Consider the following 144,179-nt stretch of genomic DNA (forward strand, 5'->3'; position numbering starts at 1 on the left):
TTCAAAATGTCTATCCTCATTTAAACGCAAGCATGCTCTGTACCGTGATTGGGGTGTCATCGAATGTAACAAATTACCTTGCCTGCGAAGTTTGAGCAGGATGCATTCTGCACTTCGGGGAATGCAAGGTGCTTGCCTACTTAGAATTTCTTGCACATGTGCTCTGCAAATATCATATGTTGAATTGTAACTGAACTTGCCAGCAAAGCACTGTTTCAAATATTTCTTTTTTATTTCTTTGAGCTCATGCTTCATGAGTAGTTATTGCATTTAAAGGAGTACTAACAAAAGTTTTATCTCGTTTTGATGTTTTTATTGGAGAGCTACTGACCCAGTATTTACGCTCTGGTGCCTCAGTTTCTTGAGGGTGCAACAAAGGCTTAATTACGTTATCTTATATAAAAGTAGTTCGGAGTGTGCGCTAAGTAAAGCGCAGTTCCAGATGTGAAGGAAGAAATTATTCAGGTCACTGGAACCTGATATGGCAGTGTTGTGGTACCAGACACCACTTACACCCACACATACTATTATGTGCCGATAGCCTACTCCATTGAACATTCACCTGGGCAAGAGGGAAGAGTCGGTTCCCCAGCATTTCCAAGAGAAGCGAACAATAGTAAGGGCCAATCTGACAGCCCTTGGCAACAAGTCATTGTAGGGCCTTCAAGCATGACACTGGGCTGACTGGTACTCTTGCAACTTGTTTGTGAGACCGCTTGACCACTTTTGATGGTGTGAACAACTCATTTGTTTTCATGCCGGCAGTTGTGCTGCCTTTGGTGCTTGTTTTGAGAGAGTTTCACTAAAGGCGCTGTAATTAATTATTTGTGACTGTCTCTCAAAGAATTGAGGCTTTGTTCGGTAATTGTAGAGTCAACAGTTGCTTAAAAAAACTAGAAAAAAAAGCTAAGTGCAATATTTTAGTAGTACACCCTTAATAACCGTTCAAACATGACTGTCAGTTATTAGAGGAAGCTATACATCTTTTCAGGAGCTCAAGGATAATTGAAGAGTTTACCTTAATCTGGCATCCTCAAGTCCTTGGTGCCACTCCGTGCATCAAGTGCGTTATGACACTGGGTTGACTGGTATGCTTTTGAGCTTGTGAAAAATATGTTTAGTTGTTGCTAGTGCTTCCTTTGGACTGAGTGTCCAATTTGACGAATATTTTGAACAGAAGCACTCTAGAATGAAGTCCTTAAATGTGATAGTGGAAGTTTTTAATATAAACATTAACCATAAATTGTGAAATCTAAATGTTCATTGCAAAGCATATAAACCACCTATGCAATCATTTATTTGTGTAGCTAGCATAGGATTATCAAAATTATTGACAATGTAATAGAGCAGGCGCGCCTTGTGTTTCGGATAGCAGCTCAGAGACGACGATGACGACCTGTGCTGTGTTTTGCGAGAGAGCTCGGGCTGGTTCGCTGCTGCTAGGCTGCTGTCTATCTGCTGTTTCTCGCCTTCAATTAAACATCATTACATTAAACGACTTGTACAATCTGAAGATAATAATAGAGTTGTGGCAGTCACACAAATTTTCTATTTAGAAATTGTTACATGAGCCTCCGCTATATTGCCAACATGCATTTTTGTTTTATGGAGTGCTGAGGATATGTTTATAGTTGCGAGAACCTGCTGAAAGTTCTCAGATACCTGCCATAGTGGCATAGTGACTTTGGAGTGTGCTACTAAGCCTGAGGGAGCGAGATTGAATCCCATCCACGGCGGCCACATTTAAATGAGGAAAAAATGCAAAAACACCTGTGCGCTGCGCATTGGGTGCACATTAAAGAACCCTAGGTAGTCAAAATTAACCTGGACCCTCCCTCCCCCACTACGTTCCTCATAATCATATTGTTGTTTCAGCACGTAAAACCCCAGAACTAAATCTTTTTTGAAGTTCTCAAATGCCTCTGAAATCTCCACATAGCCTATCCAAGTGTTGCCATGATTTTCTAAGCCCCTCAAGTGCTCTTTAAGTACATCTTTGACACACCACTGCTTCGTCGCAGTTCACCGTGAGGACTGCAATGAAGCAGTGCTTCATCGACCATTTGTTGCTATCACACAGCATGTCCACTGCTAAAGCTCCATATATGTTCTGTAATTGCTTTAGTAAAGCTGCTCAGAAAGCCTATTGGATGCTCTGAAACACACCTTTGGCAGCTCTAAAAGGTGCTCTTAATTGATATGGGCCAGTAATATCGCTGCATCTTGTTACTTTAGGCTTCTTTTACACAAAATTCAGGTGGCATCCCATTTCATTTACAAGGCAATCTTGGTTAGCATGCTGCACGGCATCACCAAAAGATGTGTACAATAAAATGAAAAGCAGCTATTGTTATTTGTTTGTTTATTTTTTGGATCCTTTCAGATAAAGATACAACTGTGCACTTGATTATCGCGCTGCATCAACATTATATGCTCATTTTTATGGTAGATTTGTGGACATGTGATGCATGGAAAATAAGGTGTTTTTTGTTTGAGGCCATGTCATGTTTCTTCTAGATTTGTTGCTAGTCGTCCCTGTGCATGTGCTATAGACTTATATGTTCTTAAATCTTTGGGATAATATTTTATGTTTTTTTAAGTCAGCAACATTATATCACTAAATTGCAATCTGTCATATACGAAAAAGAAATACCTTATGATAAATCGGTTGTAACCGTAACATTTTTAAGTATACAAATACTGAAATCTCTGCACTTATACATCTTGGAAGGTTATTTCCTGAGGTATTGCACATACTCAGTGTGGCCGACAATAAAAGCAAATATGGGAAAGAGGAGTGTAAGGATGGATACATCAAGGTTGTCCATCACATGCTAGAGATTCGGTGACTCCGCTGCCTAAGATGGCTGTCTTTATGTGCATACCTGCCGTAGCTGTGTATAAGTATAGTGCCTATAATACACTTGCCTACAGCCATGTATATTCTAGTCACCATTTAAACTTCATTAATTGATCTTTGCGCATGCACCGTGCAATCATGTCGATAGCACTATGGGGGAGGATAATGTGGACTGATGATGATGATCGCTGCGGCCTTTCCTTTTGTATTAGATGTTCTATGAGAGGATGAAGCTCGGACCTGACCCTCTTTTCTGTTTCTTTTTTCATTGCTTCTATGAATGACACAATGATTTTCTTTTGCGTGCCATCCTATGTAATGCCCTCCTTTAGGGTACTTAAATAAATAAATAAATTTTAAAAACAACTTGTAGAAAAAAGAAAGAATAACAACAACAATTTTTTTTTTCTATTGCAATTATTTCACATTTTCTGGGCCATTCAGCTGTTATCATGCACACCACCAGTGTTCGAGTCGCTGTTTCATAGCCTCAGTGGTATTCCATTCGGGCTGCTGGCCGTGTTTGTGAAAGCCCAATGCTAGTGCCAGCACATTATTTTTGTCTGCAAGTAGTGTAGCCTTGGGATCGAGATTTGTGCATTCCAGGACAACGTGGGAAATGGACTCTCCAGCAGTGTTCCAGTGGTGGCAGGATGTACTCGTATCCACTGTTTATTTTGCTTGCAAAAGTCAAGTTTGTAACCTATCGCTACGGGCCTTGTACAGGAGAAGGCTTCCTTTGGAATTGCCGTAAAGGCGCTCCTTCCTAATATACTGTTTGAAAGAGCAGTATTCTGACATCGCTGGTTTCGCCTTACACTGAACCAGTTCTGTGTCACAAACTTGTTCGCAAACCGTTGTAATTATTTACTTTACCATAGTGAAACAAAATCTCAGCACGTTGAGCCCTGACTGAACCCATGTTTTCTTTTCCCCGACATCCTGATTGTTTGTGCCAGGGTGTATGACAATAATGTTTTATTCAATCCCCCAATGTAATTCCCCAACGGGCCTTTAGATCATTCAAAATACAGAATAAAAATGAAATTTGCATGCAGGAACCCCACTGCGGATAGTGCCGCGATCGCTGTGTGAGCCAGGTGAGATCCGACGCGAGTACGAGCAACAGCGGCAGCAGGCCGAGGCACAATGGCGCCAGGAGCGGGAGCTCGAGGCTCAAGCAGGCGAAGCCCTCGCTCAGCAATTGGCATCCGAGGAGGAACGGGCACTGGAGGAGCAGCGGCGCCAGTTGCGACGGGATCAGCGCCTTGCCTGCCTCTGGGGTGTGTTTGGGGACACACCATCTGTGCTCGCTGCTGTCCCACTCGTCCGGACCCTGCTTACGCCGGAGGGGGACGATGACAACGACAGTGCATCCTCATTTATGCCTCCAGAGGACAGGCCACAGGGTGCGCTCACGACTGTTTGTTCTGTTTATTTCTCGCGTGCCTGTTGTCAATGCATACATGATTTTCAGGCTGCTTCTTCAACCCATCTTGACAGCATGCTGTTGTTGGAACAACTTATTCTGGATCCTTAGCTGGTCTGTAACTGCACTTATCAGGCAAGGAAGGGTGTGCTTCTCTTCATTAAGCAAGTTGTCTGTTTCGCCCAAAAGGTGAAGTTTTGATAGTGGTAGCAAAGTGATAGGCAATCACGCTCAATCTTTGCACTGGCACCTGATGCAGATGGCCTCTAACATGGTAACAGGCTACGTGTGTGGCACACGCGTCTGGCCATACAGGCAGCCACGGGCTGCCATAGCTGGGCTAAAAAGGGACCAGTGCTCTTCTCCTCTAGCGAGAGAAGTGCATTCTTGTCCTTTAGCCCGGCTGTGAGATGGCGCGGGCTTGATCACGTGACCTCCAACATTGGGTGCACATTAGGCCACCATCCCTCTTGGCTCGCCCTTCCATGTTTGCTCTTGCATATGCTCCGCAAGTGGTCACTACATGTCCTCACACTTGGGACAGCACTGATGGCAAAAATGTGCGAGTTTGGTTTTGAGTAGGGTGACTTGTTGTGTGCTCCACGATGCAGCGGTAAAAAATTCGGGCAACTCTGGCAGTTTCTGGACATCATGCTGAAGTTGCATTAATAGAAGTTTGGCTGTGCTACCACTGTACTTTTGCTGTGTTTGGCGGGATGCCTACCTTTACACCCAAAAATGAAAATCGCAATTTCTTTGACATATATGCATGGAGAAAGAGTTTAGATGTATCCAGAATTAAAATTAAACAAAAAAGTGTCTTTCACCCGATCTAGCTCCTACGTGGGTGCTATGGGCACTGTCTAGCTTCCAAGTGCACAAATGCACCTCGATGCGACTGACCTTTGGAGGCACACTCCAAGTGCAGACACGACAGATACACTAATAACCAAACAGAGCCAACAGCTTATTGGGTCTTCCCAACAGTACGTGCTGGCTTCTGGGACTCTTGATGAATGGGCAGAAGGCAGTCTAGCAAGAAGTAGGATATTCACCTTAGTTTGGTGCTGCGGCTTACAGCGTTTGTTGTTGTATGCTTTCCTCAATTGTCGTACTTGGAAGGTGTCGATTCGAGCTGCTTCCGCTCCAGTCAATGTCATCCTCTCCGCTTGGCACCTTCTTTTGGGGCTCGGGCGTAGGCAGTTCCATTCAAGACCTCCTCTCTGAGAGCAAGGGCAGAGAGAGCATCCGGCAAGAGTATCGGTGTGCCTCCTGGCGGGTGAAGTAATGGATTTCCGCCTTTTCCCACAATGTTTAGCTCTAAAGGTGTTTTGATGTGTTTAAAAAGCATTATTTCTCAATCCTTTCTCATCACTTCTCAAATCGTTAAGTTAAAATTTAGTGTTTTTGACCAAATTTTAGTACTTTCTGGCTTTGTAGCATATATTTTAAAGTTGGAATTGGCATGCCTGCACAGATGTCTTTGTGCATGTTTTGGGTGTGAGGAATATTATAACTATTTGTTTCATACAGAGCAGTTAGTGCTACAAAGACTCGAGAAATTCCTCTCACTGCTCGCAATGTGACCAAGAATAGTGCGTCACATGCCAGAAAAGTGTAGGTATGTGTCATGCAGTTCAATGCAGCATTAAGACCGATAATTTTATGGTGCAAAATATGATCTAGTTATTACATGCAAGGCATCCCAGATATGGATATATTTCTCATATAACGAATGAAATGGTAAATTTTTGCAACCAGCAGCCCCAGCACACCATCTATGCTTGTAGCCGAAACACACATACTGTATGTCACATACTGGAAGCATAAGGGTGCACAAATAATACATGATTTGATGTAACATTATGGCCACAAGTTGTAGTTGTATGAAATAGCCATTCCATAGGAAGCGTGTGAAAAATAAATCTTTTAAACACTGTTTTCAAGTCATGCGGGTTACATTGCTGCACTGAACATGGCTATTGCAGATTGTTGTTTATAGCTGTGGTATTGCATCCAGTGACTGACCACGAATAGCAGCAGTGTTTTGCTGCCCTTAGTGCCTCTCACCATGGGTCCTCATTTGAGCAATGCTTAAGTTGCTTCCTACATCCCATCGAAGCTTTTGGAAATGAAAGTGAAAGTCTCCTGCACCCGCATTTCTTGTTGCAGATGCCACAAGGGACAGTGGGCCAACGACACCCTTACATGGAAACCACAACAGGCTGTGCTCACGCAGTGTGCAGACGACACTGCTGGAGATGCGGCAGCAGGAGACGCAGACCAGTGAGCACGGTGGCAACAACACAGCCTCCTATTTGGAAGACTTGCAACTGGCTCGTCGCATCCAGCGGCAACTGAACCGGGAGAGCAGACAGACACCCGGCCGCGTTTACAATCTGCGCTCTCGTGTTGCAAATTGAAAGAGCAGCAGAGTGACTGTACATTTATCGCATGCGTGGCACTTGTTTGGTTGCGTTTGCTTGTAATGTGGGCTGTGGTGCTTTGCTGCTAGTGTGCATAAATGCATGCTAATTTTGTTTAGAGGTCATTCAGTGAGCCTAAAAAGTAGCCAGTCTTTGTCAGTATTAACGATGTTCCCCTAAGCGGCTGGTATTTTGGGCCACAGATGCTCGCCATTGATGCAGTTACTCACTCCATTTGCTTGTGAGTGATCTGTTGTCAGTCAGCGAGCTTTCCTGCCTTGGATCTAGCCTGCTTGCCTGAAACTGGCTCCCTTGAAAGGTGGACATGGATTAAGAATGTGTGTTTGTTCTTTTTGCAGTCTAAGCTCATGCCTTTGCAGGTAACACCTGTGGTTATTAGCTCACAGCACATACAGTGCTGTTGACTTTGTGTGCTTGCAAACTGCTATGAACTGTATGCTCAAGTTGCATGCATGCATTATAGGATTGGCGTTTACTTTTGTTCTGTTTGATATTAATTCTCCTTAATGCACTTTATTGCCCTTCATCTTAAAGTTCTAGCTTTCTATTGCGTCAGGAGATATTGATTTTGATATCAACAAGATTGGTTGAAGGCTGTGTGGCCTCTGGCAGTAGGATGTATTGTTATTTAAAAGTGTAAAGGAGGATTGCTTAATGATTCTTTAGTGTCCTTGCCCACTAAATGTAAATTTAATATTGGGTTGATAAATCTAATGCGGAATACTGGGATGCATGGACAACTGACGCTCATTCTGAACAACTTAATGGCATATATCTAGCAGCTAAAGTAATCAACTGATTTTGCATAAATGTTAGCACTTTGGTAATATATACATGTTCTGCCTTGAGTTTTAGTAAAGAGCCATGTGAACATTTTAAAGTTCTTTAACATAGGTGGATGACATTTTAAAAGCTTGTTCTATATGCAGTACCTGTTTTTTAGTTGACTAATTTCCATACCACATGTGTAATTTAAGCTGAAACAGGAACTGGTTTTGCTGTGAGCACAATGCTTAATATTAATATGACCATTGGTATGTTTATTCATGTAGACAGCACATGTTTGTTTTGCTGCTAGTTTGTCAACATTTATTTTTTGGCAAATCAGTACTGCAGAAGCCCTCAGGGCAGGGGAACATTCACAAAAGGGGTAATTGTCATCCAGCCGATCGTAACACAAAGCTACGGGGGAAACCTTTATGAATTTCTCAGAATGAAGAAGAGAAATTCATCCTGGTTTGGGGATCGAATCTGAGACTAACACTTGTCCGGGGCAGTCCCTCCACCATCTGAGCTAACCAGGCTTGTTTCTGGTAAATTAATGTGGGTTTCCTTTGTAGCTGTGTGTTACAGTCAGGTTGATGAGTTATCCCTTTCATGAACCTTTATATTTTGTCTGTTTGCTTGTACAGTCAAGTCCACAAATAATGATCCCACTTAGATTTTTTGGCTATCGCAAAAGAACCCCAGGCAGTCAAAATTAATCCAGAGTTCCCCACTACAGTGTGCCTAATAATGAGATTGTGGTTTTGGCATAAGAAAAACCCCAGAATCTAAGTTCTTTAATGCAATTAGCATTCCGGGGATACTTCACGCACTTTGGTTGGTTCATGTTCTAAGCAAAGATAGGAACCAGTGAAAACCCAAGACGCAGGACCAGAAGTCTTATTTCTCTTAAGGAGACATGTCTTACATCTTAAGGAGAGACTTATCTATGTCTCTTAACAGTTTGCCCACCAACTTGAGTCACTGGGTTAATGGTCAGACCATCCGGCTGCTGTGCCGAGGGAAATGGGTTCGAAGCCCACCGTCGAACCTACCAGAGTCGCTCGGTATGTGACACTGGGTACATACCACTCCTCAGTGAACCTCTTTGACGCCAACTTTGAGGTCGCTGGGTATGTGCCACTAGGTGTGTGCCATGCTTTAATGACAAAAAAAAAAAGTTCCTCTAAAGTTTATTCGGTGCTTGGCCGAATCGAACCTGCATCACAGTTATCCAGATAATCTTGTTTGAATATATATTCGCGCATGGGCCAAGTGCGCTCTTCACGGCAGCACTGCCAGATGGCACAGTGTGTCCCAGTGGGAAGTACGAGAGAGGAGCGTGGCTGCAGTACGCACATCACACGTGACTCGTTTCGGTGGTGGCAATACAGTGTCTTGCTACATTGCTTCAATATGCTAATTGCATTAATGTCAACATTCATCAGCAGGTGGGTTCTGCAGGAAATTTTTTTTCGGATACCTTTTACACGGGTGCTTAAGTGCCTTTTGCAAGGGTTGCCATCTTGGGCATTAAATGGTTAACCTCTCTTCTAAAACGTGTTCTAGCCAATTTTTTTGTTTATTATTATTATTTTTTGCTTGCTGTAGTTAGTGGTCTTCTAGGACTGCAAAACACAAAAGAGGGCTACTAGGATTGCATTGTTTCACTGAGGCTAACTAGACGCATTTCCAAAGAGGCAACCTTACCTGCTGCTTCGCCTATGTGGTGAGTAGTCCGAGGCATTGTATATTCTCTTTTGCTTTGTACATATCTCTGTACGTGCAAGTTGCGCCTGTAAAAATGACTCTACTTCAGAATGAAAGACCACAATTCTTATACAGTTAAACCTCAACATATGAAGTCGGTAAGATCAGCTATTGCTTTGTTTGATGAAATTTCATTATATTGAAATTTGCCTTTTATGCAAATAACTGTAGTCGCCGATGAATTTTTCTTACACGGAAGGGGCCGCAAGATTTTCCGAATTATCAGGCAGTTGGAAAAGGCAAAATTCAATGAGGAAAAAAAATCATGTTGAATTTGAGAGTAGGCGACGAAAGGTATGGTTTCATGCCATGTCAACGATATCTTCACATCGGCGATACACTGTTCGGTCGTCAGAGGTCTCTACTCAACAACCTAGTGCCTAAAATCATGTTTTTCTCCATGTTTTGTTTTTAATTATTTCTTGTCTGAACAGCTCGGGTAACATTAGCCGGGAAACCCTATATATGGTGTTCTATGGACAAGAAGTTATAAAAAAGTTAAATGCTTTGTTATATCGAAATTTTTTTCATATTGAAGCTCATTATATTGAGGTTTAACTGTACTGAGGCATGGCATTTCTGTGCTAAGGCATAGGGTAACCTTGCCTGAACACAACTTCATTTCAGTTGTGTTTTTAAATGGTGGTTTGGGTAGGGGGGAGGGGAGGTCTGGCACTCGCTACTAAAGCCAAGTGCTGCTTGCATTAACCACGCGCAGCAGTATCGCGCATGGTTTTATTTACGGGTCATTACATGCTTTTTTAACTTATTAGGGAACGTTGTAGAATTTTTCTATTGGAAATGCACGGAACTGAAGCGACATGTGGTCTTTGCGCTGGACTTGTGTGGCGCTGTTTTTTATGGATAGGTACTCTGGTCACATTTTATACCTGTAGCATCTGGAAATATTATTTTGTGAGTACCGCTGAACTTGCTTGCACCAAGTCTGCTGTGACATGGTACATGAACTTTTTGCGGTATCTTTGCGTTCTCAACTTGTATTTAGAACGATTGTTCCAAGCCACAGGAATGTATGTTGCGTCATGCTGCAACACATACAATAATAGCTAGGCAACTAGGTGGCAACAGGTGTTGCTTAATTCAGACTTTCCTCCAACAACACATTTCTGCACATTATTTTGAATTTCTGTTTGCGCATTGTGCTGCTAAGCACGAAGTCGCAGGATCAAATCCTGTGTGCATTTCTATGGGGGTGAAATGCAGAAATGCTTGTCCTGTGCATTGTGTGCACATTAAAGAAACCCGGGGGGCCAATAACATACTCACACTATGGCTTGCCAAATAACCATATTGTAATTTTGGCATGTAAAACCCCAGAATTAATTTTTTTTATTTAATTTTAACTTGTCCTTGCTTTTAGCATGCTTCTGACAACATTGTCATGGTTTAGCACTGTTTATGATCATTTGATGATGATTATGATGTATTTTTGAATGTATGAGCATGATCTGTATTGATATGTAGCGGTTAATGTATACAACTTTTTTTTTTTAACTTGTCATTTTTGCATTTAGTTCAGAATCGCTAGTGTTTTGGACATTTTGTAGACTTGTGTTGTAGCCAGAGGTTACGTATAAGCTGTGCATTTATATTGACGGTGTTACAGTGTTACATTTGTTGGTTTTTCTGTGTTTCATGATTTAACGAACAAACACCATTTGCATTTATGTTGATACTGTGCTGCAACACCCTGTGAATCTGTGATCTTTTTTTGCATTCTAGCTGAACATTGCTCGACATGTGTGCCCAAAACAGTCTTTAACTGCACATCGCAGAAATGTGTGTTTGAACCAGCAGCTAAGGAATGTGCATGAGTTATTTCAGTGGCACATTGTTTTCTACCAAGGTGTTTGTTCCATGGTAAGGCAGGGACAAACATGAGATGAGGAATTAGCTTCCACACTGCCTTACGGAAAAGATGGTATTTTTGTGGACAGTGAATCAAAGGTAAAAATGTAGAGGTTAATAGTCTAGACAAGTTAACAAAATGTGCTCTGTGGTCAGACAAAGGATTGCTGTTCTTGAAGCAGTACTGCTAACATGTTCATATTTGTAAGGCTGCCACAAACTTTGCTGTGCTCTGACACCTGCCAAAGTGGTGACGGGAGTGGCCACCCGTGTGTGATGACACTCTTCGTTGCGAGCTGAAGTTATATAAGCCTTTTACGCAATTGGATTGCGTGTCACCACTTCTGAATTGACTTGGGAAAAGTTGTCTTCTATAGAATGGCAAGCAGGTACATCGCATAACTGAGAAATTGCATTGTATGCTGGCAACTCGCGCTTCATTATGATACGAAGCTATGCCTTTCATTCAAATAAATACGAGCAGGCACACTGTGTTGCTGAGAAGCTTGTATTTCATGCTAGAATTCCAAGTATGATGCTGGAAAAGTGTTGACTGAGAAAGGTGGTCAATAAGCTCCCTTATGTCACTCAAGTGCTGGTTTGTGTGCTTTTATTGGGACCATTTTTCTTGGTGTTGTGCCGTGGACCATAGAAATTCTAATATTTACAGTGCCACAATAAAGGTGGTGTACCCACGTTTGTGGAGGCATTGTCTGTTTTTAATGAAAGCTTGAAACATTTCTAACGTCCATAGAAAGAGTGTTTTGCTTAATGCTCCGATGCTCGCTATGTCCTTGCCACTAATGTTTGTAACCAGTGCTCAAGTACAGAACAGAAAGGAGTATCTACGACATCGCAGCACTATGCTGATTGCTTTGTTTCCAGCAGTTGATGATCAAGAATCTTGTTTTCAAAACCATGAGGAACAACACTTGTTTGAAGAAAAGTGAAGTGTAGCTTGGCAACACAGGACAAAAAAGCCTGCAAGGAATTTTCCAACTTGACAAAAGAATTACAGTTGTTCTCCAATTCACAGGTACCAGTCATGCCTGTAAAAGTACAGCTGTGGAGACAAGTTTAAGCTGGAGTAGCAAAGCCCTGACCCCTCATCTTAAAAAAAAAAAACCATGATGGTAAAAAATCATGACAGTCTTGGTATCAATTGATACCTTAATGTGAAATAAGCTTCAAATTTGGATGTATGCTATAGACCACGTCGTATAGATTGCTCATACATATATCATTCTTCCAGGACTAAGATGTTTATCTGTAAAGCACAATGATGACTGGCTCCAATGGACAACTCTGTGCTGGCTTGAACTGCTACAGGCCACAAATCATTATGTAAAGTACAGTCATATTTTGTTGACCCTGGTGACATTCGGTACAATTGCCGTACTCAACGTAGAATAGTGTGGAAGCTACATACTTAGTATAATCATCGATGCCTTGCTCTATGCATTTCTCAGTGCTGTTGGTTTTGATGTGTGGTGCTTTCTACGAAATAGATACCTCATACGTTACAGCTACAAATTATGGTTGCAAGGCTACGTCAAATATTCTTATTTGTGCACTTTTCTGTTTCCAACATGTGACACTATGATTGTGAGCAGAGGAAGTGTGCCATGGCCGCTGGTCACAAGAACATGTCACTCCGCTCGTTTAGTGTTCAAGAGGTTCATATCTGCAGTGCCTTCCATTATGTCATACTCGCATTTTGCAACGTAAAAGAATGAGACTTGCGTTACATCGAATAACCTGTCTTTTCATATGTGAGGCACTATATTTTGGTCACGAATGCGAGCATTGAGGGAAAGCTCCGTAGGCTTTGTAACAAAGCATTGAGTATGAGGTGGGGTAGCATTGCCTGTCAGGTATGTGGTGCTACAAAAGATGTCTACACAGCGCCTTGCTCGTTTTATTAAGGCGAAAGCCTTAAGTGCCTGATGGGTCAAAAAATCCGTTGTCCGGTGCTATCGAAAAATTGACCGTCCGGCGATTCGGCACCAAAATTTAATGGCACCAAAATTCAGTGACACCAAAATTGATGGTGCCGCCCATGACTACTGGTGGGAGTCGAACCCAAAGCCTTTGGTGTTAACGTGAAGTTAAGGTACAGTTAATTAAGATAGTGTTAAGTAAGGCAAAGTTAATTAAGATATGCAAACCCACAACCTTTGGTGGTCAAACCCTCGACCTTTGGTGGCACCAAAATTCGATGGCACCAAAAGTGATGGTGCCACCATTGGTGGTTGAAACCACGACCATTGGTGGGAGTTGAACGCACAACCTTTGGTTTTAATTAAGGCACAGTTTTTTAAGATATAGTTACTTAAGGCATTTGAACCCACAACCTCTGGTAGGAGAAAACGATAGGAAGTAACAATGCATTCGAATGAGAATGTCAAGTAATTTAATAAATGTCTCGCCGTCATCCTGTTTAGCGTAAGCTAAAGTTGCTGTCAGCTTTTTTATGTTGTCGCCACACCGGCACCCTTTGGAACTTGTAGTGCTAATACTAATGGGTTGAAATAAGTGTACAGCCTTTGTAAAAAGAAACGAAACCCCTAGCAGCGTGAATGGTGCCCAGTCCTAGCTGTCTTGTCGTGCCCATTGAATGCCTGGCACTAGGAAGCTCTGGAAAGCGAAGAAAAGAGCTCTCCTTCTTAGCTATGCTTTACAGTGAAGCTGTTACCCTCTAGTCGGTAGGGATTTTTTGTGGCGTGCTTACCCAAAAGAAAATGGAAGCTGGAAGGCTTTGTGTTTGAGTTTCCATATAACAGAATCATGTTTTCTCGCATATTTGAATTACAATCCGATGCTATCATGTCTGCAGGCTGTGTGTAAGTCATACTTTACGAATTTTCTGATGCATTTTAGTTTGAGAAATTCAATTAGTTCAATAACGCACTTGCGCTAGGCAGAGGCCCTATAAGAATGAAGATGTATGCTGTGCTAATGGTATGGTCACCTAGCAGCCGCAACCACTCGGACAAACTGCAAAGGGCAGCTGAAAAGGGCTTTATCTTTCAGTTTCTGCATAACAGACTTGTTTTCTCACATATTCGAATAACAACCGGAAGTTATCATGTCTGCAGCTTGTGTATAAGTCATACTTTATGAATTTTCTGAATGCAACTCATGCTTGGCAGCAGAAAGCCATAGCCACTGTGCCATTGAGGTGGGTTACTAGTATTCAAACTGAGAGACAAATGGCAGTGTGTTTTATATGAAATTTTATTTACAATGACTACAATGACTTTTGAACAACAGCAATGTTTGGACTAACACTCGTGACAGATCTTGAATGGTGCCACTTGTATATACAAAAGGAAGAAAGAAAAGAATTGTGGTGTGATGCGATGGAAAAAACGTGTAGAATTGCTGTTCCACCAAAATTAAGACAAAATAGCTTGCTTTGCGAGTCAGCAATCTACACGACAAACCACTGTTGCCTACATCTGTGTAGCCCACATCCCATTGTTCGTGCGACAGAACACATTAGCTGGGAAACTATGAAACTTGAGCACAGTGCTAACTCTGGAAGCAGCACACAAGTGTACGTTGTGGTACCGAAAAAAAAAAAAAAACATGTAGAGAGAGAAAACAAATCCAGGTGCATAACAGAACCTTGGCTGCATGACATCGAAACATGAAGGTGCTCTAAACAGTGCCTTCTGAGTAAAACATATCTGAAACAACACCCGCATGACAATCTGGCTATACATCAGCTGCCTGTAAACAAGCATCAGCCTTTGTTAAAACATCCAAGTACATCAAAGGTTTAAAGTGTGCAACAACAGCAATGGTGCTTTGAATTCTTTCTTGCAGCGATCAAAAAGGTCTATCATGTACAGTGAAACCTCGATATCTCGAACACGCATATATCGAACACTTTCTATATCACCTGGAAAATCGCATGCACGTTTCATTTTTTATTTCGAATGGGGTCGGATGTAAAATGGATATGCCTAACTCCGCCACCCCAAACCACACGGGCTCCTTTGACAGATGATGAGCTTTCCCGCAACACCCTCGAAGATAGCAGTGGCACAATGGGCGTTCCCGCTGCTGCGATCGCGCCGGCCTGGCTAGTTTGACAACGTCAACGACGCACTGCGTTTGCCGCACTGACTGACTCCACCCCGGTGCTCGCGAGGACTGGTGTTTGGCATCCACAAAGGCGCGCGACAGCGCGGGCTCACTCTAGATGCCTTGGAAGATGCCACTTTAAACATTGTTATTGACAGTGTTCCAAAATGCTTTGATTGACGGACTGGGAGATTGCAGCAGAAGTAGTGGCCAAACGAATACGCTGCCGAGGTTGATCCCGCAAGCGCTGGTGTTGCCCCGCTCCCGACTTCAACTGAGGCTGTAGTTGCTTTGGCCCTTCTATGCTGCTACTGCGGCGCAATAGCCGGCCATTCGTTTGTGGATCGTTTAGACAATGTTGAAGAGAACACTGTGTTTAAGCATGCGGCTGCCAATAAGAAGCAGGCTACACTGCTGCAGTACCTTCAATCAAATAAATGAATACTTTGTGTGAAGCTTCAAGTGCGTATTACCTGCGCCACCATTGGGGTCCAATCGGGTATCGTTGTTCAGAGCGCGCGTTTGGCCGAGGCCGCCCTGACTTCATGCGGCTGACGAAGTCGGCGCTGCCTAGGCTAATCATGTGCGGCACAATCGACTGCGTGCTCATGGCGGACGAAGTCGGCGTGGCCTAGGCCAATGGCGCGCGGCGCAACCGAACGTGCGCTCTGAACAACGATCTCCGATCACGCCCTTGGTTCATTGATTGATTTGCAGAAGATTTTACGTGTTTTTAGGTGATTTTATATATCAAATTCTGGCTATATCGAAGTATTTCGCGATCACCATGCTGTTCGATATATCGAGGGTTCACTGTACTTCATCAAGCCCGCTTCATAACGTATGTACATTTCAAGCTCTAGGTGCCATTCATCAGGTTAAAATGTAGGCCCTGACAAATCTTACAAACATTGGGCTAGCTGTTTGAGGACATCTAGGTCTCTTGCAAACTGAAGTAACCAACATAAATCACAGTCAATGGTGCCAGTAAATAGCAGGTGAAAACGATGAATTTCCTTTCATGAAAATAACTCAAGTATGTGCCAGATGTTTAAACTAAGGGTTCAGAAATCCTTGACCCTTTAATGATAAGGCATAAAAAATACCAGAAGAAAATTTTTGTTTTTCATTGAAATGTGCGAAACACACAGAGTAAAGACATTCAACGAAAAGATACATTTTGCGGAAACTTTTTCAGTAATAGGTTTGATGCCTGTAGACTTTGCCCCAAACCACCTATGGATCCATGTGGAAGTTGCACATATAGTTCTCTAGTTCTCTTGGGATGTGAAACAGAGGTGTACATGGCATTTCTTCTGCTATACTTGCATGATATCACTGTAGCCGGGGATTTTGTATCGGACTATCTCCTCTGACTGTGCTTTCAAAAGAAGGCTTCACGCACCAAAATTCTTCTTCCTCATCCTATGTTCCCACTCTAAGCTTACCAATGATGCTTGCTGCTTATCATTCAGTTTTACAGCCAGATACACCATAATCAAAACCAAAACTGGGCAAGAAAAAAAATATTTTTTTTGCTTGTTTCTTGCACGCAACACTCTTCCATGAAAGGTTAGAGATAGCCAAGTTGAGATATTTGAGTTATCTTAATGAGATGGCCATAATCAGAGCGGAAAACAATGTAAGATGCCTCAACTTTCCCAACTGAGCCACTGATTAACAAAATCGCAATAGTGGACTTTTTTTAAAATTTATTCTTTATTTACACATACTGCTAGCCTCAGTTTGAGGCTGTGGCAGGAGCCATGGAAATAAGAATGGCTATGGTGTCTTTCACAATGTAAAACTTCCAGGCTGCCTGTTCTCTTCCCATCCTTGTACACTTCAGGGCAGGATGCCTACAGAGTAGCCCATAATAGTTTTCAGACTCTGAAGACAATAATTCTACTAATTGCTGCAGTGTAATCATGGATGTCTGACATGCCAAACCAAGACCGAACACATCAAGAGCACAGCTACCATGCAGTGATGTGTGTTGTGCCACTGCTAGTAGACTAGTATCTTGCGCTGTTGCAAAGCATGCTTTTCCTTGTCAGGCAAATTATGCTCACTTGGTATACAAGCCTGGAAACATTCAGAAGAGCATTACCTTGTTCTCATCATGCAAGCACCTCAGATGCTCCTACAGACTGCATACCTACGCTAAATAAAAGGTTAACCAAAGATCTTGTTAATGAGCACCTCAAATGGGTAAATTGATGCATAATTAACAGTTGTCACTGTAATTAGGCACATAACACAAACGCCTTCACAGATTTATGCAAATCAGAGTAGTTCGTACATCAAAGACAGCAAGCCTGTATAAGGGAGTTCTCACGCCTTTCGGAAGTCCTAGAGGTCTGATTTGGCATTGACTCAAACCTATCTGAGACTTTCAAGTGCATCACTATATCTGGTGCAATTCTTTCACTATACTAAAGTCTTTTCAAACGCTACACTATATCCAAGCATCTATACTTTCTGCAATACGTGACGCCAGCGTCTGGAAGCACGTCCCGATGCCCTGGTTATACAGTCGCTTCGGATCAGCATTGCTGGCTGTTCTTAGTGACAGTTCATCATCAATGTCGGCATCTGGCTGTATGTTGTCACCGATGCCCTGGTCATATGGCCACTATGGTTTCATGCTACACTGCATTTTCCAATACAGGCTGCAATACTGGCTGTTTTCAGGCTCACATTCAATGCCGGCCATGCTTGCACACAAAAACTGTCGCGGAACTTCCTTAACAGCTCCGCTTTAAAAGCTCACTCGAATATATAGACTCGTTTATCTTTAAGGACTTTCAGATGCCTTAGTTGAAACACCAGCTAAAGACGAACATGTATATACATAAACCTGATGAAAAGATGGGGAAACGGGGAACTCGACTAAAAAAAACGGTGTCTCCATTCCTTTACAGGGGAACAGTCCCTTCCCTACTGTGCAACACTGCCTGTGTCGCAGTCATCACAGAAAAAGGCAGCAGGACAGAGACAGCTTACTGCCACTGAATATATGCACACTCTTTTAAAAGTGCAATGTTGGCTCTCTGGCAAAGTATCACTGCCCTAAACATGGCACCAAGACATTCTATCAATGTCAGCACTAGGCGTGAGGATGTTGGTGAGTGCATGGAAAATAATTTCCGATAGTACAGACTGGCTACATGCGCAAAAACCTCATGAACTGTGCTCACAACTGAGATTCCAACAACGTCCTGGGTGCCACGTTCTCTGCAGCGACACATTGCAGGAAAGCCACCATGCCATCTCTGAAGGGGAAGTGAAATACATGCACAAAAGAACAGCACTGCTCAGCTCATGACAATGTAGTTTGCCTTGCAATGCACCACAAACTCGGAGACTGCGTCTCCCTCACCGCTGCCGCCTCCTCCACCAGAGGCGCCGCTGCTTTCTGTGGTCGCGGCCGCACCGCGCAGGCCGCCCGTGATCTCCTCGCTCTCCGCCAGGGGCAGGAACAGCTGGACGAACTCGGGCGTGTACGGGGGTGCGATGACATCCAGCACCTCGGTGACAAAGTAACGGATGAGAGACACGTCCGTGTCCTGCCGCTCCCAGCAGGCCCGGACGTAACTGACGACTGGCACGACGCACCCACGACTCAGCAGGTGCACCATGCGGTCTAAGAGCATCTTGCGTCGCTCCAGCTGAACCAGCACGTCGAGCTCCTCGTGCGGTGGGGATTCAAAGAGTCGCACCAGAAGGTCGAGCACCTGCAAGTGTAAGGCGATGGCCACCAGCAGGTTGACACAATGGCTTGCGGATGAATTTGCTTGATTACAAATAAAAATATGCAAACAGGCTTTTTCTCCACACTACTTAGGCACAAGCCAACCTTGTTGTGAAATGTTGTTGGCAGAAAATGGAGAAAGGTGAAATCTGTGTGCTGGATGTACAACACGTGCAGCTGTGTTAATTTCCTGCCTTCTAGTTGCAACTCTGCCAGTCGGGGCATTTACATGAATGCAATGAAAGTACGCCGAGTTGGCTTGTTGGGATGAAACCTGCTGGTCATGCTTTCATTCAATAATAGCCAGTTGTGCTTAAGGTCAGACTGAGTCAACCTGCCTGCACATGGTAGGGTGAGTTGGTTTGGCCTGCCTGGGAAAGTGCGCAGGAATGCTGTTGGTTCCTGTTGGCAATATGTGTACAGAAAATTGAAAATTATGGCTAAACTGGGGGCAATATTCTCGATCACTTTTGGCGAGAGCGTTACACTTCACAAAAGTCACTTGAGAATTCATGATCAGCAGTCAGCCTCTAGAATTGGTGCAGGAGTACGTTTATCTAGACCAATTACTCGCAGAGGACCCTGATCATGAGAAGGAAACTTACGGAGGAGAAAAATGGGTTGGAGGGCATAGGGCAAGCATTACCAAATTATGAGCAGGAGCTTACCACTACTGTTGAAAAAAAAGTGCACAATCATTGCATTCTACCAGTACTTACGCATGGGGCAGAAACTTGGAAGTTAACAAAGAAGTTTGAGCACAAACTAACCCTTTCCCTACAGTGGGGAAAATGGCCATTTTTTGTAGGTTACACTAGATTTTTTTTTGATAAAGGAACTGTGGCACTCAAAATTTTATGCAGTATATGAAAGCAAAGTAGAATGAATCTACTTTTCAGGCATAGAACTTTATTAATCAGACTTATAAAAAAATTGGCAGTGGCTTAGCTCGGCTATGCCAGGATATATGTAGCGAAAGCTAAGGGATAGCATGGTTAGCCTTGGTTATTAATCTTGATTGTAAGTCCAGGTTAGTCTGGTTGTCTAGCTATGTTACGCCGTTTAGCCAGTCGTTCGGTGTGCTGTTCGTCTGTTTCCTGGTCAATTCGTTTCCTCTTCATCTTGTTCTGATGTTGATTCCAGGCCTTCTCCTGCTTATCAGAATTATTGCCATCCATACTGTCGCCTCAACTGTGGTCATGGCGCACGCAAGCTTTCCTTTTCAATCCTCCAAAATGTTATCAGGCATGCGACGCAGCTGGCAAAGCGAGCGGAGGTGAGCGCAACGACGAGGAACGCGGTGTGACGAGGAACGTGGTGTGGCATCATGTACCTCCTCGGAGCATGGCCACGGCGAAATCGCAAGTTCGTGGCCAGTAATGCTTTCGCTTTAAAATATAAATTGCCAAACACAAGACTATGCAATGAAATTGAACAAAGCCATAAAGTTACGTTTGATGTCAAAAAAAAAAAAAAAGAAATGCCATTTTTTTTTTATATATATGAAATGTTTTGATAATTAATAGCCACAAAGATCTGCAAATCTGTTTCTGCAAAGAAATCAAACATTTTCTCTGAAAAAAACTTGCGCTACAAAACTTTATTTGGAAGACCTGCAGCTGGGCATGCCATGCAGCAAGGAAGTTCCTCGATGTGAAACATAGGGAAATGTTGCAAGTCTTGCAGTAATCTCTTGTTTTCTGCTGCGTTTGCTGTCATAACATTTCTTGCAGTTTCGGTATGTCTCCATTTTAGCTGGCTGGTGTTGAATGGCTTCAGTTGGTGGAGGGGTACAAACTAGCAGTGTATCCTCAAGCTCTGAGTTGATTTCTGTCGTGATCACTCACAGAATCAGTCAGATGAAAATGCAGCATCTTCTCACCAGCTGTTGCTTGAGCCATTCATAAAATCAGCCACAGATGCAGAATTATCACAAGATTTGCGATGTTTCGGAGCGTGCATGCCACTTCTGGAGGCAGCTGTTTTCGCTTTCAACTCCGATAAGCGAGTGTGTGCGCCTCTTCAGAGCCGATTAAAAATTTGCTGCTAAGTGGAAAAAAAAAAAAAGAAAATTCTATAAGAAACGAAAGTTTACTTCTCTTACCATACGTCAGATGCCGCAGTGTGTCCTTGAATGGCGTGGAAGGCTTCGAAAGCAGCATTTGAAACCATTGTTAGAGGGCTAACTATGCCCAATGGGCGCAGTAGGCAAAGAGTTAAGGATTGCAAAACGAGAGATGGAACGAGAGAGGAGTACGTTTATCTAGGCCAATTACTCGCAGAGGACCCTGATCATGAGAAGGAAACTTACGGAGCAGAAAAATGGGTTGGAGGGCATAGGGCAAGCATTACTAAATTATGAGCAGGAGCTTACCACTACTGTTGAAAAAAAAAGTGCACAATCATTGCATTCTACCAGTACTTACGCATGGGGCAGAAACTTGGAAGTTAACAAAGAAGTTTGAGCACAAACTAACCCTTTCCCTACAGTGGGGAAAATGACCATTTTTTGTAGGTTACACTAGATTTAGGTGTAATGTTAGGTGTAACATGAAGAGAAAAAAATAGAGCTGGACCATGTAATAGGCCATGTAATGCATAGGGCAGATAACCGGTGGTCCATTAAGCCACAGAATGGGTGCCAAGGGAAGAGAAGCGTAGTCGAAGATGCAGAAAGTTATGTAGGGGGATGAAATTAGAAAATTTGCAGGTACAACACATGATGGCCAAGTGATGCTGTGACAGCTTTGTTATAAGTAGAGAAGCGCATAGGCAGAATAGTTGATGGCAGAAATGCAAGCAAGGCTAAGCCTCTCTCCATGAATTGCCTGCACTACTGCTCCCCCCTCTCTTTTTACTAGACAAGGGTAACTACCACACAGACCTAACAGTACAGAACAATTGAACTAAATTTTTGTCTAATTCTCAGTTGACAATGTATACTTCTTTTATATATATATATATTTTGCTGATTTCTAATGGTTTCCATACATTGGAAACAGGCCACTAAACTAGCAAGGCTTTCTCTGGCTGGGAAACTAGACAAAACTGGTGTGAAAAACCAACACTCTATACCTCAACATAGAGTGCAGTCGACGACCAATAATGTGGGCTCGACGGAAACAGGTAAAACAGCCAAATTATCGAAAGCCCGAAACAGTGGATTTGCCCCAAAATAGGAGACTTTATTTCACAAATGGCCAAAAGAGGTGTGCCATATTCTCGAATCGTCATTTTCAAAGATTTCGTGTGACTATTCGTGACCTTCAATTTCGTGTGACTATATTGCAAGGCACGTTGGCGTCTACAAGCCACACCATTCTTGGCCAAGCATGCTATCTTATCACAGTGTGGAAATGCTGCCACCTACTCATGTGTCCAGTGCTAGTCATGTGAACTATTACAAAAATGAAAGTTTGTTTCGAAAGTGTTCGCCCAAGAATATGTCAGAAGTTTGTTAACACATGTTGCTGCGACCTCATACGCTTGCTTTTGGCCTAGAAATTTCATGGCCACAATTTTCTAGCAGTGCCTCTTATGTTATTCCTTTTTCAAGCTTTTTGCGCTTCGTCGGTGATCGGAGCGATGCTCCGCACACGTTATCAGCAGCATCAGCCGGCCATGAGCAATGGATGATAAGAGTGGCATAGAATTGAGCGAAAAAAAGGAACTACAAAATCGTGGCCTCTACTTTAACCATTGTCATGCTGTTGCTGCATAGAGACATAAGTACAATCAATGCATGCACCAAACCCCCATTGGCGACAGCTAGATCGACTAGGCCTCGCTAGTTTCGGTTTCATGGAGTGCCCGTGGCATCTATTCTCCGTTTCATACATCAGGTGCAATGCTGTGAAAGCTACGCAAGAAGTCCGGTCACCAAAATGTATCACTCCGCGCGTTTCCGTCTACGCTTCGCTGCGCGCTAGCAGCGTTTGCTCGCACGAGCATGCACATGAGCATTCTAACATGCTGCACGGTGTCAAAAATTTCAGTCGTCCTTATACATTAAGTTTACGGGGCTAGCGGAAGTGCTGTGGGGCTGTCCGAATAATCAAGCATGTCCGAATAATCGGTCGTTGACTGTATTACGCAAGCAGTACGTTACGTCGAGGAGGAGAGGCCTCACCTTCTGGTGCAAGGTGGTATGGCAGACGACCACCTCGTCGAGCAATGCCAGGTGCAGCGGCGTGTGCTCGGTGCTCAGCTTGAAGTAGGACGAATCGGACACGGTGTGCTCCACCCAGTGCACCACTCCCAGCGCCACCACGGGGTAGCGCATTGCCTGGAACAGTGGCCCCAGCTCGGGCACCAGCTCTGATGAGCCACGGCGCTCCTGGCACAGCATGTGCACTTTCTCCACTGCCTGCTGCGTGGCACGCAGCTCGTCCCGGTTCAGGGACTTGCGCACTCCCTTGCGACGCGTCTCGTACACGCTTCCCGCATAGGCGAGCAGGTACACGTACTTCGGCCGATGCTCTGGGTTGAGCCGTGAGCCTGGCCGGAACAGCGCATCCAGTAGCAGGTCCAAGAAGTGCGGCTCGCGCAGCAGCTCGACGGGTGGCGGGTCGGGTGCCTGGTACATCTTGTGCAGCACTGTCACATCAGCCGGGTTCAGTGCGTCACGTGACAGCATGGCCGACAAGGCCTGGCAGGCCCGCGGGTAGGCTGCGGCACCATTCAGTGCCATTGTGATAGGTGTTGGGTCGTGACCCGTGCGCTGTGCATACCGGCTGATCTCTTGCGCAAGCCTCTTCACGTTGGAACCACCACGGGGCTCCTGCGACCAGGTATAGTAAGGGGACAGAAACAGGGAGGGAAAATGTCAAGGGCTCAGGTGACAATTACAAAACTGTGCTCTCGGGTCGACCTTCCATAAGAGAATGTGCAATAGAAAAAGCTCGGAAAAAGAAAAAAAAAGGAAAAATGCGAGTTTAATTTCAGCTATGCTTTCCTTGGCTTCATTGTCTGTTGGTTTTATAGTATACAGTTGTTATTAGTAAGAAATCTAGCAAGAAATCATGCTCACTCGCTTCTCCAAATTCTTCTTATTGGCTTATTGGCTAGTTGCTTGCTACTAAGATCACTGCGATGAATGAAGTGCACGAGACTGAGGTTAGTAATGAAGCAGTGAATAAGAAAAAGAAGTGAATAACCAAGACTGCATGTGCGGACGCACGTGCACCTCTTTCAGAAAAGGTTATGATGATGAAGAGCTCCAAGCAAACGATCACGTGGTGCAAGAAACAAATACAGAAGGAAAGGAGCCAACAATGGAAGTCCTCGAAGCTCCGGCCAACGAATTGGAAAAACACACGAAGTTCCAAAGAACCAGTTGTCGAAAAACATGAAGCTATGAGGAGGACAAAAATGCGAAGTGCACTGTAGAACGCAGGTGGGATCCCAGAAAGTGGCGCAGGAAGACGGTTGGCCACTGGACCGGGAGCTGAAAAAGCTATCGAATTCCACACTCGAGCCATCAGGGCTTTACCCAACCGGGGCAATCTGTCAACCTGTTCCTTCGCTTTGCGACTTCACCAGGCCACGGAATGCTGCCCCGGGAAATGTGGATGCCTGCACCTGTAGGCATAACATGAGCGGTTGAGCTATGGGCCTGAGCTTGCATGCAGCCGCCTGGCCAGGACGTCCCAGCCTCCAGTTGCTTCATCCTCGAGGTTTCCACTGTGACACATGCATCTCCTCAGCTGGCTGGACTCTACATCAAGCCATCCATCACCAACTTGTCGCTGAGCCTCATCACTGGTTTAGTGAGATCCTTGCTGCTTACCTCATCACCTTGCCCACCTATCATTCAACGATGAAATATTCTTGGTTAGACCGAGCCACAGGCTTTGCAGTGCTTTGTTTCGTGCTGTTTGGTATTCTAACACTCTGTTAATGTCTTTTTGACACACATCGTGCTGTTAACTGCTTTAGGTGTCTGTTAGCTACTTATAGTTTCTTGTGCGCACTAAATGTCTTGTGTGCCAGTGCTAACAAAATGATTTTGTCCTTCGTTAGGTACTGTGAGATCATGCATCAGTGACCCACAGCAATAACTAAATAAGAACCTGCATCAAAATCACTTACTACATGATGTCTGCGGTTGAAAGAATGTTTTATATCCAAAGTGGCAGTTTTGAGTAGTAATGGCTAACACTCCCAAAGCTAGGCTTAATATATGTACACAAATACCCAAGAAAAATGGAGAGAGGTACAACTGCTGCCATAGTTCAGTTGGTAAAGTGTTACGCATGTCAGGTGGATGCTGTTGGTTCAGCTCCTACCAGTGGCAAATTGTCTTTGCTACGACATTCATCTCCGTTGTCATCATTGTTTCTATATTTCAGTTAATTTTAACATACCTGCCAACATAAGAACATCAAAATTTGTAAAATCCAGCAGACACAATGCTGAGAAGGTAGTGTGGCGGACGGCATGCACTTTCTTGAATAGCTTGTCCTAAGCACACAGCAATTGAGGGACACATGTGCACTTTAATACAGATGACTTATGTTTAGACACAGCACACATGCAGCAACAAACTTGGTACAGCAAATACTGACTTTTCCAGCAAATTTGGTGTCGCTGATTTAGCCTGCTTCAGGAACTTTTCTGCAAACTTACTCAAGGTTTGTACCCTTCTTGCATCCCTTCAACTCTAGAAGACTTGTAAACGAAGGTTCAGAGACCGACGAGTGAAATTTTTTTGCGAACAGAATTTATCTTTCATAAAACATGATGCAACAATCGTATATTCGTATAGCGAACCTAAATTCCTGAACTTTAGGGAAAATTAGGGATAGTCGGCAAGTATGCAATCAATTAACACAGAAACGTCAATTATGAACAAGAAATAGGGCCCCCTCAAAGCACTCTTTTTGCTCACTGCACGAGGCACCCTCTTCTGCGCCCTGCAACATTTGCACCAGGGAAGCTGCACCCACCTGTGCGAGCGTGTGCAGCACGGACTGGCTGTACAGATAGGTGTGCTCGCCATGGCAAACCATGCGTGTCAGCTCGGTCAGATTTTGGCTCATGCGCTCCTCGCCACCCTCGAGGAAGTTGTCTGTGGCCGCTCGAAGCACACGCGAGAACACCTCCAGCTGTTGTGATGCTGTTGAGATGGATGTGATTTCAGCCTGCACAGAGACCGCGGAGATGCTTGTCAAAAAGAAGAATACAAGTGAACAAACGTGTAGGGTTGTCGATACTTAGGGGAGAAACTTGATAGGTGTACAAGCAGATACAATTTTACCACTTCTTTTGCTTTTAAGAGAGCGAAAGAGAAAAAAAGGTGGCTTACAAAATCTGGCTGGCTGGTAATAAATGATGAAAGATTAATCTTCAGGTCTTCAAATCATGGGTAAGTTGCTGTGGGTGCTTACATATTTATCATGTGCTTTCCTTAGCAGTGGATAACCCTGGATGTGCACAAAGAATGTGACCCCAGTGCTCATTTTCACAATACCATAAAAACATTATCTCTGGTTTATTTACGCCATTTAATGCTCAAATGGTACACAGAAAAAACATTTCACAGCCTAGTGTAGTGGTGAATATTCACAATCAATCCAGAATAGAATAATCACCGCTATTTCCAAACCTGGCATTTAAATATTTTGAACTTACCCAGATCAGTGGATGAGCGCTGACAGATGATGTCAAGAAAGTGAGAAAAAAAAAAAATTCCAGGTGTCACCAATCCAGTTAAATAACTGGTGACACCAGTTTAAATGCCTGGTATACAACACCAGCAGGTTTCATTTTCTACCAGGCAAACGAATTATGTAGTTATATTACATGCATTAACATACAAAATACACTACTGCAAAGTGTGCTTGATATACAAGATCTAAGTGTGATAATGCGCCAGTGGTAAAAACAAAATAACTATTTGCCAGGATGTCAACACAGGTCGAAATTTACTGGGGATCAGCACTGCAAAAGGCTTGGAGAGTTCTTAAAAACAGTGCAGCTGATATAAACAGTTTCTTTTTTCTTTAAACACATTGTTTGTGTTGGCGGACATTAGAAACTGTATGACAATTACCAATTACATCTGATTAGTTACCTAGTAAGCACACACTAGCCTATTAATTTTGGTAAGGGCAGATGTTTCAACAAGTTCCAGAATATCCACCCTGACACTTGAAGTGAAATGCACTGGCGTTCTGTTAATAATTTTCCCACCATGCCTTTCTTGCCTACGACAAGTTAAAACCTTCTGGAACACGAATGCATATTTCATGGCAGGCACTGAGGATAAATCTTTCAAAATTGTTTCTAGTCACAGGATTTCCACTAGTAACTGAGCATGCTTCAAGCAGTTAGTGGTTTTAATTGCCCAATAGCAACATGAGCACTCAAGTTACCTCGTCACAAACCTCTCTAAGAGAGAGGCGGAAAAAAAAAAATGAAAACAACAGGAAGCTGGCTGTGTAATCGAAAAGACTAACTTTGATCAAAAGCAAATGCGCTCATTGTTTTACATACCACACACACCACACACACACACAAACACACAAAGACGACTCTTTCATGCTCATATTTTGAACAGAGGTGGAATTTGGCGGTGTGTATTGTTTTGTGTTGCAGTCAAAACAGATATAAGAAATTATCAGATAATCCTATACATGAGCTGAAGTACCTAAGTCTGAAATTCTTCTCACCGATATCAGGTTGTAATAAATACGTCCTTATAGCAAATATCAAATATAACAAACATATCTTGGTGTTGGACTTTGTTAAAAGAGGTTCCATCCAGAATGAATCAGAGGTGCCTTTAATTTGTGACAATGTTGGACTAGCAAAACCACTTCCGTTCTAAAGAACAGTGAAGCCATCTGTCACTAAAAGCATAGAATTGCCCCTGCATTTTGTCTTCTCTGCGGAAGGAGTTTTACATTTTCTTTACACTGTGAAAATTACTTTACAGTTCAGGCATCACTAAAGATGACTGCATACTTGCTATTTATTGAGACTGAAATAGGCAAGTACTGCATGCAAAGAGTGCATTAAAATCAAATGCACTGCCAAATGCCCTGTCAGTGTGAGGTTCAAGAGAAACAAAGCCAGTGGTTTAACTGGAAAAGTCATTTACACTGGCCTTCCTTATCAGTGAAGCATTCGGTATGCGCATTCGCCTGTGGTGTTGCTGCTCAGCTGTGTGACAGGCAAGACTAGTAATACGGTCACTATAGTGTGCTTTATGCCTTCTGTTATCTCACCGATTTGTTTCACCATTTATACACTGGCGGACTGATTCTCTTATATGCACAACACTGCAATTGCCCTTCTTGGCTGGGTAAAATGAACAAGACAAAAAAAATATATATCTGGCCAGCCAACATTTTCACTACCACGATGGCTTTTTCGCTGTCTCCAGTAAAGAGGAAGAGGGTTTCACATTGGAATTTTGACAAGCGCTTCAGAACACATTGGCCGAAGGTATTGAAATCAAGCAGCGCAAGAAGAGAGCACAAATGTGTAAACACACCCACACATTAACGAATACATGTATGCACGACATCAACTCAGACAGAAGATGGGCTGTTGATCCTGTCCTTCCTTGTTCGTGGCAACATGGTACAACAAAACTATCACTTTCCCTCCAATTGCTTCTACTACGCGCTGTCTTGCTTTGTCTAAACAATGGTCTTCTTACAGAGAGCAAGTAAATTAGCATATTTGTTCCGTTGTTTCCTAATGTTACATTCAACTGGTCGCTTTTGAGTGCTCTCACTATGTGGTTTACATTTGGCTGGTTGACATCGAGTTTCTAAACTTATTTGGCAGGTTCGTTCCGAGCGCCGTGCTTTAGCTCACAGCACTCGGAGGCATTCTCACCTTCGAGGTGGGAGCACGACCAAGATCAAACAGAATATTCTCGTCACGTGGCTCCTTCAATTGCTTTGGGAGTAGCGGAACGTTTGGCTGTGGCAGACTTTCTGTGGCTCTGACCTTAAAAGGGTTGCAAACCGAGTTGGAGCACAGTAGCAACCACTCAAGTGTACCATTCCTGTAAATGTGAAACTTAACCCTGTACTTTTTTTTTTAAATCTGTGGGATCATGCCCCTACCTGAAATCCAGCGTCGGAGATGAGCTTGATTGTGAAGTTGAGCATGAGGCAGTCGGGGTACTCCTCGGCCAGCTTGTAAATGAGCGAGCGCCACGTGGGGTGTTCAATCATCTCCGTCAGCCAGGCAGGCGTTTCACCCTCATCGTTGAAGATGGAGTCCGCCTTCTTGGGGTCAAAGTGCTTCAGGATCATCTGCTTCAGGTGGTCCTCCACCAGGCCCTGAACCTGTATCAGGAAGGGTAAAAAGTGAGATGGTGTGAGCAGAAATGGACCTCACTACATCTCTGTATAAATTAAACTACACGCATAAATTAAAATTAGAAGAAAAAATTGGCAGTGGCTTAGCTTGGCTATGCCAGGATATATGTACCGAAAGCTATGGTTAGCCTTGGTTAATCTTGATTGCAAGTCCAGGTTAGTCTGGTTGTCTAGCTATGTTGCGGCGTTTAGCCAGTCGTTCAGCTCTCTGTTCGTCTGTTTCCTGGGCGATTCGTTTCCTCTTCATCTCGTTCGTTTCGATGTCCATTTCAGGCCTCCTCCTGCTTATCAGAATTGTCGCCGTCCATACTGCCGCCTCAACTGTGGTTGCGGCGCACGTGAGCTCTCCTTTCCAATCCTCTGACAGGTTATCAGGCATGCGAAGCAGCTGGTGAAGCAAGCGCAACGACAAGGGATGCGGTGTGATGTCATGTGCCTCCTCGGAGCACCGCCATGGCGAAATCGCAAGTTCGCGGCCACTAAAGCTTTCACTTTAAAAGCCAGTTTCAGCCAAAGGTGAAGCATTTAAAGTGATAGCAAGGTTTGGTGTTGCACTGAAGGGGTCCCGGAATGCTGGCGCGGTGAAGAGTGCTGCCAACAGCGTTGCAGGCATCGCATCTCATTGGTGTTTTAGATAAGAAAGCATTAGACTTAGTTTTAAGTTTACTATTGCAGACCAGTGTGCCACGATGTGGTATGCACACAGGTGCTCAGCAGGAATGCTAATGTGTGTGCGCACAACGCTAATGCCTGCAGAGGAAAGTAACAGTGGGTCCACTTGACTGTCGCTTTTGCAGCTAAACGCCCTGCACGTTGCTACCGTGACAGCACAACGGCAGCGCGAATGCGCCTCAGTCGTCTGTATAACTGCTATCGCAATAAAATGTCAGAACAGCTCTTACAAGTGATTACTTCAGTCTATGACGCACAGTCAGCGCACAACTGGTTTTCTAAGAATGCCGTAGTCGCAAAACCCCGTGTGAAAGTAAGGAGCGAGTATATAGCCATAAGGGCTGCGGGTGTGGAAACGCAAAGCGCGTTGTACTAGACCGTCGCATTTCAATTCGTGCCGCTGTTTCGATATACAACAAAACACCAATTCGTCAACAGCGAAATTAAGTTAACCGCTCCAGTATGCGGTACAGCAAGCAAGCGAGCCCGGATTCCTTGTTGGCGGCTCTGTGGTGAGAAACGAACAAGTAAACAGCTGAGCCAGTTGCGACCCGACTGGCCGCCAGTCATTTTTGACGGATTATACACGTTCGTGTTTAATTCCCTGAGTGCGATTGCGGAATGAATGATATGGGCACTGACAGGACAGTCGATGTCCGTCACAGGCCAGATGACGGTAATTAGTTCTAAACATTGTCGTAGAAGTCAAGTGACAAGAGCTCAAACGTCATCGCTGTCGCTTCTTCACGCTGGTAACATTGCGTCACTAGGAACGGGGTTGTTCGGTCAAAGTTCATGTCTATGCACAGAAACACAGCGTCCCACAAACGCAACAGGCTGAGCTTGGTCAACAACAACGCAGCTGGTGCGCTGAGTTTTACCTCGGTGATCTTCATCCCTGCCATGATGAGCCATTCGGCCAGGAGGTTAGCCGTCTGGGCGACCGCCTGGTAGTTTTCTAGCAGCAGGTCGACGACTTGCTCCGGGTTGCCCCCCGCCTGGAAGTAGCGCTTCAGCTGGACGAAGATGCCGGGCTCCATTATGAAGTCCAGGCTGCTGAACTTCTCGATGCATTCCTGTTGAATACCCTCGACAAGAGCCTCCTGATCTTCACCCAGAGGCGAATCGGCGTCGCCTTCCTCCCATGTCCTTTCTTCGTCGAATTCCTCCATCTTCTATGGGGACAGAGTACTCAGAGCTTCACTTTACAAACTCGACTTCAACCTGAGGCAACCTATCAAGCAAAACAAAAAGCTAACTCTAAACTGACTTGTATGGGATTGACAGTGGGCTTCCTTCAACAGTTATATCAACAGTACGGGCTTTCACGGTAGGTGTGATTTACATATTTATTCTTGCTTCAACAAGCAAAGCATTCAGAAGAAAGGCGCTTTAAAACATTCAACAAAATCCTGGTACTATGTAAATGTGTAGAAGCGTGTTTACAGCAGCTTTGACCATGGTGCTAATAGCATCAGGCAACAGTGTGAGGAAGATTACGCGCTCTCCACCTTACAGCTGACAGTTTTGGCTGGTTTTGGTTTGTAGCTTTATTTTCTTCTCAGATCGTGCCCTTGTAGTTTTGCTCAAGAGGGAGCGAAATATACACGTACTCCGTCACTCACTACAGGCCATTCTACTCATCTACTGGAAGTAACAAGCTCACGTGCTCCCGTTTCCATTTGCTTTTCGTTATTCACTGTCGCGCTTGCATCTTTACCATTGGTAAGTGAACTTGCGCTCTTCATAACGCTCCACACGTCGTTTGACAATTTGTGGGAGCTTCGTACAGCCATCTAAACAGTTTCTCACTAGCTTTGCCATTTTTTTTCTTTCACCGTAATTCACGTGGCATGCTGCGCAAGAAAAGATTGAATGCAATCACGAGGATCTCTGGCCCTTTATTGCAGCACGACCCAGCCGGTGTAAGAAATGTTCGCTAACACTTCCCACCAATATGACTTTGCGACTGCACCTGTACAGTCGTTGAACTTTTGCATAGGCGAAAATTTTTGCTAATATTTACGAGAAAAGTAACCTTGACGAAGCTTTACTCTTGTCTTAAAATTTGTCCACTCACGCAAACTACGTTCACGAACTTTGGTTATTTTGCGTCGTAAATGGTCTCATGTGCGATTTTGGGCAAACGTGCGCGGCGTCTCTGGCGTACCAGCATGGGCGTTTCTTTCGGTTTTCTACATTTTCAATCGCGTACTGCTCTTTGTCACGCTGATTATTCCATGTCAAACGCGCGCTGAATAGTAGAAGAGCCCTGTCAAGTCGAGCAAACGATATTCTACATTTTGGCTTGCCCCAGTAGTCTGGCGCTGGTTGTCTTTTGACGAAGTTTGTGTATTAGAATGTAGCCCAGTCGGTGCTTGCCGCAACAATTTGAAAACTAACTGGTGTAGACGGCAGCGTATCTAGCGCATGCATTTTTTGTGTGGCTCGACTTGGTGCTCATATTCATAACAGGTGGCCGAAGCTAAAGATGACGCATTGTGGAGAAAAAATTGCGTTCGATGTCGTTTGCTACTTTCAATTTTGTTTAAGCAAAGTAAGAATACGTGTTATATATGTGTGGCTCTTCTGTCATTCTCTGGTTCGTGCTGTCACTTCCGGGCAGCATGCATGCTAGCGCGTGAACTTATTTGACTATGTTTAGATAGTTAGCACTTACATTGCGAATGTTGGTTGGTATGCTATGCTGGGAGGATGTTAGGTATGGTCAAAGCCCTGACATGTCTGACTGACACAACGCTAAAAATGCAAAGGATAACGTACGTTAACAGGGGCTTGTGATTACAAGCAACCCACCTTTTCCAAAGCATGACTGTGTGGTTTTCTTTCATTAAAAAAGGGCAGAGAACGAATTGAGCAAGAGTGCCAAGCATACCTCTCACTTGTTTTTGTTCGAGGTTTGTTTAAAAAGGGCAAATGATGCATTCCTACAAACATTCACATAAGTTTGCCACATAAACTGTGAGCAACTCTCCTTGTCAGTGTATGGGGTGTTTTTCTTTAGATCATACAGAATTTAAAAAATCACCTGTGGCAGATAACGCAATTGTAGTCCTCAAGTTTGATTACTCATAGGTGGACATTACTTGCACGAGAAATTGAAATGCACAATAAAATATTTAACAAGAATTTACTGATTGTTCTTTAAAATATTTTATGGCACATATTGCAATTAGTGAGTGTAGCCTGTGAGTTTGCAAGGCATATCCACTTCGAATGAATACCAAGGATAGCACATGTTTTCAGATATGCACTGTGAAACTTGCGGTAAAAATTGATTACTGTATTCTACATACTTTTTTAACAAACCGCTGTTTTAAGCGTCGAAACATGAAAGTAACTGGAATGCCCATTTATTTCGTTGCACACTCGGGGAATAAATATCTGGAAACTGCTGTCATCCTGAAAATTGGTTCCAAGTGACTTTACTTTGCGAACTCGATAGATGCAATCTGCAAATTGCAATATGTTTCACAAGGTAATCAAATAAAAAGTTGAAGAAGGAATTTTTGTTAATTAGTCCAATATGCATTTCAATTTCTCATGCAAGTAAATTCCACCTCTTCAAGTAATCCAACTGAAATACTAAAATTGTGCTGCCTGCCACAGGCAATTTTCAAAAATTATATATTTTCTAAAAAAACATTCGGTATGTTCCTGTGAATGATATTGATTGTTAAAATGAAACATTTGCCTATAGGATACCTTTAACTGTGATAAGTTCGTGAAATTTACCAGGAATGTTGTTATCTTTAGGCTACAAGTCAACAAATACCCAGATTCTACCCTGGTCTTCCTTCGTAAAATTAGCAGGCAATTTTAACTTTCCAAATTTAAAAAGAACAACCCAAAAATGAAGGACTTTAGGTATAAAGTCAGACTACAGTAACTTGCTGCAGGCTTGGAATTTAAGGGTCAGCTTTATGTAAAGTGATGCTGCTAGGTGTTCTACCAGTTAATGTACACTCCCTTTTCATTTACGAGGCATTTTTGCATTTCCTATTTTGTAATTTAAGGCACCCAAACTTTGAGAGGACAAAAAAAGAGCTGCCATGTCAACGCAACGTCGTGCTGCTTCTCCGTCAACGGAGACCCGCCTGGAAGCCCTGGAGTCATCGCTGCTTGTGCTGTCACAAAAGATGGAGACACTGCGGCCACTGCTGCACCGTGTCCTTGAAAACAGTCAGGCGCTGCAGCACCAGCAGCCACCAGCCGGAGTGGGGGCAGCGTCGTCCTCATCGGCCTCCTTTGGGTCGGAGTTCCTGCACGACTTCTTTGCCGATGACTATGATGAGGGAGGTGGTGGCAACTTCCCTGAAGATTCCCAGGTGGGTTGTAAGGCCATTGTGAATGATCGCATTGGTTAAACTCGTGTATGCATTCTTTTTGTTTTGTTGAAGTATGTGCTTGCTCGTCTTCTCTTGGGTTCACTCTGTGTTTGTGTATCTGTTGCATTGCAATGTTGTGCTGTTGGCTTCCACCCGGGCCGCTTCCAGAGAATGCCTGCTTTGGGAAGGCGGTGGCCAGACGTTGTTCGGGGAAAAATGGGAGTGGCAGGGGTTCTTGCATACTGGTTCTGGTGAGCGCCATAAATTACGCAGCATGCTGCTGTAGCGGCATGTGGAGAAGGGAGTCTTTGGGGAGTGCTTGGGTTAGGCCGAGGCTGCGCGGGCAGCTGGGGTGGTTTGAGTGGCAGCCACTGCTGGTGTGAGTTATGTAACCCAGACACATGGTCCCGCGGCTGGGGGTGAGAATGTGCGCAGCTGAGCGGGCAGTGTGGTCTGAGACTTGAGAGACAACAGAACGATCTTATCAAGTGCCTGATTGGAGCGACGGACTGCCCCGAGGCCTTTGCTCAGCCGAATTCGTTAATGTGAACTCGTTTTCCTTGTTTACTGTATACTCAGTGTAACCGCTAATGTCTGTCTGCAGTTAAATTCAGTCCAAATTATTGACATCCAGCATCTTTAGCCCCAGAATACCGAAGCAGAGAACATGGCTTAGGAAAAGCTGAGAACAAACGAAAACACCAAAGAAGAGCCCAGCGGAGGAAGAGAGAAGAAAAACTTCCTTGGGTGGTGCTGCTTATGAGGTTATTTACATCTGTCTACTGCTTCCTTAACTAAACTTAGTCAAGAAACTCTAAAGGATTCAGCGAGAAAATGTCAGGCCTGTCTGTTCCGAATTTAAGTACACTGATTCTTGTACTGAACTCATCAATACTAACAACACTGAACTACTTGAATTGAGAAGAGCAAGGCATCGTTTTGAACTTTTTGAGCTTGCTTTTATTGCAAATAAGCTATTGGTCACACATTGTACCTTTCCCCATTGTCTATAAGACCTATACTACACTTCAAAATACACTTGCTAACCCCATATATTGCCAGAACTAATATTTGTAAATTTCCCTTCTTGCGACCTTCTCTATACGATTGGAATGACCTAACTGAACATTCTGACACACTGTGTGAATAGACGCTGATCAGTTTTGTCTGATAGTTTTTTCTTTCTTTCTCATGCCACCATTTTTTCTCTAAAATGCAGATTTCTTTAATCTTTGTTGGCCGTCTTGCTTGGACCAGTTTAGACTGCAGTGTGTAATACTAAATAAATTTGCCTATGCATTGGCACCAATAGACAGCTTGCACAGACGACATTGTAGGTATCATATTGGCAAACCCTTGGCATGGCCAAAAAGGAGGTTCACCAATCCATTCAGTCTACTACATTTACCTCGTCTTCATCAGCGCATTACAGCCTGTCAAGGGTCGGCAATCATGATCCTCGGGATTTATTCAATCCTTAACCCAGGGCTGCTCAGCATAGGGCCTGCGAACCGCATGTGGACTGCAGTCGAGTTTAGACATTGATAGTGTACTGGTGCGGCAATTACGAGGAAAATGCCGATGTTGACGCCAAACAGAGGGCACGAAATGAACCTGAAAAAAGAAGGGTGTGGTGTCGTAGTAGCCCTTGTCGGGAGTAGATCAGGAGCGCAATCAATGAAAAAGTTGCCCACACCAAGACCATGCTGTTGGTGCAGCGTCTACAATTGAATCGAGCATGCGCTTGCCCTATATGCTTCCACCGAATAACACTAAACAGTCTGCCTTTCTGCTAGCAAAAGATGCAACCTGTCCCTATAAAATTGCGGCCCATGTGGCTACCAGAGAAGTTCGTTTTGGCCCTCGCTGGATTTGAGCTGCGCAACCCTGCCTTAACCCATAACCGTATGGTGTTTCATACCTGGTACTCACAGAACAAATTTTCACTTACTCTAATCACCATGAAAGGAATTTATGCATATTTACTTGGAATCTGTGTTATCTCTAGCAATTAAATACTAGCAGCTGTAACTGTCAAAGCAGTTCTTCAGTATTTGGAAACATTCAGAAAATTGCCGCAGTGTATGTATCACAAGAAGTAGTATGGGAAGCAACAAAAAGGATAATGTTAGGCTACAAAATGTGAACACAAAATTTACATATTGCAGTGCACTTACATAAGGTTATACATAGGTAATGCAAGATGTAACAGGTGTAATTAATGGTAACTAACTGTTTAAATGCTGATGGGATGTGTTCATTGACAATGAAATTGGGTAGTTCATTCCAACCTTTAATGGTGACAGGTGGAAAGGACTGCTTGAAAGAGTTAACTTGAAAGTGGCATCGGTGACCTGTGTAGCTGTAGTATAGCGCCTTGTTGTGTCTGTAGGGTCTGCTAAGACATTCCTAGAGTGCTGAGTGGCCTTTCTTCAACAGCCAACGCAGCAATAGGTCAGACAAGACCAGATGGAGCCACATGCATTAATTGTGCCTTTCTGTAGCATACACATCTCCAGGTAAGTAGATATTGTTGAGCGTTCTAACAAGCAAGCCTTTCTGCGGGGTGCAAGGCTATAGGCGAAATGGAACCTTGAACTTGGCAAGGCACCATCTTATTTGCAGTGTTCAAGGGACACTAAAGAGAAAAGTAATTTCCCCTGTATTAGTAGATTGTCCTTTTACAATTTACCCAAAATGCCATTTTTTACCAATGTTACCAACTCCTGCTTTGCTCATGGTGAGTAGGTGGCCTGCTGCCTTTCCTGCCACCGCAGTGCTCCGATCGTTCTTTGTGCCAAGTGTGTGGGCATTGTGTGCTATAGCTTGGCGAGTTTATGGCTTATTGCAGCACGTGGCATTTACATGGTGCTCGCTGATTAACGGCTTAAGTGTTTTATTTTGACCAAAAGTGACCTTCATTTTTGCTTTCTGTTTTTTCTTTTAATGCTAATTTTCAGACCTTCATCGAAAATCCTTCTAAAGCATTTTCAATCAATTTGTTTCGTGTTCTAAGCATGAAAATAACATTTTACTTCTTCACAATGCCATATATAGGCATGTACTTGTCATTGCCACTAACAGTGCAGGCGCCATCGTCCCACATTTGCCAAAAGGCGAAAAAAGTGCTCGATTCCAAAAACATGGTCTTTGAGCAGCTACGAAGTGCTGCCTTTATGTAGAAGACAACAAAGGCCGCAATAAATGCGCTCCTCCAGCGCTGACGAAATGGCTGCCATCGATGTTGTAGAACACGAGTACTGAATTAACGCGGCCTTTGAGGTGCTGAAAAAGTGCCCACATCTATGCAGGAGAACCAGTGGACGGAGGAAGACTTTGATGCCAGCCGTCCAGTGGCGCCTTACATAGGCCGCTTTGTGCGCCGATGCTGGGAAGCTCGTGGGCGAGCAGTGCGCTGTCGCAAGGCTCGTGCGGCCTACCCCAACCCAAACTTGCCTTTTCTGAAGGTATGTGCAGGGCCTGCTCTACTAACTGACTGTAGCTTCCCGGTTATAATGAGCAAAAAGAATAAGAAAAACTGAGGGACTCTATTCTTTTTGTCATGATCACATGAAGCTGACGGTCAATGATCATAGCCTCAGAAAAAGCATAGGGGGAAGTGAACTGTCTTTTTTTTTTTTAACTGAAATGTAGAAACAACGAGGAAAAGGGAAAGGTGGGTGAGAAAACAACTTGCCGATGATGGGAGCTGAACCCACATCTTGCACATAATGCATGCGCTCCTTTTCCCTTCAGCTATGCTGCCCAGTGACTGTCCTCCCGTAAACTTTCTTAGGTTTAGTACATGTGTATGTGCACTAGATCTACTCCTGGGAGTGTTGGCCAGTGCCACTCGCAGCCATGGCAGAGAAGTGGAACATCTTTTCAACTGCAAGCATCACATAGTTCAGGAACTTGGGAAGAGGCAACAGACCAATAAACCTTTGCACACTCCTCAAGGCATCAAGCCTGCCAAAGTTGAAAGCCTTGCTATGCACTGAGCTAGAAGAATAAGGGGAACCGAATGACTCAGTTTTTTGCTACTTTTGACCACGGTATGCCAGAGAAAGCATAGGAGACTTACGTCAGACTTACGGGGCCCTGACTATTCTTTGTTCTTATTGAAAATTTTATGAGGTGGGCAAATGTCTGTGTAGAAAAGAATCAACCCGTGTATTTTGACATGCAGCATGGATTTCCAGAAAAAAAAATGTAATTGGTTTAAAGTGGTGAAAGAGCATTGTTGCGACTTGCAGATTTTACAATTTTGAAGACTAAAACATTGTAGAGCGCCAGACCTTTTTTCCGTAATTTAGACTTATGTCGCCCACACTTTGCTTTTTGAGCAAGTGCTCATTGATCCTCAAATTATGGCTTTGTGGGGCTGTTTTAGTTAGGCAATGAAGTTGAAAATTTTTCTCACAAATGTTTAAAAGTGGTTTTTCTGGAAATTAAAGAAAAAATATGCTTCTACACTCATTATTTACAGTCGACGTCTGATTTTTCACTCGCCGTGGTTGCTTAGTGGCTATGGTGTTTGGCTGCTGAGCACGAGGTCGCGGGATCGAATCCCGGCCACGGCGGCTGCATTTTGATGGGGGCGCAATGCGAAAACACCCACGTGCTAAGATTTAGGTGCACGTTAAAGAACCCCAGCTGGTCAAAATTTCCAGAGTCCCCCACTACAGCACGTTTTGGCACGTAAAACCCCATAATTTAATTTTAACGTCCTATTTTTCAAACTCTCTAAGGGCTGCAAAAATTGTTAAGAAATTTGTGCAATTGCCACAGCCACATCTGAAATAGCTTTGAAGGCCTGCCAGTGCAATTTTGTTAATGCAGTTCGGTGCTTGTACTGTGACAGAAGACGGCAGGTGCGCATGTGTACCACTATTAAAGGGACAGACAATTGCTTAGAACATGAATTGAGATAACCCTGCTGATGGAAGGATAGCCTATCACGTTAGCTAAAATGAGCACTGCTTTTTTTTCATTAAACAGGATTTATATTTTTAATTGTTCACTAAAAGTCATAAAAAGCGACCTTTTCTGTCCCATGCGGCAAAAACATGAAGATGCATAAGTGACCTATCATGTGACCTTCTACTAGTGTACATGGTTTCTGGTCTATTTATTACTTTTGAAATGCAGGACACTTTTTTCTTTGTAAGTTTTTCTAACTTACAATGTGTAGATAAGCCTTTGCTTGCAGTGAGTAGAAAAGCGGTGCTGCCTTCACTTACATTTTTAATGAGTTTGTTTGACTTGTCTATTGACAGAATAATGACACCAGGGGCCAGCAAGCCATGATGTAGACGTGTACTTGGGGCAAAATGGGGTACAAATATGAAAAAGGTCTGTAGAACAGTGCAGACCTATTGTATGTGCTTTTTATTTTCAAAAGTGATTGAAAAGGTCAGAATGTAGGTGGTTAACTGCAGTTGCACTCACTCCTGTGAAAGTAGAACAATGGGTGGCTTTCACAATTTGCGAGGCGGGCTATCGGCATCGCTTTCACTTCTCAGTGTTGCTGGAGGAGGGGCTTCTCTTTTTTTAGAGGCTGCTCAGATCGAAAAATTCTGCTTACAAGATATCCACATGCTTTTAGAAGTAACCACTGCAGGTGTAAACACTACTGGGAGTGAGCTTTTCGTTGGGTCATAGGAACTGTCTTTACAAATTGGTTGTCCGTCCCTTTAAATAGCTCCTCACCAGGCCCCATATCAAATTTTGGTTATATGCTGGAAGTTGTTACATGTCCTCTAGGGAGCGTTCTGCTGCAAAAAATTTTCATATCTGCACATTAATAGCCGAGATGGATATATTTCAGTGCCATGAACCCATGATTTCAGCAGGTGAGCTCCACTGCCAAGCGAGGCACTCTCTCCACTCACCCCGTCTGGCCTCCGCAAGTAACATCCCTTCCCTGCATTCTTCCATGCCGGGCCTCGAGGATCTCGTGGTGCATACCTCATGGTCCCTGCCTTCATTCTTTTTATCCTCGCTTCTTTTTTTTTTTTTTGTGGCACTATGCACTTCCACTGGCGGGGTCATGTGCAAGCTGTTGTGATTGTCTCGTTTCGCACAGTGCACGATTTTGTGCGCTGTGCCCGAGGACACATGACTAGCAGTATGATTCAGTGCTACACGTATACTGAGGCAGACACAAGCGGATCGTAGAGCATGATGACGCGCTTTAACACAGTAGAAAATGGCATAGTTTAGGTACCTGCGCACATGGCTGCACTACTGTGGGAACAAGCAGTCAAAGCGGATCTCTCTTGCTTCAGTGCGAAGTAAAACAAAAAACAGGCAGACATTCCGTTCGTGTGTTTTATTACTTTTCTAAACTTCAATTCGTCAACTCAAGCAACAGATCACACAAATAACAGATGTTGCCTTGAATAATTCTTGAAGTCACGTGTCTCAATGATTGACAGCACGCTGCGAACACAAGTATGTAGGTGTAGGGACACATGTACGTCACCGTCCGGCTTGGAGTGCGGTCGCCACGAGGGGAAGGGAAAGCGGTGTTTGGATTGAAATTTCAGACTTTCCGCGGTGTGTAGTGATGTAATACTTTGCAAACACGATTGTCAGCATGCATTGTATGCTCTGCGCTTGTCAGCTCACAATGGCCGGACCTGGTGACGTGAGGATTAAGGAACAAATTTTATGTGCCGTGACTTTGCACTGTTGTTATGCTTCACTGCGATACATTGCGTATGCTTAACAGCTTAACACCGCTGTACTGCGACGAAGCTGACTATTGGAACCCATAATCATGCAGTGCTCTAGACCCTTGCTGTGCTTTCTGCAAAGGCGGAGTCGACGCCATTGCCGACAGCAGTGAATACTTTAAATGAAAAACAACACTCAACAGCAGGAAGCCTAATAGTGAACATTGAAGAAGCTAGGCTTAATGACAATACGTTACTACTATGGCTGCCAATGGATTAACGTGTGAGAGCGCTGGTTCAGAGGTCCGGAATAATTAGTATGGTGGCAGTAAATTTACAGAAGAATAAAAATGGGTTGGAGTGCATACGGCAGACATTGTCAGCTCCTGGCTGGAAGCTTACCATTATTATTGAAAAGGAAGGCGTGCAATCAGTGTATTTATTGGTGCTGACATATGGGGCAGAAACTTGGAGACTGAGAAGGAAGGTTGAGAACAAGTTAAGGACCGCGCAAAGAGCGATGGAGCAAAGAATGCTAGGCATAATGTTAAGAGACAGAAAGGGAGTAGTTTGGATCAGCGAGCAAACAGGTATAGCCGATATTCTGATTGACATTAAGAGAAAAATATAGAGCTGGGCAGGTCATGTAATGCGCAGATTAGATAACCGATGGATGATTAGGGTTACAGAATGGGTGCCAAAAGAAGGGAAGTGCAGTCGAGGACTGCAGAAGACTAGGCGAGGCAATGAAATTAGGAAATTTACGGGTGCTAGTTTGAATCGGTTGGCGCAGGACAGGGGTAATTGGAGATCGTAGGGAGAGGCTTTTGTCCTGCAGTGGACATAAAATAGGATGATGATGATGATGATGATGATGATGATGATGATGATGATGATGAGTGATGACTTCAGTTAATGCAGTTTCGGACCTACTGTCATGGCAAAAAGCTGAAAAATCAAACAGTGAAACGTAATGATGACATGCGGGGTTTTTGGGTGAGAGGGCCAATGCGTCTAAAATTACAGAGGTCTTGTACATTGACTATGGGGCCGGTGCTGTGAAGGTGTCCAAATTATCAGGCATGTCCAAAAAATTTGTCGTTGACCATATTTTGTAATGAAGTATGAAAAATGACAATATTACAAAATTAGCAATAATTGGCATATTTTAATGGCATTTAAAGAAAGAATCCTTACTATTTTCATGAAAAATTGACAGAATGCCTAACTACGACTGACAAAGCTAGTACTGCAAAAATGTGTTGTTGTATTTTAAGCAGACAAATTTAGCTTACTTTTAGATGCATATAGCCATCCCTATGATCTCTGTACATAGTTCTAATAAATGGAAATTATAGTCGTATTGCATTCCGAGCTTGTTGATCTTGTGGTGGTTAAGAAAAGTAGCTCAGATTGTGTCTTTTTTGTCTCTGCTGAGCAACAAAATACATTGAGCTGAAGTTTTCAGGGATCCTGTTTCCATATTTTTTCTCCAGTATGTTGAAGTAGCAAGCACGTGAGTAGGGCCCTCAGCTTATGTATTGGATATGGCAGGAGAGGAGTGTTGCTTATGGATACTGGTCGAGGTAATGCGAGGGAGGCTCTGCTGGTGTGTGGAGGTTAATTGGCCTTATAGCACTGTGGCCTCCCAACATTTTAGAGTTAAATCTTGGAACAACAAACTTCAATACAATTAAATTTTCGATGTAGCAATGCATGTAATTTTTTTTTAACTTCTTGTTTGTATAGAACAGCTGTTATTCTGAACTTCAATATAACAGTGTGTTTATGTGCAATTTCAATATTGTGAATGTCACTGCCACTGCAAGAAAATGGCGACGCAATAAATGGAAAGCACTGTGGGTGCAGATGGTCAAATGGCTGAATTACATGCGGCTGCTTGCGAATGCACCTCTCAAACCATGTGCTGAGTGACAGAGACTGGCCGTTGAAGTGGAGCAGCATCTGATAAGGGCAGCGATACTAGTACTACATACAAGACCCTCTTTCCGTCGGGTTCCATGATGAAGTAAAAGTGTGTTAAAATCCTATTGTGCTCGCGCAATATGTGCTGTGGGCGCGAGGGAAACGTACGAGGGTATGCCAAGAAGGATGGTGGCTTCATGCTCGCTAGCAGGGAGGTAATCAAGCACATAGCCATTGCAGGGCATAGACCGACTGTGCATGTGCACTCTCTTTATGCACACCTAGTGCTGGAGGTTGCGTAATCTCAAGTTTCAGTGAGGCAGTAGAAGCGTTCGTTCCCTTCTGTTTGCACTCTTCCTCATGCCAGTGTTGTGACAGGAAGTGCTTGCGGTCATCGAGTGAGATCTGTTGTATGCCTGTGTGTACATCGCGCCATGCTTGCTAACTTTATTAGCTCCTTCAAGTGTTTTGGACAAGCTGAGCTCAACAGCGCAATCCTGGTTAATTTGCTTTGGGTGAGCTCAAATCGTCAATGGCAATAATATTGTTTTCAAAGCAGTTTTGACTAACCTCGGCACGTCCACTTAGTTTTTCTTCTACTGCATAGACAGCTGCAGTGGCAGCGTTTGAAATCTGCGGTTATTTCGCTAGTTTTTGTTTTATTACATGGATGCAAGCACTTTTTCAGTGCCTGTAAAGCTGCGCTATGTTGATTTAACTCTTGTGTTCTGCATCATAGATAGCAGCCATGTCATCAGCGCTGGAGGGATGCAGTTTATTGCAGTCTTTGTTTTCTACTAGATAGATGGCAGCACTTTATCAGTGCTCGAAGATCGTGTTTTTGGAATCGCATGACAGCTTGTGCGTGAAAGTGAAAGGGATGCACCAGGGTTTTTTTCTTTGAATAAAGAGGATGAAAATAGTCTTCTCATTGCTTTTTCTACTGAAAGTGATGATTCAGAAAGCGAAGACGCCATTGACTTGACCCAGCAGTGGTGCAGTGTAGATGCTGACAGCCCCTCCCCCTCTCCATGTCTGGAGACCGACTTTTTCGGTGAAGAACTTTGCTTCACAAAACAGTTGATTTGGAAACAGGGTAAAATAAAGTATTTTTCCCTTGTTAATAACCGTACCATTTGTGGCAATGACAAGTACATATGTATGCATAGTAAAGAGGTAAAATGAAGTTTCAGTTCCCAAAACACAAAGCAAGTTGGTTAAACAAGCTTTGGAAGGGTTTTCGGTGGATTGAAGTTTGAAAGTAAGCCATGAAAAAAAAAAAAAGCAAGATACAGTGACTTTTGGTAGAAATAAATAAAGCACCTAAGGGACTATTAATAATATTGCAATTTGTACAACTGATAACACTACAAACCTTACTTCGTCTAATTGTGTGATACAATGTTATCACTATCAATGCGCGTTTCATTCAAGCTGCAAGTTTTTTGTCATTGAAATTTATTCTTTTCAATCGTCTGATAATTCTAATCTCTTTACGGCTCCTTCTGTGTCAGAAAAATTTGTCGGTGACTGTGCTTATTTGCATAAAAGGTCGAATTTCATAACAAAAATTTCGATGTAATAAAGTAAAGTGCAGATTTCACGAACTTCGTTATATCGACGTTTAGCTGTACAGTATCTGACATTCGTTATAGTGAGCATACACACAGATATTGGTAGAAAAAAGAATAGTGATCAGATTATGCGAACGAAATGCAAGCCAGGTTTTTCGGACACTGTTGGGACCGACCATGATAATTTGCTAGTACAGTTGTCAGTCTACCCCGTGCGTCTGATCTCGCGTCTTATTGGCGATAATGTCTACAAGTACAAACATTGATGGTGAGCTTCCTGTGATGCCTTGTTACCTGTCACTCCCTATTCCATCCACACTGCTTAAGGAGCCCTTGAACGCTTTTCAAGTCGCCGTATGCTATTGCAGGTTGCGTAGACTGGCAGTTGGAGATGGTTCTATCAGCACTGATATTGAACTATTTAATATTTTAGCCACACAAGAAAATAACTGAATATGGCAAATGAGTTCTGCAGAGGCCTACAAGGTGTTCTTCAACTGCGAGGCTTTCTTCCTGAGAAACCTGTATGGGTTTCCTTTGCAACTTCGTGCTACAATTAGGGTGGATGCCAATTTTTTTCCCTTTCATGTACTTTTTTTTTTACCTTGTGGGCTTCAGTGTCCCAGTTCCTAGAGTTGTCTATTAATTCGCCCTCACTTTGCGATCGGCTAGCCTCCTGGTTAGCTCATATGGTAGATAGACTACTCTGGAAAGGCGTTGGTCCCGGGTACAAGTCGCGGACCAGGAGAATTTTTCATCAGTGCGTTACACTGATGAAAAGAATTATGTTTAAAATGTATCGCATACATGTTGAAACACTTCTGTTTGGATTTGTGCTGGATATTTAAATACAGTTGAATCTCGTTAATTCGAATATGCTTAATTTGAAATTTTGGTTTGTTCGAACTGACACACTGTGGTCCTGTCAAAGTCATGTGTATTCCAGTGGGCGAAAATGCTCAGTAATTCGAACGTGCAAGCATTTGTGATGATTAATTCGAATATACTGCGCTCCGACAATGCTTTCAGCGGTGTGCGAAATGATGCGGCGGCGCCTCCGACCAGCATTCTTCTGACTCCGCTATAGAGGAAGAGCTTCGGAAAGACTTCTCAATGCCGCACGTGAAAAAAAAAAGAAAGGAAAACCGTGGCGGGAATATGTGCGCAGGCATGTGCAGGCACGCATAACCGATTACTTCTGTTAGTGACAGGTGTCCTGTACAGTCAACAACCGATGTTCCAGACCCCCAATTTTTCAGACATGTCCAATAATTCGGACACCTTCGCGGCACCACCATGTACCCCATAGAGCAAATGTATAAGAACGTCTGAAATTTCGAGCCTGCGCTCTTGCACGCAGATCCGCTGGCAGCTGTAGCCACACCACCACAACGCTTGGTCTAGCTACTTCGACTTTCACTACCAAGCTTCTTGCTGTTCGGTGCCGTGTGTTTCATTGAAACCATTTGCCACTGTTAGCAATGACGCCGACTCCGCCTTTGTAATTCTAGCCATTGGCTTCGGAGCGCGGAAAGCATGGCGCATTGCATAATGTCGGTTCCCGAAAGTCTGCTCGCCCCAATACAGCAGTGATACGCAATGAACCACATTAAACGTTAGACAGGGGCAATTGTCGCGGGAGATGGTATGTTTCGATTAAACCTTTGAGGGTCTATTTTTTTCGCCATATGTGACCGCCCAGGGTTGATTCTTTTTATTGCAGATTCCAATTCTTCTTCGAAACTTATTTCGAAAAAATTTCCTGTAATTTTTCTAGGGTGACCATAAAGTGAGAAAAATGATATTTTGAGTTGGTATATATGTACTCTTTATTCATGAATAACAACAATAAAAAAAGAAATAAACTTATGAGAATTAAAATTTTGATACATTGTTATACACAGTTAAGCGTTTGAGAATGCGTACACGAGAATATTTCGCAAGACTCAAATGTTTCTGCTTTAACACTAACATGTACATCCATAGCATAATAAAAGTGCGTAAGTGGGCACACTCAAGAAAACTGTGGTTGTGTGCCTCAAAAAAGCAAAACGTGTGACAAACTTCCGCTAATCTTCATCTTATCGTCAACCAGAGGCAATCAGTTTTTGCATGTCCAAAAAAAAGAAAGCAACGGTAACGCATGCATGGCAGCATCTTTCCTATGCGCACCCCTATGAGCACTAAACGAGCGAGAGACAGGCAGTCACCCTTTGAGCGATTAGTAACAAGATAGCGATCAGTTTTGCAAGCAAAAGAAGCCAAAACCGCGTGCGGAACAAAATGCAAACTGCTGCCCGCGCGCGCCCCAATGTGGAAGCAGTAGTATATAGACGTGCGGGAGCAAACTAGCTCTGAAACAAACCATGCAACAAAAATCGAGATGTAGGCGCGCGAAAAAAATTCACTGTATTCCCTCCCACACAGTGGCAGCACATTACAGAAAAGAAAAAGTTACGAAATTGTCATGCTTTTTAAACGTACAGACGGCACCGTAAATATATGGCATCGACCATTTTTGGACTTGTTCGCGGCGCCGTACATTTATGTAATTGAGGGTTAATTGTACATGCATGCATCTGCCATCCCCTATCACAGTACGAGCACCGATATGCCTAGTAAGTGCACTGGCAGGCCTTTAGAGCTATTTCGGAGGTACCTGTGGCGTTTTGAGCCCTTAGGGGCAGTTAAAAGAATGCATTCATTTTTTTGGACTGCCCGAATTTTCAGACGTTTTCGTGGCCCCGGGGGAGTCTGAAAAATCTGACGTTGACGGTAATGTATAAATATGTGTGAAAAGTCTTCTGGAACTTCCCGCTCATGTGTTAGCTCAGTGCTCATGGGCCACTGCAGGTAAGTCCTCCATTCAATTAGCTTCCTTTAATTCGACGTTCTTTCAATTTGAACGAAATTTCGGGCCCCTTCGAGTTCGAATTATCGAGATTCGACTGTAATATGTGTGAAGTGCTTAGTTAATGAGTTTCAAGGTAGGTGGCTGCATGTTTGCTGTCGGTTGTCCATATGTCGTCATGTAGTGGGTTCAGTTTTTTTATTCTTCTTTCATTGTGTTTTACATCAAGTATATTTTTCAACTGGTTGGATAAGTGCCTTACAAGTATGCTAGATATGGAATATACTTGATGTGCTCATATCCGATGCTCATGTATCGAGTTATTGCATGGAGTCTGCATTCTGTAAGCTCAAGAAAGCTCTTCAAAGAAATTAAAACTTTGTTCTGTAGCTTCTTGTTTTTAATTATTATGAAGGTGCAAGAAATGGGGTAAAACAAAATTTTCAATCAACGTAATTAAATGTTACCTGGAAAGGTTGTATATTTTAAGCAAATGCAAACAAAAACTTGTTCCTTCGCTATAACTGATACTGTATCGTATCCCATTTTAATTTCTTTATATGTAGCAGGACAAGACTCCACTGCATTAAATTTGACCAATCAAATCTTCTATATTTGCACTTCTTTATAGCTGATAATTCATTACATCAGCATTCATTATACCGAGGTTTGACTGTATATACTTCACGGAGCAAGAAACGTCTAGGAGTGGAACCTGCACTGTTTGTGGCTACCAGAAAAGGTCACAAGCCCACGCAGCCACTATCACGCTGACAGTACCTGGCAGCCAAGAAAGAAATGACTTCCGTTTCGGTTGCCAAGGCAATCGATCACGTGTGTTATTCGCGGTCGATCGCGCCTGGCGCAAGTTCTACTGCAGGCACTCACGCAATTCTTCGGTGCTGGTAACCTGAACAGCGATAGGTGCTATGCTTCAACCATTTAAGCACAGTAAAAAACAAGAATGCATTCTTTTTGATGACCGCTGTAATAAGATGATCTTTAGCTCCCGGTTGTGCGTGGCGCTACTGTTTGACACCCGCGTGATGACTTCGATTGGATGGGTGTAAGCGCTGCTGGCATTCGCCGAAGGCAAACATGCCTTCAGTTTCTTCGAGTACATGATCAAGATGATTTTCCTCAAGCTCATGGGCCTCACACGCTTTGTGAACATTGCTGACCTTCACCGCCGCTGATGTTCCTGGCTTGTCGTATACACTCATTCTTCATCTTTTAATGGTAGCATGACTGATATTTGTGATGCTTTCCAGTGAATCTGCTTCTTTTTCAGGGATGTCATAGATGCAGGGAACAGCTTCTGGATGCAGTCCAGTTTTTCTTTTCAGTTGGTCCAAGATTACCTCGCCTCTAAGCTCATAGTAGTATTTCATCATGTTGCTTGTGAAGTGCTTCTCGCAGATGTAATTTCTTGATGTGAGCCGATAGCCGTCCCCAGGAATTGCTGCAGCCTATGCTTGCAGATGTTCAGGAAAATTTGGAGCCTTGAAAATGCTCACATTTTTCCTGCAAGACTTGTACCTCCTTTGTAGTTTTCAACGAAATGCCTGCATCCCATCTTAGGCTAGTAAATTCTAAAGAAGGGCATTTGCCAGTAGCGGTGCTGTTAGTATTATGGCCCTCTAACAGACACTGACAAGAACTGTTGCTGTTTGACTTAAGGGCACACAAATACAATGTTACGGTGTGCCCGCTGAAGCGAACGTCCGTGTCGTCTGCTTTGAGTGGAAAACAGGGGGGCCGCTGAAGAGCACGCTCCAAATCTGCCCACACAGGTGTCTGCATTCTTTTTTTCTTTCACTGCGGCTTGCATAACGCACAGCAAAGCGCTGCAACTGCATGCGCCCCCATCGGCACATGCTTGTTTTGTGACTTTATCTGTTCACCCGCACTGACGGGAGTTTCAACTCCTAAATATTCTTCCTTCATGATGTACTTTAAGCTAGGCTACTACAAGCCCCCTTTTGATAATTATTGAGGTAGAATGCTCCCCTAAGCATTATAACTCCTAGTGTATGACCGAAATTTCCCACTGGGCCTGGTGAGAGGTCTTTTAGAAGGTTTTAATGGCATGCTGTCTTTCAAGGTCAATTGTTCCATTTACAAGAGCAATTGTTCCTTTCACATAGTTGTACTTTGTTGTCCGGATTTTATCTTGTGGTTTTTCCATGTATGCGACCCTTGAAAGTGTGTTTGTGCTCACCATGCCAGGTGCCTCGACTGAATCCAGAGTTCGAGGGCTACAGCCGCTTTCGGGCTATTGGCTTAGACCGGGTGCGGGACGAAGCATTCCGCTGCACCCAGTCATCAGTGATGGGTGCAGTGGGTGCCCTGGTGGATCTGCTTGACTGCTGTGATCGCTCAGGTCCTAATGTTGCCCGACAGGTTAGCATTGCATGCTGTATTGATTATAACATTGATGCGCGGAAGCTCTTTGACAACTTTGTTTGATACTGAACTGCCTTTTCTTACCTGCTGCGTCAGCTCAGTGGCTGTGGTGTTGCGCTGCTGAGCTCAAAGTCGTGGAGCCCACTGCTATGGTGTCTTTCATAGCCACAACATTGCTTTGGGACGTATACCTATGAACAAATTAAACCTATTGTGTTGGATGGAAAGCTCTATGATGCAGTACCAGTAAAAAAAAGACAAGATCTACATCTTGGAGCCCAAGGCATGTCATGCTATCTTTTTTACAGCGAAGCTGTATACCTCTACGGCCCAAGGCAATTTTCATGTCGTTGGTGTGGTAAGCAAAAAACTCCCCATACCTGGGCCGATCCCAAAAATAGTGCAATACCGTCCCGACCCGCGGCAGAAGTGAAGCAGGCGTTAAGCACTCCACATACGTGGGCCGATCCCGAAGATAGTGCAATGTCGGGCCGACCCGTGGCGGAGGTGCAGTTCGCCATTAAGAGGCCTACATGCACAGCTTCGCTGCTCATCCTTCTTCACAGAGGGGAAGTGCACTGAGTTTTTTTATTAAATATTGCGTACAGCACTATTCTTGACATTATTGCGGGGGGGGACAAAGCATCATAAAACAAATCGGCCGTTTTGTGGCCAACCACATCTGCTGGCAACTTATTCCGCTGGTTTATGGTTCTCTGAAAAATTGAATACGTAAAAAGATCTGTCCTGGAGGTGTGAGGCCAGACCTTAAATTCGTGGTCCATAGTGAAGGCAGGTATTGCACAGGCTGAATTGGAAGCAATAATTCCGGCTTCTTTGTTGTAAATTGAATAACACAGTTTAAGTTGGAAGATTTTGCCTTCTTTGACTTGACAAGCACCACTTACATCATCATCATTTACATCTTGCATCAAATAATTTTTATGAGTATTTTGAGGACTACAAGGTGCAACTAGCGTCCCCCCTACCATTGATAGCTTTGCTGTGGTATAACGACTGGCATATTTACTTGAAGTGACATCTAAGTCAAGATGTTGGAAACAGTTCTGTCCATATAAGCAAGGTGCAACCAATTGAGTCACCTTTAGGAAAGCATTTGAATACTGACTGGAGAGAATATGGGCCAGGTGGCTAACTGAGAGGAACAGCCCTGTATAATTCCAACCAGTTTTTCCAGCTGGGTATTACTAAGAAAAGAGGCCAACTGGACAGTGGGCATATACAAAGGTGTTCTTTCTAAACTTATTTTGCAACCTTTTGGAACTGCTGCGGCAGAAGCGTGCTGGACAAATCTGAGGCATTGTGTGTGAAAGAAAGTGACAGCTGATGTACATGCGGATAACAATTATGACCAAGTGTCTGATATGACCATGCTCAGTAAGTGAGAAAGAGCTTCGTGCCATGTATGCTGATTCCTTTCCCAGCCATCTTATCTTCAGTGTTCAGGTTTCTAGGTACCGGTTAACAAAGAATGAATGCAGAATTAATTTGGCGACAAGCTGATGAGACTGGCAAATTCATTTGTCCAGCTATGTATCCAAACTGTGCGTTCGGCCGGCATTCTCAGATCATGAACCGCAGGTTGCCATTATCCCTTAAAAAGAAAAGTGTATAACAGCTGTGCTTTACCAGTACTCACCTACAGGGTAGAAACCTGGAGGCTTACGAAAAGGGTTCTACTTAAATTGAGGACGATGCAACGAGCTGCGGAAAGAAGAATGATAGGTGTAACATTAAGGGGGATAAGAAGAGAGCAGATTGGGTGAGAGAACAAATGCGAGTTAATGACATCTTACTTGAAATCAAGAAAAAGAAATGAGGCGGGGGGGGGGCATGGGCAGGGCATGTAATGAGGCGGGAAGATAACTGATGGTCATTAAAGGTTACGGACTGGATTCCAAGAGAAGGGAAGCGTAGCAAGGGGTGGCAGAAAGTTAGGTGGGCGGATGAGATTAAGAAGTTTGCAGGGACAACATGGCCACAATTAGCGCATGACCGGGGTAGTTGAAGTATGGGAGAGGTTCTTACCTTGCAGTGGGCGTAGCTAGGCTGATGGTAATGATAATGATGTATCCAAACTATGTTTACTTTGTATACGCAGCTCCCCCCCCCCTTCCTCCTGGTAGTAAAGCTACTATAGTGACGTAGGAATTCGTTATGTGAATTAATAGTCTGTTTGCTTCATTTGGTTGCAACTAAAAAAAAAAATCTGGCCCTTCAGTTGGTCTTATTATTCTGTCACATAAAAGCTTTTGTCACTCAGACTAGTCGTAGAAAGTAATGTTTATGAAATCTTCACTAAATTATTGCAAAAAAATCTATCTCTGTGTGCATTTCATGGAAAATTTGACTTTTTTCAGTGTTGATGTGTGGTAGGAGATCATAGACTGATAAAACCCTCCTAAATGCTATTGCATTACATCTCTGTCAGGTGATAACATAAAAGTCATTGGTCCCTCTGTTTTCTTTTTTTTTACACCTCCGTGCCAGGCGGTTGCTGAGCGCACGGGGGCAGCCTTGGCCCACCTGGGTCGGGCATTCGAGTCGCTGTCAGAAGAGCGCCGCCGATTTGTGTTGAAGCGTGTTGCACCCGACCAGCGGCGGCTACTTGACGGGCTTCGTCCAACTAGTGCCAGTGTTGGTGGCGGGGATGGTGAGCAGTCGACTGAGTTCCTGTTTGGGCCGCGGCTGCGGGATCGTGCTGCCAAGCGGTCTGAGCTCGTTAGTCTTCTCCATTTCCTGCGTGCCCGGGGCCGCCAGCTCCAGGAACAATACCAGCAGCAGAACGGCAACGGACAGCGGGGCAGCAGGCGGCGTGCCTCACGGCGGCGGCCCAGGACGCACTTTGGGGCCCCTATCAGGCGTAAGCAGAGGCTGAAGGCAACTTGTGTTGCGATGGGGGATTGTTGGTATGGCATCAAAATAGTAGTGTAGTGCAAAAGTGATGAGGACATGAGAAGAGCATGTGAACACGTTTGGGAACACATGTTCATGAACACACAAGCAGCATGTCTGCATGTTCATGGGCACTTCTCATGTTTTCGTGTTTATGTCACGCTAGTACCATCAAGCCTCGATACAAGCTATTAAATGTAATTAGGGTCCTTCATCATTGGGTAAAACCCAATGCTTCCCCAACTGTTGCACCCCAACCAAGTTTTATGAAAGTTGGGTTAAACTCGATTCGAAGTTTCGAGTCTCCTTTTCTAGGCACGACCATGGCCGCACATGGCTGTCAGCGCGGTTGAGCCCGTGCATGCGCCCTGTTTTAGAAGTAATCTGCCGTGTGTACAAAGAGTGGGTGGACCGAGATGGTGTGGCATCATGCGCACTGTTTTCCCGTACATTTAGTACTGGAAGTTGCGAAATCTCGGGTTTTGGAGACACGTTGAAACAAGAGGCAGACGAAGCATTTGCTCCCCACTGCCAACGCTTTTCAGCATAGCGTCGTCCTACTGCAGGATCTGGTCAAACTCAACAAAATGAAATTTCTCATTCAAATGTGCTTTTTCTGATTGCCCAATAATTTGGGAAAATTTGCAGTTCCTCCATGTAAGGAAACACCATCAGAGACTGTACTTATTTGCATAAAAGGTAGGATTTCGATGTAACAAAGCAAATTGCTGATTTTGCAGACTTTGCTATATCGCCATTTAACCGTATATCGTAATACTGTTTCGGGGATGTTGGTAGTATAGACAGAATGCATTTACAATATATATACAAGCAGAGTCAATGTGGATAAGATGGCTGACTAGCAACAACACGCAGCAGCCAGCGTCTCCGATCTTCTTCCTTTCCCTTCTTTTATCCTTCCGTAACAGGACCCCTGGTGCTGAAGCGCTCTCTCGGCGCATGTTAGGCGAAGAACTGCGAGCGAAATATGGCTTCAGCCGCGAAATGTGCACAATGTCAACAGATGTCGGACTTGAGGATGGATCAAACTGTAACGGTGCGATCTCGTAATTGACGTCATTAACTTGACGTAGGACTTCATAAGGCCCTGTGTAGCAAGAGAGAAGCTTCTGGGAGAGGCTGACCCGACAACACGGTGACCAAAGGAGCACCTGAGCACCTTAACATCACGATGGCACTGGCCGTAATGCTTTTTTCACATATGCTGCGAGGCTAATAAACAAGATCAGGTAGCTTGGCATGCCATGCAAGCACGATCGACGACTTCTCGAGCATACTCAGTTGCAACACATGGCACAGAAGGTAGTATAGTGTCAAACGGCAATGTGGGGTCATGATCATATAAAAAATGAAAATCCTGTGGTGTCATGTTGGGACAAGTTATATGCGAATGTCATGTAGGCCAGCGTGGCGTCCCAGTCAGGGTGATTGTTGGAGACGTACATCGAAAGAATCTCTGTGAGTATTCACTTGGGACGTTCGTTTGTGGGTGGTAGACCTTGTGCTCAGTAGCACAAGAGCGGAGGAGGTCGTCAACAACTCGAGACAAGAACGAGCAGCGCTGGTCTATAAGTAACTGTTGAGGTGCACCGTGGTGGAGAATGATGTTGTGGAGTAGAGACCTCTGTTGCACAACTTGTCCGCAACGACTTTGTGATCGCGTAGTGTGTCGTGTAATCAGCAGCGACAGCGATCCACTTATTACCTCTAGTTATCGTGGGAAAAGGGTCAAGCAGGTCAAGGCCTACGTGAAAGGAAGGTTCAGAGGGAACTTCAATTGGATGGAGTCATCTGACAGGTGGCAGGGGAGGTTTCTTTTGCTGACACAATTCGCAAGGTGCGACATAACGACGGACAGAGCGGTAGAGACCCAGCCAGAAGAAACAGTGTTGTACGCGGTCATATGTACGCAAAACTCCATTGTTGGAACAACTCCAAGTTGTTCGAGCGCGACGGATTGCAGATAACGAGGAAGGACAAGAAGCAACTCAGGGCCGTCAGGGTTGATATTGCGGCGGTAGAGGATGGCGTCGTGCAGAACGAACATGCGGCACGTGGCGTCAATGCTGCCAGATTGCACTCCGGCGATGATGGACTGTAAGGATTCGTCGTGTTGTTGTTCAGTGCGCATGTTGGTCATGTCAGTTAAAGCCATCACGCAGCTCACCGAGATCATACACAACAGGATCAGAAGGATCTACTGGGTGAGGAGAGAGGCAGTCAGCATCCTTGTGCAGACGTCCAGACTTGTAGTTGACAATAAATGAAAATTCCTGGAGCCACAAAGCCCAGCGATCAAGCTGTCTTGTCGGGTTTCGGAGGGAAGACGGCCAACAGAGTCTGTAACGTGGCCTATAACGACCGAAAATATGTGGCCGTGCAAATATGGCCGGAACTTTGCAACATCCCAAACTAAAGGCATGCACTCCCGCTCGCTGATTGAGTAATTTCTCTCGGGAAGTGACAGCAGGTGGCTGGCGTAAGCTATCACGCACTTGGTACCATTCTGCTCTTGGGTGAGAACAGCGCCGATGCCATGGCCGCTTGCATCAGTGTGGACTTTGGTTGGTTCAGATGGATCAAAGTGGGCAAGTATGGGAGGAGTGGTCCGAAACCCCATAAGAGCGGCGAACGCGTGACCCAGCTCCAGACCCTATGAGAATGACGTGTTCTTCTTTAGAAGATCTGCCAAAGGCCGAGCAACATTGGCGAAGATTTTGTTGAAATGGCGAAAGTAAGAACACAGGCCAACGAAGCAGCGCACGTCGGAAGCAGAACGTGGCACAGGGAAACTGCGAACGGCACAAACTTTTTCTGGATCTGGTTGTACACTGGATGCATCAATGAGGTGCCGCACATGGTAATCTGACGGCACCCAAATTGAAATTTCGTGGAGTTCAGTTGAAGGCCGGCTTTTCAGAAGACCGCAAGAATTGCAGTGAGTTGGGTAAGGTGGCTGCCGAACGTGGGAGAAAAAACAGTAACGTCGTCAAGATAGCAGAGGTGGTCCATTTGTAGCGTCGCAAAAGAGTCCATTATACATTCAAATGTCGCAAGAGCATTGCATAGGCTAAAGGGCATGTCTTTGAACTGATGTAAACCATCAGGCTTGATGAAGGCCGTCTTCTCGTGGTCCATTTCATCAACTGAAATCTGCCGTTAGCCGGATCGAAGATCAGTAGAAGAAAAGTGTTCAGCTCTGTGCAAGCAGTCCAAGGCGCCATCAATGCGTGGTAGTGGGTAGATGTCTTTTTGCGTGATCTTGTTTGAATGGTGGTAATCGAAATGCCACAAAAATGCCAGGTACCATCTTTCTTTTTCCTCTCAAGGACGACAGGCGAAGACCAAGGGCTGGCTGGTGGGTTCGATGACTCCTTTGCGGAGCATTAAATCCACTTATAATTGGAGGACTCTACATTCAGCATGCGATACACGATAAGGACGCTGACGAATAGGATTCATGTCTCCATTGTTTATATAGTGGTGAACAACAGATGTTTGGCCTAAAGGCCTGTCGCCGAAATCAAAGATGTCACTGTATGATTCGAGCGGGAGATGTATGTCTGTGGCCTGTCCGGAGGTGAGGTCACGTGCAATCAACTTCGCGAACTCATTCATTAAGGAACCAGAGCTGTGAGCTGCAATTGGCGCTAAGAAACCACTCTCGGCATTCAGACTGTCAATGTCACATTCGGAAGTACTAGAAACGCTGGCCAAGAACATGCTGGCTAGAAGCACTTGAGGGCACAGGTTGAAATTCAGAAGTGGAAGAACGACGCCGGTATAAGTAACCGTGACTAGCATATGCAGAAGAGCAACGTTCCACTTCAAAAGCACGTTACTGCCTCAGGTGACAGACGCACATCTTGAAGCGAGCACAAGTGCGGTGGGGCGGTGCTCGGAGCATTGATGAGTTGAGGCAGTTCCAACTGAAGAACGCTGGTTGCGCAGTCGGTGAGAGCAGAATGAGTGGATAAAAAGTCCAATCCAAGGATAACGTTGTGAGGGCAGTTGTCGATCACAGCAAAAAGAGCAGAAGTGGGGTGACCGGCTATACTTAAACGTGCAGTACCCATTCCAAGAACAACCAGCACGCCGCCTTTGGCCACACGGAGCACTTGTGCAGCTGCTGGGGTGAGGACCTTCCTTAAACGTCTACGTAGGCTAGCACTCATCACAGAAACATGGGCTCCAGTGTCGACGAGTGCTTGGACAGGTACGCCATCTATTCTAACATCAATGGCACTTCTCTTTGTGGGCACAGACAAAGGATTTGCTGCAGTAGTACGCAATGCAGCACCACCTCCAAGGGCTGCATTTCATGCTTTTCCGAAAGGGTGTGTCTGAAAGCCACAGGGGACGAAAGCCGATGTGGCTGCGGCTAACAGGAAGATAAGAAACGTGTTTGCGGCGAACGAGACTGGTGTCTGCACGGCGATGGAAAGCGACTGTACCACGTGTTCCTAGCAGAGTTATCGGCGCTGTGAGACTCCGCAGTGGGTGAAACATTGCAGGTACTTCCATCAAGACGGCTCAGGTTGGTGGGCATGAGAGGTGTTGAGGGCCACGAGTTGCGACAGTATCAGGCGATATGACCAATGCGGTGGCAGGTGAAACATATCGGATGGTCATCCACAGTTCTCCACTCAGTCGGGTTGCGGTAATGCGGAGATAAGCATCGGGGTGGAGTGAAAATAGTAGAAGGGCGTTCGTTGGCTCAGGGGTTGGCGACAGCACAGACAGAATGTAGACCAATATTTTCAAGTTCCTGGCGAACGATGGCTTGTGCGAGGGGAACTGAAAAAGGGTAGCATCAGAGGCTACCCGAACAGAAAGCTGCGGATGCCATCGCATCCAGTTCCAGTTGAACAATTTGCACCACGTCCTCTGATGGCGACGCATACTGCTGTGCATGCTGATCTTTACACGTCGACGTTGCGGCACTATTGGGAAGTCTGGCGAATGGTTGCAGGACGTGTCGGCTTTTGGCCTGCTCGAATGGCTGGCACTCTTTGATGATAGCGTTAACTGTAGAGCAGCTTTTGCACATGAGCAGATTAAAGGCATCGTCATCAATTGCCTCGAGCACATGCCCAACCTTCTCAGCTTCTGCCATGTCGTGATCGGCCTTACGACAAAGGACCAGCACGTCCTGGATGTACGGGACATTGGACTCCATGGGGGATTGGGCATGGGAGGCCAGTTCCTGCTTTGCGGCAATATTACGGCCGGCTGGTTTGCCAAACAACTCTGTTGACTTCCCTTTGCATTGGTTCCAGCTGGTTAGTTCCTCTTCGTGGTTTTCGTACCACACCTTTGCCATGCCTCTTAGGTAGAACAACAGGTTAGCTAGCATAAGCATAGGGTCCCATCTGTTGAATCCACTCGCGCGTTCGCACATAGCCACCTGCTCTCTAACGTCGGCGCCATCGGTCCTGCAGAAAGTTCCAGGATCCTTGGGTTGCACAACCACAACCGAAGGGGACAGCGACGTAGCTGGTGACGGTGATGTTGAAGGCGGCAACGACGTTGATCCCGCAAGCTCGCCATCATTCATGGTGAGGACGGTTATGCGACGTCCACTGCAGAGCTCCATTTCTAGCCGTGGCACCCAGCACCTCCCACCAATTACTTACGGGGATGTTGGGAGTACAGTGCAGTCCACTTATAACGATACCACATATAACGATAGATCGGTTATAACGATGGGTCGACATGAGAGTGTCATTTTATGCATTAGGTCTATGGGGAAGAAAACCATTTATAATGAAAGGTTATTCACCGCATATCGGATATAACGATCAAAATTTTGCCGTCCGGATGGCTTTTTCCGTGCGAAATAATCGTAACATTTACGTTCCTTAGTTCCCTGAAACGAACGATGTCGAAACGAGGCGATGTTTACCTCCGTAAGTTTGTATCTACCGCCATTACCACGCTGCGCGTCCCGCCCCGCCCGCGCACCGGAGAGTACTTGAGTAGGCGCAGCGCGCCACAAGATGGCGCTAGCTGCTTCATGCGCGTCATGAGCGTCGGCCACAGTCGCTCCGAAAGAGAGAGAAAGAAAAATAAAAGCGACAAGCAAAGTGGCGCGGTGGCGCCCGTCCCGCACTCAGCCTTTCTCTCTCTCGCGATAGCAGGCTGACGCCACCGAAGCAGCACGCAACCAATGGTAAAACCCAGTTCGGAGATGGCGCCAACAAAGCGCAAAGCTGTGTCGCTTGACCAACGCCTCCTTTTGGCTTGACACGAAGATGGATATTTTGCAGCACTCTCTCTCGACGCGGCTTCAAGGTGAGCGCTCTCGTGAAGAAGTATGAGCTCTCCCAGTCGACGATATCAACCATCTTGAAAACCGGAAGCACCGCTATTGTGCAGGCAGGAGCTATCAGCGGCCATGCCGATCAGCGGAAAAGGGTTAGAGACCCTTTGTACGCCGATGTTGAAGAGGCACTTTACCAATGGTTCATAACAACTGTAGCGCACACGGCGTTAACCCGAAGCTAACATCTGTCGAATTGATGTTTCTGCCTCCGAATACTACGGCAGGCCTTCAGCCATTGGATGCCGGCGTGATCGCCAACTTTAATGTCCTGTATCGGTGGCGCATGCTGGAGTGGCTAATTTTAGCCATTGATTGCGCAACTCCTGGCACGTTGGGTCATGCAGACGGGCCCCCTGACCTGAAGATCAGCCTTTTGAAAGCCGTGCACTTCGTTTATGGTGCATGGTATGAAGTAAAGCAGTCAACCATATACAACTGCTTCAAAAAGGTGAGCTTTGTGCGTCAGGACGAACTTCCCCAACCCACTGAGACCAACACGGTGGAAGCTGCTGACATAACCGAGCTCTGGGAGCTCATTCCTACTGGTGACACAGGGGGTGCGTCGATGGTGGAGTTTTTGACTGCAGACAGTGCTGCCTCGTTCTGCGATGAGGTCACCGACGAGGCGATCGCCGAAGATGTGCTGTCTTGACAGACGGCAAAGTTGTGTGACGGTGGCGACGGGAGCAGCGACAGTGACAACGAGATTGACAGTGGTTCCTTGACTCCGACCACGATGTCCACGCAAAGTGCACTGTCGTCGATCGACTCCTTAATTGATTTTATGCATGCTAAAGGATTGCCACCACTGTTCGCACAGCAGCTGGAATCCATGCACACCGCGGTTGTGAAGCTGAAGCTGCTGCAAAAGCAAGTGTAGATTTCAGGCTATTTCGGCGCGCCTAACCCTTGACACAGTCATTGGCGCTAGAAATAAAGTTTGTTTTTCACAGCCTACTTTCTACATCATCTATTCTTTAGAGCAAGTAGCGAATTCAAGTTCGGAGCTGCAAAGGAATGTTCCGCGTTCTTTATTGTTAAAATTTTTTTTATAACTACAGTCCAGATATAGCGATCATTGGTTATAACGATCATATTTTTCGTCTTTCTCTATATCGTTATAAGTGGACTGCACTGTATAGACAGACTGTATTTACAATATTTATACAAGCGGAGTCAATGGGGTTAAGATGGCTGACCAGCAACAACACGCAGCAGCCAGCATCTCCGATCTTCTTCTTCCTTTCTCTTCTTTTATCCTTCCGTAACAATATTAATAATATAGTATTAATATTACATATGCTTTCTTTTCGCTAAAATGAATGTAGACACCAAATTTATAGGCTAAGTTTACTATAGCATAAGCTTTGCATGCTTACAAGGAAAGCATTTATGAAGTATGACTGACAGCAGATGACTAAAAGGTGTTTATTTCAATTTTAAAGTCTCTATATTAAACATGGCTCTCTTCTCCAGACTTGTCATGATAGACATAATGAAAATGTCATTGTTGATTAAAACAGTGTGAACCTAAGACACTGGTGGCGATTAATTTTGAGTGGCTGCAGGTGTGTTTGCTGAAACACTGCTGGGAGACGCAAGTGTGGTTCTGCCACATGAGCACATGTGCACATGGGTGCACCTGTGAAATTGAGCTGACGACACGTGAGGTAGTAGCAGGAAACGCTTTGGCAGTTCACATGAACTCCGTGACATCGTCACTCGAAGTTTATCCACCCCTACTGGCAAGAATTTTGAAATCCGGAATTACGCAATGGAAATAGTTTTGCATTGAATTACTGGGGAGAGATCGCGCATATGCTGGCCGCTGTTAGGGTCCCCTAGATGTTGTGTATGACACAAGAGTAAAAAATTATCACTGGAGAGTTCGGCGTCTGCGCTTCTTTGATGCTCAAGTGAAAACTGAGAAATATATACAGTTAAACCCCGATATAACAAAGTAGGTAAAATTGGCAATTTACTTCATTATATCGAAGTTTTGTTGTATTCAAATTTGACCTTTTATGCAAATAAGTACTGTCGCTGATAAGTTTTTCTTAGACTGAAAGGGGGGGGGGGCACAGAATTTTTCGAATTATCGGGCAGTCGAAGAAAGCAAACTTGAATGAGAAAATAATTTATTTTGATGAATTTGGGAGTCAGCGGCGAATGATAGGGTTTCATGCCACGTCGACAATACGTTCACATAGGCGGTATGAATTAAGCGAAGCCAGCCATGCTATCGCATGCGCTCCGCTCCCGTGGCTGACAGTGTTGCCGGCACTGGGATGACGCTATCGTGAAAAACAGCAGCAGCGGGGAGGGAGTAAATGCTTCGTCTGCCTCTCGCTCCAACGGGTGAACAAAACTCGAGATTATGCAAACTTCACTGCTGGCTATACAGATTACATGGTGCTACGCCGTCTTGCATGCCAACTCTTTGCACATGCGGCAGATTACCTCTAAAGCAGAGTGCATGGCTGCGTATGCGCTCAGCTGTGCTTACGGTTATGTGCAGCCACGGCCTAGACGTGTTCCAGAAATCACGACGCGTGCCAACTGCTTCCCTGCCTCACCTCTCTCATACACTTGATTGCGTTACTGTGAGCACGCTCCCCTCCCTCTTTTTCCATTTGATCACGCTTGTAGGTGACATTCGTGCCTGAAGCCAACACCTTTCTTACCCTTGCGCATTTTTGCTCGCGCTCGGAGCACTAAGTGTGCAGGGCGCGACAGGATGTTATCGCCCTTGCACTTTATACGGAACATGATGCGGCTTCACTTTGGTGGTTGCTCTTGTCGTGTCCGGCTTTATATCAGAGGTGCGTTTGCAAGCGGCTGCTTGTAATTCAGTCATTTGACCATCTGCTTCCGCAGAAGTTTCCATTTATTGTCTCAGCATTCCTTTGCTGCGGAAGCGGAATTTTGTCATTTTTAAATTGCATACAAACACTTTGTTATATTGAGGTTCTGATTACATGTTGTTCTATGGACAAGAGGTTATGAAAAGTTAAATACTTCGTTATATCAGAAATTTTGTTATATTGAAGTTCGTGATATCGAGGTTTAACTGTTTAGTGCCTGCTGACCTTGAATGAACAAAAGCTTGTTGCAGTTTTAGTAGTTGCATTTGCATAAGTATGAAAGTGGCACATCACATCTTCTGTACGTCATAGTATAACCAGTGTGTAAAGTTCAGTCCGTATATTTTTGATAAACATTCGATGGCTATTTATAAAATTTCCTGTGCATGAGAGGATGTGTTTGTAGGGGCCTTAACTTGATGGTGCCACCATATCCAGCAAGGCGCGTGATTGCATGTCGACTCATATCAAGAACTGAATTTTTCCCTGACTAGATGTAACCAACACAGCTTTGTTAAATACGAGAAACCTTTATTAAGGCGAAAGCCTTAGACAGTTCATGAGACGAGAATTTGACCGTTCGGCATTATGGCACTAAAATTCAGTGGCACTAAAATTGGGAGTCGAACCTTCAGAATTTGGTGGAAGTCGAACGCACGACCTTTGGTGTTAATTACGGCAAAGTTAATTAAGGCACAGTTCGTTAAGCTAGAGTTTATTAAGGCACTTGAAACCACAACCGTTGGTGAGAGTCAGACCCACAACCTGTGGTGTTAAGATAGAGTTGATTAAGGCACTCGTACCCACAACCTTTGGTAGGAATCGAGCCCACTTGAAGGTATGGGCGAACCAGCCATATCTCCAAGTTGGATTCCAATTGACGTTGTGAAGGTTGGGAGTTGAATCCGCAACCTTTGGTGTTAAGAGGAATCTTTGGCTCGGGCCCAACTACGACGTGGTCTATTCAAATACATGTTTTGATTTTCTGAGATAAATACATACATAAATGATTTTCTGAGATAACTCCTGTACCGGTTCTAATGAAATTTGTTACATTTGATAAAAGTTTAATTCTAGTGACTGTTGGTAGTGGAATTTCGATTTTAGGGCCTGAGTTTTGTCAAAAAATTTTTCAAAAATTTGAAAGTTCAAAAAAAATGAAAAGCATGAAGTTTACGAACTAATAGCTCTGCATCAAGAACAGATATCGCGGTTCTGTAAATTACATCCATTAGATAAATCAAAGCAGACAGGTTCGATATGCCAATTTATATCTTATGTGAATTCATTACATTGTGTATTAGGGTTCTGTAAAAGCTGTATTTTCATATTACTAAATTTTTTGAGATTCATGTGCAACATATAAATTTTGTCCATTTTAGGTGTACTATTAGATGCAATTCACAGTATTGTGATATCATCTTTCATGGCTGAGTTAGAGTTGTAAACTTCATAGTTTCGTTTTCTTAGAATTTGAAATTTTTGCCAATTTTTAATAAAACATTGATGACCTAAATCAAAAATTCGAAGCCAACAGTCACTAGATCTTACCTTTTTATTTTAAATGCAACAAACCCCCTTTCTCCCTTTGCATGTATTTAGATAGGAGCACCCGAGCTAAAGCTTCCTCTTAACCCTTCGCGGTTTGTTGTCGGGCTGGATAATACAACATGGCCACAGTGGTGCGCTGTCGGGCATTGCCGGACACGCTTTCTTGTGGTTTGCACATGTTTTCTAGTTATGCGTGATGTGCCATCTCTTAGAAAAGTCAGTAAACTTCTTTGATTTGAGCTTGTCATTTTTTTACGCTTTATGGCGCAGCCTACACAGTTGAAAGCCTGGATTGTACGAGTGTTGCATAGCCGAGATTCTACACCTAGTGCGTTCTACGGCGATCATTGCAAAGCTTCTAGCAAAAGCGATGACGATTTTAGTGAGGAAGAGAACTACGTGCCTCCATCTGATGAAGAAGAAAGTGATTCTAGAGAAGCCAGCGACAAAGAAGACCACGACGTTGGAGAAAGTGGCAACAAGAACAGCAACACAGAACCACGTGGAGCAGGCTGGCAGGTGTACTTGGATAACTTTCCAGACTTTGCCCCTCTTCTGGTTGCTGTCACGAACCCAGGATCCGAAATAAGCTCTTCCAACCTAAACTGCGAGTTGGACTACTTTCAGCTGTTCTTCACAGACCGGCTGATTGAGGAAATAGAGCCCGAAATGAACCGCTACGCGCATGAAAAAAAATCTCGAGTGCTGGCGCTCTTTCGAAGTACTTGGTTTGGAAGTGTTGGGAATATGTGTTCTTGGAAGAATCTAAAGCTTTCCTAGGTGTAATTATCAACATGGCCTTGAATTCCAAGCCGGAATTGAAGGAATACTTCAGCAACGACCTCCTCAAGAAGATGCCTTTTTCCTGAATGTTTCCTAACGAAAGAGATTTCTTCAAATGTTTTGCATGCTGCACGTTGCACCAAGCCCAGATGCCTCTTCAGGTTGGCCAACTTGTGGAAGCAAGGTCAGGGATGTTGTGACCTACAGAGATGGAAAATGCAGAGAGCATATCAATGCCGGCCTCCAGATGTGCTTAGATGAGAGCACTGTCATCTTCAAGGGCCGAGTCTCATTCAAGAGCTGTAATCCTCAGAGGCCAGCAAAATGGGGCATGCACATTTATGCACTTACTGACTGCCAAACAGGCTGCATTTCTGCCTTTGAGCCATACTATGGAAGCACAACGATAGCCTGTGCAGTCCTTAGCTTCCCTTCACATGCAGAATTGTGCTCCACCTGCTGGAGAAAGTGCAGCAAGCTGTGCCAGGCAGTGGCTATAATCTGTATATGGACAGATTTCACAGGTCCCCAATGATTTTGAAAGAGCTACTTTCGCAGAGTGTATTGTGGATGGAGACTGTGATGACAAATCAAAAGCAAATGCCCCAGCAGCTCAAGAAGAAGCTGAAAAAAGGTGAAGTGGTGGCTTATCGCAAAGGGAACTCGTATATGGTGATTGCCTTGTAGGACAAGCATCAAGTCACAAAGCTAAGTTCACCCCACAATGCGTCCACAAAAGAAATATCAAGGAAGAAAGCTGGCAGAAAAACACACTGAAGAATCAGAAATAGTTTCGAGCCAGAACGAGCAGAAAGTGGGTAAAAGTTCTGGATGTTAAAGGGTTAAGACAAAGTTAATTAAAGCATAGTTAACTAAGATAGAGTTAATTAAAGAACTCGAACCCAGGAACTTTGGTGGGAGTTGTACCCTCATTCTCTTGTGGGAGTTGAACCCACGACCTTTGGTGCCAAGGCAAAGTGAATTAAGACATGGTTAATTAAGATAGTTATGGCACTCGAACCCACAACCTTTGGTGAGAGTTGAACCCGCAGACTTTGGTGTTAATTAGGGCAAAGTTAATTAAGGCACTCGAATGCATGACCTTTGGTGGGAAAGAACAAGTAATAGGAAGTAACAACGCATTAAAATGAAAATGTAAAGTAATGCAATGAACGTCTCATGAGCAGGCAGGCTTGCTTTCGCTTTCATCCTATGTAGTGTATGCTAAAGTGACTGTTAACATCTGTTGTGTGGCGTATGGGATTATTGTAATATTATTATATGCTGTCAAATAGCACAACTAGTGTGGCTTGTGGTGGGAAGGCCACAATGGAAAGAAAGTTTCCGGTACTGGATGCAAGTTGTATTTCACTTGGAAGCAGTGTAAATCCTCTCTCGGTGAGTGAAATGTGAAAGGGTATACTTCTTTCTGTTGTCTGCTTTCGTTAAAGCGAAGCTTTCTATGTCTCACTGATTCATCCGTGAGCGCCGAAAACACTGCAGGAAAGCTAACTTACACATGTGCTTAGAACACTACAGTTTACACTTGCAATACTGCTCCAGCGTCAACTGGCCGGCTGGCCATTGCCTGATGACGCGAAGCAACGAGCTCAGCAAGAGTAGCGCATGCGCTCAAAGTTCACTGAAAGCCCAAGTTGCGTCTTGTATCTGTGACACCACCCCTGTCACGATTAACTGAGCTTCCCTGCTTATGGAGACAGCAAGTGCGCATGAACATGGGCTTGTCTTAGGATCTGGAAAAAAAAAAATATCAAAGCCTCTTTCTCAAAGAAAAATGGTTGAATGCCACACTACTCAGGCAAACTGTATATATCTTCACTGCATAGCATCTTGCATTGTGCAATGCATTGCATCTGCACTGCATTGCATCACGCCTCTGACTGTCTACCGCAGCGACCACAAGGCAACAGTGTCGAATTGTAGAGTCGTCATCGAAGTGTGTACGTGTAATCAACGGCTCCATGATCTAAAATAAAGGCCTATGCAACTTAAGGAAATGTGTCTTTATTCAACTTTAACATTAAAAAAATACAACCCTAAACAAGCAATCAAATCACATATGCATAGCATTGGGTTGCTTAGCATTTGTTGGGTTCGTTGCATGGTCATTGGCTTTGGACTTTGATTCAATTTGCATTGGGGGAAAGCTTCGTGTTCAACCATCTTTTTTTGAGAAAGATTTTTTTCAATTTTCAAGTTTAGTAACTTTTGTTTGGGCACATCAGTTTTCGTCATTCTTTTTGCATTTTCTTTCGTATCACACAAGGAATGTGTTGTGATGCAGGTATAACATGGTCGCAGGGCCCATTTAATGTGACATATTCTTTGTCTCATACCAGGCACTTTGTGGCAGGGGGCAGGTTTTTGTGCATCTCTCATTGTTTTGGGCCTCTTAAACAACAAAATTTAACTGATTGCTGGGGGGATTTAACCTCAGTCTCCCAGCACAAGAGCCACAATTGCATGCATATTTCTTTTGGGCCAACAGCAACGTTTTGAAATGATTGGTGCATGTGTGACATCGCATAGCACAAGCGAGAGCATGTGCACGCTTCACTTTTCATTTGGCCAGGTCTCTCACATTGGTGACATAACAAGTTGCTTATAAATGTGAGAGCGTGCCAGTTTTTCCCAGTCCTTTCCTCGTAGCAGCCAACGCTACGTAAACACTGCCCAACATTACGCCGCCTTCGAGACCGGTCAACGTTGTAATGGAACAGGTTTTAATGTTTCTTCATCCGAGTACAAAAAAATTGGCTGTCATGCTGCCACTGTTACGTGTCGTCTTGCTGGCATCGTCACACACATGTTCACATCGCTCTATCTGGTAAAGTTTTGCAGAAACCCAAACAATGCTGGATAGCCAGGTAGCTGCAACATGCTCCCTGTAACACTAGTTCCCACCTGCCGCGGTGGCTTAGCGGCTATGGTGTTGCGCTGCTAAGCACGAGGTCGCTGGATTAAATCCTGACCGCTGTGGCCACATTTTGATGGGGGCGAAATGCAAAAATGCTCGAGTCCCATGTGTTAGGGGCATGTTAAAGATCCCTTGGTGGTCAAAATTAATCCAGAATCCCCCACTACGGTGTGCCTCATAATCAAATTGTGGTTTGGGTACATAAAACGCAAGACTTCTAAACAGCGATTCCCACATCACGTGGGAGCTGCATAATTGTTTATTTGAATGCACCCTGTTTAGCGGAACTGTGCAAACATGCTTTTTTTTTTCTGTCTTGATGCAGGACGAAGGATGTAATCACTTGCACCATAGGCCACGACATTGGACAAGTCAACAAACTCACCATATATAAGAATAAAGTATATATTGAATATTTGTACTTGGCATCTTCTCCTGCCTTTTTGTTGCTGCTAATGCTGTGCCTGTGTACTCTCCTTTACCTGCTGGTCAGGAATGCACTTTCAGCGAAAATTCAAGGATGGAGGAATACACTTTGCGGAAAAAAGAAATGCGTAATGCACCATGCTCTTACAGATAGTTCCCTTACACATACCACCGGCATAAAGCGCTCTAGTTGTTCAGCAACTATAAGTACATTTCACACTCGTGAACAGCCAAAAATCTCCCAAGTGCGGGAATGAAGACAGCTTGCTGTGCAAATGAGCTGTTTGAAAAGGGCATTGGGAGAAGTATTTTCTGACGTTAATTGTGCTCAAAGTACCTCCTCGTTAACTGCCTCCATCTCCTTGTGTGTAGGTGCTTGCCACTGTCAAGGTGTACCAGGAAAGGCTGAATAATGGAGAGATTGATACTCTATTCCTTTGCAGACCTACAAATTGTTTGTGAAGCACGAGAAGCTTCCCCAGGTGAGGGGTTTCAGTTCTGAGGAAAGCAAAGGTGGAAACATGGATACAAAAGAAAGGAGAGGGCGATTCGGACAAGGTGACTTGCTGGCACATGTATACATGTCCTCTTTAAAGGACATTTACTGCTGCATACTTCATGTGTCACAGCAGTCACTGGCCATCTTCCAGCTTCAAGCGACGGAAGTGCAGGGTGCAGTCAATATCTGTCTCCACTGGTTCCATGCACCTCGATAGACAATGTATGTCGCATTGATGGTGTAGAGTTTGTGTGCGTCATTTGAGCCCAGAAGCACCAACGATGTTGCATGCAACCGTTTGAAAGTATCATCATCATCAGCCTACTTTATGTCCACTATAGGATGAAGGCCTCTCCCTGCAATCTCCAATTACCCCTGTCTTGGGCCAATTGATCCCAACATGCGCCTGCGAATTTCCTAATTTCATGACACCACCTAGTTTTCTGTCATTGAACTGCACTTCTCTTGGCACCCACTTTGTAACTCTAATGGTCCACCGTTTATCTAGCCTACGCATTACATGGCCTGCCCAGCTCATCTTTTTCTCTCAATGTCAATTAGAATATCGGCTATCCCCGTTTGCTCTCTGATCCACACCCTTATTTCCTGTCTCACTATGTTGCGCGTTTTAGAAGTTTATTTCAACAAGAGACGATATGAACACTGAGTCACACTCGCAGCACAATTGAACCAAGATGGTAACATATGCAAAGCCCGAAGCATTGTATACACGGCACATCTTTATAGTAGTGTCCGAGTACTCGCTCACCAACTTATAACCACGTAGACCCACAGAAATGCACACTTACACATAAACTAATTGTCACATATATAAAATGATGTTCAATACAGTGGACGCTCTTTAAACAGAACTTCAAGGGACCAGGGAAATTTGTTCTGTTTATCAGGAGTTCCATTTACTGAGAGACATTGCAGAGAGCATTGCATGAATACAAAACCAACCAACCATGAGGATAGTGTTCCGTTTAAGTGGCAGTTCTGTTTAAGATATTCCCGTTTATCGAGACTGTATATACATGGTACACAATGGTTATGTACAATGATGATATGTGACAGACACTTTACATAATTTTGTAGTGATGCTATGAGCTGTGTATATACAAAAATGATTATGTATACAAGCTCGTGCACACACACAAATCATGGGCGCCTACATTCTGTGTACATTCAATTAATACTTTTGATGGCTTGGCTACGAAAACCAGGCTGGACAAAAATTAAGCCATACGGGCCCATTGTTCATTCCATTGCTTTTTGTGCAGTCCTTAAGTTGTTCTCGAGCTTCTTTGTCAACCTCCAAGTTTGTGCCCCATTTGTTACCACCGGTAGAATGCATTGCTTGTGCACCTTTCTTTACAATGATAATTAAGGTAAGCTTCCAGTCAGGATCTGGCAATGTCTGCCGTATGCACTCCAACAGATTTTTATTATTCAGTAAATTTCCTTCTCATAGGGGACACTGATCATGAGAAGGAAAGTGGCATTATTTTTTCAAGTATTCAAATGGCTGCGTTCAAGATGGCTCATACCATCCCTTTGTTGTATTGGCTGTAGAACGGTGGCACCTCGGGATATTATGGAACCTCTGAATGCCACTGTATTCTCCCTCCACTGCTGAGGGTTACCAAGTTTTTTGTGGAAGCATTGTAATAAGAGATTTCCAGGTGTTATTAGGTAAATTGACAGAACATGTGCCAGTTACTTTTTGTGTGCTGAATACCTTCAAGGTTATGGACAGTGAATGAAGGCTCGAAGTGCGATAAGTAATCTCGTATTCTCGCATAAAAATCATAACACAACGTTGGCGGGTGCTGTGTAACTTGTGAGACATGGCAGTGGGGCACAACACAATTGTATCTATAGGCGAGAAGGGCTTCACACTATGAAACTCCTTGCAGCTCCTATCAGTCAAGGGAGAGTGTTAAACTGGCGGACGCAAATGGGGGTTTGCATACGTACGCAGGAACTCTGCTAGGAACTGTGACCCAGCCGCCAAAAGAACTGGCATGCTGTGAGACGTCTGCGTCTCCCATCGTAAATCTAATAATTTGCCACTGCCCGCAAAACGGCAGTTAATACACGTATCCACTGCAAGCTTTTCCAACACGACCTTGAGTCAGTGGCAGTGGTTATTTCCCGGTGATCTTGGCAAGGGTTTTCCGCACCGCACCTAATCGCGGAGTTGTAAACAAGCTTGAAAATGCGCACGTACTCGCCTTACGTTTAAAAGAACTGGCACGCGACGCGTTCTCTAATTTATGAAAGCGGTTGGCGTGTATGTCACAACGCTGACATAGCCTAAGATTTTTGGCGCGCACAAAAATGGAAAACGTTGGCGATAACGGTACTTTAGCGGTCACCTTGGCAACCGGCGCGGCAGCCATATGTTTCGCAATCGTCTGCTGTAATCAAAACCGTAACTACTATTGACACGATCACATTCTCAAGTTGGCGCGTAAAATGTTTCTCGTTTTTAGTGCCAATAAGCGTTTTTTATTTGGCAAGCAGTAACATAGCAGAGCTGCAGATTTTTTGTAGCCCGACTTCATTGGTCTGTGTAAAAGAAATATTGCTCAGCAGAGCCTAAGGCGCATTGGCGGCGAATAAAAAAAATGCAGATGGTGATATTCTTCCCGGCATTATTTCATTTCATGCAATGATTTGATGCCAGACATGTATTTGCTGTTGTTGTTCGGCCGAGATGACTCATAGGAGGGGTGGAGGTGGGTCTATTTTGTGACGTCACAGCCTGGAGCAGCGTCCGTCAGTTCGCGCATTTTTTTCTCTCTCTCCCCGCTTTCGGGTTGTGTGTGCGTGCGTGTGTGTGCGTGTGGCGGTCGGTCGTGGTGGTGGTGGTAGCGAAATGTGGGAGATGCTAGCGGCGACGAATGGCCCTGGATCTTAAGGCGTGGATAAGTTAGGATGAAGGTGAGTCGCCTTGACACATTGCTCAGTATGCGTCGCTTGGAGCCGGAGATAACAGTACTGTGAAGCACACGGGAAGACGTCAGCTCCGCCACCGCTTCGCTTGCTTCGCTTCGCAAGGCGGGTGCTGCCGCCTCACAACGCCGTGCAGACCGAAAGCTTTCGATGTCTGATACGCTTGCTCGGTTTGCACTTCCAATATCTTACCGAATGTATGGAATCGGAACTCTTTGCGACTTTAAACGCGACGCCAGCAGCATCGCTACTGCGATGCCTACGATCCATGTGCAGCGTTGCTGCTTCTCCTGTGTGTGGCAGTTGATTGACGTGCGAAGCTGCGCTCGCGATCCCCCACGTAGTGCCTGAAACTCGGCTCGAGATCGAGTGGCTTCTGCGCGCGCTTGAACCGCCGGACCCTTCCCGAAGAGTTACGCGGGGAGCCAGCGCGTGCGGCAGCGGGGGAAACCGTAAACCGCGCTTGTCCGTGTGTGTTCCATGTCGTCTCCCGTATCCCCACGGTGCCGTTATTCTAGCGAGCGGCGATGTCGGGACAGGCGTCTTCGTATCATGTAACCCTTATCGCGCAATTCCTCCTGCTCGAATTGCTGCCGCCTCTTGAGGCCAACTCATGGACAGGTGTGCTTCTCCTCGACTCTAGCGTCGATTTATCGCACAGCGAGTGCGCGCGCCACCGCCGCCAGTAACCTTCGCGGTTACCGTATACTGACGTACGATCTGTTCGCGCCTGATGCCGAAACTCCGAAGCTGGCAAAAAAAGCTGCTTCTGCAAGTACCTGTAACGCGAACAAAACGCTGTTCTGGCAATCGTGTGGAATGATGCGTTTCTTTGTAATTTTGTTACCCGAGCGCACTCGCTTTTACCTGCAGGCGTGCCACTCGGCTCTGCGTTGCTTGACACCGATCCTTTGGCTTCTTTCCCAGTTGTTTTTCAAAACTGCTGTGGAACAGAAAATTTTGTCTTTACGGTGACTGGCGCAAAAAGTGGCGGGCGTGGATTGTTCGACCGCATATCTTGATCACACTCGCAGCTTAATCTAATCGGTAAAAAGTTTACGCATAGCCGCGCCGGGTCTCGAAGCCACAGATATCCGTTGTCGAGTTGGAGCAGCCCATGAGCTACTACGTCCTTAAGAGCCACGTAGTACGTTTCGTTAGTTAACTAACGCGTCACATAGTTTACAATGCTAGTTTTGCAGCACACTGTTTCGACATCTGTCATTAACGCAGAAATTTTGATTACTGCTTAGCAGGCTCGTCCGGTGGGAACTGCATGCTGTTTTCGCTACCAAAAAGCAGGAGCAGTGGTTACTAAATAGTTTCTTGCAATCTGTCATCAGTTTGTATGCATTTACCCCCGGTCTTCAGTTACAGTTAGAGCAATTATGTGGGGTAGGAGTGTTTCTGCACAATTCTTCCTTGTTGTTGCGAAGAGTGTTTGTAAGGTTTACACAGCAGTGAGTGTACTACCTTTGAACTTGCCTGCACTGTAGTTCAAGCAAGTTTTATAAAAACATTTTCGTTCTCGAAAGAATGACATGACTCGTGTATTCAATCGTACTAAGTTTCGTGTAAATCAATGGTAGACTGGTTCGCCTGATTGACAACATTCTGACCAGCTGTACTTTGGGAGAACAGTAGATGACAAATGCATTTACATCTCTAAGTGTGAAGATGCACACACTGCAAGAAAAAGGAAAAAGCTAACTCTTTTAGCAAGGTAAAGTTGTAGGCCAGTTGGTGAGACGTGAATAAATTCGCCACAGACACAGGACGGAGACACAGGACAACACACCACGCTGTGTTGTTGTCATTCTCCATCCTGTGTCTGTAGTAGTTTTATTCACAATATCTAACTCTTAATTTAAAAACAGTATATATAGCATAGCCTGTCTTTATTACCATCCTTGTCATTTGTTTCTTCTTTTTTTTGAAGCACCAACTGGTGTGCATTTTCAACCTACATATTTAATGACATTTTCATAATTAAGCCATTTAAAGTATAGTAGTTGGTCCCTCATGTTTTCCTTTCTTTTTCCCTTCTTTTTAACTACAACTTCAGCTGTGCATAGAAGTTTATCGACTGCAAAAGGCAGTGAGGTTGGCCGGAAAGTGGAGTATCTCGTCTGCTCTCTGTGCAAGGGAAGGAGAAGAGGAGAAGAAAGAGGTTCACAATGGGGTATTATGATGGGAGAAATGAGATGAAAGAACACATTGCTTAATTGCTACCATCACAAGCGCAAGACCAGGCCCGTGTTGCCCAAGAAACGTGAAAAAGCATGCATTGACTCTATCGTCTGCCAACTCTCTGGCTGTGTGCCTAGCAGGAGGTCCTCCGATAGTGGTCTGCTGTCTAAATGCCTCAAGGTAGCTGCCAGAGTGTCTTTCGCGTGCATACACAGGGCACACCACGAGCACGTGGTCTATAGAGAGCTGTGCATAGAGTTAGACATAATAAGTAGTTCTGTGTTTGCTTTATCATGCGAAGCTCTTTACCATGCATTAAGACGGTGAATGCACATAATGCATTCTACATCAAACTATAGCTCCTATGGCTGAAGAAAAAAAAAATAAAACCTGTAGTCTAGTGTTTCGAAGCAGAATACACCAGCGACATAGTGAAGTAAGCAACAACAACAACAACAACAAAAATAAAGCAAGCACAGGAAACACAGATGATAACAAAAAGGGGGGGAGGGGTGAAGATGAAAGTTTTTTTGCTTTCTTTTGTTCATAGCTTGTCCTGTTGTTATTCACAATAGTCCTTTCTCGACAGATGCTTAACAGAACTAAAGAGATGGTAGTTTTGTGTGGCTAGTAAATAGTTGCTGCTGGCCAATATGTAACATGCTCCGCAGTTTTTTTTTTCCACTTGAGAACACTTGGAAATGCCGCATTGTAAACAGGAGGAATGATGCATGGTGGAGGACAGGTCAGCTGTGGTGCCTTAGTTGACTGTTCAGCAGGATGTGACAGATAACACGCTGACTCATATTCGGGAACGCTACAGAGTAACATTTCTTGTGGCTGTTCGTGGAATTAATGGCAGCTGTGGCATTATCACTTCTCCTACTGCTCTGGAAGTTCTTAATTTTGTGCACAGGGATAGATTTTTGTTTTGAAGGAATGAATGCAATACGAGGGGCTGTTGAACATGAACATTTGGCTGTGGACATGGTTAATAGTGCTACCAGATGTCCTCCTGGCACAATGGGGAACACATTGTTGTGGTTTTGTGAAGTCATATGCTGCGGATTTAAATTTCATTACAATTTTGGAATGATGCAGTATTATTCAGGTAAAGTTTTCAGCTTGCTTTGATAGGCACTTAAAGCCATTGCACTGTTTATTTTGCTTTCTTTTGAAATGGCTGTCTGTTTGTTGCTATAGTTTTGTCACCTCCCATGAAACTTGTATTTTGCCTGCCCATGCTTCTGCAGCTGGCTTCCAGCTCTGTGTTAATTATGAAATGCCACATTCATTTAAGTTTTTTTATTGATCAGAAAACACCACCGCATTGCTGCCTTCTCCATAAGCCATTAGTAGTTTCTGTTACAGGCCCGTAGCATAGCCTTCTGAGACAATTGAAAAAAAAAAAAAAATATCGCAATGCGTTGTTTGCTATCAGGGTTGCAAAAAAGTTAGGAATAATGAATCAAATATGTCCTGTTTGATTTGGGCCCCGAATTGAATACTCACTATTTGCAAACCCAATTTGTTTTTGAACACTTTGTCAATTGGGCAGGACCTAACATGAAATAAAAAAGAAAAACAAAAGTGAATACTTTCAACCCGGCCAAATAGTTCACATAATGTGGTATAGCATACTGCATCACTCAGGCTGCCAGTGTTTTTTTTTTTTTTTTTACTGAACTGTAATCATTGACTTTCAAATATTTTTGGACACAGCATCTGAAGATAGCTATTGTTTGGTTTAAATGACTAGCATTTAGATTAAATCTGAATAGGCCTTATTGCAACGTTGTTTCATATAACAGTGGAAAAGAAACTGCATTTTCTCTGTGTCATTGCCACAGATGATGCAAATTTCCAGTTTCGTGTCGAATGTTATACAGCTGCTAGTGTGCTCAAATTTTGTAAACTATTTTTTAGACTGCTTTTTAGACCTTCACTCTGATAACAAACATATGCTTCAAAAAGTTACGAGTTTGTTAACAAACTGCTAATTTGTTTGGATAACATTTTAGTGCCAGCATTCTAGGACGAAAGAGAAATGTAGATACCACAACCTGCATTATTCCTTGCTGCTTGGGGAACTACTAACTTGATTAGGAGAGTGCAATGATGATATCGGCACAGTTGTGTTTTGGAACTCAGGTGGTTTATCCATTCAAGGCTCTTTAGATTTGCTTCTCTTTTATCTTAATTCTACGTTTGCAGAGTGGGATGATGTTATTTTTATTCAAAAGCAAGAAAGTGTGTATTGGCTCATGTTTGGGACTTATACTTGGTGATATATCTTTAGCCCATCATGATAAACAGTTGTCAGAGAAATTAACTGGTTTTAGTGCTTTTAATGTCTTCAGGTATGTCGATGACCTTTTAGTTCTCGTTAACCTGGACTTAAACTCTATGGTGGATAATCTCTTAAAGGTTTTTACTGAAGCTCTTCATTGTTTAGCATTCACTGTTGAATTGCCTGCTGAGGGTTCACTTCAGTTTTTAAATACACGGCTTCACTTGTATGACCAGCACACATGTTGGGTATATCAGCCTAGAGCCAATAGACCCCGGTTACCACATTATTCAGCTCATTCAAAACTGGCGAAAAGGGGCATTTCCAACTTGTGTCGGGCAATGCCATAAAAAGTTGTGCCATCATATGATTCATACAAGCTTAGAGAAACAGTCTTAATGTTTGCCCACAGCAGGCTACCCGAAGAGCTTGCAGGTATTTGTAGTAGAGGGCTTCCCGAGGAAGTCAAGTAGAAAAACTGGCAAGGACAAAATTGGCAATCAATGTACAGAAAATGAACAGGGGTCAGGTAACACAAAAGACTGTGATTGTGCCCTACCTGTGTAGGATAGCACACTATCTTGAGAAGATCGCTAGTTGGGGGAAGGCAGGAGTAGATTTTTCTGCATGGGATAAGCTGAACAAAGAGTGGCGGTTGACAAACACTTGCCGTAATAAAACTTTGCCTGGTTGTTCGAAGCTGCATTAAAATTGTTTCATAGAATGCGTAGAGGCTGTAGTGTATGAACCGCCATTGTCTTGTGGTATTAAATGCATAGGACAATCGGGATGATGCCTTAATGAAAGCTTAAAAGAGAACATAGTTTAAATGTGAGGAATTACTGGGAGGGTCATCTGTCCGTTCATTGTCAAGAATGTGGCCGTGCACCTTTGTTTAATAATTGTGTTATTCTTGCGAGCAACGGAGGTGCTGACGTGCGTGAAATTACAGAGGCATCAGCTATCATGCGGAACGGTGAAAGGTGTGTTAGTGCTGCATCTGTCAACCTGCTCGATAAAGAGACGACCTTTTCTGAAAAAGCAGTATGATGCTTTGACCAAGAGTGGTGGGGTGGTGCGTGATGTTAAGTGCCTGAATTTTCCGGACCTGTTGAACTGTTGAAGTTAGTGCATCGTGATGTCTGTCTTCCTTTTGTCGTCTGCTGGCGTTAAAATGCTATCCAAGTTCGTATACCAACACACACGGCACACAGAAGTGCTAATTTGTTCCTAATGCTACATTTAAGGTATTAAATTATGTTAATGATTTTAAATGATTCATAATGTACAGTTTAATAGAAACTTGCTAATGTTGTGAATGCTAGCATGGTATTATTGCTTTATTATAATGGTAGGAAAGGCTGTTTCTTATTGGAAAACTATTATAAAATATCCATGGCCATTCCACCCTGCAAAGGTGAATGACTAGCGGAGCTGTAAACTTTGTGGTAAGAAAACTTGTGGTAAAGACTTTATTGTATCACTCATTGTCACTTAGTAACAACAGTGACAATGGCCTTGTGGTCGCTATGATATATACTGATCGGCATGCTCACAACTGCAGACATATTCTTTGATAATGTCAAAGCGATGGACATACGCCGCTGGGTGGTAGGTTGGGCCTGATTGTTGTGGCATCGCAAGTGGTATTTCCACAACCCGAAACGCTTACAGCACTCCCTTTTTGGTCCTGACACATCCACATTGAAATCACTTACAATGACCTCAGGGGTAGCGTTATCACAACTAACACATGCAAAGTTAGTAGCCATGAACATTATGGGGCCATTAGCTGTTGCATTTATTGCTTGCTTACGGGGTGTGAGCCATTTATGATGACTGTTTTCAACCTGCTGTTCTGTATGTTGTATGCTTGATTCGAAAGAATATAATCACCGTTCACTTCACTTTGGTGAGTGCTTGCCCATTACTACACGAATTTTAAGGTTCAGTTTTTCGCTTGCTTTTGTACCGCTCAGTTACTGTACATATCAGAAGATGACATTTTCCATTCTCCCCTTGTATCCTGACTATTTTCCACCGTAGCTGCACCATTTGACACATTAAATAACTTGCCAGCAAGCCTGACGTTGGAATTTCTATGTTGTGCTGGGACAACAGAAGAGCTTTAAAAATAATTGAAATAAGTGTGGCCTTTGGAAGCTGTAGTGATATTTTTGAAAGCCATGTAGGTTCAGTGTGATTACTGGTGCTAGAGGATGTCCAAAGACAGTTGCGAAAGCTGATTGAGACGTGGTTTATAACACGCCAACAAGTTGACTTGCAACATGGCACCAATGCATACATCAATATTGTGCCCTCAGAACAATATTTCTACCTTTGAAGGAAAGCTACTCTTAAGAACCACCTATAACCTGCGTGTGTACAGGCAGTTGAAGATGGTAAAAGAGTTGAAGAAGCTGAAGAAAGTGCTGCTTGTTTACATGTTATTGATTTGGGCCACTATGTAGTATTAGTACAGTAGTATTAGGAATACCTTACAGATAATTAAGAAGGCATTGGGTAAGGGGGGACTATGGTTGCATAAACGCAAAACAAGTATTATTCAAAACGACTAAAAAGGCATCAGCGTAATGAAAGCACTATTCATGCAACGCAATAGCACGCAACATCAAAAGTCAGTTCAAAAATTCAATTAATACGAAAACTAAAACAGGAGACAATACATGCAGAATGAAACATTTATATATTACATGAAGATGAATGTCTTACAGGGCTACCACACAAATGTGAGGGAAGACATATCAAATGATGAATCATTGCAATATAAAGTGAGGGAAAAACACGGCTGACAACAATAAGCTCTGTCATCTAGAATAGGCTGCAGGTTCACAGATTATGAAAAAAAGAAAATCGGTTTCGTTTACGAGTTTTCTTTTTTTTTTAGAAATTTGGTAGGTAAAAGTCAAATGTTATTTTTAAAGCTTCATGATATTCCTGATAACCTTCACAAACTATTAACATAGGTGGTTGTTTCCTTTCAGACGCATAAGTTCCATTAAAACAGCGCAGTCACTCGCAGGAACAAGGTGACAAAGCGAGCTGCTCGCAAATCATGTGATGAAATCATCTGTACAAATTTTTGTTGGCAGGCATTATTTATACATTCAAAAGAAACCACATGGGCAAATAGAGAGGTGTTTGGCAATCCCTTCTTTACTTTGTTCTCTGCACTTTCTTAACATGGGAAATTAAGCACAAATGGTAGTGCTCACGGGCATGCTCCACTAAGATGTGGTGCTTTTCCCATGTTGTGTCCTATCTTCTGTCCTCGCCTTTTGCGCTGCGCAGAAATGTCGATATTGAATCACCAACTCGGCCAAGCTTTCCTTATCTTACAAGCCCTTGTTGACATGCATTATCATATGCATTTTGACCATATCTGTTTTTTATCTTAGACCTGTGGGGCCCCTCATTCTTGTCTGTTGTTGTCCTGTATTACTGGTGCCTGCTGTGTGGTCTTTACAATAAGATTAATGAAATACCAACTAGCCAAATCTGCTATACCTTGAATGTAGCACAGTTGGGTGAACACCTTCTTAACATCATATCTACTGTTCGTCATGCAGAGCAATGTCAGTGCTGTGTTCGCTTCCTAACGCATTACCGCTGTTTGCATGTATGTAATGTGTGGGAAGTGCGATATGATACATCACTGTCATGTTCATCTAAACACAGTAATTGTTGTTATTCATGTAGAGAGCAATAAGGTTTTGTTCACTGAAGGCCACAAGTGCCTTTTTTCTCTTTAGTGTTAAGTGAAAAGGAGACATATACCACATTCATATGTGAATAATATGATGCATCTTGACCACTTGCTCACATAAGGTGGGCAGTGTTAATTAGTTTTGTCACACTTAATTTTAGTATTATCCTTTATGACAGGGCAAATTTCACGAAGGAATCTGGTTTGACCAGATTTTAAAAAAACTCGTTTGGGGTGCAAGAGTTCAGAATGGTTGGGCTTTACCCAAAAGGCAAAGAACTCTTCATGTATATCACTATCCTTGCTTTTTATAAGATGTACAGGACCTTTGGCGCAGATTCACATAGAAAAGCAGGACAGTTGTTACACATCCCACTAATAATTTTTGTCAGAACAGTTCTCCTAACTATTCTTTTATGAGGTAGCTTCTTTACACATGCTGGAACTAAACTGTGTTGTACAAAGCTTGCAGTACAACAAGGTTGAACTGTTTAGACAAGCTGTTGTCAACACTGATGAATTCTACTCTTTTACTCGCTCGGAAGAAAAAGGAGTTGTTATTGTTGGTGTCTTAACGCTTGCTTGAGTGCCACAGGAGTTGCCTGGTTCTTGACGGTCAAGTTTTTGCCAAACGTTTAAAGGCTGCCACTGTGTAGCTGTAACATCACTCCAGATGTGCTCAAAATTAGAAGGTAGCCACTTCATACTTTCGAGTGCCATCAGTGTGATGGAAGACACAATGCATGTTACATATCCTAGGGTTATTCGCAAGGTTCGTAGATGGTAGTGCAACACACGTTATCAGAGAGAGAAATGGCGCAAGGAGGATTAGCAGATGGCTACATCTTCTTTTATGTGAAGTTTTAGGGAAAGCAGTTGTTTCAGAATGTGGCCCGTGCATTTGTAGCTTGGTCAGTTCATTCTATGCCAATAATCATTGGTAAGTAGATAGGTACAGTCTTTGAACAATGTATATTGGCTACAACCACTGGGCTAACTGCAGGTACTTTAAGGGAGTTACTGTGGTATACCAGATGTTCTGATGCCCTGGTGAATGAAAAGAACCATTGTGCTTAGCATCCAGTAGATCGGTTTGTCGGGAGCCCCACGAGAACCATGCCACACAGCTGAACCACATAAAGAGCGAATGCGTGGAGTAACCTGTGTACATTTGACAAAGGTTGTACTATAGGCATCTTTGAATTGAGGTGGTGACAGAGGTCACCTTACCTCGAAGGGAAATGTGCTGTGTGCAGCTCCTTCGTGTCCCAGCAAATCTGTTTCATTGCCCCATTTCCATCGTTGCTCCTCTTACTCCTCTTGCATATAGCAGTGTATGGACTGTTGTACTCAAGGCGAACAGTTGCATGCCATCAAATGGCAACAGCTCATGTGAGTGTACACCAATGCATGGTCCACATTTCCTGCAGAAACGGCTGGTGGCCTGACCCTGCCTCCCTCCCAGGGTCAGTAGCAGTGGCGGAAGATGGCTGACAAAATGGATGACAAACCGCCGGCACCCCCTGTTCGGCTCACCAGCGCCAGGTGAGGCCACGTGTATCCACTCTGAGGATGAGTTTGTCTATAGAAACCACACCACATTGCAGCCATGAACAGGAGCTCGGCTAGTAGAAGCACCATTAGATTTTGTTTTCACATACTGTGGTGATGCCAGGTGGCTTTCCTGGCCACAATTGCTTGCTTGAGCCTTAATCACCATGGAGCTCATTACAAAAATTACTAGCGGGAACTCTGGCAACGTGATTGTTCTACCAAGAGAATGAATGATTTTGTATAATCTTTGTGACTTGTGACTTCGCATTTTCTTTTTCTTAAGTTAAGCTTTCTTAAATTTCGAGGAAATCATATTTTCCTATTGGATAGAGGCACTGAATCTCTGCACACATATATAATCGCCAATTGTTGCCTTTAGTATAATGCAATGTTTTGTTGAGTATGGCCCATTTGCAAATCCCTAATGTTCTTTGAAGCTGGAAGGCTGAAGTTTAGGCAAAGCCACGTATTTCCCGCTATTCCACCAGTGTCTCTCTATGCTGGATTTTATTGTTTACTTGTTATGGCTTGTCTCTGACCAACATTCATGTCACATGGCTAGAAATGATGCCAAGTTCTTCAAGCTATTCTTTGGACAACAGCAACAATTTGGACAGTTAAAAATGCAGAAAACACAGTGCTTTTAGTGAGCACAAAGCTGTCCACGTGCACTGCCATCCGTGTGTGCATTTGTGCCCCAGCGCAGAGCCTTGACTCAGTGCTGCATCTGACTTGCATTGCCTGCCTGGACTAGTCGACTGTGTTGAGCTGCGAGCATGCTTAGTGATGATTCCCTCTCTCTCCTGGGCAAGAAAGTTCCCGGAAAGCTATAATAAGACAGTGCCCATTGCCAGCGACAGCTTTAGAGTCTTCACCATCGCTCTTAGTTACGAGCAGCTTGTCGAGCTGACCGTTCTTTATGCAGAGATATAAATAAACATTTTGTTTTCGTTATTTTTGCCTCGTCTCTGCCACTGATCAACCTGTTCAAGCTCCAGCTCACTGGGCTAGCGTTACCTGAAGGACTCGAGAGCCCGTTTGCAACTTTGTGCATGTTATTTAGTATTTATTTACAGTGGAATCTTGTTAAACAGAACCTCAAGGGACCAGGGGAACAAGTACCACTTATTGAGTTCAAGCGTACTCTAGATACTTTTTCGAAAGAAGCAGATACTTTGTCAGCAGTAGGTGTAGCATATTTGATATTACAACGCTGCTTCTTACAAAGTTTCTACTTGCATGCAGACACCAACTAGAGGTAGCAGCACAAAACATAATTGCAAAAAAAAAAAGAAGAGCCATTTAGCAAATAAAGTAGCCGTTTAAGGGAAGCAACCACTCTTGAAGTCATCGATAAGTTCGATCTTCACCTTGACCACGAGCATATTGTGTTGGTGTTTCTGTGTCGCCATCGGAAACGCTAAGCAAACTCACAGCTCACCGATATTGCCAACACAAAGAAACCACAGCAAGCCATGACCAAGGTACAGCCACACTAAGCAAGGCACCAACAAAGGCCGCCTTAGCAATATGAGAATTTTTCATCTTATAGAACTGGTGAGAAAACGTGGAAATAAAAGGCATAAACAGCGATGCCTGTTTGGCTGTTCAGTTTCATTTTTTGTAATACATTTAGTTACGTTTATCCAGCGTTGGGAAAAATGTGGTTCCGTTAAACATCTTTTGCATTGCCTTTATGCAAAACCAACCAACTGTAAGGCTGTTGTTCAATTTAAGTGATTTCCATTTACCAAGGTACTACTTTATTTAGCCATGCTTTATCCACAGCGCCAAGAAAGCATTACAGCGGATGGGTGGGGGGTGGGGGGGTGGGGTGGGGGCTATAATTCGGGAGACAGTAATGATGATATCAGCAGAACTTCTGTGGAAATATATATGATCAAAGCTTAACAACATTGCACATGTTGTTCGTGACAGCACGCATATGTAAGTGACCTGTGAGAAACACACGCCACTGGAAATAGTTCCTGAAGCATGCTGGTTTGTGGTCACTTGTGGCAATTCTTCATGCTTTGCTTGTAAAAGCTTTCTGCATTTACTTACACCGAAACATTGTCACTGGCACATTTTCTAGCAAATTGCGGTTGGGTGGCGACTCAAGATAGTACAAGTAAGGGCAAGTCTGCCTTTCAAGCACTGACCCGCTCCCTCACTCTCTTGCCTAACAGTCACTGTACGCACGTGACATCAGTGAAACATTTGCCTTGATTGTCATAGGTCATGAATAGCTTACATGTGTATGCATTTTCTATTGCAGCACGGTGCGAGGCGCAAGTGTCACGCCTGTGCGGGACTCCTCCTCGGTACCTGTGGACATGCGGCCGCTACCCAAAGAGCCCGAGCTTGAGAAGAAGGGCAAACTCAAGCCTTCCAAAGGTGCCTCATTTGTCTTGCCTCTCCTCGGGCTGACTCTGTCTGTGGTACACATGTTCAGGCAAAACTGGCAGACATTCATTGTCAGTGAGGTTCATGCAATCTCGTATAATTGTCTGGATGTTGTCTTTAATCTATAGGGACTGCCTACAATTTTTCAAGTACCGTCTATTCTGTAGCGCAATAGAAAGCCTACCATTTGAAGTGTCTAAACATTAAAAAAAACTTTAAAAAAAAATTAAAAGAAACTTTTAAAACAGAATTTCTCAGTCTGCATAGTCTCCTCTGAAAGCTGTGTACAGATGCCAACCACACTGATTTCTATACTAGACACGGTAGCAATCTTAGAGGCCACATATGAGTGCACTACTCCATTCACCATGACTCCGTCTCTTTGCAGAAGGCGGCACCATTTTTCAACACGTGCTAGCTGGAAACAAGAAAGAAATTACTTTTTCATGTAAAGAAAAGTTGGCAGAAGCGTGTAAAATACAATTTCAGGCAATACAATATTGTATGCAAGCAAAACTCTGCTTGTGTGGCTTTTTGGTTATGTGATGGTACACAGATTGGTTGCACTGTTTCACCATAAGTCAAGGGCACATGTCATCCTCGCACCACTTCCAGAGCCAAATTAAAAATAGTTCCTTTTTTTTTATTATGGGATACAAGTCTGCTTGTTTCCATCAATATGACACGCCATCTTTTCATTCCCACCGCAGTCAGATATATTCTGACTTGTAGATAGTCCCTTTAATTAAGACCTTGAATTTTGCTTGTTCAGTGCATTGCATCTGGGCCATGTAAAGAGTGCTGGTTTCCGTTTGGTCTAGCCTTCACTAATCAATTTGAATCTGGCCACCTGTTGAATGGAGCTGTTGCCAGGCCATTTGCACTTTTCTTGTGGGGACTCAGAGTTTACAAGGTTCAGCGGCATGGCACCCTCCTCACTCTCTTTGAGTCTCACAACACCTGAAGTGTGCTACAGGAGCCTCACCGAACTTTGCAGCAACAGCTCTTGCATTCACTAAGTGACTTCAGGACTTCAAAAAATCAATGGCTTCACACACTCTTTTATTTATTTAAATTTTTTTGGCTTAGCATCGTGCAACCATAGCTCTCGCCTTCTCTGCTTCTTAAAACTTGTCTGTTTCGTCAAAAGACAAGTCCCTCTGTCGTAACATTGGCTCCAGCCCAGGGCCTTCCTTGTTCGACAACTGTTGACACTTGATGGTGAACACATTCGGGGTCGCATTTATTAGTAACACATTGTGGGGTCCCCAGCAGTGGCTACTGTAGCTTGTGAGGTGTTGTCTGGCAATTGCATGAGCACACTGTTGCCCTGTTATCTGTACCTGAAGTGGTAGCTTACCTGTGCTCGAATTAATTCAATGCACTCATTAGCATTTGGCTATACAGATTAATGAGTAACTAGAACTTGCTGCTACTGTACAGGGGGTCATTAAAACAGTGCAAAACCAACAAATAGAGCAGGAAAAATGAAAGGATATTGTGCAGGGTGAGGTGCCTTAGCACAGCGACCAACCATAGTAGTCAAAACGGGACACTCTACTGAGACATTGTCTGCATCTCGCGTGCAATTTCAGGTGCCAAGAAAGAGCGCAAGGAGCTTGAGAAGCCCATCATCTCGCCACCGACCAACTTTGAGCACACAGTGCACGTGGGCTTTGACGCCGTGACGGGCGAATTCACAGGCATGCCGGACTCGTGGGCACGGCTGCTGCAGAACTCCAACATCACCAAGCTGGAGCAGAAGAAGAACCCGCAGGCCGTGCTGGATGTGCTCAACTGGTACGATGCCTCCACCAAGGACAAGGGGGCCTCCAAGTACATGACCATGAACCGGACGCTTGGTGAGTTGGTTGCTGTCTCTTTGTCGCATTCCCTTGTCCCCCGGGAACGGTGTAATGTGTGACTGTGCACCTTCAACTGTGCCTCTGGAGCTTATTTGCTGCCTTGTGGGTTGTTGGTTACTGCTTTCTAATTGGCTCTCAATAGCTGAACAGTCAGTTGCTATTAACTAACTTGTAAGCAAGCTATTGAAAAGATAAAAGGGTGTGAAATGAAAACTAAGAGGGTAGAGACACATAGACAAGTGTCGACGTGTTTTTGCCTTGATCTCAGTTTTCAAATCACGCTGTATTAATCAATTCAATGAATATGAACCAAGTAGCCAAAAAGATCAAGCTGGCACTTAACCATGTGTGTTCTGCTCATCGATATTGTCATGTGGTAGTGACGGTGAAGAAAGCAGCAATACGGTGGAATACAAAACTAGCTTTTATTGGGCAAACCTGTGCCCACAAGAACAGGCTACACTTATAGCACGATAGCGACGAACACGGTTGGCGATCGTCGGAAATCTGATCAGCGGGTCAAACGCGTCGGCTTTTATAGAGCAGTCGTGGAATGTTCCAGACTAATCGTTCGGACCCGCGTGCCTTCCACAAAGTCCTACACCATTCGCGTCAGGGGATGAAATCAGATAACATAACGTTCGGCAACAACAGACAGCGGATAGAAGCATCGATAACTTTCCAGAAACTTCGGATACATGCAGGTGCGTCTCACGCTGTGCGATTACATTTGTTAGGCTGCGAAACGTGGTTGCCCGATAAAGATAAGTACACGTGTCAATATGTATGAAGACTAACACTTATGGGGCACATTATATTACTACTATTTATATCTAATTACTACTTTCAGGAGCATTGGTCATGCATACGCAGTTTGCCTTCTTAGCTGTAACATTTCTACAACTAGTTTGCTCCAAAGACTACATGATCCACGAAATGAGCATTATGCTTCTCTGCTATATGCCTACTCATGTTCCTAATTTTTTAGTGTACATGGAAGGCAGTGGTAACTGTTCAGGTAGGTCGAAATGGGTTGGATGCTTGGCTTACAAAAGTCCTTGTTACGTGCAAAATGTTTTGGACGTTGCAAGCCTTGTTTAATATAAAATGTGTGCGACATTGTGCAAGATATGGAAGTAAATACGTACACCGTTTTTTAAGTCTTCAGTAAATGTACGAAGAGGCTGTCAAAACTCTCTCTGTCCAACAGCTTTTCTCTCCTGTAAGTACAATGGGTGGGTTTGGGCAATTTATTGGCTTCGCAAATTTGGGACACACTAGACCAAGCCAGTCATTTCACTGTTGAATTTGTGTCAAGGGTAGCGCAATCTGTGGAACATTCGTGGAAATTTAATGTAGGCAGTAGTGTCCTCTTAGGCACAAGCATATTGATCAATTGAAATGGGAAATGTCCCAAGGCTTGTGTGCACAAAAATGGTCAGTGTCAAAGATATTTTGACAAGAAATGAAGACGGCTTGCAAGTAGGCCTTATGTTACACTTGTCTCGTCCAGAAAGCAAGTAGTGTAGTGTGCGCAGCATTCATGTTCAACATAAATCGTTATTGGCTTTTTGCATATGCGTGTTTCTGTGAGTCAGACTGACTCATGCAAAGGGGAAGGTATAAGCTAGCAAATAAAATTGGGGCATGTTTTTTGACAAGCTTGCATCTGATTTTGCCCCTGGATTGTTGTCCCTGTGATAAGGAAAAAACATCCTGTCTGCAAGGGCATTGCTAGGTCATTGGCCTTGTGATAGTTTTGTTGTTAACTGCTGTGTTTGCAGTATTGCCCTGTCTTCTCACTGTCTTTCTCTTTCTTTTTCTAACCTATCCCTACCATCCCATCACGTTTTTTCGTTCTCGCATTTTTTACTTTCTACCTGCTTTACACTGGAACGCTCCAGCCGAGCTTGTAGAGCTGTGGCAGATCTCACGTACGTAACACTCTGGCATTGTCTCATCCCCCTCTATCTCGGCCCTCATGCATGCAAGAGCATGTAGATTCTTGTATTTATTTTGGTTGTTCTTTATCTTATGTCTTTTCTCCTGCATTTTTTTTTTTTTTGCCTTTTTCTGTAGTTGCCCTGTTCTTGCATTATTCTTATTTATTGACAGCATAGTTACCTTCACTTACTGCACGAATGCAGGTATGTCTGGCTTGCTTTTTCTTTCTTTTTAACATGGGATGCCATTTATTTTCCTTCCATCGGTGTGCTCAGTAATATCAACTAAGTGTAGTGCAGAGATATGTGTGTGGTTAAACAAATACCTTCTTGAAAACACCAATTATAATGTCTTATAAAGAAGGAATTTTAATGTGAGCATCATTTGCAGCTACAGTCAAGCCCACTTGGCACATCTTTGTGGTTTCAGTATAAAATTTGTGCAGAAACCATCGATGATGATTGTCAGTATAAGCGAAATAGCCAAACATTTCTAGAAGGCTTTTCACTTTATTAAAGAAACTGTGCACTTGACAGCATAGTGAGAATATTTGGGTAGCGAGTGTTGTTTCATTGCGTAATATTGTAGAGAACAGGGCATTTAACCAGCATATCTGTGGCAGTAACATCGGTGGGCAGCACGTGTGTCCGTAAGAGCTCAACATTCGGCGGAAATGCGGCCTGCCGCTTGGTTGCAGCAAAACACAAGCCCTTTGCATTGTGGTGAAAGTCCAACCTCCAGCCATCACCCACGAGAAATGAAACAGCCAAAGAAAGCTGTTCACTTTAATAAGTTCGTTGTAACTGGACTTGTCCACCAAACAAAATAGAAATCTTCCCTTTCAAGAATAACAATGGGATGTCTGATGGCTTATGAGATTTGTTGGGTTAATTGCGTGAATTACTTCTAACGCCGTAAGCATGGGGCAGTGTGAACTGAAGGCGATGTGATGACACAAACACTAGCATTTAGACATCAGTATATTTTTATCGTTCAAGCTCACTCCACCTGTGGATTGTTACGTGTTATCACTTTAAATTGGAAGTTAGGCAGAATGCTGGAGATTGTCATGGCCATGCTCAATTCCTCACCCTTAAAAAAGTGTGCACCTTTTGGGGCATATCTTGTCCCATAACAATAATCATTATGTGCCTTGCTTGCGTTCATTCTCTTGAAAACTCTGCTCTCGGTGCTTTCCTGTTGAGAGCGCAGTGTCACGTTGATAATATGCATGCCGTTGGAGACCTGAAATTGCCAGGCACACAGCATTAAGGAAAGGAAAGGTATGCAAGATAGATTAAGATTACTGTTGTGGGACAAGAGAAGCTCCAAAGGGCGCAAACTGTTGTCAGGGTGCTGGCCTCATTAAAGTAGTGCTTACGAAGAAAGTAGACAGACCAGTGATCACAGAGGATCGACACTTGCTTCAAAAGCAACTATAATAAAAAAGAAAGCAGCGACCCAAGGCTGCTTGATGGTGCCAGTAGACTGTGAAGAAATTTGTAAAGAATGGAGAAACGTAGAAAGGTGAAAAGAAAAAAAATGTAATGTTGTTATTGTGGAACCACTAGGCGCTGCATTGTCCAGCACGTCTGATAGGCCATGCTGAAATTCGAAACAGTTCCACAGGTAACGGCCAGTACTCCCCTGTTTGCCTAGCATTCTTTCTTGCCAATTTCCTGGTACAGATACTAGAAGCTGTTTGCATTCAAGAGTGTTGGCTAGTTTTGACAGTGCTGTACCACAGTTACCTAACGTAACCTAACTGGCGTGATGACCGAGTCATCATGGGATACCCTTTGCAGCCTTCTTTCAAAATGGGTTATTGATGAGGAGCTGTTTTTATAAATTACAGTTTAAATGTGGCGTCTATGAGTGGACTTGACTGTAGCATGAAAACCTGCTAACATTAGTGATTACACTTTACCTTATGTGCAAAATTAGACTGTAGGGTGTAGCAAACATGCTCTTAGTATAATATCCTTTTTTTTTATGGTCATATGGGTTTGGTCAGACATTCTTATTCTACTTAAATGTGGCCTGCCAATGACTTTTGAGTTTAACGAGTTGGATGGCCAAGTACGATTGCATCTTGTGGGAGTTGGACAGCATGTGTTGACGATGGTGGTGGTTCCAACCTGTTTATGGAGTAGGTGACGCGTTTCATCTGAGCACTGTATGCCTTCGACACGCAGATCCCTCTCCCCGGCCAAGCTACTTGGGAGACAAGTATGCTGTTGCAACGACGGTGATCGGATCATCCACCTCGGTGAGTTGTCAACAGGATTGTAGGTGCCCTTTTTGTTCCACAGTAAACATTCGCCGTGTGTAGATGATGAGGGGCCCAGTTGCAACGTATGCTGAATAGTAAAGGTAGTGTTGAATAATGTAATGGTAATTGAAGCTGAGGTGCGGCCTGAGAGGTGCAAACATTTGGCCTGTTTTACTTAAAGTAAGATTGCCACTGCAATGCTGACATAACAGCTGCAGTTGAGCAGCACTCAAGCGTGGCTTACTTGCGTCTTCTTTCCTGCCAATAAAGGTAGAGTGTTCCTATGACCGCAACTTCAAAGTCCTGTCTTGGTCTGTCTTTATGACAGAACCACTTATGTTTGCTTTGTAAACGCAACCTCTGTTGTGCGAAGCTGCACAAATTGTGGCATGCATGCTTGGGGTAAATCTGACAGCGGTCTTACGTGTGTTGCAGGGTCATGCTGTTGATGGTGTCTGTCAGTACTTTGACTATCTCAGTACAGCAAATCTAAAAAAATAAGCTGAGGCTTCTTATAAAAGAATAGCATTTCTAAAACGAGAGCTATCTGGCTAGACGTTATTGGAACCTTGGCCACCCTTGAGGATTTCTGTAATTGGGCAAGCACAATGTCATAAAGTTTTGTTAGAAGAAATTTCTTTTTTTTTTTTATGCAGAAGTTGCTTTTAAATCTGGACTGATGAAGCTAGGATACTTCACTGATGAATAGTAAGACTATGCACTCTTGGGCAGCAACATTGAAATATTACAATTGCTTGCACCAGTTGTCTAATGCTTGACTTGCTTTAATCTTTGTACCATGAGCATGCAGCTACATTTTGTGCTAGAGGAAAAGGGGGACAGTTTCGCAAAAGTTGAATGTCCAGAGAGGTTGCACGAAGCACAAAATTTCAGCATTTTTCTCCCCTGCCTTTTGGTGTTCAGGAGGACAGCATATCTGAGCCAGAGAATGCGCCCAAGTTTTTGTCACCCCATGAGCCCAGGAGGAATGTCTCTGAGAAAATTGTCTATAAGGTCAGTATTCTTGCTCATCTTGCACCTTTGTTTTGTCACATACCACGAGAACTTGAAACAAGCATGTGAGGTCCAAAGGGCTCGTTAAGAAGTCCTTGGAAGCACGTTACAGGGATAGCTGTTATGGGGTCACTATCTTAGTTGTTTTGATGTCCGTAGAAATTCCAAAGGGGTCTGCGAGTATTTTATAAATAAATACGAAAATTGCAGTTCTGCCTGTAATGCACAGCAGTGATGCCTTAGCTGATGCAGTATAACGTGCAGTAAGTTTTGCACTGTTTCATGTGGTAGTGATGTTACAGCGGAGAAGAATACTGTGCCTAGAGAGTGCAGTTGTGCTATTGGTGCTTGTCCTTATGTAGTGTCTGGACTCAGACAGAGGGAGGAGACCCAGGAGACACAAAGAAAAACAACTAGAGTACACAAGGACTGGGACATGTACTGAATGACAAAAGGACAACATATGGACGCGATACATATTAATACTGTTTGTACGCCTGCCAACCTTGCAGTAACTGTTCTATAGCAGGTTAGCAAGACGTGCTCAGCAAATGCAATATGTCTTATTCTTGGTTGCATTGAAGGCTCACTTATGGACTTTGTCTCAGTTGCGGGACAACCGTCTTTTAGACGGACAAAAGGAAATTAAGGAAAAACTTGGTGCTATTGAAAAACACCAAGCCGAAAGTAACTCTGCCATATCGGACCTCAACGAACGTATGACTAAATTAGAAACAACGCTTACTAAACTTGAGGAACTGCACAGCGTCATAAAGGGATGCAAACAGATTTGCGAAGTGCAGCAAGCGGAGCTAAAGGCGCTTGTAGATAAGGTTGATGACCTTGAAAACCGCAGTAGGAGGTGCAATTTAATTTTTTATGGTGTGAAAGATGATGAACACGAAACGTATGAAAAGGCTGAGGAACGTATCTTAGAAATTTGTCAGTCGAAGCTTCAATGTGAAAACGTATCAATAGAGAGAGCACATCGTCTTGGAAGGCATAATCCTAATAAAAAGCGGCCAATAATGGTCAAGTTTCTTTCGTTTAAGGAAAAGCAGGCAGTGTTATCAAGTGCGAGGAAATTAAAGGGCTCAGACATTAGTATCTCAGAGGACTTTTCTGAGAGCGTGCGCAAAAAGCGGAAACGATTGGGGGATTATGCTAAGGCGAATCAAGTGAAGACTGACAAAGTAAACCTCAAGTTCACTACTCTTTATATAAACAAGGTAAAATACGTCTATAATGAATCCCTGGACCAAGTTGTACAAGCAGACTGACAGGAACTGAAACCAGATGGGTCGGTGCTTTCTTTTCTTATTGTGATTTGCAGAAGCATAAGAAATAAAGGCGATGAATTTTCTAGCCTCGTTGATATGTCTAGACCAACTGTCGTTCTTGGATCTGAATCCTGGCTCGATGCTGACGTTGAGGATAATGAAGTATTTCCCAGGGGCTTTGTTTGTTACCGTAAGGATCGAAATCGTTTCGGGGGCGGCGTTTTTATCTTGGTGGATGCGGCAATGTGCTCCCGGGAAATTGACAGTCAATGCAGTCAAAGTGAAATGTTGTGGGTAGAGATTAGATTGAAGAACGGCAGGTCATTATCGGTATGTTAGTTCTATCGCCCACCAGGAGGCAAAGTCAGTATTCTAGGTGAGCTTACCGCCGCAGTGGAAACAGTGAGCACCGATTATCTAGTTATAGGCGGTGATTTTAAACTTCCAGAAATCAATTGGTCTCTGGCAGATCCCAGTTCCAGCGCTTGCAGCCAGTCAAGTAAAGAAATGTTGAAGATATGTCGCCTCTTCGAGCTAACACAACTAGTTCTAGAGCCCACACGAGCAAAAAATGTTTTAGATTTATTTTTCACTAACACGCCAGAGGCGGTGCGTTCTGCAGTAGAGCTGCCGAGCATAAGCGACCACCAAGCCGTATTGTGTGATATGAATTTGCGGTATGCGAGAGCTGCTAACAGCGGTCCACGGCGTATCTATAGCTATCAAAAAGCACGTGTCAGTGAAATGACCCTGGCTCTAGATTCCTACTATGATGTATTTGAGACACAGGCTGAATTCATGAATATGGAAGAATTATGGGAAGTATTTAAGAACAAGTTGCTCGAGATGCATGAAAGATATGTCCCATCATGGGTTATGACGGCGCGGCGCAGCAAAAGTAAGCCGTGGTGTTCTAGACAGGTGAAATGCAAGGCCAGGCAGAGGGCTCACGTTTACGCTGCCTATAAGAAAAACCCTTCGTTGAAGCTTAAAGATAAACTCAAAAACAAAACTGAAGAGATGAAGGTAGCTATGCAGACAGCCAAAGATAAATACTTTAGCACGTTCCACCTGCGTATACAGAAAAGACCGAAAGAATTGTGGCAATTCTTTAAAATGAACAGTAAAGATGTATTATCAATACCTGCTCTTGATAGCGACGGTGCTACCATCTATAACGACATTGAAAAAGCCGAGTGCTTTATCTCGTTTTTCAGTTCTGTGTATGCTGCTCGTGTTGACACTCAAAACACTGTGGCGCGATCCACCCAAGTGGTGGGTGAGCCCATGGACGATATCGTGATCGACCAACGAGGAATAGAGGCAGCTCTCAGAACATTGAATCCGTCTAAAGCAACTGGTCCTGACGCTTTGTCACCAGCACTGCTTTCTTTGTGCCCACGGGAGGTGTCCAAATATCTGTGTGTAATCTTTACTAAATCTTTACTAGAAATATCTTTACCAGATGACTGGAAACTTGCCAGTGTCGTCCCTGTGCATAAAGGTGGACCGCGAAGTAGTGTTTTGAATTACCGGCCTATCTCGCTTACTAGCGTTTCATGTAAGATACTTGAGCATGTGCTTTACAGTAATGTTATGAGCCACATGAACATGCACTCTTTGCTCAGCCCCCAGCAGCATGGATTTCGCAGTGGATTTTCCTGTACAACACAGTTGCTTGAGCTGACGAATGATTTAGCAGGAGCTTTGGACAAGGGTTTTTCTGTTGACTGTTTGTTTATAGATTTTAAGAAGGCATTCGATGTTGTCCCTCACTCTTTACTTATAGAAAAATTAGAAATATATAATATAAACAGTACGGTTGTTAACTGGATAAAAGAATACTTAAATTTAAGAAAACAAGAAGTGGTGCTTAATGGCAAAACATCCCGTGAAGTTGATGTGTCCTCTGGAGTGCCCCAAGGTTCAGTCATAGGACCACTTTTATTTCTTATTTATATAAATTATATTTGCTCCGGTATTTCATCGTAAATCAGGCTATTTGCCAATGATTGTGTTTTGTACAGGACTGTTCATACTACCCATGACTGCAATGTTTTACAAAATGACCTGTACAAGATAAATGAGTGGTGCAACAAGTGGCATATGCACATTAACATGAAAAAAACCGTTCATATGCATTTCTCGAGGAAAAGAATCCCTCATGTCTTCTGTTACTCTTTAAATTCAACCGTGATAATATCGGTTCAGGAGCACAAACATCTCGGCGTTTATTTCACACCTGTTCTTTCTTGGAGCCATCACATTGATCATATCACAAGTAAAGCATGCCGCATTCTAGGTTTCCTGCGCAGAAATGCAAAAAAGTTGCCACTGGAGACAAAGGTGTCATTGTACAAATCAAATGTCCGATCTGTTCTGGATTATGCGTGTGCTGTGTGGGATCCGTGGACGGCACGTGACGTCAACAGTTTAGAAAGAATTCAAAGTATAGCCGTTCGTTTTGTATATTCAAACTACACTAGGAATTTCAGTGTTTCAAGAGCAAAAGAAAGCCTCAGTTGGGAGCCACTTCAGCAACGCAGGAAATATCTCAGACTGAAACTCTTTCATAACATATTCCACTCTCGAACAGGTATAAATCCCGGGAAATATTTTTCCAAGCCTGATTACGTTTCTCAACGGCTGGACCATGAAAATAAGGTTAAAGAAATAGCCTGCAAAACTGAAGCGTTTAAAATGTCATTTTTCCCCAGAACCATAAGCCAATAGAACAAGCTACCATCCGATGTTGCAATGATTCTATCAAATGATGTATTTTCAAACTGTATACGCCCACTGAAGTAAGATAGTGTTTTTGTGTGTATGTGCGAGTATGACAGCATTCAGGGTATATGTTATGTTTTGCCTGCTTTATTTATTGGTTCTTTGTTTCCTTTTCCCCCTTGCTGTAATGCCTACGGGCGCTGTGGGTATTGTGATAAATAAATAAAACGACGGCAAGGATTCTACGCTGTCATCCAAGCAGTTCCATGGGAAGTCATTGGCCATCAATAAATAGCTCCTCGCTGTTTCTATGTGTGGTCAGTAGCACAAGCTTTGGCAGTGTAGTAGCAGTGCCAAGCTGTCCAGTGAAAAGGCCTGGTGGCCTGGAGAATGGCTGGGCATGGCCCAACACAACAGCGAGGAGTCAGAGGGTCAGTTCTGGGGAGGTCTGATAATGCCCACATCAATTTTGTTGCGATACTGTACTACACAGTTATTAAGCCACGTAGGATGTTACTTTAACCTTGTCCAAAGCCAGATTTAGCGGGGCTATTTTAAGAAGAAAAGGTATTTACATGCTAATGCCTTAGGTGGTGCTACACAACATGTAACAGGACAGCAGGCCTTGGACACGAGCATGGTCCAAAAATGTCAGTGGCCCGAATGCTTTGGAAGTGAGCTGGTAGGTCGTGGACATGAGCATAGCTGCGATTTTTCAGGCGCGTTAATTGCCAAGAATGTCTGGTGGCAGATGTACAGTGGCCACTGGGGTCGTCTCTTTGGGTCTGATTGTGTGTTTGTTATCACTGAATCCCTGCACCTTGTGGCAACCTTGTGCTCACAGATCATGTAGCTGTAGTACAGCTAACATGTGGCTCATACCCATATGGAGTATTGGCCAAGAAATGGGTGGATTATTCCAAGTTATAATTAGTATAGCTAGTTTTCAGGACTGCTATAGAGTAAATGCTGTTGAAAGTTAAAATCATGTACTGTGCTCTGCATGGCACAAGTGCTTTAAAATCTTTCATTCGAACAATCAAGGTGCTTGGAAAATTGAAAACTTCATTGCTCTGTGATGTTTCTTTGTCATAATGGACAAGTAATAAAATAATTCAAACGAAGCCAGCGGTAAGAAGGGAAAGGCAGGAGAGGTAAGAGGAGGAAGAAAAAAAAAAACGGCCTGCTCATCCCGACGTGGGAGCGGCCCGTAGCGGCTCCTTCCTCGTAAGGGCGTTTCGGAGTCGCTCCTCAGGACCTAAGTAAAGGTCATTGCCTGCCTGCCTGCCTCTCCACTTTTCACCCTTAGGGAGCGTCACTTCCATAAAGACTAATTTGTCTTTTTCTTCTCGAAAGGAGCTTGCTCACAGGAAGCTGTGAATGTTTACTTGAACTGACACCATGTGAAGCAGTGCAAGACTTACTGTGCTTTATATTTCACCAGCTACCGTGTAATTGTTTTGCATTACAGTCAAGACTGCAATTTTTTTTAATGTCCTTGCTTCATGCAAAAATTTAAGGCCTTGGTACTGTATGAAGGGTGTTCTGGTTTCCAGCTCTCAGGACTCTTGCTTGCATAGCTTGCATAGCTTGTATAGCTTGCACCAACTTACTAGAAACCTTAGAGACATGGATACACCTGCCACATGTTTTGATACTGCATAAGTGCATTGCCTGTTCTATTGTGGGCAAATGAAATGTGAACAGGAAAGGATAGATTTAGTTGGAACACTTTTGAGTAACAACTTACCAATGCTATTTTTCACAGCCTGGTAACCCTTTGCCAAAGATGATGAGGTCCTTTCAAACTACTAAGTGTAATATCTGAAACCAGACCGACGTCACACAAAGTGGCAAAAGAGGATGCAAAAGAATGAAATTTAGTTACCTCTTACTTGTTCGTACTTCATTTATCTGCAATAGTACATCAAATATTATATTGTGTTTAGAGCTTTCAGCTTTGATAACAGCCTCGAGTACTACTTTGGCTCCTCGCAGTCCCAGCAAGAACCCTCATCTCCCGAGGAAGAAGAAGATGAGCCAGGCCCGCCGCCCCCTATTGCCACCCGGCCAGACAAGACCAAGTCCATTGTAAGTCATTCCAAGCTTCTGTGCACATGACTTTGTGACCCTTCAATCGTCGTAGAGTGTATGCTGGTTCAGCTCATTCATGCAACATGTGACTGACTAAGGTGAAAAAAAAATAATCGCGAAGGCCATTATCATGGAAAGGAACATAACAGCAGCACTACATCTGAACTGGCTGGTTATCCAAACCACAGAAAAACACACTAAACAGGATGCATAGCAATCTGAAAATTGTGTATTCTTGAACCTTGGGTCGAATACTCAAGCATATAGTATAGTTCATTTGCGTTATTTCGACACTGACGGGACTGGCAAAACTGATTGAATTATTCAGTGAGTATAATTAAAGATGATGCAGAAAAAACACCAAAACACATCACTGATTCATTTGGTAGTATTTTCCAGATTCTAACATGCCCCAAAATCAAATGTGCGCCTGATTGCTGTGTGTCCGAAGTAGAACACTTTCATAGAAATGACAATAAAATTCCTAAACAAAGTAGAAATCTAATGGGCACCTGAATTTTTAGCAAGAAACATGGTCAAGGGTCCAATGTGTATTGCTCAATGGTGGCCGGGTGTTTCCTAAAGTCAGCTTCTCCGCATGGCCTTTTTAAAGTTAGCTTTGCCGCACTACATTACTATTGTGCAGTAAAGCATACAAACGCCTCAAAGGCGGTTTTTGTTTCGTATTTGATTGCGCAGCACAGATAATTGTCTGCCCAATTTTCTTGAAAAAAAAAGCAACTTATAAATATGAAAGGCGCGTGTTAGAATGGGGTAAATACCGTAATCAGAGCTAGGAAATCTTCCTGGGCAGGCTGGAAATAGGCATTTTCGATGGTAGGTGATGTATGTTCAACGCATTCATTGTCTCCTAAGCTTCGCTGAGACAGAGGCTGCCACTGAATGGGTCGCCAAAGAGGTCAAGCGCGTGTGTGCTGACTGTTCAAGTTGTAATTATCCTGCAAAGGCCAATTTTAGAACCTAATGAACAAAACTTTGGGCCCATTATACTGTATAGGTGTAGGCCAGTATCAGATTAAGTGAATTCAATTTAACAGATGTCGAATTAACGGAAGTCTACTGTATAAGCAAATCATGTGGTCTTTGTAAACGAGGGGCTCGTACTGATTCAAAAAAGTATTGCTTTATGAGATAGGCCGTGCCCTGTTGATGATTTTACCTGACTAGACGATGTTGCATTGAACTCTTGAAATGCACCACTTCAACTCAGTGAGCTCATGCTGTATTCTCTACAGCACCCAGTACATTGTTCAGGGTGTCTACCAACCGGGAAAACCGGGAATTCTCAGGGATTTTGAGTAGTCTGGAAAAAGTCAGGGAAAACTCAGGGAATTTGGGCCTCTATCAGGGAAAATTAGCAGCAATGTTATTGAAAGGGTCGAAAGTCGCGGTAATGCTGGATCGAGTAACAGACAGGAATCGTAATGAATCGTCTTTGATACCCTTTCGTCGGCAGGAGGAGTTGCCTGTGTACAGTCAACGAGCGACTTTTCCGCATTCCCGATAATTTGGACGGCTTCGCGGCCCAGCCACGTACCCCATAGGGTCAACGTATAAAAACGTGTGAAATTACCGACGCAAGAACGCTTCGCCGTCCGAATTTCCGGACGTTTTGCCGTGACCGCAGGTCCGAAGCGGCAATAATCAAAGGCACCACCACTACCGTTTTTGATTACCTCGCCACCTCGAACCGGCACTCTCGCACGCAGATCCGCTGGCAGCCATTGCCACCACTGCGGCAACGCTAGGCCTAGCTGCTTCGACGTTCGCTATGAAGCTTCTTGCCGTTGGGTGCCGAGTTCTTTATTGAAAGAATTAGCTGCTGTCAGCAATGGCACGGACTCCGCCTTTGTGGTCCTCGCGATTGGCTTAGAAACTTGGAAAACACGATGCGTTGCATAATGCTGGTTCCTGAAAGTCAGCTTTGCCTCCCTACAGAAACGTTACTTGGTGAAGCTTACGCAAAAGTATTGCAGTGAAGCATAACAAGCGCATGGGAAGGGGCCACGGAACACAGTATGTATTCCTTAATTATACACGCAGGCACCCGGTATTTCCTGTCACAGTATGAGCGCCGATATGCCTAATATGTGTACCGACAGGCCTTCAGAGCGTTTCCGAACGTGCCTGTGGTGGTTTGAGCCCCTAAGGGCAGTAAATGACACGGATTTATTTTTTTCCAACTGGCCGATTTTTCGGACGTTTCCGCGGCCCCTAGGGAGTTCGAAAAATCGGTCGTGGACTGTGCAGCTGACCAAGATGCTTCAAATGGTCCTTGGGGCGAACGAGTGGCGGAAGGTGGACAAGAGAAATGGCCTATGCATTGAGGAATAAACGGGAATGGAAGCTTGCTGCCGCCATTTTGAAAGAGCTTGAGCTCAAAAAATAAAGTTTTGGCTGATGCCGAGATGCAGGTGTCCCTCATCTAAACCAAAATAAACTCTTTAAAGCAGTGAAACACAACACTCGGGCGTCGTGCGCGGGTTGAGAGTATGTCAGGACAGTTGAGGTTTACGAGCTGTTGAGAGAGAATCTCAATTGTGACAGAGTTCGGGCCTCATCCCACTGAGGTTGCTATCAGTTGATAGAAATATAAAAATATTTGCTTCTATATGCATCTCCTTTTTATTCGTATTGGATAATGTCCAACCACATTTGCAATTTTTTTCGAAGACACTTTATTTGCTGTGCATTTACTAACCCATGTCTTCTGTTCTCCGTTTGAATAACATAAACACTGCTCCTTAGTATTCAAATTGGGTTAAGTCACATTTTTATTGTTTTCATGTGCTTACTAGAGAGTGACAGCATCAGGCGATATGGTTTCAGTCCGTCTTGACATAAAACATAGTTCTGCATCACTCCAGGAAAGTTGCAATGGCACTCAGGGAAAACCTGGAAAACTCAGGGAATTTGGAAATGTCAACTTGGTAGACACCCTGATTGTTGCCATTGGATTTTCACTCCATTGTTACTCCCTTACTACCACTGGAACCTAACAGGATTGCCGTTACATTTTCTAAATGCAGTACACAAAGCCCATTGAGGAGGAGAACAAGAATGGGGCGGCTTTTGGCTATGACGTACGCGACATTGCCAACAACAACAGCACGGCTGCTGCACCAGGTGCGGTGACACGACCCCGCAAGAAGAAGATGACCGACGACGAGATTATGGAGAAGCTGCGCAGCATCGTGTCCGTAGGCGACCCCAACCGCAAATACACCAAAATGGAGAAAATCGGGCAGGGCGCCTCGGGCACGGTAAGTGTCCAGATAAATTGCTTTCATCCAGTGTGGCATGGAGCGGCAGACGGATGCATGCGGCGTTAACAGTGAATTATGTCAGTCGTGGGATCACTCCATTCACTATACTGCTTGTTTTGATATCCTTAATGTATGATTGATAGCCTGCATTCTCAAAGTATTTATGTGGGCATTTAAATTATGTATACTTAAGGGTGTGAAAATATCAAATTTTCAATTTTGAAGCTAATTCAAATGATGAAAACCAAGTTGCAAATTGAATCGAATCAAATCTAAAAAATATTTTTTGAATATTTTTCAAGTACAAGTACTGTTGGATGTCTTAAAGTTGCAGTAGCTGGCCATGTCCCTAGCAATTGTGATGCATTTATGGGCTTATCATATTGATGGCAGAGGGGGCAGCTAATGGCCTATTTGTTGGTTTCACCAGCACTGCTGTTTCGCTTTAAGTGAATGTCTCAGAATTGAGAGGGCCCAGGTTTTATGCCTGCCAATCCATTTAATTATCTATAGTGGTGCTTACAGAAAAGTTAGCATCACTTCGCTTATTAGTTAAGGTAACAGTCAGTGACACTAATTGAGTGCATCCTTCATACGCCGCTCAAATTCGTCAGCATCTTCATTTAAGTTTCTTGTAACTATTGAATGTTAAAACCTTCATAGGCTGTACTTTCATTGCTTATGCAATTACCCATACCCCTGTCTTGTAAACTAGGCCTTCTATCATCATTGGCATCTCCCTATGATTGATGTGGATGCTTTACAGGGTTTCATGCATGCATTGTCTTACAGGTGTTCACGGCAATCGAGACGTCGACAGGTGCGGAAGTGGCCATCAAGCAGATGAATCTGTCGCAGCAGCCAAAGAAGGAGCTCATCATCAACGAGATACTGGTGATGCGCGAGAACAAGCATCCAAACGTGGTCAACTATCTAGACAGCTATCTGGTAGGTGACGGTGAACTCTGGGTTGTCATGGAGTACCTGGCGGGGGGATCGCTGACGGACGTCGTCACCGAGACGTGCATGGATGAGGGCCAGATTGCAGCCGTCTGCCGCGAGGTGCTGCAAGCGCTCGAGTTCCTGCACCGCAACCACGTCATCCACCGCGACATCAAGAGCGACAATATCCTACTTGGCATGGATGGCAGTGTCAAGCTGAGTGAGTTCTCTGCCTCACTTGTTTGGTCTTGAATGCAAATCAACAGCAGAGCAAGCTAAAAAAGCAGAGCAGAAGAGATAAAAAGAAAAACATACCACTGGTAGCAAACTAGACTCATTTGCATTTGCATTTCTATCACCTTCCACTGTTCTTTAGGCAACTTGTTCTGATGTCAAGCTGTATCATATGACTCAAGAGTTTAACAACAAAATGGGAAAATGAGATGCACGTAGATAGCAGACATATTGACATGTCACTAATTACAGGTAAGCCTAGAACCATAGTTAAAACTCCATTGTTACGAGATATTTGCAGTCAAAAGAGGAAGACAATGTACTAAGTGTGCTTGCTGCAGTGCAATTTTAAGGCCGTTGTGTTGCTTGACTCTGAACAAATGTGGGAAACAGAAAGACCCCTACGTGAGGAAGCAAAATGGCCTGGCAGCCCTACCACCCTACCGAGCACTGAAAATTGTGGAAAAACCCTATGTGTAAGGTAATTACACTATGGCTGGCAACACTGGTGTGTGCTGTGCAGTTCAACACACAGTGTGTGTTACAACGAATTCATTGGTTATGTAAAATGTGGTCATTATATCAGTAGTTTGTTATATGTTGTCTAGCCCTTCAAAACGTACAGAAATTAGCAACACCATTGTTCTGACAGCACACTAATCACTAAGCGCTAACAACCCTTTCCGAAATAAGACAAGCCTTTTCGCTTCACGAAGCAACGAAGCCTGCTGCGAGGTTACGAGCATATTGAACTGCGTTTTCAATGAATTGAGTCTGCCGTTACCAGAACTTGTGCATGATGCTGGGCCTCCAGAATGTCTTTAAGTTCAATATAAGCAGTGTAGCGATCACAAAACATAGTTTCCAGTTCGACATTTGAAAGTCAACAGGTGCACCATTTTACTTTCTGTTAGCCAAAGCCCTGCTCGACAGAAGTGAATAGGAATTCACTTTCGTATAATTTACCTAATCGTTTTCAAATGTAGCACTAAAGTTTAGCTAAGGTTTGTTAATTTTGCAACCCAAGGCAGTAGTAAAGCATATTTGCACAGAGTTTCTAAGTTCACTTCACTTGTTCACAATTACAACTAAAATGGTGATGCACTCTCTCTTTCTTTTTTTTTTTTTTTTCCAGTAGTGGCCAGAGAACAATTTAATTTCTTCCAAAGACTGCCATAAGTCGAGGGGGCACATTTCCACATAACTTCTTGGAAAAAAAGCACGACCTATGTTTCAGTTTTTATGGCGCTGTAAATATTTGTTTCAAAAATCCTGCTAATTTGTGCACAGCGTCAATGTAAAAACGAAATCCATCGTCGTAGTTCTTTCAAAACGTCTTCTGATTTCAATCATCTCTCATTTCAAGACTGTGAGCACAGTCGCCATTTTTCTTTGAGAGTGTGTAATTACATTACAATTGGTGGGACTTAGGGGATTCTGGGTACAAGAACAGAACATTTTATTGGCGGGGAGCGAAAACTATTTTGGCGTGTGTGCCGCCCTTCTGCAAAGGTCTCGCAGTGGCTGCGAATCAGCCACACGAGGCTGAGCACGCCGAGAGCCGTGAAGTTATGTTTTCTCTGTCACTTCGATGTAAAAGTAAGAAAGGTTGAATATCATCGCAATTTGTTATCAGCAATGATGTAAACGAAGTGTCGACAAACCGGGATTTTCAGATAATGGCGTAGTAACAGCACACCCTTTGCACATCAGTGTGCGACGCATTCGTGGCGACTCAGGTCACGTGAGCATCAACAGCAGCAATATCAACGCTTCAGCTGCAGGATTCAATAAGCAGTATATGCACTTCCCATGATTGTCTCAAGCGAAAGCAGAGGGGGAGGGTAGGTGGAGAACAGCTTCGAAGGAGGTCGCCTCGTGTAAGCAGACTGCCTCGTGCTCCCTCCGAGTTCTATCTTTTCGTCACTGCCGTACTGCTTCTAATGAAGTTGCTGTGAATTACGGTGCACACCCGGCTAGGACAGGAAATGATAAAGGCATGCGCTGACTTCCAACTGTGTGTTTTATTTCCTGCAAGCAACATATACATGCACACATTAAATACATAATCATGGAAAAATGATACAACCTAATCCTGATAATCAGTGTGTGACTATGTGCTGGCTGGGAAGCACCCTAAGTGGGCACCTCGCTTTCTGTGCATCCTAGATATATATGGTACCCACGGGAAATAGAAACATAGTTGGGAGTTGATGCTTGTCCTCGTCATTCCCTGTCCTTGTCTCGGTTTGCGCTGTAATTCAGAATAACGTGGAGCGCCAACTTGCACACTCTCAAATCCTAAAGAAGTGCTTGAAAAGTGAGGGACCTTGCTTGCTGCTTCCCAAATTTGTGCACGGCGCACCCTCACCTAAGATGTTGCATCTTCGTTGCGGTTGGACTGGAGCGGCACGTTGCACGCTCCTTTTGTGCTTCAGAAGGCCTGTCTTGATGTTTTTTTCCAGTTGCCTGCTCCATATTTTTACCGTTACCATGTTTGCAGTGTTTGTTGTAACAGTGGGTACTTTAATTTAAAAGATGTTTGTTATATCTGGATGCAGAGTGAATGGGTTGAGTAGGAGAATTGTAAGTGCACTGAAATGTTCTTATAGCCAATAGATTGTTAAATCGGAATCGTTATAACTGGATTCGACTGTATTGTGTAAATCTTCGCTAGTGAATAGGTTGAGTAGGAGAATCGTAAGTGCACTGAAATGTTGTTATAATCGATAGATTATTATATCTGGGATCGTTATAAGTGGGTTCGACTGTATTGTGTAAATCTTCGCTATTGTATGTTTTGCACCATATTTGCATGCTTTTCTGGGAAGTGGAACTTGCTAGGCTCTTGAGAGACGTGCAGCTGGAGTTTGCCGTGAAATTGCACTGCAATAAGGTTTTGTGTTGCATTCATGATGGCTAAGTACTTCCGTGCAAAAGGTGCAAATGTACATTGCTTTTGGCACATGGCCTTTTTCCGTATCCTTTTGCTGCCCTTGTTGAAACGCTTTACCCCGCGTGCGCAGCGGACTTTGGGTTCTGCGCACAGATCTCGCCGGAGCAGAGCAAGCGCACCACGATGGTGGGCACACCGTACTGGATGGCTCCAGAGGTGGTGACACGAAAGCAGTATGGCCCTAAGGTGGATGTCTGGTCGCTGGGTGTTATGGCCATTGAGATGGTCGAAGGGGAGCCCCCCTATCTCAATGAGAACCCCCTGCGCGCCCTCTACCTCATCGCCACCAATGGCAAGCCTGAGATCAAGGAGCGTGAGAAGCTCAGCGCCGTCTTCCAGGACATGCTTGATCGCTGCCTTGAGGTTGACGTCGACCGACGATACTCGGCTGCTGAGCTGCTCAAGGTGCATATGGTTTCTCTTTTCTCAAAAGTTAACAGGACTGGCTCCCTCTTTCCTGCCCTGTTATCTACAGCCTTACCATCGCACAATAAATTGGCGAAAGAAAGGGAAAATGTGAAATATATTTGAATATTTATTAGTCCTAAACTGCCTTGTCTGAAAGTTAAGCTGCTGCACAGAGAGACAAAGCTGAAAGAACAGTTCCAAGCACAATGCGGCCATTACTGTTTATGATTTCTTCTGTTTCTTTTCCGTCTTTGTGACTTTTCACCTCGCAGGTTAATTTTCACTCGTGAATCGCTATCCATTATGGCTGTACTGACCTACAAGGGCATGAAAATAATGAAAGCAGACTAAATTTAGAAAAACCATATATATATATTTATGTAACAATTGAGTCAACCTTAAAGGGACCAACAACCGTCCAAGATGTGTCATGAGATTATTGTCCCTATGAATTGTGACTGACAATGTTGGGTACAAGCGTACTTTTATCCCTAAAATAAGAAATTCTATTTTTAAATTGGCACTGAAACTCATGCAAACATGACATGGAAACGACTCTATGGAGAAACATTGTCATTAAGCCCACGAAAACAGTGTCCAATTCTAAATAAATGTACAGACCTCTGTTTCTTGCAAATACAATATCTACAAATGCACAAGAATGCGTATTTCCTATTCTTCTAAATTGTGTACATTTATCTGTGTACTTGCAATCTGCAAATGATAATACGAGTTGTCTCGTCCACATCGACTAGTGTGTGGTGTGGGTACTGCATGCATCATTTAGTTGTAGCTTTGCTACTTTCTCTATGCTACTTTTCTCATTTGTAATCTAGACTGGGCACTTTTTTAGTTAGTTTTGGAATTTCAAGACAACTTTTTGAGCTTGGGACATGGCAACACTGCTTGAAAGGAGTGCCGGCAAAGTGCAGTGACTGCTTCTTGCAAAGGGTAACAGTGGCCCATTGCTTGGTGAAGTGATGGAAGAGGTTGTGGAGTTGAGGTGAACCTGTAAACTTAGGGTTTAGAGTTATGCCTACCTATTGCAGTAGAAGTGGACGGTGAAACCGTGCAATACCAACCTTGCCTCATTTCTTATCCCTCTTTCTGCCCATCCATGTTCCCAGCACCCGTTTCTAAAGCTAGCACGCCCACTTACCAGCCTGCATCCGCTCATTGTCGCCGCCAAGGAGGCCGCCAAGAGCCACTGAGTGCCCGGCACTAAACGCCAAGCAGGTTCCCCTGCTGTTCTGGTTCTGCCTTCTGCTGCACGGCCGAGCAATCTAGAGACAGTGCCCTGCATTTCCAAAAGAAAACCATGCAGCTGCTTTGACTCCCAGAAAGCAAGGCCAAGATTGAGCCTGCACTCATCACCTTGGATAGTGCAGTTTCAGCCGTGTGTCAGAATGCCTCGGGAATCAGGATCTAGCATGCTGGCGGAGCAAGTGTCATCCGCCAGACGTGGTGGTGATGGTGATTCGTTTCCTGCGCTGGTGTCCAAAAGCCCGATGCGTTTGCCCGGTCGCTCCGAGTGGTCAGTGCCGAGGTCACTTTTCGGTGAAGCTTCACCAGCCGTGATATAACTGGTAGTTGCACACTGGGACCGAACTGCAGGCACCTGCCACCTGACATGGTGATGGTGATCTGTTTTCTTTGTCGGTGTCGGGAAAGCCTTCTGCTGCAACCTGCCACCACAGTGAAGAGTACTTGTGTGAAATGGCACTATCATTGTATGCCCTGCAGATGCCTTCTTCAGGTTTCTTCTTTTTCTGTGCAGAGCTATATATACTGATCACACTTGCTCTGTTAAGTCTGACAGACAGAGGCACATGCATCCTCGGGTTGAGCTCAGCCTTCTGCTGTCAGTTTCGACGTACAGAACAATGCCTTGTGAACTTCACTCTAAGGCCAAGCTTGGGAAATGTTCACGTTGCTGCTAAAGGTACAACATACGGTCACCGAGGGCGACTCGGCAGCCTTGCATGCAACATGTTGCAAGAAAGATCTCAAGCAGAGGGTTTGGGTGAGCCTGTGCAAAGTGCTTGTGCTCTTGTGCCCCTAGCACTCGCTGTGTTTGGGCTGCGAAATGAGCTTTGCGGCAAAGCCTTTGGAAGGAAAAACTTAAAGCAGTGATTGCTGCATTGCATTTACAAACAAGTGCAAGTTGTCAAAACCAAGCACATCGGAATCACATGCGGCAGCATCTGCAACATGTTTTTTTAAAGCTTAGCCATTGTGAGGGGTCAGGGATAGGGCTTTCTGAACAGCACACATTTATTGCACTTTCAAACGCTTTTTGACACAGTGGGTGGACTTTGGCCACACAACAATCATCATTTCTGTTCTCTCAGTGAGGATTCCTTCCTTCATAATGATGATTGCCAAACGCTTTCTTTTCATGAATGAAACACGCTTGCGAATGGTTACATGTTTGAGCATTCATGACAAATAAGCAACAGTAGGATAGCATCAAAAGCGCAAGCACCTAAATTGTTGTATAGAAAGGATGCATCCTAAACTATGTATAAATTTTTTGAAAGAGTGCAAGACAAAACAAGGCTGTATTTCACGGAGTTCTATGCGCCACATCAAATGACAGCAAGGCAAAATGCAGCTCTATGTGGCCAGCAGAGTTTGCATTTGTTCATAGAACATGGGAGACGTTCCTCCCTGATGCATGGAACTAGTTCACTCAAGAAACTTATTCTCAATTTACCCCTATCACAGTGCAGTGAACTTTAGGGAAGCTGTAACAAAAAAAAAGTTTTTTTTATGCCTATGATTGTTTAGCCAGAATTTACAACAAGAACGGGCCAGTTAAGATAAAAATGTAAACTTAGAGCAGTGTCTTGCAGTTCACCATTGATTTATTTGCAAACAGGCTTCGCTGTATCTTCCTGCACTTACACTGTGCTCCATGTCAGTGACACGAGGAAAGTATTCTTCAGTACATAAAGTTGATTTAAGGCGAGTAACAGGGGAACAAAGATCTCCCAAGCAAAGGTTGTAAATCTGTACGACTAGGCACCTCGTGAATTTCAGCATTTATTGTTTAACCCATTAGGGCAACCTTCTCTCACTCTTTTTTTTTTTTTTTTTTCGAGTGCATTACATGCATGCACAATGAGCTCCTTTGCGATACTTCTTGGTTGTAGAGGGCAAGGCAGTCATTGTATGCAGTTGTCACATTGAAGTTGCATTGCAATGACTGAAAGACTGACCATTTAAGATGTGTGCATGTTAAATGCTAGCCAGAAGAAGAAAAAAAAATTGACAGCATCCCCTCAGCCCAGCTTAGCATTAGCCAAGTACTGGTGGCTGTACTGTTAGTGCACATGGCTTTGTGATTTTTTTGTTATGTAATCATTTGCATCCAGATGTCTTGAAATTGGCTCTGCCACTTTTTTGGCAGCTGCATCTTCCAGGATCATTGTCATTGCTGAGTGTGACTGAAGTGTCAACGTTGTAAGCATGCAGATGTGTCTGTATGATAGGTGTTGTGATAGACCTCCCTTTAAGATGAGCTTTACACAGCCGATTTCTGCAATATGCTAGACGGCTTTCAGCGCACTCATGCTGAGCCAAATTTCTAATAAGATCGATCACTTTCAGGGATATCTCGTTTAATGCGTATTGATTGGCTAAGCCAGTGGAATTGTATGTTGCGAAGGGAATGTCATGCATCCTATCAGAATGATTTTCACGTGGCATAGCCCTCAAGTTGTCACTTTAGTGAGGTGTCCTGCTGGACATTATGTCATGTATTCCTGAGAGTAGTAGGTCAACAATGCAACCGAGGTTTCCAAAGTGTCTTTACATATGTATTAATGGGAGTCTACCAAGTTGGCTTGTGGCAGTTCAATCCGTGGATGCGACATTGATGCTGTATGCTGTTGTGCTGGACGCATGAGAGTGTGAGTTGTTTTGTTTTGCCATGCAAAGCAGGCTTATAGTGGGCTTTATGGATATGCTGTGATTGCTGTCATGTCACTCTTGAGATTTTGAAAGGTTCTTTTAAATAAGAGCAGTAAGAGCTTGTAACCCTATGAAGTGCAGCTTCTAGGATGCACTACAATTTGCTAACACTGTTGTAGAAAACATGTGCTGAATATGATGACATGAGAGTGCTTGTGGATTGAATTTTGTTATTTTCATCGTCATGATGCAGTAATGCCCCTGTCACCCAAGAAAATTCATTGTCATTTGTAGTTAAGGCGTTGATCAAATCAAATTAGGTTCTGGCATTACATGATTGAAAAAAAAATTAATTTGCACCAGACAGTGATGGTGAAGTGTCAGTGAATAGAATACACAAAAAGGTCAAAGCATGTGTGTAAGATATTTTCAACAATGCATGCTTTTATTTAAAATAATTTTGATATTTTATGGTAATAACCTGGAACTGTTATGTGATGCTTACACAAGCAATCAAATGATATATATCCATACTAAATTGAGACAACACTCCACAACCCGGTATGAATGCAACAAACATGACTGATATGGTGGAGTGCGATAAATATGCAGCAACACATAGCGGCAGGTGGAATGCTTGGTGTTCTTGTATTCCACAAAGGTAAATTACTTAGAAATCAAAGGATTATTCCATGTATATTGTCTCTTGTTATTCTTTCGTCTTTCTTTCATGCCATTTAGTGAAGTCTCTAAAACACATTTGTATGAGTTCCTAGAACTCATTCAGTTCTGAATGGTAATATTATGTAAGAAAATTAAAGAACCATTTGTACGGTAGAATTTAACACAAATGACATTAAATTTTCCCATGGCACAGGCACGCTACAACTCTGCAGAATAAGATACAGTCCTTGACGGTGGATCAGCCCATGATTGATACAGTGAGTGTCCCCGATACATGTCACTGTGGGTTTCGTTCATTCAGGCACACGTTATAGGTGTGTCAGTCTCCATGAACCTATTTGGCTAATGGCTGATGGCTTGGTTTCAGCTGCGATAACAAAGCTGCTGACTTGAGTCGTTTGAGAGCTGCTGCTTTGTAGGTGGAGCGTGAGTGTGGACGAAACTGGCAGAGACGTGAGAAGCGGCACATGCACGGCATTTTCACACGCTGCCCATGTCGAGAGACAAGTTCAGATGGAGACAGTACAATTTGCATTTTCAATGTTCTTGGCACTTTACCACCGACGCTAGCATAGAATGCGAGGAAAAAGGCGTCGGTATTTCACTATTCTTCATCTTATGTGCCCAGGAGATTGACAAGTGCTGTCTGCCTTTGCAACTCTGGAATTGTGTTGCCATTGGAAGCACACACGCCAAGTCCACTATTGCACCTTTTGGTTTCCAGTATCGGCAGGGATAACTTTTCTAGTTTCACAAGGGTATGAGTCTGCAAGTCTTCTGAACATTGAGGCACCTCTTTTTTGTGAACTTAGTGTAGACGTGCTCTAGACATACCAGGGTTCTGCTAGAATAATGCTGGTTTTGTGGCAGCTTTACTCTTACAAGTAACTTGACTCACAGGCTGCTTGCAACCTTGCGCATCTATTGGGGATTCTTTTGGGGGTTTTGCTGACAAGACCTTTTCCTTGCAAGCTCATGGGTGCTTTCGGCCAGCAGTACATGCCACTTTCATTTTTCTCTTGGCAGCTTTCTGTGTGACAGTGCAAGTTTTTCACTGTCCTAGCAGCTTTGAAAAAGGCAAAGCTTTTCGTTGGCTTTGGTATTGGGGGCCACTGTGTGACAGAATTGCAGCCTGCAAGTCGCTGTTTGGTAGTGAAAGGGTTATGGCATGTGTTTGAAATAATGTAAAAAACTGCTTTCTTCAGAAATGAGAATGCAACCGTGTTTTGTCGGTATTGTGCACATATAGCTGGAATATGCTGCATAGAGTACTTCATCTCCTAGATATGTTTTTATCTTTCTAAACTCCTCGAGCAACGATTTCGTTCAGTTGTGTTCACGATGCGGCATCAAGCTGTGCCTTTTGCAGTTTGTTCAGTTTTATGAGAGCAGGTGATGCTGTTACTCCTTGCTGCCTATTATTTATCTTACAGATGTATATTTATGCTATTTTATTAATTAGCCCTTCCCTACCTATGCAGCTTTGTTAAGTGAACTAGCTGGGTGTGAAAATGGGATGGGGACTAGTTGCCTGTAGGGGTGGTCCCGCCAGGCAGCGTCTTAGTCGAATATGCAAGTGGTACCAAAGATCAAGAAGAGATGAGGAGATCGGTAACTTGGCACGCAGTTCGCTTATCTTTATTTTTGGCTGCAACATTGTCCTTGTCATTTTTGTCATTTGGTTCTTAAAATCATTTGCGATTTCTTAATGCACTACTAATGCTGGCAGAAAAGAAAAAGCATTGTGGAAGTGACCGAAATATTCACAATTGCTTGCTGGGCTCCGAGAAAAGTTAGTGTAAGTGGCAGTGAAAGCATTGGCAGGTGCTCATTTGTAAGACACTCCACTGTGACTGTAGTCAGGTCATGTGTTGCAATCTGAAGCACTGTAGGTGAGACCTGTTTCCTTTGTCTTTCTGCTTGAGACCTGCTTCTCGACCTTGCACAAAAGGTTTGAAATACTAGGTTTTGAGCAGCCCAGACACTTAAAAGATGTTTCGGTCACATCAACGTCCTTGTGCAATATCAGCGAATGTCATGTTTTCACCGCTTTTAGTTTTCCGGCAGAATTCTTTTGAGAATGTCGTGTAGTGCGCGAAATGAACAAAGAGAAACATGGTGGAAATGAGTGTCACTGTGGCATCCTGGGGCTAATCTAGTTTTAGTGGTCGCCACTCGTGGATGCTGTGGAATGGTAGCTTCTATATTTTTGCACATTTAGTTGCATGTTAGTCCTCTTTTTAAACCTATTGTATTTTGTATTGTGCTACTGCTGTCCTGTTCTTATTATTTCTTTTCTTCATTTTTGCATTCGTGCTTTCTGATGAGACACACAGTTGCACTTTTTGTAGTCACATTTGAAGCGTCTTTTTTTTTTTTTTCCTTGTTGACTGAAACAACTTTGAGATTTGTGATTTGTGGTTCAGTGTTGCCATTGGCCTCTTTTATCATTGCATCACAAGTGTGAAATTGTGTACCATGTTCTTTAGGTACGGATTGTTTTAAGTATTCTAGTGCACATTCTTTAAACATGGACCATTGGGATAAGATAGAATGCAGTGCTCCATGATGACGATTTGATAGACGAACTTTCAGTGGGTTGTCCGCGCTTATAAGTTTGACTGTTGGTTCTTTCTTTAAAAGAAATATTGTGTTAAGGTTACGCATCAATGCGCAGTTAGCCATCTACATTGTTTGATGTTTTTTCTGGATAAGTCTTACAAGCATTTGCATTTGTGTCTTGCATTTAATGCTTAATTCTTGTTAGCTGACACCACCTAGCTTTCTGCTTTTACATGCAGTCTTACAGTCTTCTTGTACAAATGTTTTCAAAAAGAAGAATGATGCAGTTGCATAGGGCCTTACCTCTTATTTTATTGCATGTAGTCAGGCAGCTGTGTTACTGATTGTGCCTTTTGAAGCTCTGTATTTTTTTTTTCTTGTTCTGTGGTGTATTCATTCAACTAACTGTCAACTGGTCGGCAGCATAAGAAGTTATGGCTAAATCACAGTGAATATCTTCGATGTTGTGGTCTACATCTGAGGCAGCAAGAAACATTATTTTATTGTGGAGAGAAAAATTACACTTAAAGAAAAGAAAGGCAAATTCTATAGCTGTGCATACTGTATGAATGTGTCTGAAAATTGTTTGAGGTTTTATTTATACCTGTCCTGTTCAAATAATTGGGGAAGTGTATTGTGAGATACTGGCCTCGCTTGCACACATCCTTATGCATGTCAAACAGTCGTAATTAACAGTGTACGTTAGGCTTTCCCCAAACTTTTCAAAAATGGTTAATGACAGAAAAAGTCACTGTTGTACTCATCGGCAGCTGGGAAAAAAAAAACAGAACTGTTGGCTATTAAATTATTTGTCTACTTGCTGCTATAGGGCAAAGCACCAGAGAAAGTTGCCACCCGTTTTCTTACTTTCATGAATCCTCTAAACCTTTCGTGGTCACTGAAATTTGAATGCAAAAGGACCAGTGCATGGCACAAAAAAGTTCTTTCCGAGTGCCATCTTTATCTGTTAAGCGTTTTGTAGCTAATTGAACTAAGTTCTTTAATGGTTGCTGACACGGAGTGTGCAGGTACATAGGTTTTGCTTAGGTAGCTGTTTTTGCTTCTGCTGATTTATTACAGTTTCTGGACAAACAACCCTCTCAATTTGATGTGCAGCAAGTGTATTTTATCAGCAGCTATGTTAATTGTGTGGGGCTTTACCATTGGGTGTACTTTTTGCCAAATTTCTTGCATACACCAACCTTGTGTTAGCTGTGAGTCACGAATGAGATGTAAATATATATTGGCGCCTATGATGGTGCCCGTTTTTTCTCTACGGTAGTATTGTGTTGGAGTCATTTTCTTTCTTCAAATTTTCATGTTTCAGTGAGCCTTGCTTTTTTCCTCGAGGAAGTCTTAGGTGCATGTGTAACCCAGAGCAAGGTGGTTAACTAATAATTTGACAGACACACACACACACACACACACACATGCACACACACACACACGCACACACACACGCAAAAAAAGAAAAGCATGCATTATCTTTATGCAGGTACATTTAAAGCAAGGCTGCTTTGACACCATGTCACTCTGGTGCCTGTGCTGTCATGCCTGTACTGGCATACCTTTGTATGCCAGTATGGCCCTGTGACGACAGAGCATGGATTCTTATTGTATTCAAAGACAGATTTGCTGAAAGGTTTGTGTAACTGCCATGGCTCTTTGATAAAGTAGTTTTAGTTTTAATGTTGTCGAGGAGGGAAGCAGAACTACTGGTGGTGAAGTTGCTTGCAGGCATGATTATCTGACAAGTGAGTTTTTCATTTTCCCATAAAAATTGCCATTAGTACTTGGCTTAACAGCGAAAAAAGGCCTGACTGAAAGCCATTTAAATTTGGTCGGCAATTTTCATGTTTGATCTGAACATACAGGTGCAGCTTTCAAAGGTTAATATTTGACAGAGACCTACCTGGTTGGCTGAACTGACTGAATTAAAGCTCGTAAAACTCCAACCAAAATTTATTGAAACCCGATGTTTCAGAGCCCTATGGTTCCTCCTTCAAGGACTCTTGAAGAAGTAGCCATAGAGGCTTTGAAACATCGGGTTTCAATAAGTTTTGGTTGGAAGTTGGAGCTCTCATTCTGCAGCTGTATTGCACTACAGTTCATCGTTTCATCTTTGTTTCCTGTTTCAAATAAATAAATGACTAATCTGCTATTATACAAGGCCTTTCAAGACAAGGCATCTTGCATAGTCCAATTTGTGTAAACTGCCAGCATTGCTGGTAGCCTTCAAAGAGTTACTGCTTGCTCTTGGCCTGCAAATTATACCAGAACAGCAAGTCCTCAGAAGACTGGTTTTCGGGCAAACACAGATCAGCATTGCTTTTACCTTGAGGCAGTGCACTGTATGTACCTGCAGCATAGCAGTCTGTTATGGTAGTATGCGCTGTGTGAAAAGGAACACCTTTAAATGTATGCGCAACTAAAGTGGTAGTAGTGGCTCATTGTTAAGCGTAGCATATGAGAATTCTTAAGATATGCTACAGTCTAAACAGACCTTGGAAGTGAGGGCCTTCAAAGCAGAGAATGTGCAAGTTGGTTGACTCATCATAACAGAGGTAAAAGAATAGTATATTCATTATATATGAGTTGAGAGCATTGCAGTCCAACTTGAACTAATGGTGAAAGAGTCTACCACCCGCCACGGTTGCTCAGTGGTTATGGTGTTGGGCTGCTGAGCACGAGGTCGCGGGATCGAATCCCGGTCACGGCGGCTGCATTTCGGTGGGGGCGTAATGCGAAAACACCCGTGTACTTAGATTTAGGTGTACGTTAAAGAATCCCAGGTGGTCGAAATTTCCGGAGTCCTCCACTACGGCGTGCCTCATAATCAGAAAGTGGTTTTGGCACGTAAGACCCCATAATTTAATTTTAAAGAGTCTACCGAGGATTAACGTTGAAGCATTTGTCAACATAATTTCACTCTCGGCAGGCTTTTACTAAATGCACTACCTATTGCATGAGTGTGTTCCCTACTAAGGGCACAGTCATGTTGGCTAGTGCTAGCGGTTTATCAGCTCTGGTCATCTTTTAGTGTGAAAGTACGGGTTATCCGGTTCTGACAGCCTTATCTTCTTAGCTGAATCTTCAGAAATATTGGCCTTCGTTTGGCCCAGCTCATGATGATGACTATGACAACCGTCGTCGCTAGAACTGACATGTGACCAAACACACCACCAAGGTTGCAGCTTCCTTCATTGCGGCTTGTAAAACCATGTTTGGTTTACAAGCAAGCTCCAAGGTTGGCTTCATTACTATGTAATGATATCAGCTTAGGTGTTGTCATTAGTCTTGCATTTCTGACTGATGTAGCGAAGACTAATGGATAGCTACTTTTGTCAAACGTAAAGCTTCCGAGTCAGTTTGTAGCATGCCGTTTTAGCTGTACGCACTCTTTGTGTGCCCCTAAAACCATATCATGCCTCAACACCCAACAGTACTGAAAGTGGAGTGCACATGCATTTTGCTGTCACATTTTGCTGTCGCACTTCTCAGAGTTGCTGGTTGCCATTTCCATGATGGCTCATAGCCGAGGCCAGCATCACTGGTTTATACTACTGACTGCAACATACTATCGATGTTGGCCGAAGGTGCGTACTTGGTCAGGAGGCCCGTTGTGGTTTTTATCACTTGTGCCCATTGCTCTCATTTCATTTGTCTTTCTTCATGGTGTTGCCTTAGTGGCTTGGAAGTGAACCTTCTATAGTTCCGGTGTGATCCACCAGTTACTGCGCTAGTGGTTGCGTATCACTTGTGTCACTTACATGGAAGACTTGGTGGTTGTTCTTGTATGACGCTTGCCTAAAGCCTTGGCGCAAAGCAAAGTGTGATTACCTTTCTGCTGTCTGGTCGCTGATGCTGGCCTCGATGGTGTGGTGTGGCGACTCAGCAAACACCCAATATGAAAGTACTCTGTGGTTTCGCTCCCACAACCTTTCTGTCTTAGTGAGCTTGAAGACACTGTGTGAGGATAGAGAAACTGTATGTGTCTCTTGGGACAGGCATGTGTGTGCATGCCTTTTGCACGTTGTGTGCATTTGACTGGTGGCAATGCAAATGTTGCCGGCTACATTCTTGTAGCACCATGGCTGTTGCTTCTTTCTTGTCAACCACTATGCTAGTACCACTGACACTGCTATGAAGTGTCACACATACTGTGCCACCTGCTGCAGTGCCGTTGTCACCACTGCCCTGTGAAATGTGGGGCATGCGGTGCTGGAACGGTCCATTTGACCTCTAGCTACACCTGGAACTGGCTTTCTCTGAGAAATGTGTGCGCGTGTTTGCGTGTGCGCAAGTGTTAGTTTGCATGTGACTTTTTATTTTAGAGGTAATGAACAACAAGGATGCAATAATGCTGGGTGAATAAAGACTTTTATAGGAGGTGCGATTGGTGGGCTGTTGACTGCTTCCTTTCGTCACCAGACATGTGTGCTGCGTGAGCCTTTGTACATTTTCCAGTACAGGTGTTGATGCCGTCTGTGGTGATGCAGTGAAACCTTGATATAACGAAATTTGAGGATCAGCAAAAGTTGCTTTGTTAGAACGTTGCTTCATTATAATCATTGCCATCCCTCAAGGCAAATGTTGCCTGCCAAGGGCTAAGCTGAAACTGATTCAAAATCCTGCAGCATACTGCCGAAGATTTGCTGCTGCATCGTCATCGAGGTGACTGCTTTCTGTAATGCAGCTTTCGACGCTAATTCATCGTCGTCGTGCACGCAGAAGTACCCACCCAACAGCTCTTACCAGCATTTCATGAGCGTGCCGTCAGAACTGCATGAGCTTTTGACTTCGTACAGTGCTTGTCGCTGTACGCTGATGGAAGCTTTTAAGCAAAAGAAATTTAACGCAGCTGTGAAATTGCTATGTGGGCCTGTAGAGTATGATGACAGAAGTCAAAATGTTAAAAAACGAGAGTGTTTATTTGTGTGAGCCACAGAAGCGGGGCGGGAGGTAAAGGTGGGGATGGGGGGTGAGGGGGAGGAGTGCAACCTATTTTTTCAAGTGGTAGTAAGAATACAAAATATAGACAAGACTCTTCGCATGTAAGCAGGCCCTCTCAATCCCAGGGGTCTAATTTTTCATGGAAGAGAGATACAGCTTTGACATTTAGTGATGAGCAATAAAAATAAAAAGAACAGTTTAACAGAAAGTGAGTTATATCAATGAACTTGTATTCGAAACCATTGCCTTCATTCCACATTGGCTCTTCTTACTCAATCTGCTTGGTGGCTATATAGCATGGCGCGCTGCTTAGGACGAGGCCATGGGTTCGATTCCTGCAGCCACGGCAGCTGCATTCAGAGAGATTTAGTGTAAGAGATGCCCTTGTACCATGTTTGGGGTGTGCTGTGAATAATACCAAATGGTGAAAATAAATACGGACGCCACCATGGTGCCCCTCATAGTCCACTTTTCAGCTCCTAGACAAACCCAGCAATTTAATGCAACCTAAAAATTAATATATGTTCAGGGTACATGTAATCATGTGCATAATTAGGCCTCTTAACTATAGACAATGCACTATACCTCAGGCACATATGAAGATGGCCATGCGAAGTTGGATGAGGGCCGATTCAGGTTGGATTTATCGGGGTCTGATGGTGGTGGAAAGTGGAAGAGGATCAAGCCCTTGTGCTACAGCTCAGAATCAGATTCCAATGGCCTTCCGCGCACCGCCTTGCAGCTTTCTATGCAGCACAAGACACATAAGACTTCTTTATTTCATATTGTACCTGGGTCAAGTTGCTACTTTTACTGGCACTCGTGTATATACTAGGCCAAGTTGAAAACTGGTTGCCAGGTGGTGCAGTAGATAAGGATGCAGTAACAGGAGCAACTTAGTAAATTTTAAATGGTGGCCCTAAACTTATAAAATTGTCTTGTTTTGTTGGCAGACCATTTGGTTGTTGCTTTCAATGTGAGCTTTCATTGGTTTTGTTCAGCTTGCAGAGCCAGAAAAAAACACAAAATGCAGCCTCTGCAACTAAATTCAGAGATGACATCGCAGCTGAGTGCCAGGTGTTGTTTGATGGCACTGAGCGTATATGTTTCTGCAGCTACTAGTCTGGCGACACCTGTTCTGCCTTTGGAAATGGGAAAATGGGAACGAGGTTAAGCTAAATATGGATTGTGTGAGTGAGAAGGCGCAGCAATCCGAAAGTAAAAAGATTTTCCCAATATTGTGGTATTTTGTTCTGTCTATTGCTTGCACATGAAAGATCAATCATATCCATTTCATTCATTCAGAACCGAGTTGCATAACACTGCAGCTATTATCACAGGAGCTCAGCATCGGCAGCATTTGGACGCCAGCCCCAGTGCCAATTGTAATACTCGCTTTGTCCATTTCTCACAGTTGCAACACACTTTTGGGGTGCTTGCTCATTAATTGCTGTGTCACACTTTCCAAATGGTCAACAAAGTTCTGGGACGACCTTGAGCTGGGCTGGCAAGTTTTCAAACAGCAGTACTCTGGTTATACTTATTTATTGCTCTGTTTTCCCTCTTAGAGAGTTTCAGTCGTGGCCAGTGACCGGTTTAAATATTATAGGGCAAAACAATGTCGCAATTATGCTGATGCTTTCGGTCGCCTTACAGAGAACTTCAGAAGAGACTTTGAAGACGCCTGAGCCAGGGCTGCGCTGCTTAATAGACAGTGTACGAGCAGTGCTAGATTTCAATGAGGCATTGCCAGAAGCAAAAAAAGCTCTGGTATGGTTCAGTAAGACATTTCGTTTCAGATGCTAGCGCCTTTGGTTTTGGTGAATATTTGCATTCGTATAACCTGTTTCAAAAAATTATGCCTGCTGAATGATCTCAACTTTTGCTCCACTTGTCTCAGTGCATACAATTTTCGTCTTGTTTGCTTTCATAGATACATGTGCTCAATGTCCCTGGTATTTGCATCTGTGTAAACCCATTTTACTGACACACCTACATCTCAGAAGTATGCTATGAAATTGCATGCTGAGAGTTACATACATTTCCTAAATTTCTTCTAGGTTCTGGACCTTATAGCTTATGGAACTAGAACGCTCAACATGACTATCAAGGCAATGATGGGCTATATGATCAGCGATAGGGCTGCATCAGTATTCAGTATGGATGGCCGCAAAGGCAGGGTTAGATTTAGAGATCTGAAGCTCATCAAAGTTCTGTTCTGCAAGTGTACACATTTACATTTGGTAGAGAGTGACTGTTGCTTGAATCTTAATACGCGCTCATTCTTTCAGCGGCTGCTTGGCAGACACGCCACCACAAAGAGTGCACGATAGATGATGTCCTATACCATGTAAAGGAGTAGCTGCGCAAGGCCAAAGAAAGGTGTACAGCCACTGTGAAGGACTAAAAGTGTATGTGACATTGTTTTCATTTGGCAGAGCTTGAAGGTAATGCTTAAAATGGAGTTTAATTATTACTTGTCTGCTTTGTTCAGATGCTGCAGAGAAACCGGGCCATTTCTTCTTGCAGAGCGAGGAAGATGTTGCTAAATTAGATGTACAGAAGTCTCGAACAATGTCTTGTTCAATTATGGAACGTTTTACTAAAGCTTTACTAGACCTGTTTGGCTGCACATAGTGATCGAGGATTCAAAGTGACACGGAATGAGAATTATCCACTTGCAGCATGCAATTATATAATTATATGCAAATTTGAACACAGTAAACTAGTTCCTGTTTTAAGAGAAAAACGAGCCAGAAAAAAGATGCACACAGGAAACACAGGTGACCGCGACGGCCTTCTCTTTCCTCCATACGCCCACCCTCCCCAAGGTGTTGAGACGTGTGCCGCAGAAAATAGTGCCCCCTTCTCTCCAAAGTGTCTCTCTCATTCTTATCGCAGCTGGACTTTTTTACGGAACATCAACGTGACGCCGAAAAGCCCTCTGGTGTGTTCATATAATTGATGAGATGATCAGATAATGTTACCATATATCAGTGATTCTTAATTAAAATTACCCGAGTCAAAATCCGGCCTCGGCTGGCTCCATACGTTATATACGCTCACATGTGTAGATGGTTTGTGCAGCAACTACGTTAAAAAATATACCTCGAGGTATACAACACGCAAGAGTGATATTAAGCCACTTTAACTTATTGCAGCATCTGCACGAATCTATTAAGCAAACTTTAGTGTGTGCCGTTATTTAAAACTGTCCCGAATATATGGATTTAGCAAAAGTTTGCTGCAACATCGTAACGCAGTTTTCAAATGCTCGGTTTCCTACAAGTAATTTCGGCAGTTTCGCCCGAATGGTGAAGCGCTGATGGCGATATATTCTCGGACAACTCTCCGTGACAATGAAGAGAAAGCTATATACGGAGGTGGAGTTTCTGCTCGAGCCAAGTAATTTGGCATCATCTGACAGGCACTTTTGGTTTCTTGGAGCGTATACTGAATCGGTGTAGCTTGCACGAGCAAAAGTCCCGCATTTGCTGAAACGCGAAAGAGAAAAGCAGATAAGTCCACTTTGACACTTGGGGGTCTGTTTTGTCTTCTTATGCTTTCCTCAAGACAACGGCTCCTGGGGAGGAGAAGCAGCACTATGGCGTCTACCGGGTGTCTCGTAACGCTGGCTTGATGAGGAGCGCTGCCGGTGGCGCGGTGCAAACATCGCGCCTCGATGGTGCACATGGTGAGACCGACAGGGAAGCCGTTGGGGAAACTGTCGGCGTAAGCCAGCGCCCGGTGAAATATTAGTTAAAGGGCCCCTCACCAGGCCCCATAGCAAATTTTGGATGGAAGTTCTTACGTGTTCTCTAGGGAGATCTATCTATCTAACCTATCTAACTAACCTATCTATCTAACCTATCTATATAGATAGGTTAGCAACCGTTTATTATACTCTGTAGGTAAGTATATAAATGCTCCGATATCATCACGTGTAAACGAAACATGTGGCACAAACATGAAAGAACACACACCTGAATTTCAGGACTAACTTCTTGGGATATAGTTGACCTGACATGGTGACTGAAAGACTAAGCGCAAGTGAAAATACAAAGTGGAACAGATGAGGACAAGCAACTTGTTTTCATCTGTTTCACCTCTTTTGTGTAATTTATTCGCGCTTAGTTTTTCAGTCCACACACATTTATGGCGTGCAGCATAAAATTTTTTTACAGCATACCAATATATTGCTACGGCATGAGCCGGGCGAGAAGAAGAAGAAGAAGTGAGCTGGTGCAGCCTCAGGACGCCATCTTGACTTTACCATCCATCTCGTCCCTTGAATAAAGCCGGTTTAACATTAACCGTAACAATATATAGGCAGATCTGAATGTGAAGGAACACTTTCCTGCACGCGTCCAATCACAAATGCATGCATATCAACTACCCCAAAAAGTTTATAACATTGTAGCAGGTGTGTGTGGTGTGTCATCCAAAGTTAGTAAAAACATCATAGCACACTCAAAAGATACAATAGAAAGAAAAGCCATTCAAGCCATGACAATGCGGCATAGTGATGCTGAGGAATGCGTAAGTCACCGTCTATTTCACTTACTGACAATGAAGCAGCGTTTATTTTTTTCGGCTAAAAAATGATAGGCAAGCTTGTTGACCATATAAATTAGTGGACATGCCGAATGGATTGCTGCTTAACATGACACTTGGGCGCTCTATCACTTTTTTTGTCCCAAGTGTCTCGTTTTGGCATGCCGCTATGAGTGCACCTATATATTTATTGATTGAGTAAACAGCTGTCCCTTTGCACTTGTCCAGGTGCCATGTGTGTCCTTCCCGTCGTTCAGTCTTGCGGCTAAGTACCACGTTTCAAATCAAAACGTACAACTATAGCACGAACCATAGCCATAGAGAAATACTCCAAGTGACCGCTGTCGACATTCGTGGGCGACTACAGTCAGCATTTGGCGTGGAAAGGCTGGCTACTCTACCAAGACCTTGGGTTTGTCGCTCCAGTGGTACAGGATCTTCATCCATTGCTTCTTTCCGGCAGGAATGGTTAAGTGTTCCATGGGGCGAAGCGGCGCCCCCATTTGTAGCCTTCGGCAACCATCGTGCATATTCAATTCTGCAATGGTGTTTTCCGTTGAACGTTCTAAATTGCAGCCCTGCGTAGGACTTCGTTATGTCAAACAGTGCAATTTGCTTAAATGGTGTTAAATTTTGCAAGTGCTTTCGCAACTTTTGACACACTGCTAAACACAAATGCACAAATGATGTTTTATGTGTATTTGGTCGGTCTTCTCGTACGTATCACATCTTCTTTTTTACACTTGTCGATTCTTAGGGCCCAGCTGTTTTTTTTTTTATTTATAGGTGACCACCCCGTATAATAACTATTGTGTTGCCAAATCTGTCTTTCTAAAATGGAAGCCAAAAATACAATACTCTTAAATGTAAGATTGTGTGCACTAGTACTGGGTTGTAGGCTGTTGGCGTTTTAGCCAATCTAGAGACGAAATCACCTTTTTAAAGTAACAGTGACACAGTTCACTTAAATGGCTTAGAATGGTTTAGCTCTGAGCTCATACATCAATAAAATGCTTGTATTCATCAATAAGAATCTCAATAATATAATGATAATAATGACAATGGCAACGACATGGCTCGTATCTTGTAATATTGTTTAAGTTGACCCAAGCCACACTCCTCCACTTTGTTCATTACAGGCATGAACAGTAAAGGCGGTACTGTGATTCGCACAAGTACAGTAAAACTAAATAAAGAGAAGTACAGACAAGGTCACACCGGGAAGTGCACTGAACAGTAGCGTTAAGAGAACACTTACAAGGAAAAAAGCACATTTACTGCATTCATATATCATTGCGTAAGACTCGTAAAGTTTACCTATAATATTTTATGAGCCTCTAAATAACCTTGATATGTGTATGTGCGTCTATGCGCCAGTTCTGTGGATGTGCATTCACGGTGTGCTTCCATCTTTCAGCCAGCACATGTATCACCATGCCTGGCCAATTCCTCATTGAAGCAGCTCTGTCTATAGAATGCTCAAAAGGAGGGATGCAATGTATACATGCAAGCTTGGCGAGCCACAGTCGCCACCCGTGTTTCATACTGTACACATTGCTTGAAGAGAAACACTAAATCAATTTAGGTTGATAAAGTAGTGTTCAAAAACTTGTTTTCATTAATTTCGTGGTAAGACGTTAATTACTAAAGTAGGAAATGAGAGTCGAACTTACTTTCCTATTAAAAGACTTTGGCGCTGAAACTCCGGCATCTGTACGTCATTGTAACAGCGTGGATTTCAAATCATTTTCTCGTATTTTGTCCGTGGTGGTGCAGTAAATTTCTAGATCAGTCTGTGGCTCCTTTAAGACACAGTTCACTCTATCTTTACTGATAACAGACAAGGAACTTTATTGATGGTCTTGAGAGGCTCCGATGTCTCCCTTTCAGGGTGGTAAAAAAAAGTTTACCTAGGCTCGAGCACATGCTGTCAAAATCTGTGGCGTTACGGTGAGATGGTGCGGAAACCTCAAGGTGGCGTCACTACCCTTGTTTTGCGTGCTTTATGGCTTATCAAGACATCTTACACGGTAACAGTGTCTTTTTTCGTATTGTAGAAACATAATTTAGCAATCCAGATCAGCTTATTTTTCTGTTAGTGTACGTGAAAGTTAAAGTTGTTTTACAATATTTTACCGACTGCGATGTAACGAGTGATGCAGCTTTGCAGGAGAGCCGCGGTCGCAAGCTACTCGGCCCAGGTTTACGTAAAAACGCCAGAGGTGTACTCGCAGGTGACCGCGCTTAACAGCGTAACAGCAATGACAAACAGCTTCTGCAACAAGTGTGAATACAGAGAGGGCACATCCTGCGTCATAGACAAGCATGTAATCATTAAACGGTACGTCGAACGAGACAATGCCTAACTATTGCAGGAATTGCGTTTGTTCTGCTGAAGATACTGAGTCCTCATTCTTCCAGTGCCATCAGTAGTCATCGGTGTTGGTGCCTGCACAAACCAAATGTGTAAGATATCGCAACTTGCATGCCAAAAAATTTGACAAGCTGAATGTCTGCATTTCAAAACGCATCTTTGTTTCAGTTAGCACACAACCGTAATGAGCGAAGCTGTACACTGATGCTAATGGCATCTCGTACGCTCTTCTAAAAAAGCTACAGAAATTCCGAGAATTGTCTACTAATGCGTAAGCATGGTTTAGCTTGGCTGCGGCTTTGTTTTAATGCCAAAGCTTTACTAACCTCGTCGAGCCGAGTTTCGCCGTAGCCGCAAATTTGACCTTCATTTGACCGCAGCTGCGCCATAGCCTTGGCAATGCACCATGTGACTCACCGCGCCGAGCTCCACTGCCGCCGGCTTGGCGCATGCGCTCTCCGCAGCTGGGTCGCCGCCAGACCACGTGACTCGTCGCGCGCCTGGCTAAGAGGAGCGCCGCGCTCGCCTAGGCAGTGCGAGCTTGGCCATTGATTGGAGCGAGGCCAGCCGGGCCGTCTTCTCTGATCGTTGCGCGAGAGCGGGAGCCTTTGAGCCGTTGTCGCCAAGCGGCGTGTAACCACCCCGCGGGTATCGCCCGGCGAGCTGCTTCACTGAAGAGGGTCCGAAATGCAATAGGCGTCGCACTGTCGAGATTAATGTAGCGACCGCGTTCGCCCACTGTCCATTTGTGCTTCTACGCTGTGCATGTTCGCGGCGTCTGTTTGCATGTCTAGCACTTGCGCTTTCCTTGTGGCACAACAGGCGTCGCACCGTCGAATGCACAATGCGCTATTCTACTCATATGAAATATTGCCAATTAGTTTGGGGGAACACCACAAAAGGTAATTTGCAAAGAATGATATTACAGAAAAAAAATTGTTACGAAATATTGAAAACGGCCCCATGAGTCACCCTTCCCACCCTCTGTTCTTGAAGTACTGTATAATGAAAATAAACGAGCTATATCCGCATTGCCTGTGTTCACGTTATAAGCTTGAAGTATAAAATAATAGCTATTCCCTACAACGGTTGGCATCGCTTTCTAAAAAGACCACACCTTATGAGAATCGAAACACACAGCCATGGCTAATCAAAACGTGCAGAACCGGATACGGACAACAAATGGTAAACAGAACGCTACCGCGTTTGCTAAATTTCTGCCATAACAACGGTTTTATTCCCGAAACAGCACCGAACCAGAAACTGAAATTGATCTTCTGTGGCAAAGCTCCTTTCCCATGACAGAATTTCATGTGGTTTTTTTCATCTCTGCGCATGTACGCTATACGCATTGCAATGTACCAATGTACTGTTTCATACTGCACAAATGTGTGTCGTTTTATTTTTCGTCTTTTCTTTCATTATGTAGCGCTTTTTACTTGCAGTTTTTTCATGTTTGTACGTTTCCTTTAACATTGGTCAATCACGCTGTTAACAAACTTTTTATTTCTATAGTTACTTATTCTCACTGTTATCGACAAGTTATTGCTGCATTACTATTACTATTTGTTTGTGGTTTTTATGTTGCCATGCGAAAAGTGTTCTGTTTCTTCTACTTTGTACTCCGGGGAGCTGGGAACTAGTCAAGCTGACTCAGCTTTTTTTCCCCGCCCTCCCTCACTTCATGAGTGAAATAAAGATTATTATTATTATTATTATTATTATTATTATTATTATTATTATTATTATTATTATTATATTCATGGTTAACTGGGCTAAGCCACAGCCAATTTTGTGCTTAGTTTTGCTTACTTGCTTTTTCTAGCTTACACGCGTACGTCTACCCCATGGCCTTTTCGGTGGCAAAGAAGGCTTAGGCCTTAGTAGACAATTGTTAGATTTTCTCGCCTAATCCCGCCCCTTTAATGTAATCGTACCAATTGGGCTGGAACGCCGCTCACGAACGCGCCTCGACGGAGCAGAGCGGTCGAAAGGGATGATAGTGATAGTGATGTAAAGAACGGGAAGGCGCTTGATTCTGCAATCCGTGAGGGGGCGCGGCGAAGCGCCGTCAGTGAAAAGGGAGTCGGAAGTGAAAGATGATAGAGAAAGAGGGAGGATGTGGCCTAATAGACTCCGCTATGCGCGGCAGGTGGCAGTCCTCAGTGGGCCTCTTCGATTTTCGGAGTTCTGGCAGCCAGATGGCAGCCAGCTAGTTCCGGTCCTGATAGGAAGCCACGTGGGCTGGGATCCTAAGACCATAGAGTTTCCTACAAAATTACTAGAGGGAACTCTGGCGCTGCAGTCGTTGTCCTACCATGGGAATGATGGGAAGTACATGGATTTGTCTGATCTTCGTGCTTGTGGATTCAGACGTTCTTGTGGCTTTGTATATTACGCTATATAAATCTTATTGTCGTATATTTCAGCGCAATCTATATTCTTCGAAGTGTAGAAGACGCCGGGGAACGCGTACAATTGCTATTAATTGCAATGATTGAGCTTGTTTATGTGCCCAAATCGAAACGCACCAAGCGTCTCAAAGCACTGGCATGCCCGCGATAAATTCTTAAGTGCGTTTCATTCGCTTGTCGATACATGCATCCGTGGCTTAATGGTTTCAATATCAGGCTTCTGTACTAGAGTCCCTGTGTTCGAATCCTGCAGGCGGGCAATTTTAATGATGTTTATTTAATTATTTATTACGCAATAAACTGTTGAAAATGACGAGTTTACTAAGTCACAAAGCCGTTTGAAGCCAAAAAGGACGAAGTTTAGGCAAATCCATGTACTTCCCATAATTCCCATGCTGGGACAACCGCTCCCATTGTAGCTCACGTAGACACTAGCGCCAGAGTTCCCTCTAGTAATTTTGTAGGAAACTCTATGCCTAAGACAACCCGAACCTGCCCGAATGATCGAATCGAATGCCGGGACAGCTGGCCGAATGTAAACATGCTACCAGCATGGCAGTGCCCGGCGAGGCCGGCGCGTGCTCGGCGTAGTCGGCCCATTTAGGCGTTGTCAGCTTGAAAATATGTAGTTGCATTCAGTGATACGATCACTTTCGCACGATTTCGCGCAACTCGACGCAGGACGCGCACTGGGCCAACCTCACCTTGCGCAGCGCAACAGACGGCCTCCGAAGCCGCGGATGTCAAGACGCGAAATCGCGCGTAAGTGATTGTATACTCGAAAGCGATAGCTCGAGGATCCCTGCTCGCAGCGATCACGTCGCCCACCGGCGACGTGATCTGCCACCTAAGCATACGCGGAGACGGAGCGAATAGGGGCTAGCTGCAAATTAAGCCTTCGCTAACTGCAGAAAAAGGAGATATATACATACGCGAGATATGTGAAAAGGAACGCCACCAGAGAAAGACGAACCCAAAATGTACCGCAATGTGTGAGTGAGCGTCTACAACTTGCGTGGAACACGAAGCAGATAACATGCACGCATGAGAGCGCGGCGCGCTGATCGCCGCGAAAAAGCCATGCATCAGGGGAGACACACACAGAAAAGCTTCAAACGGTTCACCACGGCTCGTAACACACCGTTTCGCAATGCGGAACGGAGCGTTAGCACCTAAAAAGATAACGGTAGAAATAAGGAAATCCGAAGATGACCGTAGACAGTTGGCTGAGCGAGGTAAATGTAAGTCCTCAAGCGCCCGCGTTGCAATCCGTGAAGTCCATGCAAAGATGGCGGTGAGCGCCCATCGACTCTTTTAGTCGTCTGCTAGCCAGAGAACTTCCAGAGAGCAGCCAGACCAAAATCGTCCTGGCAGGTTCTGGCAGCCCGCGTGGCAGCCCGCGTGGGCGGAGCAACCCGAGAAAAACGAAGACGCTCTGCTGGCTCTGGCAGCCCGCGCCACAGGCTGTAACAACAACAGCAACAACAACAGCCCGCGCGTAGCCAGAAGTGGAGAATCGAAGAAGCCCAGTAAAGTGGCCAGCGTTGTAGCGGGCTCTCACAGGCTGTCTATTCCAGTGGAATTTATAAACTCCAGCAAGCTTCGCAGCGCAGGGAGCCGGGGACACACCGGGAAAAGCAGGTCAGTCTCGGTGGCCGCTGGAAGGCCGTGGCGTCTGCAAGTGCTGATCACTATGAAGCGTTCGTGCGCCAAGGATGGGCAGGCACCAGTGGCGTAGCAACAAGGGGGGCCGGGGGGCCGTGGGCCCCGGGTGCAAGGGGCCAGTGAGGGGGGGGGGTGTCATATACGTCTGAAGGCACCCCTCTTGCCGCCGGCTACACCCGGAGAGGGGGGTGACAGAAGACCTATGGGCCCCGGGTGCCAGACGACCTAGCTACGCCACTGGCAGGCACAGAGAAGGTGCTTCAGAGTCTCGGGGTCCCGGAACCTCTTGCAAGCAGGTGACGTGGCGCGGCCCTCTGCGTACAGCCGGGCCGCAGTCCAGGTTTAGCCAGTCCGCTAGCGCAGGAGCGCGTAACGGTCTCTCCTGGAGAGGCCGTTCTCTGGAAGCGGCTTGCGGTCCTTGTCACTAGCCACTCTTGCGGCACGTAGTGACGAAAAGAGGCGTGGCACACGCCTGTTGTGCAGGTCCGGACAGAACTTTTTATGGGTAAATTCCTGGACACGTTTACTTGGAACAAGCAGTTGGTCCTCGAGCAGAACACAGCAACGCGAGATGCAGGGGCGTCCAGGGCAGACACAACTGTGATCATCAGTGAATTCCCATGGCTAGACTTCAACGCTGATAGAAGCACCACAAGCGCAGCGGCTGTGAATTTCATCGGTGATTTCTGCATTCCAGCCATTCTTGAACACGAGCCGCTCATCTTTATATTTTCGGGTCAACGTATGACGGTGCTCTCTTCCTTGCTATGTGATTAAATTTTCTTGCCGTACGCGCAGTAAGAAGCTCGTGTGTTGATGGAATTTTCTTCTTTGACGTCACTGCCAACGTGGGTTGGCGCAATCACTTATGTGAACGAAGCTGTGTGGTTCGGGAATTAACCCTGATCCGCGCTTTCCTCTTGCTTGGCCCCGAACTTCAGGTCTGTTGGGAAAACCCAGGTAGCACACAAAGTCTTGAAAATGTCGTATTAAGGGATTCAACGTCTGAAACGGATTTTTGACCAAAATCGACGCATCAAAGACGTTCCAAACAAGATAGCTTAAAAACGAGGGGTGAATACGTTTTGATAACGTTGGAAGCCAGACAGCTTAAAAACGAGGGGTGAATACGTTTTGCAAACGACTCAAAACGCCACCGCCACGCCACGGCGCGTCAGCCTCTTTAGCGGCTTCTACAATATTCAACAACCCATCAACGCGATCCAACCTTGCGCAAGGTGGCGATACCGTCGTCAAATCATGTGACCAAGGTGGCCACGTGATTCGTGATGCCGGGCAGCCGGGCGAGCCGGGGCATAGTCGCGTCGTCATGGCGTCGTCGCGTCACCGAACTCGCATGGCGCTGTGGTGTGTTTGCGGCTGTTCTGAACGTGCTGCCGCTGCCCTTTGCTATGTAAGTGTTGCAGTGTTTTGCTGTCAAGAAAACGATATTCTGTGATCAGTTTGGGTTGTGCGATATGTTTGTGTGATTTTAATTTGGAAATCAGTAGTGTTTTCAATTGTTATGTGATCAAGGCGGCCACGTTATTCGTGAAGCCGGGCATAGTTACGTTATCGCACTCGCATGGCACTATGGTCTGTTTGCGACTGTTCTGAATGTGCTGCCGCTGCCCTTTGTCATGTAAGTGTTGCAGTGCTTTGCTGTCAAGAAAACGACATTCTGTGATTAGTTTGGGTTGTGCGATCTGTTTGAGCCGGGCATAATAACGTTATCGCACTTGCATTGCGCTGTGGTATGATAGCGGCTGTTCTGAATGTGCTGCCGCTGCCCTTTGTCATGTAAGTGTTGCAGGGTTTTGCCGTCAAGAAAACGACGTTCTGTGATTAGTTTGGGTTGTGCGATCTGTTTGTGTAGTTTAATTTGGAAATCAGTAGTGTTTTCAATTGGAGGGCGCGGAGTGGAGGGCACTAATCAGCTCTTCAAGTTCATTGTCATGTTATGTGAGGCGCCTTTTCACTGACGCTGTAATTAAGGCGTTAAGGGCAGTATAAAGACGAAAGTTAGAGGGACGAAATCGTGCCTGTGTGTCCCTAGCGTCGGGGTCGGCCGCTATGCGTGATCCTAACAAGAAAGCATTTTGCATTATGCGAAGAAAGGCGGCAAAATTTCTGTCTGTGCGCACCTTGCCGATCTCCGCAATGGAGCCATCATCGTGGTATTTTAGTCTCCCGTTTAGCAAGAGTGTTGCAGGCAAGGGAACTGGTTCAAACAGGCTTTTTTTTAATGATTCACTACTAGTGCGGTATCCCAAAAGGTGAGGTCAAGTGCTCGCCCTATTTTCTTCCCTCGCGCTACAGCGCACTGACAGAATTTTGCGTGCACCATACCGTGCTTTTATCGTTTGCGCTTCAGGTTCTCGATTGTGTTTTCGCCCCCTTTACCCACGTGATGGGTATTTCATGGTATTATCGGGTACAACATGTGTCCATATATTGTGTCCAATATATGAAACGGCCAAATTCGATTTTATTTGACGCCTCAAATGGTAGTAATGTATTGAGTCCCTTGTAGCTTTGTGCTTGTTATCAATTTTACTATTTGGCGAATGGATACAGCATGTATGCTGCATAACTCGCTTGTGCATACTGCATACGTGAGTCGAGTATGCCCTTGGTATAAAATAACTTGTATGCTTTAGGTAGTACGATTGTTTGCAGTTTGGGACATGTGTCGGAATGTACGCTGTGCGCCCTTGGCGCTTTACGGCGGCCTGCCGAGTTCGTGCGGGTGCCATGTGTGCGCATGGAGTTCGCGAAGCGCTCTCGCAGTTTTTTTTTAATATATATATACATGTGTTCTGTTCGCGCGCTTCGCACAACAGGGCATGTCGCAGTTCTTTGTCCTTGTGCAACACATTTTCCTAGCGTATGTCTGTGCATTATTTGATACTGGTTTCACACGGGGCTCTTTTAGCCGCTATCCAGTCCGTTACAAATCGAATTTCTGGTCGTGATGGCTCCTCTGCGCAAGCTACGAGAGTGAGCCAGTCGCATCGATAATTTCGATCCGGATCGGGCTTGATCGCGATCGAGAGTGATCGTGTGACACCGGTTTTACACATGGCTCCCACATAGGGAACACTTTAAGTTCAATGCTACTGAGTGAAGAGCAAGTGCATATATATGCCAGTGGTGGTATGTGGTCAAGTCTTTCTGGTGAAGCCAATACTTGTGCATTCAAAACATTTCAATTACCAGCGTAGTGCATCAATGTGTCTACTTCGACAAAATGGAGCACCAGTGCAGATATCTGAACATACCTGTCCAGGGCAGCAAGTGTGTCTAGATTGAAACCACTACCAGCATGTGCGGCAGTTCTATTTCCAGCAGCGGGACTGTACAATAATCAGTAGGGTGCTCTCAAGCTGTTTATCTATGAAGCTCTGCCTGGACTGTGTGCCAAATATTTTTGGACGTGAAAGTGGGGGTGAATTGGTAAAAATCAGTGGAACTATGCCTGGACTTTGTGGCAAATGTTTTTGGATGTGAAAGTGTGAGTGAACTGGCAAAGAATTTGCTCTGGGCTACATGTGTTAAACGTTTTTCTCATTCAGAGTGCTTTTTTTTTACTTTAGGAGACTGGAGATGTGCGCAAAGTGTGACATGTCAGTGTGCTAATTAATGTATTTGCTGGTTTGCAAATTATTCGTTGCAACTTTATTTTTGTCAGAGAGGTACAACTTTGCCTCTTGTAAAGGGCTTTCTAGATAAAACACTTACTATTTATTATGACCATTGCTTCCTTTGTTACACAAATGCAGCTTCCAGTGCATTCCAGTTTATTTCCATGTTTATGTAAGTTTCTAATATGAGGCTTGCATATCCATTTCTCACGTTCTGGAGTGGCAAGATGCAGCATTACTGTCTCATCGTTCGCTGTACTACAGTAGTGTTCACTTGTTACACTGAATCCCCCGTTTAAGTATTCTGTAATAATTTCACTTTATTGCTTTTTTGTTGTATGGTTATTTTTTCTCGCCATTACCTTCTTTGATATATCCTAAAGGCAATATTTCCAATTTTGCATTGTTCCAATTTTTTTTATTTCTGTCACAGGATTGTTTTATGATGGTATGCGGTGGTATTTCTTTTTGTGCTCTTTTCAAGCTTCTAGATGATTGGTAACATTGCTTGGAGGCAGTTACCATCCAATTCATACTCTTGCATTTTTCAGTCTACTTCTTCCATTCACTCCGATGTCACTTCTGCATAACTCTAGTCCATCTAATAGCACGCGCACTTTACTATGATATATTAGACACTTTAGTACACTCGAAGTTTTTCTGTTCATTTTTGTATGTGTACTTGGAATTTTGTTTATGTGCTAGTGAATGTTCACTTTCGAGTTCATTACGAATCCTTTCTGCGACTTTTGTCATTGTTGATGTACTTTTATTTCTATTTGCATTTCTCACACAGTTTTTTCGAACCTTGCATAAGCATTACATTTTAATAAAGTGTTCTTGCTTTGTCACAATGTTCTCATTTCATGCACTCTTGGCATGAAGGGCTTGGTCTGGCCACCCGCCAAGACGTGGCCATTTGTTCTTTGCAGGATGTCATTCCCATTGTGGTTGTAAGCATCGTAGCTTACTAAAGGCGGTATTAAGGATTTATTATTCCTAACAGGCTCATTTCCGTGCGACTTGGTAGACGATGCGCCGGCCATGCGGGGAACAGTGCTTGGCACTGCGCCATGGCTCTTACAGTCAACACCGACGCTTCTACTCATCTGGGGCGCGATTGGAGATCGTTGTTCGAAACGCCCGATCAGTTTCACCTCACGCGATTGGCCTAGGCCGTGCCAACGGGTGCGGCTGACGACGTTTGCGCGGCATAGGCCAGTCGCGTGAGGCAAAACTAAACGCGTGTTTTGAACAACGATGTCTGATCGCGCCCGTCACCCGCGAAAATTAGCTTCAGATGATCGCAAACCTTTCAAGACCGCTTCTAGACCAGCTTTTTGATAACGTCCTAAAAACGTTTAGAAATTGGTTACGAATAGTTTTGGCAAAGGGATTACTTGTGTCTTTCCCAATCCTATTTCTAGACCAGCTTTTCGAATACGTCTTGCAGACCTGTTCTAGATCGTCTCAAGAAAGTAATTAAGCCGGACATTAGCAGAGATATCCGACGTTTTACCGCCGAAGTTCTCTCATTCGGGTCTTCTTTAACCCGTTTTTATCGTCTTGGATAAACGCTACGAAAACGTTACGTATCTCTTTTGTGCTACCTGGGAAGTGGCAGAAAGAAATAAAAATGACGCACAATGTTATTTGCACAGTATCTGCAGGCAGTATTGCCATGCTTTTTCACACGATATCTCATAAGAACAATTGAAATCTCAATGTCATTTGCAAAATTCCACAACAATCTCGCCCCCTAAGATTCTTTTCCTGGCTGTAGAAACACTGTAGTGCACCGTCTACACAGGTATGTTTAATCACGCGAAATTTAAAATGGTCAGAGCGAATTTATCGCTTCCTGAACTCACTTCGTTCATATGAAGATTGAGAAACATTGCGGTCAAAATCTTCTCACTGGCGGCTCGTATACGCGCTCATAAATGCAACGTCAACCACACCCTATGTAACAAAGGTCGTGCAACGCTTCGCCATCTAACCAAACTATAAATAGGTGCCCTTTGTCGCCCGTCCTTGGGTCGTGAAGAAAGAGAAAATTAGGTCGAGCACCATCGGTCAGGCTGCAAAAATACGCCCGCTCGATAAAATGTGGCGAAAACGTGTGCTAGTATTGAGCGGCCGTAGCAAAACAAACCCTTCGCGCTTTGCAGTCATGTGTTGAGTCCCTCACGGCATGCGAAAATCTGTTCTGGTCGGATGTGTGTAAGCGCCTTTAAAATTTTTTTTGTGTGTGTTAGTCGCAGCACCTCTCGAAAATAATTTCGAGTATTTATTGCATGTATTTATACTTCGCGACGTCTGCGCAGGATGGCAGAACTTTTCTTGCGGCTTACTTGAAGGAACTAAAAAAAAAAAAATTGACTTGGCATCCCGGCCCTTCGAGAGTGGATGTACAGCAAAGCTGTTGAAAACCTCCGCTACATCTGCTGAGGGGGCTATGCAATGCTTTATTGCTTTAGAGTAATGGTAGTAACGGGAGTAATGGTAATTCTGACAGCACGATTCCGCGGTCGTACTGCCATTCCTTTCCTCTTCATGCCGCTCCTCGTATTCACACTGTTCCTCGGCTGTACTAACTGTGCTTTGCTTACCCATAGCGGTGCTGCAACAACAACGAAATAAGTTAAATTCAATTAAAGTCTCTGGTTTAACGTGCCAAAACCACAGTTTGATTATGAAGCACGCCGTTTTGAGGGACTGAGGAATAATTTTGATCACCTGGAGTTCTTTAACGTGCTCCCAGTGCACGGTATACACAGGCGTGCACGCTTGCATTTCAGCCCCGTCGAAATTCGGCCGCTGCGGCCAGGATTCGATCCCGCGCCCAATGACAGCAGTTACTAGGCATAGTTCTTTTATATATGAAAGGCATGTGACGTCATTCCCCACGTCGCAAGCTGCTGTCGCCGCAGCAGCTTGCGCAACAATAATGTTTACCGTATATCTAATAGTAAAACCTTTCCCTTATTTCTGTTTTCATTAACGCATCTGTGCGTACGCGTATCACGTTTATATATGTAATTTCATGACAACACTATGAAATAAATAGTTGAGGGTAGCGCTTGTCCCGTGTCCATGCACCCTTTTTTTCGTGCCGTGTTTGTTTTGCGCTTTCTTTAATTACGTCAAGTATGCTTCAACTAAGCCCTCTGCAAGTTCTAGTTCCTTCAAGTTCGCAGAAAAAAGAAAAAGAGCTGCCCTCCTATGCAGACGCTGCCAAGTGTAAGTACTTCAAGTCAACAGTTGAAATCAATGCTTCAAAAAGTTTTCGAGAGGTGAGGCAACAAACACAAAGAAAATTTTGAAACAAAAGGCACTTCCAGACACCTGTACAAACAGATTTCCGCGTGACGAGAAGGACCCGACAGCGCAAAGGGTCAAGGGTTCGTTTTCCTACCGCCGCTCGATAAAAGCACACATGTTTGCGTGTAGTGGCAGTGGTTTCGCCACTTGACCGGCAGTGCTGGGTTTCGTTTTCTCTTTCTTCACGTCCTAAGGACGAGCGGCAGTGAGCGCCTGTATCCTGCTTGGTTCAGAGGTTTGGTTTAGGTAACTTACACGTAGTGTCTCACGGAGTGGCGCGCATACGCAAGCTCTCGCGTTTTGTTTGACGGCCAAACTTGCAAGGGCATTGCTATATATGACTGAGTTGACTGCTGCTTTTATGAGTATGTATTACGAACTCTCAGCGAGCAGATTTGAGTGCCATGTTTGTGAATCCTTATATGTATGGCGTCAGGCCAGGGGGTGTTAATTCCGCTCCGGCCGTTTAGGCAGACATTTGATTCGTGTGCTAAAACCTCCCTGTGTAGACCAGCGTGTGCATTACAATGCCTTACTGCCACCATGGGAATACTGTAGGCGTGAAACTATCGTGGCACTTCCCATTTGTCATTGTGGTTTCAATTGCTCCTGTTGGATTTCGCGTGAAATGGCATGCATAACCACCTGCGGCTACTACGTAAATAACGCTGTGCGTGATTTTTCTCTTTTTCTGCCACTTTTCCCAACAGACCTGAAGTTCGGGGCCAAGCAATAGGAAAGCACGGGTCAAGGTTATTTACTGAATGATACAGTTCCGTTCCCATAAAATATTGCGCTAACCCGCGTTGGCAGTGACATCAAGGAAGAAAAAAGGAGTTACACCGATACCCAAGCTTCCTACCGTGCGTACGGCAAGAACATTTATTTGCATAGCAAGCAAAGGAGCAGCTGCCTACGTTGTACCGCAAATATGAAAATGAGCGGCTCGTGTTCAAGAATGACTGGAATGCAGAGAACACCGCTGACATTCGCATTAACTGTGCTTTCGGTGCTTTTATCAACGACAGAATCTGATAAGATGAATTCACTGATGCTCACTGTTATGTCTGCTCTGGATGTGCCTGCATCTCGCGTTGCTCTGTTCTGCTCGAGGGGCAGCTGCATGTTTCCAGGAAACGTCGCCAGGAATTTTACCATAGCAAGCTCGGCCTGGACCTGCACGACAGGCTCGTGTTACGCTTCTTTCCGTCACTACGTGGCGCAAGAGGACGTATTTGCTAGACCGGGCTTTGTCTTTCTACCACGTCACAGGTCGCTCCCCTCTCGCCTTTCACGCGAACTGGCACGGTTCCAGAAGTACTACTCGAACGTCCAGTGGATATTTTCGGTGGACCAACACGAAGACCTGCTGAGAGAGTTAAGGCCAAAATGCCAGGTGCTTACCGTGAGTGAAAACGAGATCAATGCGCCTCGAGATGGATACAGATCTTGCGAGGAACGTGAAATATTCAGAAATGCAGACATGATCACAACAGACCGTTCGCCACCTAGAGGCACATATCCCAAGGACAGTCGAATAATTTACACGTTATTCGACGGGCGTAATAACAACTGCGGGAAGGAAAGATTTCTGTACATCCCTATCATAAGGGACGTCTATGCCAGACTTAACAACACGATGGTTGAATCATGTAGCAGTTCCACCGGCACTGATTCGCTTCTTCTTGACCGAAACGTTGATATGGTCCTCGGCCCACGTCCCGTTAAGTGTTCGCTTCGTTGTTACTTCTACGCGTACGCCGTGCGGCAGCCGGAGGCATTCTGCATGCTTGTCCGTCGCAGGCGTCCGGTACATCCGTCTTTCACTCACAACTGGCTTTCGTTCTTCGTCCTCTGTTGCACGTTGATACCCGTTGCGATGACGTTCTCGCTGATAATCACCGTCAGGCGTCGCATTAACCCCGACCGAACGATCGGATTTTCGTCTGTCGGGCTTTTCCTGGTGAGCACGTTCCTCGGCCGGAGCCCGCCGCGGGGCCTGGGTCCAAGCTCTGCGCCCGCAGGCGTGATGATTGCCGCCTGGATGATGGGCACGTTCTTTCTCTTGAACTTTGTCCAGACGGAGATAACAGCATCTCGCGCGGTTCCCGAGTACTCGCCCGAAATAAAAGAAGTCGACGAGCTCACAGCGCCTCTTAACGCTGGAAGGGTCCTACTATGCACTAATGAACAAGCGGCCAGCCGTCTTCGAGAAGTCGTCTCGGACGTGTCGTTTTTGGCATCCCTGCGAAGAGCCGCTGACAGTTGCAATCGAGATTGTTTCGCTCCTTTTTCTTGGGATTATTGTACTGACAAGATTAAGAAGGGCACTCATGTCGGGTTAATTCCATGCGTCGAACCGTTGCTGGCACGGGCATTCAAGAGCGGAATAGAGCCTGTTAAGGATCGCTTCCTGTCACACTTCGGATGGTCAGCGGTGCATGGTAGATTCTCCCTGCGGTAAGTTTCCACAAAGCTTTACTTTATTATATTAAATTTCGTTCGGCATTACACAAAAAGAAAAGCACAACCATTCACACTGAATTAAATTACGATTAAACTAAGTTCGAGACGCCTGTGTCACACAATTTCACTTCGGCAAGAAATGTGTTGTGTTCATTGGGCGGTGATGAAAGCATAAAATATTGTCTTCGTCATCGTCATCATCCTAATGAACAGCAGCAGCAGGTTATTTTTCTGTCCACTGCAGGACGAAGGCCTCTCCCAGTTATCTCAATTACCCCTGTTTGCGCTAGCTTGCTTTAACTTGCGCCTACAAATTTTCTAATTTCATCATCGCCCCACCTAATTTTCCGCCTGCCTCGATGGCGCTTCCTTTCCATTGGCACCCATTCTGTAATTCTAATGGCCCGTTGGTTATCTACCCTATGGATTACATGGTCCGCCCAGCTTCATTATTTTATCGTAATGTCAACTAAAATATTGTAACTAATACCAATGAGAAGAAAACTTGCTTGTCAGTACACAGTAATGAGTGAAACATAAAGAAATAAAGGAAGGGCATATTGAGTTCTCTTGAGAATTTAAATACTTTGCCCGTAGTCACTAAACCATCAGTTTCTTATGCTAGAAGTGGTCGTGAGAGGAGGTGTTACCTAACAGTGGTGTTGGGCATAGTAGTGAAGCCTGCCGGCCGGTGGCTAAAAATGCATAGGCAAAGTTTGTGCACTTTGCTTAATTGGACGCCTGTTTTGGACAAGCAATGTGTGTGCCCGTCGGTAGGCGGCGTGGAACGTCAAGACACGTGTCCGTCTCTGACGCGGTAGTTTCTAGGTTGTCGTGACGCCATGTATATTCTAATTTCGGCATTGACAGCTGCCCGAGGGACGCTTTGCGCGCTTTACGGTGACGTAATGTTGGCCGGGTGTGGTGCAAGGTAGCCAGCTTAAAGCAATTAAACCGAGACACCTTCTCTTCTCTTGAACACGCGTGAAACGCTCGAAAATCGGAGACAAATGTGGGCGAACCGCGTGCTCCCGCCAATGCCGAGCTGCTTGCACCAGCTATTTCTTGTTGACATCTTTGAATCAGAGCGCCACCAACGTCGCTGGCACGTCTGGTCAGGCAAGGCTGTGCTAAAGGTTTTTCAGTTAGCGTCGGTGACTGATTGAGAACCGTTAATTTGAGATCACACGCACCTGTGGCCGAATTGACCAAGCTTTTGGTTCGTAAGTGCTCTTTGTGATTGGTTGACCGCCCCTGCTAGTAATTTGTTCAGCACCAGGGCTGGCTGAAAATTTTCTCCTACAAACAGTTCTAGTGTAATAGCCGCAAGAATATGGGTCCTGATTGGCTGTCTCTCCCTATCTAAACAACGCGATGGCATGCGCGCCACAGAATTTGAAAGACAGAATAACATTACATTTTTGGCAGCGTTCAGGTTGGCAGACTTAGTGCTCAGTTTCCTTCCTGCGGGTCATGGCTTGTTACGAAACTGATGAGCCTTGTTCGGAGATCGATGAGAATACAGTAGCTGCCGGGCTCGTGGCCAACAAACAATCTTTAATTAGAACGTGCGGTTTTAATCTGCAAGACTTCTTTTTTGAGGCACTTACATTGTCGAGCAGTATTGTAGTATGTACAAGCAAATGCAATATTTTGTCCAGAGGAAGTATTATTTACGCGTTGCTTTTCGTTTGAAGCATGAGTAGATTATGCCTTTTTTTTTCTTTTGGCATTTCTTATTTATGACATTTGTTCGTTTCTGGTCAGAGTGAAGGATAATATGCGCTTATTTATTTTCTCAGCCTTGAAGTTATTTCCACATCTTGTCTCTGTAAGGAATTTTCGAAAACGTGCACTCCTTGTCATAGAAGATGTCTATGAAGGTTTGTCCAGTGACGTCACTGCACTAACCCTTTAAAACTAACATGTCGAGGAGGACGAGGCCGCCTTTGACGAAGATAAGTCCTCCTGTCGAAACGTTGGCCTAAGGTGCCTTATCCCTGTTTATAACCTTTATACCACAGTGTGCTATTCCATCTGTCAGTCCCTTTCTTGATTTTAAAACAAACCATAGCTCTTGAGCTTTGAATACTGCGCACTACTTCCAATGAAATAATTTAGAAGAGCTGCAAGCTGTTACCAGCATCAGCGTACGCGCGCGCTTACTACTGCGCTCACTACGGTTGTACTTTAACTGAAACATGCAGTTTGTATGAATTGTAGTGTGCAGGTTGAGATATCTTTCACCTTTACTTTGTGCAGGCACCAACACCGACGATTGCTGATGGCGCTGGAAGAATCAGGCCTGAGTACGTTCAGCAAAAGAAGCGCGATTCCTGCAATAGTCAAGACGGGCATTGTCTCGTTCGGCTTGCCGTTTGTTGATTACATTCTCATCTACGTCGCAGGATGTGCTCTCTCCTTCTTGACACTGGCTGTAGAGGCAGCATGCCATTGTTTTTACAACGTTAATCGCGGACGCCTGCAAGCCCGCCTGCATCCTTTTCACGTGAATCTGGGCTGAATGGTTTGCAATCTGGCCTACAACGCTGCATTGTTCATTAGGTTGAAGCCATTGGAACATTTAAAAAAACGCTAGGCTAAATTAGCACTGAAGAAAAAAGAACATCTTGAGCTCTATTAGTAAATTACGTTTCTACAATACAAAAAAAAAAAGACGCTGTTACCGTGAGAGAACGCTTGATAAGCCATAAACTGGGCAAAAGCGATAGACAGGGGGTGACACCGCCTTGGTGTTTCCGCATCAGCTTGCTGAAACCTCATAGATTTTGATGGCATCCGCTCGACCCTAAGCTAATTCTTTTCCCGGTAAAGATAGAGGGAATTGTGTTTAAAGGAGCCACAAATTGAACTTGGATGGTTTTGAGAAATTGGCTGAGCCACCACGGCTAAAGAGCTTTGAAATCAATGACATCTCGCCGATGTGCCGGGGATGGAGTTTTGGTTCCAAATTAGGAAAAAAAGAAAGTTTGGCATTTATTTTCTCTGTTAGCAGCTAGCCTATTGCAGCAAAATCAACTAAAATAGGGTTGTAAAAGAGTACTTTATCATTTGGTACAAATGCTTGTTTTCAGTGTCTCTTACGTGTAGACTGTGACCATAAGCATAGGTCGCATAGCAGCATAGGCGGATGCTCACTTATACTCACTACCCAATGATTTCGCAAGCTGTGTACTCACATTCGTCAGTGCTCCCTCACGTTCCCGACTCACACACCCTCACTCTCACCAACACTCACTTGCGTTCATAGTGACTTACGCTCCCGCTCACCGGCACTCACTCACATATTTCTGTCCACTAACACTCGCGGGTAGTCACCAAAGTTCACATTCACGTGCACTCGAAATCACTTCCTTTCGCTCGTACTCACGTTAACCGGCGCTCGTGTTCGTACTCACGTTCGCTCAGACTCATCGGCACTCACTCCCGTTTATACTCGCGTACATTCTCACTATTCTTCGCTCACTAACGCCTAATCTCACACCTGTGAAATTAGTCTGGAGCGAGTATGAGTCACTGTAGTCGTAGGCGAGTGCCGACCTAGGAGTGTGGCATGCCAGATTCGCCATTTATGCACTGCTACCATCTCTAATTCTCAGCGTTTGATAGACATGGTGCTGGCGTTAATCAGGAACGGGTGCCCGTTAACCTGAAAAACGGCTTGGCATGTCACTGCATATGTTGGCTGAAACGTGTAGCATTTGAACTAAAATAAAATCAACGTTTTATTTGACATGATGTCTATAGTACAGGCAGGAAGCTCGAAGGTATTGTTTGACGGGGCCTGCACTTCGTAAGGTACAAATTTTAGTTACTCACAAATACTAGTCGGACAAGATAAATCAATGAGTACAATCTGTAGCATACACGTGCACGCATCACACGTGCGTATCGCATACACGTGGGCACAGAATGTATCTGCAGTTCGGCGCAATTAGTAGTGCAATAAGTACGTAGATCCAACGCACATGTCGGAGTCCACATGACGAAAAAACTTTAGGGAATCGGTAATTTAAGTTTTGCGACTATTGGCGCGGCGTAGAAGTTTGTTTGCTGCCATTCTACGGCAACCTGTAATTGCATACAATCTTTTTGTTTGTCAACCACAAAGGTAAAAATTTATTCAGATGCACTTCTCATGTTTAAAAACAGATCGCTCACAAACTGCCGAAATACAAACTCCAAATCAGGCGCATGCACACTGTGACACGTCTACGGAACAATTTTGTGATGACAAAAGCGATGTATGCTGCTCGTTGAGGGATATACGATGATGACATGCGTATGCATATAAAGGTCTGACACGTATCTTATCTTTTTAATTAATTTTTAATTTATTGCTGCTGTCAGTCCCAGGGAAACGTTTAAAGACTGTGTACTTCATGCGTCGCAGTAGCACGTACCTTATCTAGAGGATTGGCCAAGAACTGGCACCACCCAGTGGCGCATATCGTACGGCTAAATCAGAGAAACTTAAAGTAGCCATTATATACAATTTACTATTCGATTAACAGGCCGCTGTACTTTATGTAGGTACCTATCAGCCGATATTATTTGTTCTGTTATCATGTAGGACTTTTTTCTTTTGTCGCGCAGAACAAAGGTGTGCTTTCTTGCACTACTTTGTTGGTCAGCATACAAGGAGGAAGTAAGCCCGTTCGCTGCTACTTTCATTCGGCGCAGGTATAACCTTCGTATAACCTTCGTATCCACACATATATTTGTCGGGGGTACTTAGCGACCCAGCAGCCACACGAGTCCCGGGAGGGTAGGCAAAGAAAGCTTCGCTTTAAAATAAGAAGCAGAAGGCCATTAAGCTTGATTGTCGAAACCTGGCCCATAGCAGGAAAAGAAGGGAAAGACGGTAAAGATACGATAAATACGTTGCGACCCACACGTGTGCCGTAAGAGGAAAGGCATATATGTACACTGAATCAATATGAATGTCGGGAACTTTTCAGGTCATGCGCTTTTTTTTTTTCACAGGAAGCAAAACACACTCGAATTTGTTAGCATTTAATAGCTTTGGCAGCTCAACATCCGAGACCCCATAATACGTGCGTGCGCGAGGGCTATACTAATTTGCAATGTGTCTCATGTGATATGCTGAAACATTTTGTTAGGTTAGAGAACTGTTCAACGTAGCTACTGGTGGGCTTTTTCGAAGTTAACTATCCAAAATTATGTGATATGCTGAAACATTTTGTTAGGTTAGAGAGCTGTTCAACGTAGTTACTGGTGAGCTTTTTCTAAGTTAACTATTGCGTTTCGATAGTGGGCTATTGTAAAGAGCGATACACTACGTTATTTCACACCCACAGAACTGGCGCATATGCACACGGACACACACATCAGTTACTTAAGGGTTCATAAAACCTTACACAGTGTTCGAGCAGTCCAAGTGCACGTCATTAATTTTCTCTGTGTTATGTCCTGTTTAATACATAACGCTCGATCATATTTTATGCACTTGCCGCAATAACACTGTCGCTGCACGAGTGCTTTTTTGAACTTTTGCTGTACTTCCACGAACCTCAGCACCGCCACATTTTTCATGCCCACGGGGACCAAAACTGAGGAGTGTGACTTGGATCGAATCAAATCGCACTATATTGTAAATTAAGCGTAATTAATTGTCATGTCTTTGTATTGATGAATGAACTGAAAGCTAAACGGTTCAAAGCCACTGCAATTATTCTGCGAAAGATCTGCAGGTGTGTCGCAGTTGTCAAAACAAGGAAGTGCGAAATTGCTTGCTGTGAATAGGTTGTACTTTTTCTGTAAGTCTTGGCTTTGTTATTGTGTACTCGTGTTTTGTGAAATGCTTAAGTTCCTCTGTGAATTCATTTTCCGTAAATGTGTGCAAAAGAATTCATGTGCTTAAATAGTATTTGTAAGTTGTTGCTGCTTTATAAAGGGGCAGCCACCCCATCAAGCTGCTGATCTCAGTAGCTTGTTGTGGCTGCTCCTTCCTTGTATGTTTTTATCAAGGATAATAAATTCAAATTGAAAAATTGCAATTTTAGTAATAAATGGGGCTCTTGCTGAAGCTATTTCGTCTCTAGATGGGCTAGATCACCTCGAGCCCATACTGAGAAAATAGAAGTGCTTACTTTAGCAAACACTATAATATTCTAACAATTCTTTTGTGCAATGAAATTGAAAAGCCAGGAGAATTAGCCTAACTTCGCGCAGTAATCATGGTTTTACGTGTTGAAAAAAACCAATTAGCTATTCTATGCCCCTAAAAGTTTCATTTTCCGCAGTCCAAATAAATCCACAGCCGTAAATCCTATAAAAGTTCTCCCCCACACGAAACCCATAAATCCACACTCATAAAATCTTCAGTTTCAATGTATTATATTTTTTTGGCGTCGAAATAGGACCGACTGGGCTACAAAGCAACTATACCATACGGGGCGGCTACCCTTGAATAGAAAGCAATGGGTTGGTACGATATAGCTCACACAGGTGGAAAGGTCCATCACATACATAACACATAATTCCTACATTCATGTATCCCGGTACATGAAACGTTACTAAAGTGCTTGCAAAATCTATCAACACCTAAGTAAATCACCTTAGTTGTAGACAGTATGACAATGTGAGATGTTAAGCACGGAACGCCCCTGCGCAATTGAATAGGTATGGGAACCCGGACTCCGTCCCGAAGGCTGTAGAAGTCCGAGATGAGAAGCTCTGCTGTGTCACCTAGAATGATCAATCAATCAATCAATCAATCAATCAATCAATCAATCAATCAATCAATCAATCAATCAATCAATCAATCAATCAATCAATCAATCAACGTTTATTTAGGCGTCATGCCTTCATGGTTTATTCGTTAGGTTCGATCAACCATTTCTGCCGGAAATTAGAAGCGACAGATGAAGGTCGTGCCGCGGGAGCACGGGGAAGACGCCAGGCCTAGGTATGTAGGAGTCCATTTGAAATCGGTATCAGGCAATGCAGTAGTGCCGTGAAATTCTCCAGTCTAAGAATTGAGGCATGAGTTACCAGCGTCTCTATAAGGGGCGAGCCGGAAAGAGGCACATTTTCTTTTTTCGGAAAGCACTGTCTTTTGTTTATAACTAGTAATAGAGGTCATCATTCAAAAGTTTTGGAAGGAAATAGATACCGCACGCATATTCTTACATCACACATGAGCCGTACTGTTTATTACATTCTGTAACGCTTTTCTAATTGCGTGCAAATATGAGAATAAAGTATAGGAGCCCATTCTTCTAGTTCTATCTGGAGGTACCCTAGGGCGGAGAAGAAAAATCTACGTAGAAGCTACGGCGTCGACTGGCATTTTCTAGGTGCTCTACAAAGTTGAAAGGCT

The 144,179-nt window shown here is 44.1% G+C and overlaps 4 protein-coding genes across 7 annotated transcripts in view; 3 read left to right on the forward strand and 1 right to left on the reverse strand.

Annotated features, from left to right (window-relative positions):
* The window catches only part of LOC142572818 (E3 ubiquitin-protein ligase rnf168-like), a 16,856-nt gene extending 5,017 nt beyond the window's left edge, over nt 1-11,839 (forward strand). Inside the window, exons 2-3 of the mRNA XM_075682195.1 lie at nt 3,919-4,269; nt 6,462-11,839. Of these exons, the coding sequence (XP_075538310.1) occupies nt 3,919-4,269; nt 6,462-6,712 (602 nt within the window). The 3' untranslated portion in view covers nt 6,713-11,839. The remainder of the gene's footprint in view (nt 1-3,918; nt 4,270-6,461) is intronic.
* A 2,520-nt stretch (nt 11,840-14,359) lies between these two features.
* On the reverse strand, nt 14,360-31,439 carry TH1 (negative elongation factor complex member TH1). Its single transcript, XM_075682196.1, has 5 exons — nt 30,880-31,439; nt 29,069-29,293; nt 25,934-26,128; nt 23,116-23,766; nt 14,360-18,969 (listed from the first exon to the last, which is right to left on the reverse strand). Exons 1-5 carry the CDS (start codon nt 31,168-31,170, stop codon nt 18,550-18,552), a joined length of 1,782 nt encoding a protein of 593 aa, XP_075538311.1. The 5' UTR covers nt 31,171-31,439; the 3' UTR covers nt 14,360-18,549.
* Nucleotides 31,440-31,517: 78 nt separating this feature from the next.
* LOC142572821 (uncharacterized) lies at nt 31,518-67,608 on the forward strand. 3 transcript variants are annotated; one of them, XM_075682199.1, is made up of 6 exons: nt 31,518-31,538; nt 34,036-34,347; nt 37,659-37,814; nt 49,608-49,781; nt 52,296-52,668; nt 67,508-67,608. In XM_075682199.1, the coding sequence occupies exons 2-6, from the start codon at nt 34,072-34,074 to the stop codon at nt 67,519-67,521; spliced, it is 993 nt and encodes a 330-aa protein (XP_075538314.1). In that variant the 5' UTR covers nt 31,518-31,538; nt 34,036-34,071; the 3' UTR covers nt 67,522-67,608. The 3 variants fall into 3 exon arrangements, with proteins under 3 accessions (XP_075538314.1, XP_075538312.1, XP_075538313.1); XM_075682197.1 differs by lacking the exon at nt 31,518-31,538 and adding an exon at nt 31,545-31,723; XM_075682198.1 differs by lacking the exon at nt 31,518-31,538 and adding an exon at nt 31,776-31,923.
* Nucleotides 67,609-70,910: 3,302 nt separating this feature from the next.
* On the forward strand, nt 70,911-115,815 carry Pak (serine/threonine-protein kinase PAK 3-like protein). Of its 2 annotated transcripts, XM_075682201.1 has the most exons (12): nt 70,911-71,056; nt 80,706-80,820; nt 83,108-83,226; nt 84,831-85,097; nt 87,005-87,034; nt 89,240-89,313; nt 90,241-90,330; nt 96,336-96,428; nt 99,482-99,715; nt 100,511-100,880; nt 103,921-104,255; nt 105,386-115,815. In XM_075682201.1, exons 2-12 carry the CDS (start codon nt 80,762-80,764, stop codon nt 105,467-105,469), a joined length of 1,755 nt encoding a protein of 584 aa, XP_075538316.1. In that variant the 5' UTR covers nt 70,911-71,056; nt 80,706-80,761; the 3' UTR covers nt 105,470-115,815. The 2 variants fall into 2 exon arrangements, with proteins under 2 accessions (XP_075538316.1, XP_075538317.1); XM_075682202.1 differs by lacking the exon at nt 87,005-87,034.
* Nucleotides 115,816-144,179: the final 28,364 nt, after the last annotated feature.

This window comes from Dermacentor variabilis, chromosome 2, assembly GCF_050947875.1.
Source record: "Dermacentor variabilis isolate Ectoservices chromosome 2, ASM5094787v1, whole genome shotgun sequence".
NCBI lineage: Eukaryota > Metazoa > Arthropoda > Arachnida > Ixodida > Ixodidae > Dermacentor > Dermacentor variabilis.

Coding starts and splice junctions, on each gene's coding strand:
- TH1 (XM_075682196.1), bottom strand. CDS start 31,170: ATGGAGGAATTCGACGAAGAAAGGACATGGGAGGAAGGCGACGCCGAT. Junction 26,129..29,068: donor TCTCCGACGCTGGATTTCAG/GTAGGGGCATGA, acceptor GTCTCTGTGCAG/GCTGAAATCACATCCATCTC. Junction 23,767..25,933: donor TGCTGCACACGCTCGCACAG/GTGGGTGCAGCT, acceptor ACCTGGTCGCAG/GAGCCCCGTGGTGGTTCCAA.
- LOC142572821 (XM_075682199.1), top strand. CDS start 34,072: ATGTCAACGCAACGTCGTGCTGCTTCTCCGTCAACGGAGACCCGCCTG. Junction 34,348..37,658: donor ACTTCCCTGAAGATTCCCAG/GTGGGTTGTAAG, acceptor ACATCTATGCAG/GAGAACCAGTGGACGGAGGA. Junction 49,782..52,295: donor GTCCTAATGTTGCCCGACAG/GTTAGCATTGCA, acceptor CCTCCGTGCCAG/GCGGTTGCTGAGCGCACGGG.
- Pak (XM_075682201.1), top strand. CDS start 80,762: ATGGCTGACAAAATGGATGACAAACCGCCGGCACCCCCTGTTCGGCTC. Junction 83,227..84,830: donor CAAACTCAAGCCTTCCAAAG/GTGCCTCATTTG, acceptor GTGCAATTTCAG/GTGCCAAGAAAGAGCGCAAG. Junction 100,881..103,920: donor GGATGGCAGTGTCAAGCTGA/GTGAGTTCTCTG, acceptor CCGCGTGCGCAG/CGGACTTTGGGTTCTGCGCA.